This window comes from Anoplopoma fimbria, chromosome 19, assembly GCF_027596085.1.
Source record: "Anoplopoma fimbria isolate UVic2021 breed Golden Eagle Sablefish chromosome 19, Afim_UVic_2022, whole genome shotgun sequence".
Taxonomy (NCBI): domain Eukaryota; kingdom Metazoa; phylum Chordata; class Actinopteri; order Perciformes; family Anoplopomatidae; genus Anoplopoma; species Anoplopoma fimbria.
The window spans coordinates 3,173,228-3,295,741 of NC_072467.1; the positions used below are offsets into that span (position 1 = coordinate 3,173,228).

Genomic DNA, 122,514 nt, shown 5'->3' on the forward strand with positions numbered 1-122,514 from the left:
CAAGGCGTTCTTAATATTGCATACACTATACTATTCAGGGCTTTTAAAGGCTTTTAGAGGCTTGACAGGGTCAAGCAGACTGAAAACCCGAAAACATAGTGCTTTCGGCCATGACTTTCGCCGGCAAGAGGCATAAAAAAAATGTTGGCATTACATTGCATACATTTGGCTAATGCTTTAGCCCAAAGAAACATACAATATGTGCATTCAACCACCACAAGTTTGTTGTCTTATAGCAAAGTCTATCAAGTCCTTGTATAACACAAAAACATTCCTAGCTTTCATGGACTTAATATGAATAACTAGCAATACTGTGGAAGGAAGAAAATATTGTTTATGGGACCTAATAAAATAGATATTCAGAAAAGAGGCAAAGAAGAAAGCACAGTAAAGCATTAAACAACACCCTATATTTTTATAGGGTGTTCTAATCTATAAGCGTCTGCATGAACCTGTTTTTCTGTGCATTTAAATATATCCTCTGCTCCGTGAAACTGTGACATTTTCTCGTCAAACTCTACATTTTCCTCACACTAAAATATATGCTAAATTTTGCCATTTACCCTCGGCATCTCATTAACAGTTCATTTCAGAATGTAAACCTAGGTGGTCAGGAAAGGGAAATAACGATCTGTCAAAATGGAGCTCAGACACACAAAGCATGCTTTCAGTGAGGAGGGCCAGATATGTGAAGTATATAATTGCATGCACTGTTTAACATTTATTACATTCAGTACACCATTGCGGTTTGTTTACCGTAACATACCAGGCAAACAGATTTAATGTGTGCCAAAGCAAATATTTGCAGCACTATATCAAATTCAGCTCCCAAATTAAGGATATCAGAGAGGCCAAATAGGGTCGTGTGTGAAATAACAGAGTTGTTAGGCCATCCGCTGTTCCACACACAGATTGCCCTATCACACGAGTTGCTGAAGTGTTTGCACACAGAGCTTTGCCGCCTGCGGGCTTATATATCACACTGTGCCTTATTAAGAGCTTTAACAAAATCTGGCTTTCACTCGCCCCCCTTAGTCACCACTCTGAGGGCAGCCGTCTTCAGGACCTCGGTTTGTACACAGCCCCGTCCAAACTCCTAGTCCCCCTAAACAGATTGGGGCAGTGTACATGTGCTCGACAGATAAAAGGCGAGGATGGAGATATTATGGCGGCGCTGTATAAACTCATAGCAGAATTGGTTTAAAGTGATATGCTTTTTCCTGTAACTGGTGTAGGAGATCAGACACACTGAGCTTTATTGGATGTCATGCCTTGACATGATTCAATTTTATCTTTCAGTATATTGCACTGCCTATTTAGATGTGCACCAGAAAATCCTTCACATTATTCCAATAAAATTCAGAAAGCTACTTTATTCAAAACCTTTTTTTTTTTCCCCTCTGAAAATGTCATTTATAACCACATTGTACAGTAACAAGTTCTGATAACCATGAAGAGAGCATGGTTATGGTCTTATGTTACAAGTTCAGCTGCCAGACAGACAAGCCATTTACTTTTATGCAAAAGTAATGAGCAATGGTCCACGAGAGTGAACCACTGACCCATGAATTGATTATCTCCAGCTGCATGCTGACCCGCTGAAATGACCTCACTGTAATCGTTGAATGCCATGATGTATTCTGGGTGTAGCCTAACTGTGTCCTATTCCTTCAGTCACCAAAATAGAGGACTCCATTTTATTATAGCATGCTGGGAATTCCCCTCCATTTCCTCAAGCTCTTGACCTCACGCTCTCCATTGTATGTGCGAGTAGAAGGGTCTGGGGCCGGAGAAGCCTATGCAGCTCTGCCAGGCTGACAGATCGGCTCGTCGTGCCCTCTGCTGCTCCGTCTGCACTGCGGCTCCATTGTTCTGCCCTCTCAGGCCGAGCCGCGGGGCAACTCCTCACCATTGTGTCTGACAGACCTGCAACCTGATACCATGGCAGCAGGCGCCTGCCTCCGTCCCTTTGGGACACTGATGCAGAATGTATATGTGCATATGGGTGTGTGTGCGAGTACAAGTTTTAATCGAATTATTATAACATAACCACAAGAAAAGTGTAAATAACGTGAATATGTTAATTATAATGATGTGAATTCATCACTCAGAACAATGCCAGTGGTTCACTACCACACGAGAAAAAATGACATGATCCAGGCGCCATAGGGAGAAGCGCAAACTTTGGGAGTACACTGTAGTAGGACGTATGTTTAAAAGGCCCAATGCTCCCATTTAGTGGCAAACTATACACTCGCAGTCACATCTTTAGTGCAACAAGAAGAAGCCTGACATCTTATCTCACCTCTACAGAGAAATAGAAAAACTGAGCCTGAAGAAGCCTATAGCGCAGACACAACACAACAGCCTATGCACATCAAAGCAAGCCCCAACCAAGCTGAGCATGCCGTTGTGTGTCACTGAGGAATAGTCCTCTTTTTATGTAACACACAGATGATTAAAGAGTTCAACACAGCAAGCAGACTAATGACTCCACTGGGTTGCAGGGGAACTCAGGAGAGGAGAAGCCAGGGCCTCTGGAGAATACTTGCTGAAACAGGGATAGGTTCTAAAATATACAAATTTATTCATCAGAAGGCAGTCTTTTTATGTCATCAATGTGTGCGTATGTGAGTGTGTGCAGGTGGCAGGGAGTGAATGTGAGCCAGAAAGGCGGAGGGAGAGAAAGAGATGAGAGGGAAAAAAGAGATAGGAAGTCTGATCGTATCAGCCCTTTTTGAGCTAAAAAACATCAAGCAACCGGTAACAACCACCCTGGAAAAAACCCTGCCATAATGTTGGCTTCACTTTCTGCATCTTTGCATTTTCTCTAATAGTATAATGGATATTTTAAATATCATTAATATGTTATCGTGAACCATTTAAACAGGTCTCTGTGGAGTTTCCTTCTTAGTTTATCATACATGGTCACGGATGCTAGCATACATACAGACAGTATAGTCAGATTTTTTTTATTCCACTGGATAAATGGACACCATTGAGTCCCTTGTGAGAGGTGACAAAGTGATGAATGGGGCGTGCTGTCTCTGGGACAAAGTGCACGAATTATTGTCAGTCACTATAGGAGGAGAAATTAATGACCACTACCAAGTGGCAAAGGGTAATCATATGAGATTAAGGAAAAATACATCTTCAGGCATAGAAGGTGCAACGTTTGACCCTGTAATCAGGAGCATGAAGATAAAAACTTACATATCAGCAGCCATTCTGGTTGGGCTTATGTCTCAATAAAAAACACTGAGAAAATAGGATTTCATAACACTGCATATTCATCTAACAAAAATGGTGTACACAGCGATTAAAATGAAAACTAAAGTGAACTCTCTTTGAAAGTAAGTCTTTATTTTCCTATGATCCCTGTTAGCCCAGGTAGAAGAATATTAATTATAATATATTCAATATATACTATTCATATTCACAGTAGTTTTGTACTATATTTTCCAATATTTTGACAAACTATACTATGCTATACTACAACATTTTCTATACTGTCAATGCAAAATATATACTATATTATTAAGTTGAAGCTACACCATTTTTTCATAATGAATATGTCTTATTTGTCAGTGGTCACAAACTATCACTGCTGCTACCAACAAGTCTTTGCATTGATTCCTTGAAGCCCAGAGGTCCTTTGTGCATCTGGGTTTACATGGTTTCCTCCCACTCTCTTCAGATCCGTCCACATTCAGATTATAGAACAACATTGTTTGAAGTGGCAGTTAGGACTGTTTTGATCATTGGCATATATGGTATTGGTACAGCTGAATGCAGATCATGGTGTTCTGAGAACATCAACACCTTAAGTTAAATGTGTGGCTCCATAGTGGACTGATGGCACTGTTTACACACATTTATTGGTAATATTTTCATCCCACAAACCCCAAAAATGGTAGCCAACATACTGTAACTTTAAGGAAACATTTTGGATTTGTAAGTTGTATGATTGTTGTGATTCTCTGTCTGTTTCTCTCTTTGTCACACATTCATTTTCTATACATGCTTATCAGAGTAGTGGGAGGTTGGAGGTTGACCCACACATTGGACGAATTTGGACAGTAACTGTTAACTTGTTTGATTGATGGGTGTTTTTATCATTCCCTCTATGCAGTCAATACATATTTGTCTTTGTTACATTAATGTAGTCATGTGAATAACTTGAATCTTGAATTTTGGGGGAATTCCATCCTCTCTCTTGTTGACATACTGAGGCTGTTGCAAACCATTGTGCTCTGAGAGGAAACATATTCCGTCCATAATTTGAGGTGCTATTTTGACATGTAGCCAACAGTATTGTGTGGAGATTCAGAGTCATAGGTTAAATAAGACTTTACTAGAACACAACAGAAACTATTGAAAAAAATAGCACCAATTACATAAAGTAATTGCTGGTCACAAGGATTCATATTGTATATCAAGTCATGGCAAGTTATAGAACAAACCTCTGATATTCTTATATAACTAGAATTTAAACTTAGTACAAAACATTGAACAAGTATAAAATTGCTTTAATTCTACTTCAAAGCCATGATTACATGTGACATTTCTTAAAATACATAATGCATTTTCTATTTAGCGTTCAAAAAAAAATCTAAGATCGAATTTGAGCTATGACCACCTTTAAAAGCAAATATTTTTACTCAAGTGTATTTGAGAGTTCATCCCATCTGATTCCATTAAAATAAATTCAATTCAATCTAGAGATTGCTTCATTTCAGTTTCATCTCCACAAGAGCTTTGCTCCCCCTTCTCTTCAGTTCAAGGCCTCTTTTAGAAATAGAACATAATACCCAAAACATACATGCTTTCATAGGAAGAGATCCTCATCCCTGAATATGGCAATGAAATAGTAAATGCAAATCCACTCAAATGGTTACTTCTCATGAGTGTGATCCAGCAGGGATGACAACATAGACAATGGTGCAGATAGTTGTTCAAACCAGCTGCACGTTGCTATTGTTAGGATTAGCATGGTAATCTCAGGGCCGGAAAAGCTCACTGTAGAGACACCTGATCAGACAGTTTGGATAAGTATTTGTTCCTTTTTTCATTTCAGACAATTATAACACACAGCGTACCTCCATATTATAATGGACATGTAGGTTGATACTGCATGAAGTTGAAAATTGTGAACAAAATATAAAGTGTTTCCAAAGTATAAATGATGAGAGAGACAATGTAGAGGAGGATTATGACCAAGCAAATAGACAGAGGAAGGAAAGTACAAGGAAAGAGAAAAGAGAGCAAAATGAGAGCTTGTGTTTGTCTGGATGGGCAGAAGGCCTGCAGAGCTTGGCAGGAGTCCTGCTTTTAACAGCAGCTGTGGCCTCAGTTTTATATCTTAAGGTGGTGCCTTGACTCTGCACCAGCCTCTCTATCTCCAGCTCTCATGTTTTCAATCAGAGGGGACCATAAATTATTGTCAGCAGTAATCACAGCTGTCCAGTTCGGGCGTGCTGAGGGGGTTCCAACCTGTCCTGGTGCATCAAGTCAAACTGGATCATGGCACCTCGGATATGGGCAGTGGGAAAGCCCTGCAAGCGGGCTAAGACACAACACAAAAGTTTAAAAGAGGTTCTGTTTCTCTAAGAACCTGAAGCAAGTGAAAACGATCTGCTGGATGAGACGATGGAAGTCTGACTTATAGGAATAGTTCACCTGGAAATGACAATTCAGATATGATACTTCAATATCAGTTTCTATGATGATGCTAATTTATAGTTCAGCCATCAGCCTTCACCTTTGTTCAGCTCCATAAAACATCTCAAAAATCATAAACCTTGTCATTAAAACTACATAAACTTAGTTCATATCGGACTTTTGACTCCTTGTTCACTTCAATAGTTTAGAAGAAAGCTCATACATTTTTTGTTCTAACTTCTGTGGAGTTTTGATGATTAGGTGGCAAGTTGTTCTACTGAATATTAAATTTGAGTGAACAATCCATTTTATTCTGTAAGGCTGGAAAGCAACACATAATGACTGAACATCTGTGATCAAACACGACCATCCATTGGTGTATTCATTAAAAAACAAAAAATATGTCGTGTCATTTTATTCTAACCCTGAATGAAATGGGAGATGTTTCACTAAATGCTGGCACAGCTCTCCTCCCTAAAGTCATAAAGCAGACAAAGTGGGTTTCCCCTCTTTCTTCGGTCCGCAAATATTCATCTGGCTCCTTTGGCAAGCTGCCCGGGTAATCGTGGCACGGTCTGTGTTTTTCGCGACAGCACTGTTATTTTGCTGTGAAAACTCTCAGCATGGGGTGGCACACCCACCTCTGGCAAGACACTGCTGTCAGAGCTGATCAGCAGAGAGCAGCCTTCCCTTTCAATTAGCCTTGTCTGTCCAAGAACAGGGCCAGGAGCACCAGCACACACAGCCACACAGGCACTCAGCGAAGGAACAGCAAGGAGAGCAGGTGGGAGGAGAGGGGAGACTGGAGAAGTAAGCCCCAAAACTCTGAACGGGGACTGAAATACCCTCCACTGCTGTGTTCTAAGTCCCTCCGTACCAGAAAGGGCTCTGCCATGGCACGTCACAGTAAACACAAGCAGGCTCCATGGAAACACGGCCATTTGGCAGAAAAGCATGGGATGAGATATGGCACCAATGAGGCGGATAATTCCCTGAATAACTATATCTTCCCCCTCATGTGCTATCACAGTGATGAAGAGCGTGCATGTGTTTGTGCGAAAGAGAGCGAAAAAAAGAGCATGCGGTGAAACAGCCATGTCACACGTTAAGAGTTACTTGGGAAACAAAACACCGCAATTTATATGGCACTAATCAAGACACAAATTAGAGGTTGTTTGGGGAGCTTACGAACAGTGTTGAAGAGGGCTTGAGGAGGAGCGCCAGGGCCCCGGAGTGAAAGGAGAAAAGGGTGGCAGTCATGCCCCTAGGTTGTTTGTCACAAATGCCACATCCAGGTGGGATTTGCAGAGTTGCACCCTAGCCAGCGTCTTTCTCTCAGTGGAAAGAGCCTGAGGTGGAGAATGGTAAACATGGACAGCTGTAACACAAGCACAAATGTCCCCGTGGGCTCGGCTGGGGATTTTCAAAGGAGAAACTGCTCGGAGGAATCACTGTATTGATAACCTTATCAAGTCTGTGGACATTCTTAGCATTAAGAATACTGCTAGCAGATTCAGTTCTGAAAATTTCAATCACCATTCTACCAACGCAGTGCAGGCAAAGTAGATCCGACCTCTGACTTGATGGAAAACTTACTACAAAAGCCTGTCTCAGGGTAAAACAGAACGCAATCTCAACACTGTGAGCCTTTTCTTCCTGTTCTAGTGTTTAGTTCACCAAAGCCAAGTGTGCTGAATAAAAGCAGGAAGTCACAGAAAAGAGAAAGACTGGCTGCCCCAATTTTTCCAGGCTTCATTTTTCCATAACAGTCCAAGAGATGCTCTACTTTAATGAATATCATGTGTTTAAAGCTGTTTTAGAGGGGCCATTGTACCTTTTAAACTAGAAGCTCTGTAACCAGCAAAGTGGAATCTGGAAAACCCATCACTGACTAGAACTTGTAAAACTTCAATGAGACTACAGTGAAGTACTTTTCACATGTCTGTCATTATTTTTCATGGCACCCTTCATTATAGAACACACAACAGAGCAACATCTTGTTGTGGACATAATACTCTCACAACAAGGGCAAGATGCTTTTAGTTGTTCTGGACCTGGATCATCTTAAGTTGGCCCAGTTGTCATGGAATACCGAAATTTCCTACTGAGATTTGATCATATCTTGCTTCATATAAGATCTGCCGATAAAGATGATAAAGATGATAAAAAGCTCCAGAGCGGCTATTTTGTCAACTGTTGTTCCCAGGCCAATAATGAACCTTTGAGCTGCCTCAAACATCTTGGTTGACTGAGAGCTATTGTAGCACTAGTGTGGCCTCTAAATGAGACATGCACCGTAACAAATCCAGGCTAAAACCATCCGTTTCAGTGTTTAAGTATTGCTACGCATGCTTGTACATTTTTGTATTTTATATGAGAGCTACTGCAGGGACAAGACAAGGCATTGTTGTGTTGTGGGATTGGAGGATGGGAGACACTTGAGTGAATGTTATGCTACTAGCAGTCCGAATGTTATTCTACTAGTAGTGCAACGTGATACCAGGGAGCAAATCTAATAAGACAGTTAGTATCAATATCACAGCGCAGACGCAGTGTTCGGATTTTTAAGTGGCATGGATTACTCTGTACGGTTTCTTTTTATTATGGGCTGGACTCGGTATCTCAGTACACTTTCAAGCAATGCCAAACTCTACATTTCCAGCTGGTTTCTCATATCTCTTGTTCCATATGCATCCTGTTCAATCCATATATAACTGAGGATATGACTCCGTCTCTTTGTTCTTGTGCCATTCACTTAGAATCAATACGACACTTGGGGGATATTTATTTAGTCCTTATTTGAACAAAGTTCTCATGATGATAGGGTTTGACTTTTACTGTTTGAGACTAACCAACGTTGTAATTCACATGTTGACTATTTAGAATACGGAAAAAAATAGAGCAGTTTATGGACATCAGCCATCTGTTGTGCAGATACCAAATTGTGTCATAAAAGCTAAGATTTTGATAAAAGCGCTATATATTGAAGTCCTGATTGAAAAGTTTGTTGATTAGATCATTTTTATCTTTATAAAACAGCCTATGTCACAAATACCAGGTTATATGATCTAGGTTTGACATTTTGCTGTTGTAGTTATACATGTCATGCTTTCAGGAAATAAAAGGATATTGAGAGAGGAGCCACATCTAAAATACAATATAAATATGTTGTAAAGGAAGAGCAGTAGGACTCTAAGTAGAGAATGAAGGACAACATCTTTTCTTGCCTTTTCCAGCTGATGTGTGGGATGGGGGCCCCTTTGGTGAACGCTGTTGTCAGCCGAGACAAACTGCAGCTCCTGGGAGTGCCCCAGATCTGACAGAAACCTCCCCCTCCATCAGTCACGTCATCTGAGTCAGTGAAGGAGTCTGCGCCCTGCTCGCGGTCACACTAACCAGGAGACACAAGCTGTTCCTCTCCAGGTGCTCATTAATGCACTTGTCCTTGATACCTCCACCATACAACAACACAAAGACAAACACATGCCCGCCGTGTTCTAATTACACTTGTGCGCACACACTTGCAGGGATGTGCATCAAGCATTTTTACGAATAGACTTGTAAAATGTCAAACTACGGCGGACGCCCCTTGACTTCCCCCCTCCTCCTGCTGTTGCTGCTTTGTTTTTTTTTTCAATTTTTGGAAGGGGGGGGGGGTACACACCGATTGGGACTGTTGTTGTGAAGCAGAAAGACACAGAGTGAAAGTAGTGCTATGTAAAGATGGTTTGAGCCTTTGAAGTGGGGGACTTTGGGGACGGCTGATAAGAGGGAAGCCAGCCCAGGAGTTGAGAGCCAGGCTGAAGGAATTCATCAAGCTTCCTCAACAATTAGCATATGGGCCTAATTATCATATGAAACCGATTCTCCATAACCAGTCTACAATATGACTTCCTATCCCTCTATATTACCACCCATCCCACTGAAAAATGGTGAGCATGGATGACCCCAGTATTGTCTTATACCTCTCCTCTCCAAGGCCTGCTTGAATAACTACCATACCTCCAATGTTCCTTTTTTCCATTATGCAGTTAAGCCAGACAGTTAATTATCCAGGAGCAGGGAGGCCGGGTCTCTTTGCTGGCTGCGATAACGATATGCTTTGCTGGGCAGAGAATGAAGAGGGCCAGCCCACAGGGACCCGTGCTGATGTCAGGCAATCTTTCAAAAAAGGCCCAGGCAATTAGATGCACCAGTGCTACCAGGGATGACTAGTGTTATTGAGGATACTGGCTAGCTTCTCTAATGGGGGTATTTAGGGCAATTATGATAAAGATGTCAGGGCGACCTCCCCACGACTGCTGCTTTTACAAGGGGTGGCTCTAAGTGCAAGATCACAGAGCAGAAATAAGGAGTGACTAAAGATGTGGCCAGTCCCGTGTGGAAGTCTTGCCACCAGCAGAACTGCACTTAAGACTCGTCTCATGTGGAAAATGCTGTCTAGAGGTGCTAAATGGGCTAATCTGCCCTCACAGTTGAGTTTTATGGGAATTTTGGAGTCTATTATGACAGCCTCAAGAAAATAAACACTCCAGTGCTCAATTAAAGAGTTAAGCCTGGCTGATTTGTTTCCATTTAGCATCATAGATTCAGCACATCTGGCCCGGGGAGAGTTCGGAGCATGGTTATTATTTAATGGACGAGGGAGGCTGACCATCTGTAAGGTAGCAGAGCCCCACACAGGGGCCTTTCATGTGGCTACTGTTGTACACTGCTTGCTGAATTGTTTCCATGCACACAGTTACCTCAGTCATCAACCTTTCAAACACTGGCATTCACCACCTCACATCAAAGTTACACCTCAGGGACATAACCAAGAGCTACTGGTCACCGCACACACCTTTAACCAGCAAGCCCAATTGCAATGTATGCATATGCCATCCACATGGCTGGCATGACACTAAACACACACTGACTAATGTTTGAAGTAAGTTCAAAGCAGAGGAAAAGTGCAACGTGTATCCTCTTTCCTCCTTAAAAACATCCAAACAGCTGGCCATGTTCTTACCAAGTGCTCAGTACATTTCCATGATTGTTTTTCTACAATGTCTGTGGATAATGCACCGTGATATCCCTCTCTCTGTAATAACCTCTATGGATAGATATTAGACAGTCAGGAAACAGCAATCCCACTATCCAGATGGAGAAAAGCTCTTCAGTGAAGCACATTCCAGGAGTAAGTGTTTCTTTCTGTTGTAGTTCATGGAACCGAGCCATACACTATTTTGGAGAGACTGGAGAGATTAGATGTGAAGTTGAATGCATCAGCCTCTCATTATAATACTTTAATGAAGGAATGCTGCGAGAGAAAAATTAAGCCGACAAAAGGAAAGCTTAATAAAACAGAAATCATGTTTTTTAGCCATGTTAGCGGCATTGTTCTAAGGATGGAAATGTTGGCCAGTTTGTCCACAGCTTTGGTCCAGACTGAAGTATCTCAATAACTATCACATGATCTGCCATGTGCAAACATTCATGATCACCAGAAGATGAATTCTACTGACTTTGATGATCGCCTAAAATTATTTTTACCAGCAGGTTGACTATTATGATTTTTGGGAATCATCTCAACAACTATTGGGTGGATTGACAAGAAATTTAGTGCAAACATTCGTGTATGAAGTGCATTTGTGTATGAAGTAACTTTTATACCTTGTTAACTTTTCATCTTGCGCCTCCATCAGGTTAAAAATTTAATTTGTCCAATACTTTGATCCGTGTCGAAATACCTGCAAAAATAACATTCCCATCAGCCTCAGCTGCACTTTGTATTTGGCGCCAATTATTAAATCAGCCAAACTTAGATGGTGAGTTTGTTAAACATTAAACAGCATCATGTTGTGATTGTGCACACATTAGCATGCTAAAGTCAGCATCTCAATTCATTTAAGCATCGCTGTGTCGAAGTACAGCCTAACAGAGCTGTAAGCCTGACGTCAAAAATGTCCCTTACTTTCTCCAGATATAGGTTTGTGCATTTTAAAATATTTGTAATGGTATTATTGCCCCATTTGTGACAAGTATAACATTCATTTACCATTGGAAAGTGAATTACGTGACTTAAAGTGCCAAAACTATCTACAAATTTGGTTGAATTTCCCCATGAAACATCTCCACCTTTTTCATATGAAATGAAATACTACCATAATAAGACAGCATTCAGAACTTAACAGCACTCTTACAGCTTAAACAATACCTTTATGACCTATCCCATGGCCGGGTGACCCTTTTTGCTAATTAACACCCAATAATTTGACATCTTACTGGACATTGGCTGCTTTTCATCATTTGTCTTTCCTCCTTCTACAAAATGCTACCAAAGCATTGCAGAATCATAAGCAAATGGGCATGGGGCCTCTCTGAAATACTAACCAATCAATCAGGCCAAGTTTGCCCTTCTGGAGCAACAAGCCCCCATCCTTCCCAGCCATCAGTCATGCCCCACCTCTGGCTGTCCTCCTGCCTATTTTCACACCATCTTTTTCACTTCACACAGCTAACACAATGACTTATTATGTTCTCCAACTTGATTCCCCTTGATGTTTGCTCTCCAACTCTCTCGCTGCCTGTGAGTTACAATCCCGTCTGTCGATTTTCCATCACGATAGCTGGAGAATTAACTCCAAATGTTTGGCAAAAGCAAGCAGGGGAAAAGACATTGCTTTGAATTTTATGGTGAAAATGAATATATGTTCTTATTTAATACCTCCAGAAAGGTTTCCGATGAGGGCATAATGTTGTGCAATCGCTACATTATGTTTTCATGCGCTGAAAAGGTCAGTGAAAACAAGGAGAGGATGTTAAAAAGCTCCCTATGACAAATTGACACTTGTGCAAATAACATTTATAAAGCCAGTAATGTGTGGAGATGTACTATATTGTCTTCTTGGGAGTAGAGCTTCACCCCGGTGGTATAAAAATGAAACAAAAGTCAAAGCTTTTCCCCACAGGGTGCAACATATGCATGTGCTGTATAAGGTCACCTTTAAGGCCGCTGGTGTTTACACAGCTCGGAGGTAGATTTAGCTAAGCATCAACTAACAGTTTCACTGTGTGAGTGATTAAGCGTTTGTTTCTATCATAAGCTGAATATTGTCGATTGGTGAGGTGAGTCTGCAGGAAGCTTCTTTACTCTTAACATATTGTCACAGGTGTAGAAAGATGAGATTGTTTTACCTAATAGACATAAATTGTGAACAAGTCATCCTAAAAATTGCTGGAAAAGTTCATAAATCAAAGCATAACCTTGCAAATTGCAGCATCTGGGTCATTTAGTTCCATTAGAGAGGGGTGTTTCTCTTAATGCAGATGAGTAATCAAGAGCTCTGAGTAATCAAGAGCTCTGCATCAGATATGGACAGAGGACCAGCATGACCTGCTGTGTGTACATAAACCACAGCTGTAGTGATGGATGGCTGGCTTGACAGAGTGTTGTTCTGTGATGTAGTGGAAGAAGGATCCCACTGTGACTCCAATCCACCATCACGCACCCCAACCTCTCAAAACACCACATGTATCATTGTCTGCCAATGCTGAAATGAGGATGTTTGACAAAGGAATAGTGTATGTTGGAAAGAGTAGCTGTTATGAAAGGGTAAAAAGTTGCATGTGCTTGGATATGTGTGTGTGTGTGTGTGTGTGTGTTATTAAAAATGGCATAATCGGGAACACGAAACAGCTCACTTCACAGACACAACAGGAGTGAAAATCACTCACCTTTGTTACACAAGCTCCACTCCTCTATTGTTTTCTACTCTATGGTCAACAAAAGAAAAAGCAGAGAAAGAGAGTGAGAACAAGACCAACCATCCTTCCAGGAAGGACCCGGAAGGGTTTGGAGCCCTGAAAAATAAGGCTAATTTGAAGGTCATTTAAAGAGCGCCAGGCGGTGCAGCTCAGGAGGGGGGCCTCTGAACAAGTGCAGGGGGAGCGGCTTGGGTTGCACCGCTGTGAGGTAGGCGCTCCGACGCTCTCCCTGGTGCTCTTCATCAATCTCTCCCATCCACGAGAGCCTCCTCTGACCCACATAGCAGCCAGAGGGAGGGGGTTGCCTTTCTTCCATTATTGATACCACTGCATCACACAACCTGCACTTACCCGAACCAAGTCAGCAGAGGAGCCACAAAGGTCAAAGAACCACAGGCAGACATTTTGCCTCTCATTCACATTCATATTCAAAAGGTAGGTGACAAAACCCTTCTTTTGATGTTCGTATTTACCATTGCTTCCAGTCGTTCTGGAAGTTTATTCATATCAGTAGGGGTTTAATGTGGAGTTTGGCCAATTCTTAAGTGTGAGTGATTCATTTTAGCTTTAAGCAGAAGGCATCAATTTTCTGCTAAAAGTGAGTTTTCTCATCATGATATCAGAAAAAGACCTTTGAAATATAAATGGTTGACTCATTGGACATTTAATGTGCATTACAGATTATATGTTACGTAAAGTGAGATGGAAAAAAAAGTAAAGTTCATATAACTGCAAAAGCTGACATTGTTTTGGACAGAGTGGTTCTCGGTTTCTCTTTTTTCCTGCACATATATCGTACATTTTACACATTTAGTTAGAGAAGCTGATGAAAGGTGGACCCCACTGTAGCACAATAATCTGTGAATTGCAGCACTCTGAGTGAGCAAATGGGCGACTTGCAGACTTTCCCCCTAGTTACCAACAAGGTGTTACAAGGCTGGACTACAGTGTATCAAAGACAAGGAGCTGCTTCTTCCTCTCATCGTTTGGAGGGATGTCCTTGGCAGTGCTATCATTGTGTTTGAGTGTTTGAGGGGGCAGAGTTACAGACAAACCCCTCTACATAGTTGCTGATCCATGTTTTAGCAGCTAAAGCTTGATTGCAGGGCCTTTGGAAGAAGATGAAACTCCCCCATACACATATCTCCCTGTCACAGCGCTGCTAAAACTGCAATAATGAAGGGACGTACACGCTGTCAGCACACAAAACACAGTTATTGGTTTAGTGTGCCATTGTCTAAACAAAGAATGGCAATATATCACCTCCAAAGCTCTCCGTAATCTTTGATTTTGACATTGAATTGAAGGGAGAGAAGAAGATTTAGTGGTGAAACAATGCTAGATTTGTTTTCTGCATATGCTTTAAATTAGGCCAAGGTTTGGGTAAGGATAAACACAAGTTTAAGCCATTCTAAGTCTCTGCTATAGCAGAGAACAATTCACATTCGAATACAAAACTATTGTTAAACAAAGCACTGGCATGGAGCGATGCTGCTGCATGGAAAGAGAGCTTATCTCATCGTACTGTGACTATCATGTCTTTGCTATGGACAGCTTCAGTCAGTTCAAAGGAAGGGGTGCCTGGCTTAAGTGCCTGGCTTTGTTTCTTCTTCTTTACAGCGGCATTACTTGCACAAATACTTTGATTACGGAAACCCATTTCTTATTCTTTGTGCAAATAACATGCTTTATCTGAAGTGCAGCAGCTGTGAAGACATCGGCATAGTAGCTGTAAGTCAGACTAGGATAACTTTGTTAAAGTGGTAAACCACTCATGCAATTTTACAGCTATAGAATTGGGCCTGTTTTCACTAAATGTGGAATTTATTTGAAAATATATGCACTCTACTGATCTCAAAGATAACAGAGGAATATCAGAAAGTTCCATACAGGTAGTGGCACACTTTATGAATCCAGAATTGCTACAAAAGCTGGGATAAAGAGCAATTTATTATTTTTTTACAACGATCTAAGAAACTATATACATATATGTCACAATAAATACTGTCAACTCTGTCAGTTCCTACTCTAAACTAAACACTATTTCTTATGAAAGGGGCTGATTTTCATAGCTGAGTGGTGGGTGTCTGTGGGTTGACTAGCACAGGAAGTGGGGACAGCTGTATAAAAGATAGATGCTACTTTGTGGTACAAACAAATAACTGTGACATATCTGACAAGCAAAAAACTACTCCAAACACGGCAGAGTTTGTGTGTTTATCTGAGAAATGGATCCAAATTGCTTTCATGCTTTTCTTGTTTAGAGGTAAAGCACTTAGCTGGGTAGAGTTGTTCATCAAGACATTATGATAACTGGTCCCAAATGCCTTTTTAGCACATTACTACGTGGGAACTATCAAACAAACAAATTATGTCTTTATAAAACTGATATGTTATCTCCAAAAAGAGTTTTCCAAATTTATGATATTTCTTATTATCTTATTGAGACTCATATTAAACTAAAGCAATATGAAACACACATTTTATGGTTTCAAACCCATAATGATGCATGACTATCCAATCAAGGAATACAATTGTGCAGATATTTTAATCTCTATACATCTCAGTAAGGCCAACGTAGTCACCAGTTATGGTAATCGTGCTGCGTGTTGATAACACTTCTGCATAAACTGGTGGTAATGTGGTTTGTTACCTAGCCAGTCTGTGACCGTGCAGTTGTATGGCAAAAGTTCAGGGCACAGCTTGAAGAAATTCACCCACGCTCCCTTAGAAATGAGACACAGTTTTCCTGACTAATTATGTTATTATTTTTTTATTAATTGAGCAGCTGTTATCGTGCCTGTAAATCTAGAGCTTCTGCTGGTGCTGCCTTCCAACAGACAAGGAGGTTTTCTGTTTTCATCTAAAGCTTTGGTTTTACAAGTGAAGTTGACAAGGTTGCCATGAGCCTCTTAAACTGTGAACAGGAAGGGCAAGTGCTAAAGTGCTCAAGGGCCGATTTCTATGGTTGAGTGTCTTGACAGATGAAAATGGAGTAATTACAAGCACAGACTCGGGCAGTGGATGCTCTAAGCTCCAAAACAAAGAATTAAAAGCTAATTTTACCATCACATTGTATTGTTTTTTTAGGAGCCAACACTTTCAATTCTTCAAAGTCATTTTAATAAAAAAACATTTTCTCAGAATAAAATATTCAGATATATTGAATGGCTAAAAGGAAGTTAACTGGAACCACTTCTCCTGTGTCTTTCACTGAAAATGCCTCAATCAAGTTATTCACCGTTAATGTTTGTTGGAACAGTTCCACGGAAAATTGAGAACCTTGAAAGTCTGAGGTGAATAGGGTAAACATACATTAAATAAGTATGTTTTTCTTCCGCTGCCTGCATGGTTTGTAGCTAAACCTACAGTATACATAGAGTTGAATCAGGAAGCTCTGTAGCTCACATGTAAAAGGGTTTCCTTACAGATCCAGTAAGCCCTCACATAGGCTGAACGGAACAGAAATCATTTGCAGTGAGCAATACATCAATTCAAATCATATGCATAAACTCAGAATGTTCACTGAGGTGTCATGGCTTATAGGTGTCATCGTTTTAAAGTCATACCTTATAGTGTGGATTCTCTGAAGCTCTTCTCCAGAAAGTAAGTGGTGTAAGGAGTCATCAGTGGGAGAGGCCATACTGGTAAATTAAAATGCCATATAAAAAGATAAGAGCAACTTAAACAGAGGAGGATATACATCAGCCAAAAATCACTCAACAAACAATTTATGTGTCACAATGTGTGTTTGCCCATTCTACATATTGTTAAAATGTTAGCTGATGTAACCACCCAGCAACCCAAATTAATTCTAACAAATGGCATTTTACTCATCTATCAAGTATTGACTCATCACCCTTTTATAAAGTATGCATTATTAAAAAACTCTTTCCAAAGTAGTAGATGTGACTGCACGTCTGTAGAGAGGATATTTAAAAACAGTGCTACACCAGCTAGCATGACCAACTGATGCTGCTTATACACTTTAATGTTTCATTGACAGAACATAACAGTTGGGCTTAAAATAACCAAAACACCGAGTTACCAAAGAAATCACAATGTGAGGCGATTTTAAAATCAAGCTATGGTGCCTAAGTTTCAACTTTAAAGTATGTCACTTACAGATGCTTAAGCCAGACTCTGAAAACTGCACACAATGTGTAAAACACCATTAGATAGTAGCTTTAGAGGAAATGCATCTCTTTCATTAAAATCTCCATTTGCACTGTATACCATAGGTTAGCCTTGCAGTCTCACAGTGTTGTTAGAATAAAACAGAAGAATGATTAGAAGTGTTTGGCAAGGGTGAGAAATTTTAAGTGCTCACCCTCCACCTCTTCTCATCCACCCCCACACGCTCCCTTGAATGTCTACGCATTTACGCAAACACACGGATGTCAGCGAGGTCTGAGTGACTCTACCCCTGTCACTGGGTGCCTGCTGTGAAAACACACACACACACACACACACACACACACACACACACACACACACACACACACACACACACACACACACACACACACACACACACACACACACACACACACACACACACACACACCCTCCTCTCCTCTACCCCTCTCCCCTCCTCTCTCCCTCTTCTCTGGACGCCAGCCTGACATACCAGACCTTGTTCGTTAGCACATATTTTTACCCACCGTTACTAAATTAGGAAGCCAGAGGGAGCAAATGGAGTGTGGCTGCCAAGGCAGAAGAAGAAGGGTCTGATCAGGCCTGCGTTTGCTGAGGGCCCATGCCAACCCTACGAGCTTCATTAAGAGCCACTTGGGTTTCAGAAATAGAAGCCCAACAGGGACCGGGGCCAAACAGAGCCCTGAACAGCCAGCCAAAAACTCACGGGACAAACAAACAAATAAACGGGTTGTCTCATGGCCTGCCAGTATCAACCGGCAGCAGCCATCCCAAGGAGCCATAAGAAGTTATCTTAGGCAGTCTTGCACACAGAATGTGCCCTGCCCCGAGTTTAAAAGTGGTGACAGTAAACATACTGCCAGCCCGACACAGAATAAATTAACCTAGAAATCTCTCTCCAGAGACCAATTTCTCAAAGCAGCCACAGAGACGTAACTTCTTGTTTATTTGGCTGGATTTTGGGCGCTGATGTAAGAAAGGATATTTTCACAAGGAAATGTACATTTCCTCTTCTTGCTATATTGGCATATAGCATTTAAGCTCTACAAACATACAGAATAATGTGGAACAAGTATTGCTTATCTGTATTTTTAAAACAATATTTTATTTCAATCCTGAAAACCCTTACATTTCTTCATCTCCCTCTATACTTACAGTTTAGATTTATACGCAATTACTAAATTGTATGCACATTATAAAATGAATGACTGAAATACATCGTAAACTCCTTGTTATATAATAAATAATTTAAGAGAGGGGAAAGCATGTTGCTATGCTGAAGATCTAATCTGTTTTATTTGAAACAGATTTGGATGAAAGACTCTCTGGTAGCAAATAACATTATTTTTTAAATATCTGGAAGTGTAGTTACAGGAAACCACAACCAGTTAGAAAGCACTGTAGGAAAATGTGCATTTTACTAAAGGTTACAAAACTTCTTGAATCTGTCAGGTTGATTGTTTACCATTTTCTCTGAATGGCACCTCTAAACCTGTGCACTATTACTTCGGTCAAATTAGCACCCACCCATTAAAACTAATGAGCTATTAGCAGCTGAGTCTGAACAACTGGTCATTGTTACAGTCATATATGGTTTTGATTGATTTACAACGTTGCATGTTTTCCTTCTATTCATGATGATGCTTTTAAAATGGCATCATAAAAATCTTGACAAGAAAAATTGTAATTCAATTTTTATTATTTTGTAGACTGCTGGCATGAGTAGGTGATGAAAGGAAGGTCTGAGAAAATATGAACTAAATGGTCTGATAAGTACTGAGGAAGCGATTTGGATAACACTGAAAAAAAGAAAAACAGTGGCCCTGGGGTTTTCATATTGGGAGTAGAAACACTTTGAAGTATGCATGCCCTAAGGAGAGGCCAACATCCCAGCCATCACTTCTTAAAAGAGCAAAACAATATTATAATCCATCAAAATTATAAACTCCCTTGAGCACAACATTAAAAACGACAGTATATCTAGGAATGGGACTCTTGTGTTACTATACTGACATCTTGTGGAGGTATTAGAATACTACAATTCATATTTTCAAAACGTGAAGAGTTTTCACATGCATTTGAACATTACTCGTAAAAAGCCTGCATTAATAAGATCTCCACCTTGTTTTAAAGACTTTAGATTGAATGGAATTTCAGTAAAGCTGAAAGTCTTGGGCTAATATTTAGATGATAAGCCACTGTTAACCCACCATTAACCCCCTCCTCTGTGCATTATGAACCTTATTCTCTATGCTGGAGTACTACCTGGCCCCAGGTAAAGGCTTACTGTGTGGCCAATCGATTAACACACAATATTTAAGGAACTTGCACCATAGGGCAAAATAAAGCTCTTAAAACTAGATTTTGACACAGGGGCCATCTTTAAGACAGGGACTGAACATCAGGCAGTAATGGCCTGCCATAAGGCCCTTATCATGCCATTTGTTGTGATGTACTGCTGCATAGTAAATTAAAAAAGGTCTTGCACGCAGGTGTTTCAAATTACTCTAATTAGTTAGTCTCGAAGTTACACTGGGGATTACTCCATGTCATTATATGAACTGATAAAAAGATGAAGGTGTAAAAAAATGTGATACTGGTGTGAACTGTCAAACTATTAACAGTTAACAGGAGACACAAAGCTGTCAATCACACTGAGTGTACGTGCCTACCTAAAAACATAAGCTTTATTTCTCTGTTTAATTAGAAACTCTGGTCATAATTATAGTTGAAGACACATCTTTTTTATTGTTTAACAACATAGCGGCTCTTGAATGCACCCCACTTTCTTCTGTACACTGTGCAACACTGTAAGCAACACTTTCTGTTAATGGAAACTCTCCCGCAACGACATCACAGTCCACAAAAAAAAGTGTCTAGGAGGTTAGCTCCTTGAGGTGAAATGCTTTAAGTCACGTTTTAAGGGACCATTACCTAAGGTGTGGTAGTATTTTCGGTGAAACAGAGAGAGCGTAGCTACAGTTAGCGTTAGTGTGTGTGGTCACGTAAATGACGCTCCGGGGCGGTCGCTACGTGTAACCACGGAAACACAAACGAACAGAACGCATACGTCACTGACTGTCTGTAAAGATGGTTGATTGTCACGCAATGACCAAAGCCAGTTCCTCTGAGTGAGTGATTACTTCTTTCTGACATGTTGTTTGCCAGTAAAGGTAGATGTTGATGGTACTTAAGACAAAAAGAGTTGCATATCTGCAATAACTCCTGTATTAAATGTGTCCCAAACTGTATTTATCTTTGTAGGGTTTCAGCTTGACAGATGCTCAAATTCCACCTTTTCCAAAAATGCATTGACCTACCTTGTTTCCCCAAACTTGTAGATCCCCTGAAAGCATGGGAAGCACCAACAGGGGCGAGACAGCATCTCCTCCCTGTTACTCAGATGTGTTGAGTTCCCCTCAGACAGGATATGCTCACAAGGATTTTATGATGATGGCACCTGAAGAAAAGCTCAAATACTTTGACAACCGGGCTCAGGCCCATGAGGACAACCAAGAGGTGGGTATTTTGCAGGTACATTACATTACATTACAGTCATTTAGCAGACGCTTTTATCCAAAGCGACTTACAGGAAGTGTATTCAACATAGGTATTCAAGAGAACTACTAGTCACCAGAAGTCATAAGTGCATCTCCTTTCTTAAACAAGCATCTTAAAGCATAAACCAGAGCAAAAGTATAGTGCAGAGGCAAATTACTACGAAAACAATAATTGCAACAGACTAATCCGAATATAATAAGTGCTACAAACTACTACGAATAGGATAAGTGCAGTTAACGAATATGAATACAGTAAGTGCAACAACTAATACGAATACAATAAGTGCTACGAGGAAGGCTCAGGGTAGTACTTCTTGAAGAGGTGAGTTTTCAGCCTGCGCCGAAAGATGGGCAGCGACTCTTAGGTAACTGTGCATCATATTCACGCAGCTGAATGCACTACTTAGGCTGCAATTCATAAATATCACTGACAAGGTTTATAAACATTATCACCCTGGTTTGAGTCTTATCCTGGTTTGAGTCTTATCCTGGTTTGAGTCTTATCCTGGTTTGAGTCTTATCCGGGATATGATGACATGACATTACATGGAACACAAGAAACGTGATTATTCATATCCCTGTATACATTATCATAGTATCCAGGTGTTTCTGATCATCTGTGTGGATGTGCATGTGTTTTGATTGATCTCCTTCTTGACCAGCAGAGAAGGATCTGAATGGTGGATGAGGTGTTAACATGCCACAGTCCCTACTCCAGGTAGCATATCCGAGTTTCTCAAAAGGTTAAGGACTTACAGTATCCAGGTTTCTTAACACAGAACAAGATGTTTACGTGAGCAACATGTAACCGGAAAAATCCAAAACATCTTACCACGATACTCATGTGAATATAAAGGCACTCATTATTGACTAGTCCTGATTTTTTTCTTCGATTTTCATTATATTGATTCTTTTCAATAAAATATCAGTAAATCAGTAAAAATGTCTACCATCATTTCCATTAGTCAAAAAATATTTCTCCAGGTAGCTTGTTTTGTCTGACCAACATGCCAAAACCAAAATATAATCAGTTTACAATGATATAAAACATAAAAAAGCATTAAATCCTCAAACCCAATAAGCTGGACTTAAACAATCAATTGACAATCAAATTTATAAGCAATTCATTTTCCGTTGGTTGAGTTATCATAAAATGACGTATCATTTTAGCTGAACACTCACTCAAATTGATCTGTTTTCGTACATAAGGTGTTCACTTAGGTCGACACACAGGCAGGTGAGGTATTGATTCTAGTTTCTAAATTCTAATCTAGGCTCTCAGCTGTAACAGAAGTATTATTGATTTTGTTTTAGATTCATGGTACAGTGGGCTCCAAGAGATGATCCTGAAAGTTATTTCCCATATCTCCTCAGTTTGATGCCTGCATCCAGGACCTGGTGCGTTGTGTGGCTCTGTGTAGGCTGGTATATGGGGATGGGCATCTCAAACTGGCCCAGGCCCATGCCAGACTGGCTAAAGCATATTTCCAGTTCAAAGGTAATGGTAAAATGATAATACTGAGAGCACATTGTAAATCTTAACGGCATATTATGAAATTCAGGAACCTGTTGTTTTACCTATGTGTAACCCTGATGTGTTTAAGAGTGTAAGATGATTTTTCAAAACTGACACACACTTCAGGTCAGTATGATCAATCCATGTAGCTGTAGTATTTGTTTTAGAGATTAAGCTTCTACATGTGTAATTTAACAAGTTGTTTTAGTTTGCTCTTTGCTTCAATAAGCTAAGGAAAGGATTGTTAATTGTGGTTACTGTTGAGATGCTGTTCAACTTACACTCATTGACGGTTCTTTGTTCCCTGAGGTTGGGGACTTCAGGCCCTGGAGCACTCAGCTATGGCCAGAGAGCTGCTGCCTTTCTGCCCCTCCGTGTCCTCCGGCAGAGGGGAAAAGCTGGAGGTTCTTATGTGTCTCCTGAACGTACACCTCACAAAGGGAGGCTCTTCACTGCTTACAACCAAATATCCTTGCCATGACATGTTTTACAATAATGTATGCTATTGAATAGAAGTATTAACTCAAATAACCAAGCTGAAAAAGTCCTTGACTCTTTTCTACTCTTGAGGAGGCAGAATCTTCTTTTCTGGAGGCAGAACAAGTTCTTGAGGAGCTTCATCAACTCAGTGGCATCAACCAGGAAGAGAAGATGAAGACTGAGCTGGAAATCTCCACCGGTCTATCCAGGTTCAGTTGGGGGAAAAAATGATTTTCTAGGAATCTATTAGTAGCAGTGCACAGCAGATACGTTGACAAAATAAGGCTTTAATGCAGCATTTGCAGCCCATAGTATGTGATACCTTAGCCAAACTTGGTGCTTTTGCCAATTATAAGGTAACAGGGCAGGTCTTTCCAGATCTGAGTATAGCCTGGATGGTATTACATTTGTTTTGAAACTGTTATCATAACTGATTTATTTTTCTCAGACCCTTCCAATTTAAATGCAATGCCTTATATATAAGTTTGGCCACAAGGTGGTGATATATTCATGTCAACTGGCATGAAATCAACCTTTCCCGTGGTCTCATGTTCTCTAACAAACAACAACCTAACAAATCCGGATTTCCCACTGTTGTCCAGTCCACTCAGCAGTCAGCGTGGGTGTGTTATAATGATGCTTACAGACCTGCTGGGTTTGATTTGTTTCTGCATGTCCACTCACCCAGTCAATGCTCAAGCAGAGGCACAGATGGAAGAGAGGACTTTTTCCTGTTGTTATTGATTTGTGTCTACCATTTTACAATATGCATTTGTAACCTGGTGGTAGTATTGACAAAAGAGGTCCCAAGTGCAGTATTACATGCTCAGGAAAAGATTAAAGACTAAGTGGATCATGGTGGTGACACCAAGCAGAGACATCGGGTCTGGGAGAGACTGATAGTCTGTTAAGGGAAGTCTGTGGCTTGGCAACTTAAAAATAGCAGCTACTTGTCATAGTTTAGATCACTGTGGGTTAAATTAGCAGCGTCACCGGTAAATAAAGTATACTCTTACCTGGGTTGAGATCAGCCTGCTGATGTCTAAAAGCATATATACCACATGAGTACATGTATCATCCATGCTATAAGCTGTGTGGAGTTCTAAAACCCATCAGAGCTAAAAGGAGAACAAAAAATTCATGAGTGGTCTCCCTCAAAACATTTGACACCCTCACAAAGTTTGTTCCCTGTCAAAATGTGGATCAGTTTTTTTTTAATTTAAATGTTCTTTCTTAGTTTTAGAATAAAGGAGTATGTAAGAAAAGACAGGAGTAGGGTGACAGTATAATAACAGAGGACCCCATCTTACAGGCAAGCTTATGTATTGCCCAATGTTTTGAAAATCCTGTTGCTAGGTAAATTGAAGCAATACTTTTGGAGCATCTTCAGTGAACAAGCCTTATCAGTGGGTGAGGTTAGCTACACTGACAGGAATTTGAAAATGTTGCCATCTTGGTCTGTTTCAGAGAGTCAGAGTTTGTTGACATGATGTGTGTAATTGAAAAAATGTGCAGACTCTGGCTGGTGTGTAAGCTTGCTAAATCTCTTTTGTTATTTGATGACTAAGAATTTGGCGTGCTTCTAAAGCTTTGTCAGTCAACACTGTTGTGATGGAGGGGGATTTTCCCATCAAAGCCTGCAACAATAAAGTATGCTCAGCTCTCTTATAGATCCCGGTCCAAACAATCTGCTCGGCTTTAGATTCTCACTCAAGGTGTGCACTTATGATCAACTAGATGGGATATTTATTGGTAGGTTTATATCTCTGTGTTCTCATATTCTCAGCCTTGGCCATTGCTGCTAAGATCATTTATTTTCTTCACTTATTCATAACAGCTGTCATAAATCCACATCTTAGTCAACATATTTTATTTAACTTCTAAAATAATTTAAAATGATACATTATTTTAGAATGGTTTAAATTCATTGAAAAGGTTCCATATCCTCTCCACACTTAATTATCATGTACATCAGATTTATTGAATTGCACTCACCAACTGCAAATAGTATTTAGAATTTGTGCTGTTGTTTTAATCAGATGCCCGGTTACGCTTTCCTTGTGTATACGTTTGCTAATGACTTGATCCACAGTCATAGTATAAACACACAGCATAGTTACTATTAGCCAAACTCCAGAGGTATTCTTATGGTTGGGATCCAGCGTCTGCCTGTACTCCTTCCAGAAAGGTAGCTAATTATCTAGATGTAATGTTATCTCTTATGGCCATGATAGAGAGTCACTACCCAAGATTGATCAGGTAGTTCCGTATTTTTTTCCATAGTCTTTTACCGAAATCTTCCTGAGGCACTCAATAAAAAGCCTCATCAATCACAATTCCATTGGTTTAAAGCACCACAAAGATTTGCTGAAAAAGGCTGTTATGTTTCTGTCCCTCTGTTTTCACTTTAGCTTGGCCTTGCTGTGTCATTTTCCGACTGAAAGCCCACAGCTAACTTACGTCAACTGTGTTCTTGAAACGTTTACAAAAGAGGGCTGTGTGGCTTGCTTGGCAACACATCTACAAATCCATAATTATATTAATTCCCTGCCCTGTGGAGTCATGGTAGAGTTCGGTGGGATGTGGCATATTACCGTCCTGCCGGGAAATGCGTAAGGATGCAGAGTGAATGAGAGGATAGAGGGGTATTGTCTCTGTTTGTCCATGCAGGCAGAATGGCAGGACTCGAGCCATGCTGGAATGTAGCTCTGCTTCAGCCATCGCTGCTGCCCTAAAAGGACCTGAAGTGCCTGCCTCATGAACACTTATGGGCGGGGCATTCCTTCTATCCATCACAGCATGTTAGGATAATCCTAGATTCATGGGAAAATTCAAGTTAAACAAAGTGTTTTTGTAACCTGTGCTGCTGGCATTTAACCACAGAGCCATGAATATCCAAATCCATGTGGTCCTGGGATGTGAGCATATCATAATACTGTAAAACTTAGACTTTAGGTTCCCACACACACTTCCCCTGCTAAAACATACTGTATGTACTCATGTTACTGGAAGGCACATTGGATAAAACCATAAATCAAATGCCATGCTGTTACAGATTGATCTGTACGCAAGTGAATTGTTGTTCAGATAACACATACTCTGCTCAGTGTGGATGTGGAATACTGTGAGAAAGGCTTTCCTGTGACAACAATGTAGCTAGAGATTGTGTAGCAGTGAGTGTTGCCTCCTCTGAGAAAAGCCAACCCCTTGACTGAAGAGCTGAATTAAATTTAGAGTCCATTAGATGGTTTGAAGATGTTAGCAGAGTAGCCTGATGGGATCCAGAGTCCTTGCAGTGGTTATTGCTGCCATCGTCTCATTCTCTCTCCCCCAGCCACCCACCCTGTTGCTCTGTAGAGGCCCAAGCAACCCCAAAGTACAGTATAAAAAGAAGTGACTCTTTGAAAAAAGCAAAGACACTATTTTGTGAATCAGCAAAACATTAGAAGCCTGTGCACTTGGTAGCACAACACATGTAGAGATGCGTGTCCAGCAGCATTATAAGCATTTCCATGTGGTCGTTTGCGTGTCTGAGGGGGTGATGGACTTTCCTTTTCTTATCAATGCTTATTTTGCTCTGCTAACTATTGTGAAGTTCACAAAGAAACTGTAAACGAACAAAAGCATAAGTGCTCTCCAGTGCGACAGGGACTTCCAGCCACATGGCAGAGCTAGCGAGTGTGCGAACAGACAACAACGAAACCAAGGGGAAACGAGTCAGAGACGTGTGTTGATCAAATTTCTTGACCTAAAATGTATTAAATCTGTGATCTGTAGGTGTTCATTTTAAAGTAAATTTGATGGTAGATAGATCGTGCAAGACCTGCAGCCTTGTAAATAAGTAAATAAAAAAAAGAGTATATAGAGGAATATTTTAAGTACCAAGGACTACCTCAAATTATTAGGGTACAGAATACCCCGTTGTATTTTCTGTAACTAAGCAACCAATCTAATTCCTGTTTACACCGGCTCCTGCATGCCCAGTGTACATGAATACTATGTAATATTAGTTTTCAGGCATCTAGTATGGAATGGAAACTATTTCTAAAACGGTCCTCGAAAGCCCATGTGGACAGAGATCTTGATGGTAGATATATCGTGTGTATGTAACCTTAGAATGAGAGTTTGAACACACTGCAGGGGTTATTTGTTAAGAGTGTGAGAAGCTGCAGTTAATGTGAAGTTGTTGCAGTGTAAGCTTCAGTCCCAGAGGAGACAGTTAGAGACTCGTGAAAGGATGCAACCCAAAACATTAAAAAAGGGCTAATGTGCAAGCTTTCCTTTATGAAGTCTGCATTACAACAGGCCTCAAATGCAGCCATTAGCCAAAAGCCTTCACCACTCTGCAGGATCTGGGTTTGGCTAGAGACCAAGCAGTTACCTCTATAATGTAAAACAGGTTCATGGTTATGAGGTAACAGGCTTATGGGTATATACTGTACTCAAGTGATTCTGTAAATAAAGAGTGTTATTAGATATTATTTTGAATCATAAAATCTGTAATGGTTAAAGAGTAAGAGCAAATGTTTTCAAAAACATGGATTCAGACAATCTACTTGAAGGGTACACTTTCTAATCATTACTGTTACTGCTGCCTCCTGTAGTGGGCTGACCTGGACGCTGTCTTTATTCTTGTCTTTCCGTCTCTGACAGTCCCTCCATTTTTATGTCCTTTTTTGCTCTGTAGGGTCTATAGGCGACAGAACAGACCAGAGGAGGCCTTAAGACAGTGTGAGAAGTCTCTGCAATGGCTGAAGGACTGTGGCAAGCCAGAGAAGACGTGTTCGGTCTATAGGGACATGGCTGCCATCGAACAGGACAAAGGTCATTTGGACCGAGCCATAGAGCATCTCACCAAGGCAAGGGGCATACCACTCACACAGCACAACATACTGTATATTAACAAATAAGGGCTTCTTGAGATGGTGCCAGGCTTTGTTGTTAGGTAACGTTCCAGCACCTCTTATTTGGCGATATGTGATCCGCCGTAATTCACGTGGGTGTTTCTTCTAGGCCCATGCCATTGCTATGAGTCACAACCCGGAGGAGCTGGAGGGGGCTCAGATCTCCCACAGCTTGGCCCTCATCCTTTCAGCTTCAGCAGAGCCATATCACAATGGTGAGTTTATTCTCAGACACAGACTAGGCCTCAGCGATATGCATTAAGGGGTTAATTAGGGTTCATCTTCCTGTATGTGAAATTCTATAAGATGGCGTTATGGAAACCAGACTTCTAATAGTCTCATTGAAGACATGTTGAAGTTCAAACTCGAGGCAAACGTATGCTTCATGCAAGCTATGTAAAACATAACATCTAAATCTCAAAATCCTATTTACATTTATTTCATACTTATGATTATTATTATTGGTATTATTGCCAGAATTCAAGTTAACCTGCATATGTTGTGTGTTTTTTTCCCCATGCTGCTGCAGACTCTGCAGGTAGCTACTTTGAGGAGAGTCTAAGTGCGTATAAAAACTGTGCAGGTCCACAGGATCCAGCCTTTCTGACGGCCCAGGATGATTTCTGTCGTTTCCTCCTCCTCAGTGGCCAGCAAGAGGTTACAGATACACACACACACACACACACACACACACACACACACACACACACACACACACACACACACACACACACACACACACACACACACACACACACAGACAAAGCCACAATAATAATTTCCTCCAGGCAAAGAGTCTCATATTTTCCTAATGTCATTTTTAAACCCCAAAGCAGATTTTTCCACACCCTTTGTTCAGAGAGCTGATGTGTCTCCCACCCACCACTGATGGAGAGAGCTGATTTACCTATTTTCAATGTACCATTGCAGAGATGTGTGGAGATCCAGAGAGCTTCTCTCGCTACAAAGAGATCTACTTTTGGGGACTTGTCGGCTGAGGTAGCAGACTCCCTTCAGCTTATAGGAAGTGTGGATATGAGTGAGGGCAGACTGAAGCAGGCCCACAGGAACATGAGGAAGGTATTACAAGTTACAGAACACAAACAACACAACTAATGTTTGTCTTGGCTGCATCCTGTAAACGCATATTAAGAATGATGGATATGACATTGTCCCTGCCAAAGTGCTGCATTTGGGAGGGCTTAATAAAAGGGCAGGAGTCAGTGGGTGTGTCCATTTACACCATTTCAAAATAAACACAAAGAGTCCCTGTCAGATTGAGGTGAGCTATTTTAACCAGCCTCCATTAAGCTCAGTGCTATCAGAGATGCATGCTAATCTTGGAAGGGTGAAGTGTGCAGAGCTGCCATGGCTGGTGTAAAATATCACACACAGTGACTTTGTGTTTCCTCAGTCTGGATGGAGCCTGACAGATGGACAACAACACTGTGGGAACAGAATGGCAGTCTGCTAACTGCTGTCAATTAAAGGGACACTGACCCCAATTAGTGAGGCAGACAAAAGTGACATTCTTATGTCCTTCAGCACACATGCAACTTTTGAGTTCATTTGACCGTGTTAACTCTTCTATATCTGTTACTGTTTTACTTTATTTCTTTTCTTATTCCTTGTTTTTTTTCACATACAGTATGACTTCACTTGTTTGCGCTTGCACTTGTATGAGCTCAGTTTTGCAGCCCACCACTCATTAAAATACAACAGTAAATGGGGGTTTCTTCATACAAGTAATGGCATGCCTGTAAGTAAAGGAGCCCAGTTGCTATGTTGTTTTGTTATGACATTTAAGAGCAGAGAGGGTACCACTGACAGGGTATATCAGGACTCACTCTCTCCACACCACGGCCGGCTGTAACCTTTCTGAAGTGCCGTGACACAGAGCACGTCAGGACATTTTCCCTGTCATCATGACACCATCTGCACACTTAATAAATAACTTTTGTTTTTCCAGAGGAAACCTGGCTGATGCAGAAGATACAGAACCTCAGATATACTTAAAAAAAAACATAGAGAACAATGGCTCACTCACACACAGACATACACTTGACATTTATCCCTTCCTCTGTAGTGCTGCTGGAAAAAAAAAGACCCTCCATTACATCAACCTTAGCAACAGTGAAAACATTCAGGAGGCCAAATGGATCTGTTCCAGATTACAGATTGTTTTTACTTTCTCTGGTGAGGAGGGAAACTTTTCGCTCCCTCTTTCCCTACTTTTAACAAAGTTCTCTTCACAGCTTGTTATTTATGAGGATTGCAGAAATGACAGGCTTTTATCTATCTGTTGTGCAACTGTATACGTGCACACGCTGTGTTATCATATTCATGTGTTTATATTTAAAAGTTGACTGGATTCTTTTAAATTAGGCAATATTTTGTTATGTCACAGATGGAAGTCATTTGCTCATTCCTCCCATTTGATTGGACCAAACTAAATGCAGGGTGGAAAATGGCTCAGGCTGCATCTTAAATATGTTAACTACCTCAGAGTCCTCGTAATAAATCTAGCAGATCCCCCTTGTTGCCCCGACACTCTCGAGTGGTCAGCACAGGTGTTTTCTAAACCTTTGGCTGCAACAGAGGTTATTTTGGGATGTTTAGTGCCTTCACATGTTGCTAGGAAGTTTATTCCCCTCTGGGCACAAGTTGCACCTCTCATCTTCCATTGACCACTCACCATGCTGTCATTATTTTTTACTAATACTAATAATATTTTTAATTTTAGTGTCTGGAGGTCCAGAGTTTGTTGTATGGTCCTCAGCACAAGAAGACAAAAGCTACACAAAAAGCAGTGGACATGCTGGCAAGGTAAATCTGCTGAACTAATTAAACTGTACGTCATATTATATCATGACATTTGATTCTCCTGGTGATAAATTCCCAATCAACTGATTTTATTTACAGTAATAAAATGATTTGAAATAACAGACAAGTGCATGTTTCAGTAATGCAACCATGTAATGTATGTTTTGTAGGGCACCAGAGGTGGCTGTGAGACAACAGAGGCGGGGTCAAAGGAAAACAAAACATCACACACCTTCAGTTGAACCCTGCAGTGGCAACGATGGAAACTCGATGTCTGACTCATGAAATCTTATTTTACAATAATCTTGCAAGCGTTGACCAATAATCCCTGGCATTTGTTTTTTAGAGAAGTTTTTCTGTCCGTTAGATAATGCACTGCTGAAAATCATCTTCATTCACACAAATTATGTCCACTGGCATTTTAGGTAAAATAAGTCAGCTTTGAAGAAATACTCATACTCAAAAAGCATATCAACAATGTGTTTTAATGGATGTTTTAAGATATGAATCAATTTCCAAATAAAGCAGAGCAATAATTCCATATGTTTTCAAAAGAAACCATTTTGTTAATGAAAGCAATGATGTTGGATTATCCGTGGTGACCAATATTTATTGAACCTTTGTCTCATTACACATTTTTCATAGGTATTTCCTGGATGCTGCAGATTTGTATGCTGTGAAATGGCACGTTATCTAGATTACACTCTGGACATACATATACAGCAAAGATCTGTTATTAAAGCACAATTGAAGTGCACTGATATTATAGTGTTTTTGTTTAAATTAATGCAGTTTGCAGATGAGAATGTATGGAATTATGCTGTATCTTGGCACTTAAATGAAAGGTCTTTTTAATTGAGTTTTCATTTAGTAGATTTATTTTTAAAGTTAACATATTTATAAAAGCATGGCATGCATGCTAAACATTACATTTCTGCACATTTCCTTTACGTGAAAGTGCCAAGAGGCCAATCCGTGAATACATTACTCAATAGTTACACAGTGTTCATGTTGCAGTTTCCACTTCCGATAAATGTGCAAAACATGGAACCACACTGTAATCATAGTGGACCATTTCTGCCTCTGCAACAAGTGCACAACACAACAAACCCTAATGGATAGTCGATGCTACTAAGCCAATAATCCAAAAATAGTCACGGTCATGGACACTCGTATGTCCCATCAAAGGTGAACGCTTCAAGCCAACACTGTGATAACCATCAACTGTCTACAAGCAAAAGGGCATCCAGACAAGACACACTGTACATCAAAACCAGGTGCGATTTATATTATATTTTCTTTAACAACACAATCGCTGAATTCTTCCAATTCCTTAAGCTACTACTACTTATGTTCACTCTTTCAACTTACTATTGGCTTTTCTAATAAACAACCCCCTTATTTGGTGTTATAAATGGACAAATTCACCATTTTCAATTCCCACCCCCCTAGTCACATGTTCTGATCAACATTTAGCTGTCGGACAAATTTGAAATGTATGTTATTGACACATACCATTTAAAGATACATATTTTACAAACATTGATTACATTGATCACGTAACCCGGTTATTTGACAACCACTTTCAAGTGCCCCATTTACTACACTACACTATGATTTAAGCATTCAAAACTTGCAAAGTTTAAGACAAATTACCATCTTTCCCCCCCCCCACCTCTATACTGTCCTCAGCTACAAGCTTCACTGTATTATATACTCTTTACTGACTACTGCTTCAAATAGATCTGCTTCAGGATACAGTAAATGCAAAAAATATTCTTATTTGGCAGCAGTGCCCGAGTCAAACAAAAAATGAAAGCCCAGATCTGGAACAGTTCAAAGCACCTCATAACTCCAACTGTCATATGTTGGCTTGTAGCAGATTCAACAACATGGCAGACATGTGGTGTGATGATTGGTGTGATGGGGTGTTGTAAACTGCAGATGCACATCACAGGTTAGTACAAAAATAGAGAAATCTAGAGAGAATAAACAACCTCTGTTAAGATAAACTGCAAACTGTAAAAAGGTTACACACAATCCAGCGCAATCCTAACTTAAACCAGCCCATTTTTGTTAGCAGTCAGTATTCAAAAGCAGTACTGCCAAAATGAATACCACAAAAAACGTGTTAATCGAGTAATTGTAATTGAATAACTGAATTTAGCTTGCCTCATGTTAGGTACACCAAGTTTTAAGTGCTACACTAAGTAGCTTCAGCAGAAGAGCGCACCATAATCAATTTGATATATAATGTTTAACTTCTTACAACATTATTAGAATATCTGCAAACAGTATTATAGTTATGTGTGTGTGTGTGTGTGTGTGTGTGTGTGTGTGTGTGTGTGTGTGTGTGTGTGTGTGTGTGTGTGTGTGTGTGTGTGTGTGTGTGTGTGTGTGTGTGGACTGCTGCGTCAGAACAACCTCTGTAATGTGAACTTTAAAAAGTAACATTGGCAAGCACTATTTCTGACCGAATTCTTCCCTAATCTTCTGTTGGACTTTCCAGGTAAACGATTCTTTTCTCTTGAGAAATCTTCACTGGGGTTCCAAAGATGTGAGATTGCAGCTCTTGCTCTGACGGCTCAGCGTGGCCGCCCTGTACGTCCATCTGAAAGGAGAAGGACTTCTCTGATGGCCCCACTTGTATGTGCCTCTCAGTGATTTCAGACGCTGACCCTTCTTCTTTAGTGAAGCCTTCAAGCTCTTCACCGTGAACAACATCCTCTTCTCTGGAGAATCTGAAGCTGTATCCTCCTCCTGCACCACCCTGGAAGGCTTTATCGAGCCCTTGGTTAGAAGATCTGAGAGCTGCCATGATCTGCTCCTCAGATGGATCATCTCCTGCCTCCAGCAGCCCGGAGTCTTCCAGACTCTGAGACATGTTCAGCTCTGCGACTATAGTCATGGTGCCGTTGTCACTTGACTGTTGCACTTTTTTGACATCGTAAGCCACATTCTGTGAACCGTCACTTCTCACTTTTGTGAGGAAGGCCAACTCCTCCCTCAGCGGACCCGACACTGAGCTTTGTAGCTTCTCTAGAGCTCCCTTCAGCTGCTCTTTGGGCTCCAAAGAGTCCTCTCTCAGGAACTCGAGCATCGACTCCTGCACTATAGGGGAGACGCAAACCTCCTCTTCAATGATGCACTCTGGGAAACTCTCCTTGGCAAACGAGTGATCACCTGACTTGTATTCGTCACTTTCCTCTACAATCACCCTTCTCGAGAAAGAACCTTCATCTTGATAATACCGCTCATCTGACAGGTCATCGACGATACCATAATGGCCATACGAGGTGATGCCAACACCCTCCTCGCCTTCAGAAAGATTTTCATCTGGTGTGGAGACAAAATACTTTGGCTCTTGGTCGTGGGAGAAATATGAAGATTCACTCTCTGCAGAAACCTCTTGGACTTGCACAGATCCACCCTTGCGATAATCTGTATCGGTCATGGAGGTTCTCATGGCATCACCATCACTCCCCTGAACTTGAGCACCATCAGGGACATTTTCTAGCTCCTCGATTTGAAAATATGTTGTGGAGGGCTCATAAAAGCTAGATCTGGATTTCTGATCAAGCTCAAGCTTCTCATCAGTGTAAAACTCCACCGGCTCCTCAATGATTTCCACGTTGACAGACTTATTTTCAAATTTCTCGCTTGCCTGCAGGCCACTGAGCAGGTTCTTGATCATGCTTGCTGTTGCTGTGTCCTTGATGTCTTCCAGTGCCACGTTCTTAACCCCATGGCTCAGTAGTTCTTCCAGTGCTGAGTCAGAAAAATCCAGCTCTTCCTCCAATTTGGACTCCAACACGATCTGCGTCTTAGTCGTTCCATCCTCTTGCTCAGTTTTCTCCACATGGTATCTTACCTTCGGTTCTCCAGGGGAGCAAACCAAAGCTTCCGAACCTGCTGGTCTCATCATATTCTCGATGATCTGCTCTACAGACGCAGAATCTGATACCTTTTTCTCACTTGTGCCCATCGCATGCTCTGTTTTTCCTTCATCCTTGAACTCCCCTCCATAAACATTATCCCGCTCTTGTTCATCTGACACTTGCCTTTTGCTTTCTGTCTCGGTTTTCATGCCCAGGCTCATCATTGGTGGTGACACCACTTTCACTGATTTGGTCTCAGTAGTGGACGACTTGATGGGACTGCTTTGGTTCTCTACCTGAGAGACCTGTTTGATTTTCACAGTTTTCTCCTCTGCTGCTGTTTTCTGTACATGCTGTCTGGTTTGGTATTCACTCTGGCCTGTTTGTTTATCTTTGGCAGTGGTGGTAGCAGAGGCAGGGGCGGCAGCCCGAGCTTTGGTGAAGGAGATCATGTCCCTTCTGGATACAGGACTCTGATGCCGAGCTCTGCCTGCAACTGAAATAGGAATGATCCTGGAGGGACTTATGGACCCAGAGGGAGGCACAGGAGATCTTCTCAGGTGTGAAGTCGGCGGCATGTGCCTGATATCCATATGTTGTCTGGTGGTTAGCGTGGAAGCTCTTGGAGTGTAGGGCTTGGCAGGAATCCTTATATCTAAGACAGATCATTAATAATTAGGTAGATACTTAAATGAATAGTTCAACATTTTAGAAAATACTCTTATTCGCTTTATTGGCAAAAAAACATTGTATCGATCTTCTCATCTAACTTTTTGCAAGAAGGCTAATAAGCATATTTGCCTGAATATCTAAATAGCAAACTTTAAACCTAATTTTACAAATTACAATTCATGTTACAACAGTGAATAATTTCAAATACAGTACCTATTATTCTTTCTCTTTGATGTTGATTCACCCTCCTATGAGCATCTTGCAGATCCACTCTCTCACCTTCCAGGAGGGCCCTGAACAAACAAGAGACAAAACAAAATATATTTGAAAACTTTTATAACAGATCACTGGTTATTTTCCTATTTCAACATAATTATTTTATACCCTACATAGAAAAAAAAGCAAAGACAAATACCTCACAAGACGGTGTACATCATTCAGCTCTGCCATCTCAACCCCCTCAAAGCAAACGCAACAGGCTTACAAGATGGTATGAACACAGCACCTGGCCATATAAGGTGGTAATCATCAAAAACATAACATAACAAGCCTCTGTCATGTAGGCAAATAAAGAATTAGCTTAAGCGGCTCACCTTTCCTTGGCCATGCTTCAACAAACATTCAACAGCAAACCAACGTGCCTCAAAAAGGAACAACCTCTCCGGAGACTGCCTTCCCAAAGACTGACCTAAAAATAACAGTTACAACGCAAGGCTGTCCACACTTCCCCACGAATCCCAAAGCAAAAGCTGACTCGTGAGACACACAATAACAAGTGCCACTGCCACGTCTCTGCAAAAATATTCTGTCTATTCAAAAAATTCAAAACACACCAGATGTGCCAGCGGAGAATCTTCCATATAGAGACAAACGGGAGCACAAAAGTCTTCTCAAGAACTTCCTTGGAATTGGTTTAATACTAATACATTTATTTTATCCATTTAAAAACTTCAACAAATATCTAAGAATAAAATGATTTGATATGAGGTAAGAAGTGAGGATGTTATAGGACATCTTCATAAAACAAACAGTTAACCTTCGCACATGAAAATACAGTATGTTTATTGACTGCTTTATGAATAAATTTCAGTAAAGATAGTCTGTTAGTATGTGACCCTGTGTGATCTGGCTATGTTAGGAGCATGAAGACTAGACATGACATTATATTAAAGACTATAAACACTTAAAATAAACCACAGCCAAAGTGAACTTTGTTAAAAAAGCATGTGTAGTACATGTGGTGTTCATAAGAGAGTACATGTTAGCTGATACTTTGAGTTTATCCACGTGAAGTTCAGATGACTTGGTTCCAAACCTACAGGAAGGATTAAGCAGCGGATTTCTTCTGTGTTTAATGAAATCACTAATTCAGCTAAGTAGTAGCTTCAGGCAGTGGGGGGTCAGGTTTTTCCAGTAATCTCCTCTTGAAAGAAATTAAATATCACTGAAAAGAGAGGATGTACCTATTTTAGCCGATTTTCATCATTCACAAAAAAGCGTTTTACCGAAAACCAGACATTTAAAAGTCTACTGGCTGTACTTTAAAACGTGTTTTCATTACAATTCGTAACATACTGACGCTTTGTCAGACCCCTTGGCACCCAGTCTCCATGGTGTGAATTCAAACAACAACACTTACTTAGGTTTAGGTAACAAAACCGCTGAGTTAGGCCTTGGAAAATATCATTGTTGTTCTTAATATAACTACTTAAACTTAATAAACAAGGTAACATAAGAACGGACAACACATCACAAACATCATTTTTAATAGCAGTCTCAAACATCAGTCTCCTGGTTGAAAGTCCTGTTTGTTTGACCCATCTACTGCCACTTCCTTCCACCCTGTGTGAGTTTTTCTGTCTTTATACTACATCATCACTTCCTCTGAGCGTTCTCTGAGGCATTTTCTCTGAGCGTCTAATATTGACGCATATGTGTTTACATTGTACTTACTTGAAAGCCTGGTGCATCCAGTCAAAATGTCTACTGTGAAAAGGTCTATTTTGTTGAAAGTGATACTATAAAAATAATCAGTTTTTTGAATGTACAACTGACAAAAAGAAGAACCTCATCACCTGTAAGAAGCCACCTCCATGCCCAGATCCATCTTAACCTGGAGAAGGTGCTGATGCTCTCGCATCTTTTCTGCAATAGCATCAGCCATCATATTCCTCTCGTGCTCCAGCTGCTCAATAATCATCTGGAGGGAAGAAAAGAAAAAGAAAAAACAATAGGTTTTCACTCTGCACATAGTTAGTTGCACATTGACACAGTACAAGCTTGTTGTCTATCCATTGGGTAAATATACTTTTCTTTTTATCCCTGCAATTCAATTGCAAATACTGCCTTGTTGTTAACAACTTAAGTCTGTAACCACATGTTATTTTACTGCAGCTTATTTACTACAGCTTGTTAACTTTGTAAATCTGTGTTTTCTCTGATTTGAGTCACCAAATCGTATTTCTTCTAATGCAGAAAGTGGCTGAACACTTATAGTCAAAATCAAGTCTGATCCCACCAACAGGCTGCACTTATCATTTGGACCACTTAATGACTTAATCCAGTGATCCTTCCGTGGTGGTTAAATGTACTTTGAGCATTTCCAATAACATTACATTACAGTCATTTAGCAGACGCTTTTATCCAAAGCGACTTACAGTCAGTAGTATATTACATATCATTCACCCATTCACACACTGATGACAGGCTACCATGCAAGGTGCCACCATCAGACTCTAACTAACATTCATGCAACATCCAGTCCACACCGATGGCAAGCCTTCAGGAGCAACTTGGGGTTAAGTGTCTTGCCCAAGGACACATTCATGCAAGCCATCCAGTCCACCGATCCTCTGATGGAGAACTACCTTGCTCTCCACTACGCCACAGCTGCCACAACATGTGATGTCCTTAGACAGATGTCCTTCTCACTTATATTTTACCACAGGGGATTTTATGCAACTGTGTGAAATGTGTTTTTTTGTTCAAATATTAAAGACATCCCTACAGTGCATCTGTTATTGACTGACCTGCTAAGGGCTCCATCTTTAGGAGGCTAATAAGGATTTGTCAGTCTGACAGCTAATTGGTTTAAGTGGCCGGTGTAATCTTAACAGCTTCAGTACTGGTGAGGTAGAAGGTCGTTTAGCTGATCAAGCTATCCAATCCCTTTACACCGAGGTCAAATGTAGCACGCAACATCCCGTACTTTTGACAAAAACTTGTCAAGCACCACCTCATGTTGTTAATGTAATTATGTAATGAGCTGGGAAGAGTTGCATTCATTTCAGAGCCAAACACTACTAACTACATGTGTATCAGAGTCATAGTCTTGTGATGATATATTAATTATTTAGTTAGTAATCAGCCTCTGACAGTTGCTGCTGCACCAGTGGGTGTGGCAGAAACAGGATGGAGTAGCCTCCCCCTCTCTCATGGCTCAAGGGAAGATTATTCTGCCTGTATATTTTTATAATATGTATTTTGGGACTTCTTAAAATAGAAAAAAGAGGTCCTAAACTCTGGCTTCACTTCAGTCTCTCTCTGAAATATGAATCTAACCTGTCCTATGATGGACTTTCTCCTCACCTGATATTCACTGAAGTCCACCCGGAATTTCTCCTGCATGTGCATCAGTTGCTCTTCAAGACGAAACTGAACATGACCTTGTTTTTCCGCCTCTGTGCGTAATTTGTCCAACTCTGAGGCGTACAGCATCTTCTCCCTCTGCAGGTCGCTCAGCCTGGCCTGGTCCTCTCTAATGCACTGCTCCATCTCCTCCACCTTCTGCTGGTACACATCAAAGGTCTCAACGCACCCATTGGACAGACTGCGGGCATACTCTTGCACCTCCTCCACGGTGGCCACAGGAGGCCCGAGATAACTTTGCGTGATGATGGGCACCACCCGGGACTCCACCTGACGACGCAGTGTGTCCTTCTCCTGTCTGTGCACACCCTCCAGACATGTATACTCGTTTTCAAGGTGTAGTAAACGCTGCTGGAGCTCACTGTTGGTCTTGTGAGCATGCTGGAGCTCCTTCTCGTAGCCCTTCATCTCTCCACTGATGTCCCTGCACACCCCGGTCTGCTCGCTGCACAGAGACTGGACCATCTGCAGCTCTCGCCATAGCTTCTCCCTCTCCATCTCGACCTGGGACTTCTCAAACGACAGCATCCCCACCATCCTCCTCAGATCCCGCATCTCGCTCTTGTATTTCGGCTCCCATTCCGCCGTCTTCCCTCGTCTGAGTTTGTTTATTTCAGAAATAAGAAAGGTGTTTTCCTGCTCCAGCTGCTTGGTTCTGGAGAGATACTGGACCAGTCTGCTGTTGAGCTCCTGCAGCTGCTGTTTCTCGCTGTCAAAAGTTCTCCTGAAAGGCAACATTGTGGCATTTAATTAGGAAAAAAAAAAAGTGAGTTTGCAAAAGATACAATGTCCTTATGATCTAGCAGGAAGGTTGTCCCGGTGTCGTGTGCGTCTGTGGGGCAGGACTCTGATGTTATGTTGCGACCAGTGCCCTTTGACAAGTGCAGGAGGAGGAGGAGGAGGAGGAGGAGGAAGAGGAGGAGGAGGTTTCTGGCAGATGTTATGTTGCGTTCAAGTACTGTCTGAAATTGTAGCCCTCTAATATCACAACAAGGGCCAAACCAAAGATGTGGTGAAAACAACTGTGAGATTCAAACTAAACTAAACTTAAGCTCGATGCTATAATATAAGATAAGATAAGATAATCCTTTATTAGTCCCGCAGCGGGGAAATTTGCAGATTTACAACAGCGCAGAGTAAAGTGCACACAAGAGACATAGCAGAAGAAGACAAGCTAAAAATAAAAAATAAAAATAAAATAAAAAATAAAATAAAATAAAAAAAAATGAAAAATAAAAAAATAAATAAAAACAAGTATTATAAATAAGCAATAAAAAAAACAGTAGAAAAAACAACAATAACTGAAATACTATATTTACAGACAGAGAAAAAAACAACAACTATTTCAACTACTTTTAACTTTTTTAACCATTATTGCACAGTGCAATGTGCAATGTATTGCACAGGTTTCTATTGTCATGTTATTATGTTATTATTGTCCTGTCATGTAGTAATGTAGCGTTCAGGTTTTGTCTTTGCATTGATAAATACAATATATACATATATAATATATAAATACACTGTGCAATTATAGTTATAATAGTTTCTGTCTGTAAATATAATATTTCAGTTATTGTGGATTCTTTACTGTTTTTTATTGCTTATTTATATAATATTTTTTCTTTTTTTTTTAAATCTTGTTTTTCTTTTACTATGTCTCTCTCTTTGCACTATAACCTATGCTGCTGTAATCCTGTAAATTATCTTTACAGGGTAGCCTAAAGCATTATAATAAGAATACAAATAACAAGAACATATCAAAGATGTTTTAGTAATTGTAGCCTAATAAATAATCATACAATGTATGAAGTAAATATATATATATATATAAATATATAAGCAGACTTATTACAGGTCTGACTTATTTTAGACTTGTAAATTGGATGTCAGGATTCACCTGAATACATCACGTCCACAGGGGCTTCTCATGTTCTATTTGCCGGAGAACAGCGCCCCCAAGCGGACACAACTAGAGCTGTGAGAGCTAAAATAAGCCTGGTTGTTTTTCCAGTGTCCTCATATGAAGTGCGTAACAGCTATATTTCCTTACTGACTGTGTCAATTTGACTGCGGTATGAATGGGAAAGAAACCGTGGTGGTTACAGGTAAAGTAGTAGGTAGTTACTCATAAATACACCAACTCTTCAAACCGGCGCTCACTTAGATTTTTATTCCCATCTATTAGGTTTTGGACCTTTTCGGCAGTTCTTAGTGAACCCCAGCTGGAAAGCAGCGCAGGTAATGTTTGTAAAAAAAATAAATCAAAAATAACTTGCCTTCCAGTCTTGCTTCATGTCCATTGAGATACTTTAATATCTTAAATGTCTTCATTTAAGGGCTTGAAGTTGGTCGGATTGGGAGAGCAGACTGAGGTTTCCATAAAGGAGGTGCCAGTGAGTTATGATAAGACTCTGCAAATCATTGCTGAGATTTGGGAAACTCTTCACCCAAAGGTAAAAAAATATACCTTCAGTTCAAGACCAGGACCATTTTATTCAAATAAATACTGTGGTAGTTCATCTCATCCAGAGAAACCAACAAATAAAGTGTTAAACTATTAATTATTTGGATTAAAGACATGCTTGTTTATTTTTGTTCAATTAAATTCGAGTATATTTAATAAAAATTTCCTCGTAATTATATCCCTTTATATCCCCATACATATTAACCTAAAATAAGTCTAATTAAGATACAATTTGTCCAAAAATGAACTAAAACTAGAAAGGTCAGGTGTGTCTGCAGCGACCTGCTGTATAATATGATTGAATGCATGCAACCAGAGTTGTAAAGCATTGTAAAAACAGACTTTATTCAAACTCAAAAACCTTCGGCAATGTTACGTTATACAAGCAATGGGCTCCAAGTCCTTATATAATACACTTTATACAATCGTGCCAAAACACAAAGTTAAACTCGCCAAGTCGTCTGGTCGCTTAGCAGCGGCTGAGTTCACTGGTGGTTCCGTTCGCTGTTAGGCAAACACACCATCCAAAACACTGAAAGTGTGCAAACTGTGTCTCCGGGTGCAAAGGAGCGGCCGAGAGGTAGCTAACTCAACAGTGAGTTTAGTTCAGTTAACCCGTTAGCCAACACACCATCCAAAACAATACAAGGGAGTAAAACTCTTTCACCACTGTGTCTTATCTCTAGGAGAAGGGAAGCAGCTGGGGGTCGGAGATGCACTCAGCTGTGTTGTTATTAACGGCCTCTTAACGACCACCTTGTAATGGCGGTTAGCGGCCCCTATCGGCCGGGCCGGTTAAGAGTCGCGAGAAGGCATCGCGCAGCCAATGGCAGTTTAAAAGAGGCAATAACATGTTTTTTGAGAAAGTGTGAGTCACCGCAACCACAAGGTGTTCTAGCATGCACTTGTAGCTACGGCCCTTGTGTAGATACCAGCCGTTGAAATGCATAATTACACACCGATTACGGTATGAGAAGGTGATTATCTCACATTACCATCTGTGTTTGTGCGGTCCCAGTTTGCTGTACATCTGGGCGTGTCCAGAGGTTCCAGTGTCGTCTCTTTGGAGCAAACGGGGAAGAACAGTGGATACAGAGACAAAGATGTGTGTGGCTTCTGTCCTGGAAGTCACTGCTGTGTGGAAGGAGGAGCAGAGAAACTGGACTCAGTTGTGAACATGAGAGCTGTCGCCAAAGAGTTCCAACAAGCAGGGACGGATGTCATTTATTCCAGAGATGCTGGCAGGTAAGCATCAGCTCACAGTTATGACAGACACTCAGCAACATGAGATAACGCTTTCTGCCCTCCTCTCAGGTACCTGTGTGATTTTGCTTATTACTGCTCACTGTATCACGGTCAGAGGAGAGCAGCCCTCATCCATGTGCCCTCATCTGGCAGCCTGACCTCAGCTGACAGACTGGTACCTCTGCTGCAGACCCTCATTCGCACCATGCTGGACCAGCTGGAGGACCGTTTAGAAACAGCATAAAGAGAGGAGGACAGTGGACGTTCTCAAGCCAGCGGCCAAAGCGAGGTAGAGCTCCTAATAAAGACATTACACACAACACAGACAGACACTTTATCACTGAATGATGTGGATTAGCAGCCGAGGCCTCGGAGGGAAGTAAATAGAACAAACAGTAAAAGTTCTCATTCATTTATTTATTCAAAATTTCAGAAAAAAAAGAAAATACAAGAAATTCTCAGATACACATTTGGAGATGGCATGTCGAAAACACCCCATCTCAGTTATAGGTGTGAAAAAACTTTTGAGGCCTCAGATACAGAGCTTGAAAAAAAGACAGTCTTGTGAAGTTTTTTTGATTATTTCTTTCCCCAATCAGGTAATGAACACAGAGATTTTGTGAAAGTATTGTAATAAAATAATAGCAATAAATCAAGGCCCCCTCGGAAGGTATAGGAATGCAAATCATAAAAACAGAGGCATGATAATGATAAACCTCAAACTTATTATTGCAGTTTGAATGCACTGACGCATCCTCCATAAACCTGAGGTTTGCATGAAGAACATTCAGAAGAATAGAAGTGATAAAGATGACTAAGTTGAATGTTTTTTAGTAAATTACTATGCGTTTACGCTGAAATCTGGTAATGCGTGAAGCTGTAAACCTAGACCTATCATCTTTTCCTAATCATGTCGTTTACTCTTAACCATGACTACCCGTAATCTACGCAACATCCCTGTACTATAAATGTCTACGTGTTTGTTTAAATGCTGTATTTATGACAGGTTTGTGATCTAATGGTAACCAGTAATTCCACAGTAATTCACCTCACAACAGGTCATGTAATGTCTACTCCCCGAACTGAAACGTTTGTATTTAATCATTACATACATCCAAATGGAAAAACATTAATGCACAGATATGTGAAGTAACTACACAAGCTGTTTGCTTGTCAGTGGTGATTTCTGTACCAATGTGATATTCAGCAGCAATCAGACTGTTTTTCAATCAAAAATCCTTCACTCTTTGATTCTCTTAAAATCATGCACAGATAAAATGCTTAAGAAGAACTTTAATTCAGGACCCATATTTCACATTATGTTATCTATAATCCCATTTCTTTTTTATTGCTTTTGGGTATTAATTTAAACATTACATTTTTCAAATGACCTCATGCCTCCACCCCAGAAGCCCTTGCACTGAGACAGCACTCTCCAAGTAGGCGCTATGAGTAGAAGGGAAGTTTTTATGTGAAGTTTTGCGCTGTAAAAGCTCCTTTGCCGCCTTAACATTTTTCATAACAATATAAGATCCACTGAGGTGACGGTTTTAACCAGCAGCATTTGTGTAAATAGCAGTAGAAATAGGCCAGAAAGGCATTTTAATGAACCAAAAGCCAGATAATGGTGGAAATGATTCTATCTCTAGAACTCTACTCCCATGGCAATCAGCACAGCAGGGAGACTTGGACAAGGGAAGTGATGGTGTGAACTTAAACACAAAGAGTTTAGGAGTTTAAAAAAAAAAAAGGACGTAATGTAATCCAACATTGACTGACATATGATTGAAAGCACTGATCCATATACATAACAGAATATTATTTTGGAGAGTGTGAATGACATCTGGATGTTTGAGTTGTGCCTTTATCTTGCAGCCAACACCTTTCTTTTTTTCTTGGAGGTCAATAAAACAATTTTTCCCTTTTTTAAATATTCCCCATGATAACCGTTCAGACTTCTATATAAATGCATTTAAGATGAGAAAATTAAGGTTTCTTTCTTTTTGAGGGTTTAAGGTTGTGAAAATATGTTGGTAGTCAGTGGAGATGGGATATTTGATGTTGACGTTGTGCCCATGTTTCTTAAATTCACCTGCCCTCTGCCTTTTTACACTGTATCCAGTCAAATTAAAGGGTTGGTTGACATAATTAGGTTATATACCCAACACCAAATTAAGCTGATTCTGCTGAGAACTAAAGCGCACTGTACTGAAGTCCTCTCCTATGTATTATCAGAGATATAAACTAACTTTTAGGGTTTAAAATCGGTGAACTGGACTCACAACACAGATATTCCATCTCCTGTCCAAGTTGGCTTCGTGAGGTTTATCTAGATCCCTGTGGGTTTTATCCAGATGATGAGGTTTCTATACAAACTGATGAAAGTGAGATGTACTTGTTTTCCATACGCGTTCGTTTAAAAAGAGTGAGGTAGATATATACTTGAAGGAAAAAACAAACAAAAACCTTTTAAGTCCCCCAGTCATGACACCAAAGAAAATACATACAAAAAATCCAACTTTATACTGAATCATGGGGCATTTATACAGTGATTTTAACTGATATCACAAAAGGAAAATAAAAAAATTAATAAATAACACTCCTACAGAGAAAAAACTTCAAAAGAGAGGGGGGGGGGGGGGGAGAGGATCACCAGGCAACATTTCCAAAAAGACAAGGAGAAATCCTTCAAAACACTTTCACTATTCAGCCTCCATTTTTAAGACCCTTTTCCATTCATGACAGTGAAATGTGTTCCCTTCCCTGGACTTTAACCCATCCTTTATTTGGTTTTCAGAAGCAGTGATCATGAACAAAAGAAAAAACAAGATCTGTTTTCACTTTGATGAAGTAACATTAGCAGAAGTGGCGTTATATTGCGCTTCAGAGTGTAATAAAAACAAGGGAGAAAAGAAAACAGATTTTGAGAGATGGTTGGCATAATTAAGGCAAATAAGTCAACCCAATTAGCCCTATTAAGTCAAGAGGAGGCAAGAAATGGATGGGTTAAAATACCAGATCTGGCGTAAAGTAAATATCTCGTGCACTGACTTCAAAAGGAGGCACCGGGGGGAGGGAGAGAGGACACTACCGTACTCAACAAAACATGATGGGAGGAAAAGGGGGAGGATGATCATGAGAATGTGTGGAGAAAGCAAAGCCTTTACTTTGACCTGAGATTGAGTCGCACCTAGAGGGCATTGCTAGGCGCAGTGCTAGACAACAAGTACAAAAAGGGTGCAGAAAGTACACACTCACACATAGAGCTAAGGTGTCCATTCCAAATAATAATAATATTAATATTAATAATAAAAATAATAATAATATAGACATCCATGAAACAAATACAGGAGGAAAGATTTCATAAAAATAAAAGGCAATGAAAAAAATATAGTGTTACAGAAAACCTTTTGGGGTAACAGAAAAAAAAATGCTTTTATATCTAAATCTTCTTTTTTTTTTTTTTTTTTTTTTTTTTAAACAGTTTGAAGATATAAGAAATGGACTGTAGTGGAGACCATAAAATACCAAACCTGAAGGATTTCTTTATATATATATATATTTATATATATATAACATCCAAAAGAGAAAAAGAATAAAATAGCAGCTTTGTTCTGTACAGACATAGAGGCAAACATTTTGAACCGTAAAAAGGTTTAAAAAAGTGACAAAACCAATGATGTGTATAAAAACGATCCTGCAGTCTAAAATACAACTGTAAGACCTTTATATGTGTTTGAAATGTAGAGAAACTAATGGCTATTCTAAAAGAGTCCTGCTGTGAATAAAAGTCATCTCTAGGCCAATCAAACCTGATCCAACGACTTCTCGTTTTCTGTCTCCGGTCTTAGTCTTTCTTTGTCGTTGAGTATTTGGTGCCATTTAATTTGAACTGCAGTATCAGAGAGACCGATGTTCAGCTCCCACATGAAATGCACAGTTCAAAAGATGTCAGATGAGGTTTGACTATATGAAGTGGAGGCAGAGTCGTATCCCTTGAATATGAAATTCAGTGATTTGCAGTGTGAAACTTGTGATGTTTTGTTTAGATTTGTTTTTTTTTTTACTAAAAACAAAGACAGACTGAGGCTGTGATTCAGAGTTGGCGGACTCAAGTCATGTATGTATTTCCCCCAGATGTTCAAGTGAGGAAGGGGAGAGGGGAACATTTCCGTTAGTCTATTTAGTTAGATCTGAATGGAATTGCAAGAGGACGATTTGGTGAGCACAACCAACAGCATGCTGGCTTTCGAAATGTAATTCATAGAAATATAGCGCTGCGGTAAATGATTATTTTCTTTCCCAATCATCTGCCAATTGCTTGTGGGAAACCCGAACAAATCCGGTTTACAAAAAAAGAAAAGCAGCAAATCCTTACACGCAAAGAGCTGAAGAACCAATGACATCTGGCCATGTTTGTTTAAAATAAATGACTTTAATCGATAACCAAATTAGTTGCAGATTTTTTATCAATTTACTGATTGTTTCAAATTAAAGAAAATATAATGAAATTTCAAAGTTCCTTAATAAAATTCCTGTTTTCCATATTTTTTACCAATATTGTGTCAATTGATATGAAAAACATGAACTTTAAATTTGATTAAAAGAGGTCTTTGCTTACATTTCCAATCCTAAATAAAACAGTACTGCTTTTGTGTCCGCTTCTCTTTATGCAATTCACTTTAGTGTCACTAAGTATCTCAAGGCTTGCTAGATTTATTCCACCCCCAATGCAGATGCTGCATATACGGAGACATTTTCAATGCAGGAGTGAATGCAACCCTTCTGTAGAATAACACGGTATTCTGTCCCGTGGTAACCGCTCACACACAGCTGGTCCAGGGGCAGCTAGTTCTCAAGATAAGCATTAAGTCTGAAAACCACCAAACTGCTCTGGTTTTGTTTACCAGACAGCCTCAACTCTGAATCAATGCCTTAAACAAGAAGGGAGACCTGTGTGAAACTGAAGAAAAAGTTTGATTTGGCATTAGTTTGGCAGATACACAATAGGCCCTCCTCTTCCATTTTGACCCGCTCCTGACGAGATCATAGAAATATCAACAGGAAAAAGAGACAATGATCGTAGTCCAAACTTTCTAATTGAGGCATCCTCACATGACATGAGCCGGCCCGCTCATGCAAACAAAGTCATTTTGATGGAAAGTCTTTTAGAAATGGAGCCATATTATAGAGAGAATCACGTGTTTAGTATAAATACACACTCAGATATCCACAACATCCTCTCTGAAATCATCGTGAAAAAGTGCTCTTCTGTTGGATTTGCTGGCAGATATGCTAAAAAAAAGTTTTCCTTAAGTTTATGTCTCCATCTGTATGTCAGGATACATGCCTGTATTGTGTTCCTTCTCGAAGGACTTATGTAACAACGGCTGAAACCCAGGCGGCACAGGAAGGAGTTCCCCAGTGTTGAGCCTGAGCCGCTAAACTCCTAAATGCTTTAGCAGGTTTCTCTACTCTCAGTTTTTAGAGTTTATGTTTGACCTTAAAGGAGTGGAGAGACCATCTACTGGCACACAGTAGAAGGAAGTCATTTCTTACCTCATCCATCCCTCCTTAAGAGATGGAGGAGAGGTTTGTGTTACCCTGTGTAAGAGGAGGAGGAGGAGGAGGAGGAGGAAGGGCTGGTCTGATATCAGCAGGCCGACGACTGGGGCAGTGGTAACGCCCGTTCATTTTTTCTGCCCCCGTTCATGTGTGCATAGGGCTGCAACTCGTCAAAGTTTGGCCGTAGTAACACCACAGGCCCGTTGGCCGAAACATGTCCTGAGTGCTTGTCCAAGGCTTGGCCTGGAGACGCCAAGGCTGAGGCAATGGGGCCCGGGGAGGAGGGAGACACGGGTCCCAATAATGGAGTACTTGGGCCTTGCATGGGGGATAACTGCTGGGCGGTCGGAGGCGGCGTGCCTGCCGTGCAGCCCGACGAAGGTGCGGCGGCCGCAGCAGCAGAGGGCTGCCTGGTGGAAGCAGGGTCCAGTGGAATGTTCTCCATGTTTTCTACCTCCATGTCCAGCTCCTCGGTGTCCGGCGGCTTGTTCTCCTCGCTGTAGAAGAAGCTCATTTCCCTGAAGGGAGGATCCAGATCATCCTTGATGCTGCTGATGATCTCCAGGAAGGACGGACGCATCTTGGGATTATACTGCCAGCACATCCTCATAAGCTCAAACCTGCAAGTGATGCACAGAAAATAAAGAGGGTTAGAGATGTGCGGTAGATCTTTGGTGGGTTTTTGTCATGTAAAGCATAGATTTCATTTTTTGAAGTCTAATAAAATACATATATTTTGCACTTTGAACTTTAGGGACTGTTTCATTGTACATATGTGCATGTGAGTGTTATTTTAAGATAGATTTGGAAAAAATATGAACCTATCTTATAAAACTTCAGAGTGGTGAGACTTCACATTTCTCACCAGCAGGTGGCAAGAGACACTGAAGTTAAAGCTCAGTTCACTATATTGATCTTGGAAAAACAAACTCTGTAGACAGTACAATTTATCGTACTGTAAACTACACGAATACAATGTACTACTCTCTGGATTACTACTACAGTAAATGTCTGATAGAACAGATGGGTCAAATTTTATGCTGTCTTTTTTGGCAATTCATTATCTGCCTTTCAAAACAGTAAAACAGAAACAAAATATTATTTTTAAAAGTGTAACATCCACATAACCATGTCCAGATTATAATTCTTTCATATATTGTATAATATTCCTACATTAGTGGGCGTTAATGTAACTTACTGTTTGTACCTTTTGGCCTGATGGCAACAGATCATAAACACAAAAAAAAAGAAATCACCTTTACCTGCCTTTATCTCTTGGACCTGCTGATGAGGTTTGTTGTTGACAGGTAGTCTTAGTGAACATGTCGGTTCAAATGAGATATTCAAAATCTGGATATGTTTCATTTATTGCTACATTATAATAATAATAATAATAATTAAGCCTTTATTAGTCCCACAATGGGGAAATTCGTTTCTCTGCATTTGACCCATCCCGGAGGAGCAGTGGGCTGCAATGAAGCGCCCGGGGAGCAATTTTGGGGTTAGGTGTCTCGCTCAAGGACACTTCGATTGTTGCCTGTAGAGGGGCTTGAACCACCGACCTTGCGGTTGCGGGTCAAGCGCTCTACCTCATGTGCCACAGCCGCCCCATTACAACACATACAGTAGGACCAGTGATGTCGCATGTACTCAGCGGCACAGTAAATTATACGCAAGGTTACTGTGCCAGGCCAGCAGCCGAGCTTTGGGAATGTCAAAACATCATAAAAGGAAGAATTATTACAGTTTTGTGTGGTGCTACACCACACACCACAACTTCAATTATACACAAACAAGCTAAGAATACTCTCCAAGGCCTGCTGACATAAACACCTCAGTCATCTCTCCTCTGCTCTTGCTGTTCCCTCTCTCTTGTTTTCTTTCTCTTACAGTAGTCTCTTTGCAGTCCACAACAGTCGCTGCAGCTGGGTGACAGCTCCCCTCTGCACACAGGAATTATGGGTAGAGCTTTCCCTAAGCACGCGCCCATAGAGCACAAGCCTCACTTAATACTCTGAAGCAGCAGGGGCTGCGACTCTGGCTTATTTTCATCGGTACAGCAAGTGTCTTAAAGTTGACGTTTAGATGTCCAAACCCAGCGCAAAGACTTCACATGAAAAGACATGTGATGCTTCTTGGGTAACCTGTCTGCGTAGTCCTGCCTGCTGAAAACACTTCCCCCACCATCTGTTGTGGTGCACAAGGTTTGTTGATGCAAATTTAGAAAACAAACACTGCAGTAAATCCTGACTTCTTGTCAGCATCCTGCCAATCATGGCACACACAGACACATGCTATTGCCATTAAGCTAAAATGGCTGAGCTCAGAGTGGTATATGATCTGTGTATGTACTTGTTCTGTTGGCAAGAAAGAGCGTGTCTAGGTCAAACAACATCTATTTATTTATTTAATGTATTGCCAGCAGTTGTTTTTTTTACACCACTTGTGTTTGTTTACCTGTTAATGCACATTTGGTACATTTAATTCTATTTAACAATCCAATTGTGCTGGATGAATAAAGTTTTGCTGATGGCCTGTTCTGTGGTCACTAATAGTGTTTCTGTGTTTCTGTATTTGTTCCATTTAGCCTGATATCTTTGTTAAGCTGTACTTAAATATTATGAACTTATGTAAACTGGAGTCAAATCACTTGTAAGTGTGTCTGAACCTTTGCGTCACATCGATAAATGCCTATTGTTACAAGAAGATATCTGGTGTGATACTGAAAATATGTGCTTTCAAAACGAAATTTGGCAGCAGTCAGGCTTTTATAAAAACACTTTTTTTTTTTACCAGTCTAGACACAGAAGAAATTTCACCAGCCTAAAAATATTGGACAAAAAGAAATCTTGAAACACATAAAATCAGAAACAGACACACTTTCAGGCCAAGTGTGAGTACAGAACGGTCTCCAAACATCTATGGTAAATGTTTAATAATCTATTGCAACAGCAACTGCAAAACTTCACAAATGCAACATCCCCATGTGAGGAAACCTTGATGTATCATAGTACTGTGAGTGATACTACACATTCCACATTAAATCATGTTGTTTAATATAACCACGTAGTCTGAATTTCATTTTGTTCAACCCAGTGAGAGAGAATGCACTTTTGTCCGTAGGAAACTCTAGACATGGGAAATCCAATCAGGGACCCATAGCTACCTGAGCATGGGAAAAACCGTACAAGGAGGTGACATTCAAGGCTCTCCAAATATGACTCATCTCTCTTGTCTGTTATCCTGACCGCTTTCTCCTCTTGTATCTCTCACTTTCAGTCTTTGTATGGACTTCTGGCTTCACCACCCTTCAGCAGTCTTCTGGAACTCTCCATTAAGTCACTACATTGAAGGTCAACCAGCGGCCAAAGGCCTGAAATCCCTGTGTGTTGCTCACAGACAAGGAGGCTAACCTCGTCACCACCACCACCTTTGTAACACAATCCACACACTCCTGTAATCAGGACAAAAAAGTCAGGCTGCCATAGAAACGAGAGGTTTGTGTCTGCACAACATTCGGCCCTCTTTCTTTTTCTACTCGCACTCTTTTTCTAAGGTGAGGTCAGCCATGGAGAGTGGGAGGGGAGAAAGCAGAATGCCTTCTTATTGAGGTCAGAGTGGGAGAGGAGAGAAAATGCATACATGCAGCGCTGCATGCTGACAAGCAGGCTGTGCTGTGATTTCTCTTCTCTTACAGCCAAGATGATTCATTAATGAATTCTTCCTCGGCCTCTCCCACTCCCTCTGCTGACAGACAGACATCATCTACCTCCTCACGCCATCCATGGGTCGTGGCGTCCCTTCTATGGGCCGAGGCTGACGGGTGAGGAGGCTCCTCGCTGCCAGCTGACCACCGTGGGCCATGTAGTCAACAGACCACATTTAACCTGTGACGTTAATGTCAGCCCTCATCTTGGCTCTACCGAAGCATACACACCACATGATATCTTACACACTTCAAACCACAACTTAAAAATAGATGCTGGACAAAATATTAATGGGACAGAAGGTTGTGCGAGGCCCTTCAAGGGTGTTGTAACATTAACCTTACGCAGTTATTGATCACAGATACACGGAGACTTACAGCATGTCAGGGCAGTTGTCAGGTTTGTCCAAGAGTCCTCCCTCCATCACGAAGCGCAGCACTTGTTCATTGGACATGCCCTGGTAAGGCTGTTCTGCTAAGGTGGCGATCTCCCACAGCACGACACCAAATGACCTGCGTTAAGAATTGAAACAACAATTGTATAATATATATTTACATTTTGACCCGTTATCTGATACTAATTAAAAGCTGCTTACATTGAGTGCAACAGCAGTAAATGTTAAAGGCTGCTGTAGTTTACGCCACCAAGCACAGCAGTTTTATCTTTTATTACTTGTAAATAATTCGTCCATTTAAAAAAAAGGACCAAACTAATGTTTTTCCCTTTTCTAGAATGCGTCTATTACAATTAATTTATTGCACAGTAATAAGTCTTAGCGACAGGTACCTGGGATAAAAAGCACTGCACTCCCTTTATCAAAGGATGTTTTGGACAGTCAGACCTTCATCAGATAATTCATTGAATTGTACCTGATGAAGGTCTGAGGACTAGAACATCATCAAGTACTCGACTGTCTGCAGTTTCTTCCCTTTCCCTTTCAATACAAAGCATGTACAGTTACCGTCAATTAGTGCTAACCATCTTTCAAAGGACGCTTTTCAACTGTTTTTCCAACTTTTCAGGAAGCAAATGGTTTATTTTTGTTTCACAAAAAAAGCTTAGGTAATCCATTACAGTGGATATGATGTCTGCTTTTATTGATCTCAATTCTAAGTTATGGTAGAAGCAACTTTAAGTGAAGACTGAATATGTAGTCTTTGTGTGACTTTTGGTTGATTAACTAATAAAAAGAAAAAGAAACACTGGTTTGAACCTTTAAAGCTGCCCTCATCAATATTTTCATATTAACACTGGGTCAAATGACGATGTGTATTGTGAGAGGTGACGCTTCTTTCAAGTAGCCCCAAAAAACATATTGATTCAGCTTCAAAATACTTCTGATATAAATAGTATCATAACTTTTAATTAATTAAACTGCATTATTAAATTGTCTTATACCCAGCACTTCCAGGATTCCAGGATTTATTCCCGTAAATGGCCCCAATTCTTTTGAATGCTGCTTTAAATACTGCAACTTTATATCCCTACATTAACTGGAGTATAAGTAACCTGTTAACTAACATATAATGGTCAGAGCAAGAGAAACCTGACATTTACTGAGCAGAGGATGTGGGAGAATGATATGAGAGGAGCAGCACACAGCAGACACCTTTCCTTATGTTATCTACATCAAAATAAACCTAAAACCTGGCAGCCCTAAAGTATAGAGGGTAATGTAAGCTGTGTATCAGCGTGCCAGTCAGTTAATCACAATGATGTCATTACTGGAAGACCAGCCTCAGTATAAAGTATTTACAGTACAGTGAACGTAACCTCAGTTTAACCTCAAGCTACATTGCAAAGAGATTACTATGAAACTATTCATAAAGAAAATTCTTAAATTGACTACGAAAAAGCACAATATTTTTTCCCTCCTTCTAGTCATAATTTCACAACTGGCATGAGTTCAGTGTACATTCAACAGTCTTTTATTACAATACTGCATATAAGTGGCTGAAACAGTCTTGTGCTGACAGACAAAGCCACATTCAGAAAGCTTTTTCGATCAACAAAATAAAAGTCACCTACTCGTGGATTCCTAAGGAGCCCATAATGGGTTCGTCTTAAGCTAAACTTCATCTGCGCAACATCAAAGAGGAAGATAGAGAACGCAAATGTGGAGGTGGGTTTGTGCTGGCACTGCAACCTATCATTTGAGAACATCTGGAGCAGTTTAAGCCCACTCTTAAGGACGGACCTGTGGGACATTTTGAGTTAGGAAACAAAAAAATTGCAAGGGAGCTAGTAAACACTTGTATTTTTGTACAACAATATTGCTCAAGATAAAAAAAAATGTGGCAGGACTGAAAACTGAGATTTCACTGCAAGCTGGCATAAAAGAGTTGTCGGTAAAATAATAAAGATGTATCTTGTTCTACACTCCTCTGGAGCCAGCTGGAAACCAAAAGATTGTGAGGGTTTTTGAGGTTTTTCTAGCTGTCATAGCATACGCATACACAGAGAGGATAGAGGGCAGGGCAATGCATGTTCAAACGGTTAAGTAAAGTTAGTATGTATATTCACATATACATACTAACACATGTTTTTATAGTTTTGACTCCACAGCATAATATATTTTAGCGTATCCACACAGTAATATGTAGACATTTCTTGAATACTCTGCAAGCCCCCTGGATAAGGGCAGGTTTATAGATGCATAATGCAGGTTTGTGAGTGTGTAAGAGTTATATGTTCTCATACCAAACATCAGACATTGTAGTGAACACGCCATCTTTCAGCGACTCTGGAGACATCCAGCGGACAGGCAGCAGGCCCTTCCCTCCTTTTCGGTAGTAATCCGTCTCATAAATATCTCTGGTCATGCCAAAATCTGAAGAAAAACATTAAAAGAGGTTGGGGAAGACACTTAAAATCACTCATTCTGTGTGGGAGAGGGAGCTCCTGAGAGCTCATCCATTCCCTCACCTCCCTCCTGTCCTGTCCATCTACATTAAGACTCTACTGCCACAGGCACTCACTGAAATCCAAGCACTTATTTATCGAGGCCGGTTCAGCATCGAGCAACCAGGGGAGGCTGAAGGCACAGTATTAACTTGACTTACCTCCAATCTTTACAGTGAAGTCCTCAGCTACCATGCAGTTCCTGGCTGCCAGATCTCTGTGGACAAATTTGTTGGCATTTAGGTACGACATGCCGTCGGCAATTTCCCCTGCCATCTGGATCATCTTTTTGAGCGGGGGTAGGACCTGGCTGGTGGAATTCTGGGGATGAAGGGAGAGAGCGAGGGGTTTGAAAAAACACTTTACAGTCAGCAACAACATGACACTGGTTACAGCTCAGCATTCTAAAAGTGAGGGATGAGTGCTATGTGAGGAAACGTGCAAGTGGGTGTGGGAGAAAAAAGGGGGACAGGATGTGTGTGTGTGTTCACACATTAGCGTGTATGTGATAATTCACACCGTCACCTATTTCTGTAAGAGCTCTGACATAGAGCTGAACTGTGTGTGTGTATGTGTGTGTGAGGAAAAGCTGCTTACTTCTTTGCGCAGAGAGCGCAGGTGGCTCTTGAGATCTCCACGGGTCATCAGCTCCATAATCACCAAGGTTGGCTGTCCCTGAGAGACCACGCCCAGCAGCCGCACCTTCACCAATCACAAAACAGCACAGGTCAGGTATGATGAGTCAAAAGTCCCAAATGTATACTACACATTAAATCTAAGCAGGTTTTGAATATGTAGTGTACTAGTGCAGGAAAAGATAAAGTATACCCAAAACAGTCAGTAATCATACTAATAAGTCTTAATTTTGGAGTGTGTTGTTTATGGACAAGATTCACCCACAATGCAATGCACAAAGGAAATGTAGGAGATGCTCATAGCTCAGACAAATTTAACTACAGATAGTAATGAAAAAAATCACTATTACAATTTTTGGAACAGCATTTATTGGAAGTGTTTGATGGTATTGTATCAATTACTGTAAGTATAAAACGTTTGATTGCTTGTATACTAGAAGCGAGCAAACATTGTTCAATTGTTCATATTTCATATCTTATATTCATATCAAGATTGTAAAAAAAAAATCCATTTATTTTAAAACATACAAATTGAATTGAATAATTGAGTGTTTGGCTATTTTGCAGCCAGACTTGATATAAAGGTTGTAACAGTAGCTTTTTCTAAAAAGGGAAAATCCTTAAAACATCCATTTAACGTAGTTAATGAGGCTTTGATCACACTGATGAGAGAATCTACACGATCTCCAGGAGGCTAAACCCTGCCTCAGGCTGTAGCTGCATGAGTAAAGTAAAGCTCAGTATACTCAGTGCTTGTGACCTGCTGACACCTTTCTCTCTGCTGCTCTGCAAATTTATTAGGAAATTATCTTAATCAAGAGCCCTTTCTTGCATCTGGGTTCAATAGAACGAAGTGTTGGTTTATTTGAATCCATATTGTGATGATTTATCTGCATTTCTTTGAGGCTTTTCTCACTCAGTTCAGGCCGTGTCGCTCTTACCACATGGTGACAGTTGAATTCCTTCATAACAGAGGCTTCGTTCAAAAACTCAATGCGCTCCCTCATGCTGGCCGACTCATTGACTGTCTTGATGGCCACTCGAGTCTCCGGTTCATCCTTGACCACTCCCTTGGCGAGGCCTTCGTACACCATGCCGAAGGAGCCCTGTCCCAGCTCCTTGTGCATTGTGATCTTCTCTCTGGCCACCTCCCACTCATCTGGGACGTACACTGGCACAACACAGAGGACAGCGGGTCAACAACAGGCACGCACGGCAAAACTTAACAGTGAAAACATTTACAAGATACTGCATATCCTTACTTTCAGCAGCACTGAAGTACTCCGGGTTGACAGACGCATAAAGGACTCCGTTCCCCAATCTGTCGCTATTCCTGTAAACACAAAGACAGCTAAGTTAGTCCGCAGGCAGCTTTAATTGTGAATGTGACACATAATTCTCTTTAAAACTCTTCTCTTCACCACAAGGGAATGTTAATGAAAACAACATCTGTTAACTGTAATTGACATTACACTGGTCATTAATTTTCATGAGCATAGCGAGGTAGAACAACATTATCAGGAGACTTTGTCCGGCAAATGTGGAAAGCAGGTTCATGAAGATACTTGCCTCTTTTTGTTCACAAAGAAGACAATCGTGGTAAGGCTGGCAATGAAAAGTGTCACTATAATGGGAATTATGATGACCAAGTAGAACGTAACACCATCATCTCCTACCGGACAGAAAAGAAAAATAAATGTGATCAGCAATGACTAAAGGTGTCATTTTTTATCTACCTTAAAAATCATTCAATAAACACTATTTAATGTGCGAGAAATGTTGTTTTTTTACGTTTGGGTGGAGGCACGTAGAAGGACACGCTCTCTGTCCAGGAGCCGTTCCCTGCTAGTGAAGTGGCGCGCACATAAGCAGAATAATTCCCTGAGCCCAGGTTGGTCAGCCGAGCTCCTTGGTGCTCGCGGTACTGCCGCCGCGACACACACTCATGTTTCTCAGGCTGAAATATAAAAAAAAAATATCACATGATGGTTACCGTGAACGATCAGGTAGGTAAGACTGAGTATTGTGCATTCTGTTTTAATAAATAATGTTCAAGCCAGTATGGGTCCTTGCAGATCTATCACTTTAAAGTTTCTAAAATGTGTCTTTCCTGCCGTTATTTCACTTGGATGTTTTAGCTTCACTTTGCAGAATGATGTATGTGCAGAGTTTGACACTAAAATTTGATGAAGGTGGAAGGTATCTTTGTGCTCATGTGCTGGGATCATTTGCTTTTTGATAAATTGATGAATATTTATCATGTCTGAGATGATCTTTAGTTAAACCCAACCCGCTCACCTCTGTCCCCAGATGGAACTTGATCTCATACATCAGGATGAGACCGTTGGGCATGAAGGGCTCTGGCCAGTGCAGCATCACACAACCTTCAACCTTGTCACTCCTCTCATAGATCACCTTTCCAGGGATGTCATCTGCTTTGACTGGGAAACACACATGCACAACGTTACAACAAGCATGTGTCTACATTGAATGCACTGTAAGAGAAGATGTAGCAGCATATTGTGCCAAATCTTTATCATAGATTGAATCCAGGTCCCTTTCTAACCTGCAGGTTTGGTCCTGGAGAAGACGAAGGCTCCAGCGCTGCAGCGCCCCACCTCCTCGTTACATGCATGGATGTCAATGCGGTAGACCGTGAAGGGCCGCATGTTGGAGATCTCTAAATATTCTGCTGTGCTCTTCTCCTCTGAGAAGGGGTACTCCCTGATGGGAGGAATGCCATATGTGCGGTTATCCCCTGGACCAAGGCTGGTGTTGCCCCCGCCAAAACCGTCATTGAGTGTGGTGTTTGCCACACCAAAAAGATCTCTACGTCGACGATCTGGAGGTCTGAAATACAGAGAATGAAACAGCTGTAAGAAAGTTGATTCAAGTATAGTGAGCACTGTTTTCATAATAAAAGACAAAAGGTACATCGTTTGTCCTGTAAATCCTTTCATAACAAATTGTTTCTAGATTTATAACTCCCAAAATAATTTTACACAAAGCTGCAGCCTCTTGCTCAACCGGGTAGAGTAAGTGCAAATTTGTATTTGTATATATGTCCACCATGTTTACAGATGCTGCACAACACTTCCTGTGGAGCGGAGTGGAAGTATGAGGTTGGACAGATCATAGCTAGGTAGACATACAGAGAAACAGGGAAAAAAAAAAAACTTTCTTTCTCACAAATGCCAGTCAATGCTAAAAAAACAGTCTGGATGGACGTGTGGTCTCTTAGTACAGATGATAAGCTCTGGAGCTGCCTGGATCTGGACATCGTCTTCATTATCGAGGGCGCTGACAGCTGTGACTGTAGCAGCAGCAGAGGCACAACAGACACCACAGGGTAACTGACCTACAGTAGTTACCTATAAAACCTACATGGTAGTCAGCCCACACAGACGGACTAAGGAAAAGGTTGAGTTGGAAAATGAAAGCTGTATTGACAACAGCAGGTGTCAACAGGTATATGGAGCCTTTACAGCACTCTTGCAAGGTTATAAATGTTCAGGGGTTGTTTGGAAATGTAATGAGGCCAGCATGAACAGGTAGCTAGGTTTTAATCACAGCAAAATAAACAGCTCTGATATGATTTAAACTGTATAAGGGGAATAAGGACTGCAAATTACAATTATTTAAGTATTCATCAATCTGACAATTTGTCTTCAATTAATTGTTTCATTATTTAGTCCATAAAAGGTGGATAATGCCCATCATCATTTCCTTAAGCCCAAGGCGATGTCTAAAATGTGCTTGTATTGTCTGACCAACACTCCAGGACTCTTAAAATATTCAATTTACAATCAAACCAGACAAGGAAAAGCTGCAAATCATCACAATAAGGAAGCTTAAAGCTGAGAATGTTTTACATTTGGCTTTAAAATTGCTTAAAGTAATAATTTGCTATTTAAAATAGCTGCTGATTGTTTTTCCTGATGAAAAATAATTTCAGCTCTACCACAAGTAATACAGTGAGGGAGTGAACTCAGAGACCTAACTGAGCAGAGCTACAGTCAAGCATCTTTTGTGTCTGAGCAGACATACACCTACACGAGGAGTGTACAGACACAGACAGATCCGTGGGAAAAGACCAGTCGCACTGACATGTCAACATTCCTCTCAGACAGTTATAACTGGTCTGGTACAATCCAAAGTCCAGCACTCAAAAACTGCTACTGTTACAATTGAAATTATTACATTACAGTCAGTCATTTGTAAAAAATTATATTAAATATATACAAAAACTGACAAGAGAGTTCTTGATTGAGAGATGCTGTAAATCTTAAACTATTCTGTAACAGAAGTGATTAAACAAGAGGAAGAGAGATGGATAGACCCGACTGAGAGTCAAGATTAAAGAAAACTTGAGGGGTCCAACTTCTATATGTGCAGTGAGACGGATAGGTTAAGCAGGTCATTCTTAACAGTGTGAGAAGGCTCCTCCACTGACTGAAGTTTGACCTTATAACTAGTGAGTTATTACACTAAGTGTTCTGACCTCACCCGCTAAAAAAAGATCTACCTTCAGGCAAGCGAGGGAATCCAGAAAGTAGACCCTTGACTACACATCAAGCCTGTAGCGAGTAGGGCACATACTGCAGGCTCAAACACGTGAAGGGGTAACTTTCAGGGAGTCCTTATCAATTTATCTTGTATGTATTCATCATTAGTTTCATTAGTACAGGAAGCGATTACAGTAAATAAATGCTTCAGTCAGGTTTTGGATCGTACCACAAGGTCTCCTAAACAGACACTGGCAGCCATCCTCTTTGTGCAGCAGTCCTCCCTCTCCTCTACTAAATCAGTCTGCCTTTCTTTACTTTCTGTTTGTCTAGCGCTGATGGGGCTCTCCCCTAATTCATTTAAATTCCAGATGGATTCACTGTACATTTCCTGGCAGCTGTCTCACTCCAGAAAGAAAAAAGTCCCTGACAAAGAGAGTGTGCAAGGGGAGGAGGAGAGTGGAGTGCCGGGTGGAGGGGGATAGAATGGAAAACATTTCCTCTTCTTTCTGTTTCTGTTTTCACCCACCCTCTTTCCCCTCACCCTGGGTCTAAACCCTGACCCTTTGAAAAAAACTCCCTGATTTTCTAGCCCTTTCCCTGGAGTGGTTTGGTATAATGCTGGCTCTGTTACAGTGGAGAGTCTGTCTATACACAGCTTGAGCCCTTCGCTGCAGGCCCGGGACCTGCCATCCGCTTGTTTCCTAGACAGCTATACTATAACGAATCAACACAGCCAGAGAGAGAAGGAAGGGGGGGGAGGGGGGGGGGCAGATATGCGTACAATTACAACAGAAAGCTGTTTTATTATTCTTCCTCAAAAGACATATCGATCCAATTCTACAAGAGCGATGCAAAGGAAAAGGGAAGGGCACCGTAACGCTGTTTGAATGAATGAACTTTGGCGGCTCAGTGGCATCGTTTAAAGCTTAAATGTGGATTTATAAGATACCTGCTGAGTGTTCTTGGTGGGAAGCAACAAGTTTATCAAAGGTCTCCATATTTTACTGTGGATGGATGTTGTAGTGTTTTACAATTCACAAACGCATAGATTGTTTGTGACTGTCTAAATGAGAATAAAGGAGTGTGGGAGGAGAGCAGAGCTGGAGTCTTTGAAACAGTGAAACATCCTTAGCCACAAGCTAAGTTAAATGATAACACAACACAGATGTCAGTCCCTATTGTGGGGAACAAAAGCATGAGCAGCCACGAGTGTGCAGCCAAACTAGGCCCTTCAGACTCCTTAATCACATCTCTCTCCTGGGTTTGTTTGTGTTGCCTAAATTGCTGCCTGCTAGGTCCTAACATCCCCGTGCCACTGTTGCCATGGCAACATAAAGCCACAAGAGCACTAAGAAGGCTTTGGATCCTACTCAGCATGCCTCCTCGTCTGCACCGCCTGACAAAAGGGCCGAGCCCAGCGGGGCCGGCTCAGCCCCCGTCAGGTCCATCTACGCCCCCAATGCTCGGATCCCGTCAGCTCCACTGAGGAGCCATTACGCCCGGGCCGCCACCTCATTCCTCATTTTGACCCATCAAGGCACACAAGATCAGCTCTTTGATCCCCATCTCCACAGAATGAAAGGAGGCCCAGAGCAGGAGGTATAAACAGTTTAAGGAGATGACATTATAATCTCCACTATATCTGTGGTCCACTTTACCTGGGCAGAAAGATGGCATTGTGAAGGAAGTTCTCGAAACTTTTGAAAAAGACGCGGTCATCCTTCTCCCTGTCCTTCTCCTCAGGAGTCTTCTGGCAAGCACAGCATGGGCCCTTCTCTGCCCCTGCCATGTCTGACTTGGTGGGCTTGGTGCTGTCCTCCATGTCCGTGAACCCTGTGGCTGGGATACGGATCGGGATCTTCAGCTCTGTTATAGGAGGAAAAAAAAAAATGAGTGTTTATCAATGGGAATACTCCTGCATTATCACAACAGCTGCTGATAATATTTTTGATACATTTCCTGCACATATTTATGTGTCAATATTAAAAAGGAATAGTATAACATTTTAGGAAATACACAGTCAGTTTTTTGCTGCAAGTAAGATGAGAAGATTGATATCACTCTCATGTCTTTATGTAAATATGAAGCTACAGCCAGCAGATAGTTAACTTAGCTCACTAATTAACATTCTATCTTGTTTGTTTCATGTGTACAAAAATCCAAAAAGTGTAAAAAAAACAACAACATTTCCCTCCATTTACAATCTTTATGCTAAGCTAACTGGCTGCTGGCTATAGCTGCATATTTAACGTACAGACATTAGTGGTATCAATCCTCTCAATTAACCACAAAGAACCTAATAGTAGGATGCTCAGACAATAAAAATATGTTTATTGTTTTGTAGAATGAGTAATGCACACCCTTGGAGCAGTAGTTATGTTGGTAGAGCTCCCTGTCCTCAGGCTGCTGCTGCCAGCGGACCAGGTAGAACGTGAGGTTGCCGTTGGGAAAGGCTGGAGGTGACCACTTCACCATTAGCCTGGTCGAGGAGTTGGCATATGCACGGGCGTCTTTGGGCATAGACGGCACTGCAATAGGGACAAAGTCAGTATGCTTCATTAAATGTTTCACAGTGGTTAATGAGAACAGCATTATATTAATCAACAAATACAGTATTGGTGCCAAAAGGGTGATGGTCAGACTTACGCGATGGACGAGTGCGAATGTAGATTATATCACTCTTTGCTCCAGCAATGTGTTTGTCCTCCACCTGCAGAGTAATAGCCTTCACAAATATGGCATACTGGGTCCAGGGCTTGAGTTGTTGAAGACTGACTTTAGGGTCATTGATTTTGTCCTGAGGGAAATCCACATCTACCATGTGCCAGCTTGAGCCACAGCCGTCCTTCCCGTCAAATTCTGTGATGTTCTTGAACGGGCTAGCAAATAAATAAAACATAGCTGTGCATTAACAAAAAGGAATTCATTAAAAAAATGACATGTTCACCACAAAAAAATGACATCTACTATCAAAATTGATTGTTTGTATAAAAATCAAACACATTGTAGGTCACGTTTGAAGAATAAGATTCATCTTTGCTAACGGTTTTGCATTATTTCCTCCAACAATTTTCCAAAGAATATTGTAATTTTTTAGGCATACATTTGTTTTGTCTTGTACAAGTTCAATTAGAAAATCTGACAGGTAATCAAACAGATCTAACACAATAAGCAGATATGGATGTTGCGAATATGATGATGAAAATTTGGTTGTTTGTATTGAAATAGAAAATTTCTTCTGCTGTTTATCTCTAATCAGGGGTTGTCGGTAATGTGAAGTTAGTAGTGATTTATGTAAAATAAGCAAAACCAGACTGATGTGATTTACATAAAATAGCTCTGATTTTAAGGAGAATCCTGTGTTCGAAAGATCACGGTCTGGCTTGAATGGCCAAAACAGAATTTTTTTTGGTATAAAAAAGAAGTTTCATCCATACCAACTCTGCCTGACTGTAGAATTAGTTTTATATGATAATGTGTTACAGAGGATAACAAGTTTTTTTTTTCATCTGAATACTCACGACTCCTTGTAGTAAACTATAAAGCTGATAAGGTCTCTGTAGTCCGGCGGCCGGTAGCGCTCCCATGTCAGCCTGATCGTATGGCTTAACGTGATGTTAGACTTGAACTTCAAGATATGACTTTCACCTGTTGAGACAGAGCAGGACGCGCAATGAGACACATACAATATTAAGACAACCTTTTTAATGACCCTACACACTGGATGACTGCAAAAAAACAAAACACAGATTGTCTTTTTTTAACATCACTCACAACAAAAATGTAGACCAATGTGTCAAAGTCCATGTGAATATACTCACAGCTGGCTCGTTCACCGTTGTTACGGAAATCTCCCTCCTCTGGCTTCACAGCAATACCTGTCTTCTCCCACATCTTGTGGATCTCAGACATGCAGAGTTTGGGGTTCAGACGGAAGAAGAGACGTCCATTCTCAATAGTCAGGTTGTGTTGACTCCAGTCCCACAGGTACTGCAGGTGCTGGTTATCGATGGCGGAGAACGAATACATGCTGATAATGGAAAGAGAACAAGAGGAGGTTTCAGTCAGCCCATATAGATCAAGGAGCTTTTTGCCACCTTGTAGCAGCGTTAAGCACTTGAAAAGGTGAAAGTCACATAAGGTCATGTTTGTGTGTCTGTTTGACAGCCTGGGTTAGTTCAGAGGAGGACATGAGACAGTAACAGTGTCATGCAACACTCTGAGCTCAAATAAGTCATTAACGCAGCAGAACACCTCCAGAGCGAAGGGAATGTCTGCCATCCTCAACAGCATTCCTCTGAGTGAAACTTTACCCTGGGAGAAACGACAACAAGAAGGGCGACAGCATTTCCCATGACCCCTTTGGCCATAACCAAAAAAGCCTCCCCTCATATCTAAGACTGCTGCTGATATCACAGTTTGAAGGACCTGAGACTATCTATCGAGCTTAGTAGCGACACTCACTTATATGACTCATTTTTTAAATGCTACTAAAATACACTAGACATTGTCATATGTGCATTAATGTATATCCACCATCCAGGGCAGACACTCGTTCAACAAGAAGTCACTCTGACATTTATGCAGATTTGTGCACATAGGCATGCACACATTCACAGACAAAATAGTGCAGACAAACAGCGCAGACATACTTGTCGATGAGTTCGTGCCCATTGATGTAACGCAGGCTCTTGAGGAAGGACAGCGAGCCAAGTGCGTGGGAGTGGCGAATCTTCACATAGCCCGTCACTTTCTGAATCAATCCCATGAAGCTCTCCAGCTCAGACTCTATGTTATCTGGGGACAGGGGATGGACACACACAGACACGTATACAAAACCGTAGATGAAAGCCACATTAACAAATTCCACGGGAACCTCTGCTGCTTTTATGACAATCCATACTAGCTCTTAGCGCAAATATCCTAATGAACACTGCTTTAAACTGTATACGTGTTATCATATGTAGAGATTACATTGTGAGCCGCCCTGTCAACTGAGCAAATACACAGCATTATAGCATAATGTGATAATTGGGTTCGAGTGCAGGAAGCAGATGTAATGTTGATTTTGTGGCCCTCACTGTGAGTCCCAGCAGCTTAGACCACCAGGCCATTCACATTTATCTCTCTCTGTAATCATAATATTTGCTGGGCAGTCAAGCGCGACATAGTGTGGTAAAGTCAGTATAATGTAGCCATGGGATTTCTATAGCCTATTGTACGACAGGTTGACGCCAAATTAAATATTTAATGTGATGTTGGCTAGTGTAGCGTAGCATACCAAGCACAGTAACACTGCAACATTTACAGAATATGTGGTGTTAAAAGCACTTTGCTTCTGTGTTGCTGCACTCACTTCCACGGCGGATGTTGATGTCCAGGTTGCCTTCGATGATGGTGCAGTCCTTCAGGGACTGAGCAGCATCCACAGAGTCGATGACAGGCGATGTGCAGGGCTTATCACACGGGCCATTGCATGCATTGCATAACATACTGTTTACAGCATAGGGAAGGAGAGAATGAGAAGAAAGAGACATGGGGGAAAAAAGGAGACCTGTCAGAGAATTAACAAAATCTTATGTGAACTTTTCTACCTCACCCTGAAATCATCTGTCCACTCCCCGTCTCCAAAGCATTCCAAATGATTCAGGCAAATAAATTCACTCCGTGATACAAGGTCACCTCTCACCTCTCACACGGAGAGCTTAATCTTTTATGGGCCCTCATCTGAACTTTGTCAGAGAGTGACTCACTGTAATGACCCCAGAGATAAAACAGCAGTGGTATGGCCAAAAAATAAACAGCAGCAGAAAGTCGGCATGGAAAGTTTGGGAATTGACGAGACAAAACAGGGAGGTAAGTTGCAAACAAAGGAGTTGTTCTTGTTAAAGGTTAATGTCAAACAAAGGAAATGTCAAGTGGATATTTCAAGTAGACTCTCCTTAAAACCTTTAAGTATTTATCTGTAAAATCTACTAGTTGCGAGTGTAGAAAACAAGGCACTATGTTGAGCACCTTTTACTCTTTCTAAACAGTCTGGGAAGTCTAAACTTGAATCCTTAATAGTCCCACATGCTCTTGACCTTTAGCACTTCCAGCTTTGAGTCCTACTTTAAGAAAAGAAAACCTGTGAAGAGTGAGGTGAAGTTTAGCTCAAGGATTTTTTATGGAAATTAATTCATTATGCAAAAGTACACAGTGAACACACCATCACCTTAAGTGTCTGTGAATAATGAAGAGAAACAACACTGCTTCACAGAAAAATAAGAGATGAAATAATACTAAGAGCTCTGGCTTTCTCTTCGAAAAAGTTAAGGTTATGATCCTGTAAAAATTCAAATACAGAACATTAAACAAGAACACTCGAGAATACTTGAGAAATCTAAACGCAAACTGTTTTAAGGAGCTCTTCCTATTATGCTGTACATAATAGGAAAATGGTCACCCCCTCCCCCTCTCATTTCACTGATGCCTCACAAGAGCTGTGTGAGCAATTTTTAAATTTCTTTGCAAACAGAGTACAGGACATTAGGCAACAAATTTGTCCCCCAGACCGTGTTTTACATGTTAGTAGGGATATTCTAAGTTATTTTAGCAGTTTTAATTCTGTATTGCTTTCCTCTTTAGCAGAAACCATATCCCATATGAAATCAACCACGTGCAGCCTTGATTTTATATCCAACTAAATTTCTCAAGCAGGTTATTGACACAGTCGGGCCCAGTATTTTATTGATTGTTAATAGCTCGTTAGCAACAGGATCTATTCCATCCAGTCTTAAACATGCTGAGGTCCAACCACTTTTAAAGAAACCGAATCTTGATCCCTCGGTTCTTAACAATTTTCAGGCCTATTTCTAAACTTCCGTTTTTATCAAACGTTTTAGAGAAAGTTGTTTCAACCCAACTTCTAGCCTTTATGGGTCTTAATGATGTGTTTGAGAAGTTTCAGTCAGGTTTTAGAGCTTTACACAGTACAGAAACGGCCCTCCTCAAGGTGTCCAATGACCTCCTTTTAGCAGCTGACGGGGGGGAGAGCTTGATTTTAATTGTGCAGCCTTTGACACGGTAGACCATGCCTTTTTAATCAACCGTCTTAAGAACTGGGTTGGCATCAAGGACTCTGCACTTAGTTGGTTTTATTCTTACCTCACTGACAGAACCCACTCGGTCACCATAGGTAATTACTCATCTTCTACTTCTAACATTACCTGTGGTGTTCCGCAAGGTTCTATTTTAGGTCCAATTTTATTTTCCATATACATGCTCCCCCTAGGTCAAATCATCAAACGTCATAATGTCTCTTTTCATTGCTACGCAGACGACACACAGATATACCTTCCACTGAAACCCGACGACCCAAGAAGCCTAGCTGCTATTATGGACTGTCTTAAGGATATCAACTGTTGGATGGCTCAAAACTTTCTTCAACTAAATAATTCGAAATCTGAGATCATTTTATTTAGTCCCCCAAACCCCATCACTCCTATTGTAAATGCACTTGGTCCTCTGTCTTTAAATATAAAATCCACGGCAAGGAACTTAGGAGTTCTATTTGATTCCGACTTCACTTTCAGACCCCACATCACAAAAGTAGTCCAGTCCTGTTTCCTCCAAATCAGAACCATTTCCAAAATAAAACCTATCCTCACTCCCCCAGACCTGGAAAAAATCATACATGCATTTGTGTTTTCAAGACTGGACTACTGTAACTCCCTCCTCTCTGGCATTAACCACAAGTCACTCTCTCGCCTCCAACTGGTTCAGAACTCCGCAGCTAGGCTTCTTACTGGTTGTAACAGACGACATCACATCACCCCAATCCTGGCTTCTCTTCACTGGCTCCCTGTTCGTTTTAGAATTGATTTTAAGATTTTGCTGATCACATTTAAAGCACGTCTGGGTCTGGCCCCGACATACATAGGAGAAATGTTGACCCCGTATGAGCCAGCTCGCAGCCTTAGATCCTCAGGTGGGGCCCTTCTGGTTGTTCCAAAGTCGAAACTGAAAACCAAAGGCGACCGTGCTTTTGCCATAAGGGCCCCTCGGCTTTGGAATGACCTACCGGAGGAGATAAGTCTTGCAGAATCAGTAATCTCTTTTAAATCACTTCTTAAAACACATTTTTATAGATTGGCTTTTATGTGATGTCGTCGTTTTATTGGTTCATTTTCATTTGGTCTTGGTATTTTATCTTATATTTGTTTACTATATTTTACCATTATCACTTGATTTTATTTATTTCATTATTTTATTTATTTTATTTATTTTATTTATTTTATTTATTTTATTTATTTTATTTATTTTATTTATTTTATTTATTTATTTTATTTATTTATTTTTTATTTTGTTTGTTTATTTGTTTATTTGATTGTCACTTGTTATTTCATTTTGTTTCTTATGCACTGTCTTGCTGGCTGGTCTGTCAAAGCACTTTGTAAACCTTGTTTTTAAAAGGTGCTATATAAATAAAGTTATTATTATTATTATTATTACATTCAGTGTGTCAACTGGCAAGACATTTCCAAATCATCAGGACCTTAACTAGAATTGAAGGGTACGTCTTTACCGATTTGTCTCATTGCGTGTGAAGCCAGAGGGGCAGTCGGGCATACACTCTCCCCCGTGGATGACAAAGTGATTATCGCCAAGCAGGTGCACTCCGGAGCACAGGTCCATGGTGATGCAACGCCAGCCCTCAAACTTGTAAGTGTCCGGAGGACAGTCCGGCACACAGTGACCCTCGTGGTAGTAGTGGAGGCAGCCGGCGCAGGCCATGTCGTTGTTCGGTTCAGTGCAGCTGCCCAGGCACTGGCTGTGACAACATTCCCCCTGGTCTGTGCAGGAAAGCTTGCAGTTTTCTGGGCAAACTGGAGGAGAGAGAGAGAGAGAGAGAGAGATGGCGAAGAGGTTAGTTTTGATTGGCAGTCTGCACTGCTGCACACTAATACAACAAAGTCAAGGATGGTAAAGCTCATAGTAAAAATAGGGCACGGATTGTGATAAAGCGGTCACGTTCAAAATGTAGAATAACTTAAGACATGATGATGATGATTAATGTGTTACTGTTATTATCTGCATGATAACAGGCAAGAGAGCAAATAAATAGGTTTGAAAAGGAGTAGGGACTCAGTGTGTGCATACACAATACGTGTATATATACACATTATACAGCTGCCAGTTTATTCGGTACATGTAGCTAAAACTAATGCAGTCTTATACAATAGTCCTGCAATTAAATCTACCCTCACAAAGGTAATAATGTTCAGTTTTGTTGAAATTGATCTTGATTTAATGTACAAAAAGGGGTTTCAGTCTTTCAGCCTTCCGCCACTGATATATATGACGTGGACAAGACGAACTACGATCCTCAAAAATGACCATTTCGTTGAAGTAATACATCTTTAACATTATAACCCTACATACAAACACACACCTATATATACATACACATACACACATATACATATATGTACACACATATACATATATATACATATATATATATATATATATATATACATATACATATATATATATATATATATATATATACATATATATATACACACATATATATATACACATATACACATATATATATATACACATATACATATACATATATATACATACATATACATATACATATACATACACATATATACATACACATATATATACATACACATATATACATATACATATATACATATATACATATACATATATACATATACATATATACACATATACATACACATATATACACATATACATACACATATATACATATATATTCATTTATATACATATTTTAAACATCTATTATGAACTAAAAGTTCGTGGTCTGCAACCACAGAGCCACAACAAAGGGACCATCATATTTGCAGTTGACGTTTACCAGTGGATCATTTGGACGAAAAAAAAAAAATATATATATTTTAATTTTATCTTTTCATTAGCATTGTCCTATAATGAAAGAAAAGAAAATTGCAGATCAAATAAAACTCCCACAATCACTACAACTTCTAAGAAAGAACTACTGTACATCCTTCCAGGCTGTGAGAAAAAAACAAAACAGAATAATTATTGTGTGGGGTGTTTTAAATTAAGCTTGAGCAACATGAATGATAGAAGCTCTTCACTGTTTTACTGAGCACCACTGAGAAACCAAAACCCATAACAATATGTTATCAATAACACGCATCATTTTCCCATTGCTTGAGACAGACATTTTTCAGAGAGTGCAGCATTACAGTTTGACAGATTTATATAACAGAGCTTACAAAATGACCATTAATATATCATCCTTCAACTCTAGAGAGTAAATCTTTTAAAAATCCAAACTTTGACACAGAAAGGATAAAAGTTACTCATTCAGTTAATAAGGCAAACATTAGGCCAGCGGTTGTTTGTAGATTTACAAACCAGTCAGGATAATCTGATCAGTTTAACACTTAAATTAAAAATGGCAAAACAAAGATGAAAATGGCAAATAGAAGGTTTGTTTCCAAACCTTATTTATAAAGAAAAGCAGATGTAAGGGTAGAAAGCAGATGATTCCCAATACTGACTGATCTTGAGACACTTCATTCAGGGGTGTCCTAGTTTCAGATGAGTCCACTCCATAGAAAGAGAACCTGGATGTTTGTATGTGAATGATTGTCAAAGAAACGTGGACAAGGTGCTTTCTGCTAATGAGTCTGTCTGCATAAAGAGCGGCTCTGGGAGAGACTGAGTCAAAGGTTCAGGTGTCTGTGGGCAATGTGTAACAGATAAGATAGCTATGATAAATTGTAGAACAAAAAAAAAAACTTGCATAAAAGTAATTGTGCAGGCAGCAAAGTCCTGGTTCCTTAGCAACCGCCTTCTGGTGCAAGGCCAGGGCTGGAAGTAAATGTGCACACACAGACACACAGTGATACACACTCAGACTAAAGTACACTACAACACACATTTCACCATTCTATTTTATGTGTGTTATTACACAACACTACACATGAGGGTCATTATTTCAGCCATCCCCAAAGCAGATACTTTTACAGGAGTACACATAAGGAAGAATGGGTGTACATGTGTGTGTCTGACATGTGTGCACATGTTAGTACGTGAATATGTGTGGGTGCCAGAGAGCGGAGAGGAAAAGGAGCTCCACTTGTTTATTTGCTTTTAAATTAAATGCAGGTGTTGGAGCATCAGTGGTTCACTTTGTGAATCAGTCAAGAAAATGAAGCCAGCTGCTGAGCTAATCCTCTCTTGATGAATATTTCATGTTGCTTTACAAAAACATCTGTAGGTAAAGAACGTGATGGTGCAATACAGTAATGCTGCAAAGCAAGCACATATTCCCAAAGTGCCAACTCCAGTTTTGCTTAACAAGGGAAGGGGAATGATCATTAGCACTCCTGATAGTTACTCAAATACTTGCCTATCCTTCTTACATTCAGTCAAATCTAATAGTGCAGAGTCGTAATGGTCTTTATGGAAATTCTATGCCGAAAGAAAAACAAACTCCTTTAAAAACTCTTATCTCATTCAGTTGAACTGATAAAACATCTTTATTGTTCAATACACAGCAGTTTGACACAAATTTCAAAAACTGTCCCCTGATAAGACAGACCTTGAAACAGCAGTTGTATAAGAAATACCGATATGGCCTTCCCACTCAAACTATGTACATGCTCTGTCACACCAGGAGTTGACTGGCTCTGTAACACTTCACGAATAGTGTATCGAACTATTTTCGATCTGGTCCAAGACAAACAGCAAAGATCTTCTTTAAAACTACAGCATCAAACACCAATAAACACAAAATGTATCATGACAGCTGGGATTTCATTTGAAATAGGATGCTGACATCTGTATGGCACATTTGCAGAGTGAGAGACATCAAGGAGGCTCTATTTTCTTGGAATCCGACCAAAAGGGGGCAGCCAAGGCAAACTCTAATGAGCCTCATTGGAGGTGGTCCCCTTCCGTTCCGCATGATTTTAACAGATTCCTCAATGAAGAGAAACTCCAAACATGCATACCTTTTGCCAGAAGAATGCGGAGGGAGGGGGGAGTTGCTGCCTTAAATCCATATAAGTCGACCAGGGTTTCACTGTGTGACCAAACAACCAGTGGTATCAAGGATACAATCCTCTATTTATAGATGCTCCTAATGCGGCGCTATTTCCACACTGCTGCTTTCAACACATAGCTATGCAGGGCATTGTGGGTTTCCACTACTTCAAAGGCAAGGGACTACCTAACAAGGGGCTCCTCTTATCATCCTTGTAGTCCCCTGAGTGGATGTTTAATATGAGCAGGACTAAATTAAAAGCATCAGCAGGTTGGGATTTGACCTTAGTTAAGTACACACTGTATCAAATTAAGCAACTGTTGGAGAGAACAAACTGTATAAACAAAAACTTTGATAATGACCTGCGACTACAGAGTAAAAAAAGGTTGCAGTGCTGGGCGTTGAGGTAGGGAGCTTTCTGATGTTGTTCCTCTCATACAGTAGTTACACAACCCCCCTCCCTCCTGCTCTTTCCCTGAGCAGCCAGGTCAGACACCATAGCCACCAGTCTGCCCCTACTGTTCGCCAGAGCACTGCGACACGTGGAGTGGCCAGGTCCGTTTCATCAATAGTAAACGAGGCAACACGAGTCGGCAATGAGGAGTCGGCAATGAGGAGTCTCCCTTTGAGCCTCTCATGCAGCCTTACAGCCACCATAAAATACAGCTGCAGTCTAATGAATAGGCATCGCTGATAGGCTGAGAAACAGACAAGTACTGTGCAATGTTAGGGTTTTTTTTTGTCCTAAAGGTATCCTCCATGTGAAGAATCTGCAGAATGTTTTAAGCCGCAAGGGATTCAAGGGGGAGAATGTTGTTCTCGTTCCGCTCCAACGACATAATAACACAAGGAATTTCTAAGGAAACCTGAGATGGGGATGCTATTTTGGCAGCAAACATGATTATGGAGGTGTAATGTGAGATGAGAAAAGAGGAACACATAGCTTAAAATAAAAACAATAATAACATGCAAGGATATAAGTACCAGTTTTCAACCAAAAATAAAAAAAATGTATGGGACTGCATTAGAGCAAAAGGCGGCAAGCATCAGATTCATTCCTCCTTCAGGCTGGCCTTGCCTTCTTAAAGCACAGCATGCAAGAGGGGTTCAGGAACCCAAAACTCATCAACCATGCCTTATCCTTCCTCTTTCCCCACAGTCTGCAGACAAAAAAAGAAAAGGCTGCTTCAAACTGATAACAAGATATCTAGATTTCAACACTGTCTGTCTGTCTGTCTGTCTGCCTGGAGAAGGCTGTTTGTGTGTGTGTTTGTATGTGTATGTGTGTGTGTGTGTGTGTGTGTGTGTGTGTGTGTGTGTGTGTGTGTGTGTGTGTGTGTGTGTGTGTGTGTGTGTTGTGGGAAGATGGGTGAGGGGGTTCAAAGTTGGATTTAACAAAAAATGCATTACTTTATCTAATAAGGACATAAGTGCATGAGAGGGAGAGGATTGCAGTGCAGCAATGCTCCTCATGTGAATGCTGCTCATGTCCCGCTTGCTAGAAGAAAGCTTGCTGTGTAAGTGACTACTACACTGTTTACATTGGGAGGCTGGTGACACTTTTACTGCTGCCAGCTCGGAAGATGAAGTATTGTGCAAAAATAAAAAGGAGTTTGGTAAACTGGTATAATTTCCCCAAACCAATCATAGGTGTCAGCCACAGTGAAACATAAAAATGATCTAATGAAAGATGAAATAGTTTCATTCTTCGTCACATATCAAAGCATAGTATGTTTTCCCTGTGTCATTGAAGATAAGTAGGAAGCGTTGCAGACAGTTGGGAAATCATTCATTAGTCACAGTGGGGGGACGGGGGAGGGACGACAAGGAGGAGGGTGTCTGGGAAGAGGTAGGTGGGGGTTAAACTGGGAGCTATCTGCTGGACCAATAGCAGGTGGGCAGGGGCGGTTCTAATCCTGATGACTGACATGTTATTGAGTCTGGAGCAGAGATGGTAAACAAGTCCTCTCTTGAGCAGTCATTCGGAGGGGGGAGTCGTAACCATAGCGATTAAGCATGGCTTTTCCACAGTTTCGGGGAAACCATAAGTTAAGGGGAAAACCTGAACAGACGTAGCTTACTCAACAACAAGCCTAAGTAATATTATTCCTGTAAATAGTGCTGACCCATTACCGGAATTTCAGCCAAAAAACAAATATACTGAGGGGCTCAGATGAGAAAAAAAGACATTCTGGAGGAACAATACATTTCTACCGAGTGTGATATTAAAGACTGTTTAAATAAATGCAAGAGAATAAATATGGTTAAGATAAAACTGTGAATTGTATTTTAAAGTTTGCATAGGAAAAAAAGAAAATAACCATCTCATGCTTTGCTGTGACTGCTTGATTTTAATTGAGGTTGCTGTAGTAGCTGCACATTAAGTGTCAATCACACCGCCTGCTCTTGCACCATAATGTAAACGGGGCCATAGCTCCATTAGGACATGATTAAATTTATCTCTACATCGCCTCAATTTACCGAAGTATTCACTCTACTGCACACTACGGTGATCCACTGCACTGTGGGGATGCACAGCCTCCCGCTCTGTGCAGAGTCCGGGCCCGTGAGCTCAGGTTACCAGAGCTGAGAGCAGTAGCAGACAGTAAGGTAGCAGAACTGGAGCACAGTAGCACACGGAAGGCCCATCACGGGTGCTGCAGCCCAGATCGCAGGCTGGGCCCCGAGCTCCCTGAGCTCCATCAGGCCACATCCTCATCCGGCAACCCGATCCTCCCTGGGAGCCCCCAGCGAATCACTACAGACACTTGTTTAAACCACATCAGCCAGGACGGCCAGAGAGAGGATGCTCACTCCACTCCCAGCCAAAGGCAAACCGCATCAGAGATTCCAGAGCTGTCTTACGGCTACAGCAATAAGAGTCTCAAGTGCCGGGATGGAGTGATCTGATCTAAAGCAGTGTTTTTCACCTTTTTCAAGCAGAGTGTTTCTGGCTGTGCATGTCTGGCAAGAGCAACCTTTCTGCTGATCAGTGGGTGTTTTTTAGAAGGGGGGGGGGAACACTGCACAGCATCATGATGATTTTCTCATGCAGACAGCTGGCTCAGGAGAGCTTGGCTAAATCTCTGTTCAGTCCTGTGCACAAAGGTGTGTGTGAGCCCATTCCTCTCCGGTCCCAGTGTTTCTGGGTCGCTTCCACTCCCGTGCCCACTAAAGACCATCAATGTGTTTTTCACACAACTATGTGCTGGTCTGTGTGTTCAGGCATGCGTGGCATTTCCCTCTCACTCGCATCCAGTCACAACAACACACACACCCCTTCCTTCTACCCTCAAGCCTCTGCAGCTGCTGTTGTTGTTGCCTTGTTGGTAATTACACTTACTAACAGGACACAGGTATGCAGCAACGTCACATGTGATAACACTTTGTACTTTTATTACTTAAGAGGTAGAGAATGGTCTGAAAGCTATTAAAGGCACGATAAAACAGTTACCAAAACAATGAAGAATACAATGTACATGAATATCCTCATATTATTTTGCATAATTGATTGCAAGTTATTAAGTTTTAACACTCTAAAGCTCACACTCTAAAATTAACCACACTACTGAGGTATCTAAACACCATATCCTATTGTACTCATTCTAGCAATTCTTGAGGCATTTGTAATTATAGGATTGGTTGAATGTTCGATTAGATTTTTCTCAGGCAAAAATGTTAAATAAAAAAACAGTTCCAACTTCTCAGATTTGATGCTTTTCTTTGAAATATATATCTTAGTTTAGTAAATATCTTTGGATTTTGGATTGTTGTTTGGATAAAACAAGCAAGAAATTGCAGCGAGAAGCTTTCCCTATTTTCTTTAACTGTATGGACAAAACAGTAATCTGCAATTAATTAATATAAAAACTGCTCTAAATTCATATAGAAAAGATGTAGAAAGAAATGCAGCATGTAGATTCATAACAGAGTGAAAATAAACACATTTGAGTCCCTTTAAAAAGGAGCTACATCACAGGGAATTCTCAAATGATAGAGCGGAATTCAAATGATACAGATGTGTGTAGAGCTGATGAATGGGATCAAAACCTAGAACCAAGCTCAGGCCCAAGCTGAATTTCTGAATCCCTGTAGGATGGACTTCTAGTAATCCCAAAGTCCCAGAATCCCAGTTAATGCTTTGACAGATGCTCCCCGAGAGTCATATTTGTAGCATAAAGAAAGACCTCTGTGGCAATGTTGCTCATTAAAACAGGTGACTCCCCAACTTATTCTGTCATTACCTGAAGATTTTATTTTTATTTGTAACTGGCCAACTAAGCCATAATACAAATTTATTCCAGCTCAACTTTGAGTAACAAGTATAAATCAAATATCATTACAGAGATGCCTGCTCTTTGACTCTTATTACCCAATGAATGGCAAGTAGATGCATCACTCCCTGCATTTTTAATGATGATTTGGTCATTTGAAAAAACAAGATTTATCTGCCAGTTTGATGTTTTTGTTGTTTTCAACCCTCTGGTTAAGCACAATAATGACTTTAACAGAAATCTGTTGTAGTCAGTTGCAGGCCCCGAAGGTGACAGGCTGCATAGCTTAATAAGATGCTAAGATAGGCATTAGTATGGGAACAGCAACTTCGGGGAGAATTCAGGCAATGCTTTTTTTTCCACAGATTCTGAGGTGTTTCCTCTCACAAAAAGTGGCTTCTAAAAATACCTGACTTCCCAGATCTGCTTCATTAAATACAGTGTGTTTCCTGGCAGTGCTGTGCTGCCTGGCTGGCGAGATGTGTTGGCTGGCTTTTTTGCTAGCTGGGTGACTGGTTGGGGTTAGTGAGAGCGTGTCAAGCCATCACATCCTTTCAGCCTCGTACACATCACACTCTAATCCCTCTTGTGAATGTAGTAGAGAAACCCATGAAGACAATTACAGAAGACTAATGCTTGTTTATTGGTATAAACCAGGGATCAGCTATTCTTTTTGATATGATGTGCCATTTTCAAATTTGCCATATCAACATTTAAGTTTAATATGACAACAAAACAAAATGTATATCTCCAACAGATCTGTAATTTTTTTTGCAATCTGCATAGCAACATTTAAAAAAAAAAAAAAAAAAAAAAGGCCAATTTCTTTACCCTCCTATGACGGCATTGGGATGGTTAGGTTTAGGCATTAGGAGATTTGTTTGAGGTAGGGTAAGCCTATCATAGGCAGTGTAGGGAATGAAAAAATAAAACATTGCTTCTGGGATTGCTACTAACTAGTGTTAGTGTTGTTCGGGGGCGTTCCTGTTTGGCGCACGTGCCCGTTCCAAGCAGGACAATTGCTTGGCCCCAAGAAGTGTTGCTTGCAGCGTTCTCAAGAACTGCTTGCTGGCATCGCTTGTTGATTCCAAGGACGTGAAAAAGTGTTCAGTGGTATCATTAGTACCTCCAGCATTCAAAGTAAACCGCAAGATCAATGAGCTGTGGCCTGTAAACGCCAGATACTGACAACATGCCTGACTCGATCCGCAGAGCCCAGAAGCACCGCCCCTGCTGCTGAACAGAGCGTTGTTCTCTTCATTATTCAGAGTTTATCAATATTGAACGTGTCGCATGTCCAAATTGCACCAACTGTGACACTGTAAGTTCTTGGGTCCCAAGCAATACAGCCGCCAAGTGTAAAGTGGATCGGATGAACGGTTCTCAAGATATGCGATGGGCATACCTACATGTAGACAGTCAGTCAGAGAATCCTTGCTTTATAGTTAGGTACCAAAACTCGGTTCAGCCTATCATCATCTCAGCATCAGAATAGTAGTGGTGCTGATGCCAAGGCCTATTTCTGTAGATGACCATCTGCAGCTTTGCAGCAAACGGTGCCCAGACTTCGTCCTGGCATGCTGTCCGGCATACATTCTCGCTGCTGGCACGACGTCTGGATTCAAAATGACACATCTTAATTTCACATCGACTTCAAGGAGGCCCTAATCCTGATTAAGCATAGCAGCATTTGCTTGAGCTAAAGAGCTGATGGGGATAAAAGTTTGTGTTCATTGCGAGCATTCCTACCAGGTTAAAATGGAGTGCTTTGCAAACATGGAGAAGGCCATTAGTCGATTACTGAGCTGATAGCCAGTGGACTGTAAATCCTGAAATTACAGTTCGGTTTGGTTACATTTTATGTGTGTGTGTGTGCGTGTGTGTGTGTGTGTGTGTGTGTAAGGATTGGTGTTTGTTATCATGTGTGTGTGAGTACATGGGGTGGGGGGTCATACTTAGGACCATGTAACCAAACTGTCTACATAGCTTACATTGCAGTCTCTGTCTGTATGTCTGACTGCAGTCTTGTCTTTCCGATGACAGTGGGTGGTTGTTGGCTCACGCAGACAGACTGCGGTGAAATGCTGTTGCTCAGCCCATCTCTCCGGTACATCTGCCTCTTCTCTTTGGGATATACGCCTCAGTGTCTGCCACCTCGGTGGAGCCTGACGTTCTGTACAGTCCTATTAGCCACTTCAAATATGACATCTGGATTTAGGGTTTCCTTTTTTTCCTCAACTTAATTTCATTTTCACAGCAGGTTTCTTGAGGGTACAAACGGTATCCTTTTTATGAGGCTGCACTCTCTTCTTAAAAAAGGACAAGCTGCGGGTTCAGCAGGGCCAGTTGTGCCCGGAGTTAACATCTGTTACGACGGGGACACTGAGACTATTCTCTCCAACTGGGGAGCCTGCGCTGAGACTTTAGGCTAGTCCTTTCAAGTGTAATGGTATGATAAGATACCACGGTCCCAGATGGTATCGCAGTGAAACGGTATTGTATTGATCCAGTATCTGTCGTATTCAAAGCTTAATTTCACAGGAAAGAGACCTGTCAGGGGGTTAGCTTTACATTAAAAACCTCATGCTTGTTTTGCCAATTTTCTATCTGCACAGGGAGTTAAAAGCTTGCCGCTACTTCACAAACAGCGGAACAACACAGAAGAATAAAGGCACTTACTGCAGACTTTATGTGATGTTTGCACACTGATAAGACCAAAGAGGGCCATTGGTTGGAAATGTTTGGCAGCATTTAACAATAGGCTGGTTTTCTCTTGAACCTTTTACATCAAAGAGTGTGCCTGTATACCAAATGTAGGGGCTATATTTCCTTAAACATGTCCTTTATTTAAAGTGATTGTAGGTGACCATCAAACAGCCGGTGTGGCTTACCTATAAATGTAAAGGCACCAATTACACTAAAAAGCCATCACGGTTGAGTAAACAGTAACAACAGCACCAAATATGGCACTTGTACAATGCCCATGCAGTAAAAAACATCACTGTTTACATGTCACTGAACAAATTGGGGGTTGAGTCAGCTTCAGTGAGTTTCACTCACAGGCTCAGCACAGATACCCTCAGTTTCAACTTAAGTTTCTGCATTAATCAGATTTTTACCAGTCTCACGTTCACTTTAGATCTCAAACACAAGCATTACAGTCATGATGCAGTGGAAACCATGCGACAGACTGCAGGCTCCTATCTAATCTCTACCATATTTAGTTTAGGGACCCGTTTTTTTGGGCAAATCTGCAACAGTATAAATTGCAGAGAGCTGGGCTCAAGAGCATGGGGCACTGGAAGTAGCACGTTTGGCTATATTGGCCTATGTGGATGGAGCAGGACAGCTGACAACTGCCTTAAACAGTCTCTAGCCCACACTTCCTATTGGCTGCCAGTGACATCATGGTTCTATCCCCATGTTTCACCTCCTCTTTTCAGGGTGGGCGGAGAGTTCAGTTCTTCCTCTTACTCCTCCTCCTCTCCTCTTCACTCAACCAGGTCGTATCTTTCTCTTTCTTTCTCTCTCTCCCTCCATCACACACACACACAAACACACACAGGAACACTCAGCTCAGTTCCCCTTTTAGGGACCTCAGCAGCTTACATGGCCACTCTTGTTCAGGAAGAGGGAAGAGTGAGGGAAGGAAGGAGCAAGACAACAAACGAAGAACAAAATAACTATTGCCATGCACTCACACAAACAAATATAAACAAACTGCACATATGCTGTTGTTTTTTTTAGGAAAGCCTTTCTTAATTAACACAAGCCAAATGAGGAGTTTTGTTTGGCACATCATGCTATTATTGTGAAAGTCTAAGTTTGACATTTTCACAAGCAGACAGCTCACTAAATTACCAGCTGGGCTGCTCTGTGATATGTCTCCAGTAATGAAACAAAAGGATGCTCACGGGGAAGGAGAGAAGGATACACAGAGAGAAAGAGACCCTGGGAGGAGGCACATTGAGAAATAATTGCTTAATATATAAAAGATGTGCTGGAAGAAAAACAGAACTCACACATCTATATTCAGTGTATCAAAACAGACTTGTAGCTAGCGATATGGCCGTTTCAGGAGGTCCTAATCACTGGGATGGATCCCTGTACCAGACAGGTGTACAATGTCTGTGGTCTGATGAGGGTGGAGGTGAAGGATGGAGGGAGGGGGACAAAAGTGTCTGTAAGTCAGACAGTCAGCTGACCTCTGCCCTGCCACAATCAGACGCAGTGTTCAGTCCAGGATCACATCCCTCCACGAGAGTTTAGCTCTTAGTCGGATTAAGGAGGGGTCAGTGCACATAGGAGAGGGGAAATGTCATCACAGCACCGCAGGAGGAATCAAGGGGGCTGCAGTGGGGAGTATGGATGGAGTGGAGGGGTTTGCTGGCACTGAGGCTGAAGGATCTTGCTCTGCTTGAATGAAAATGATCCAAAATGTTGCAACCTCCTCATTAAAAAAAAAACTCCACATAGAGTAAATTTGAGCATTTAAAAGGATGGCACAGAGGGCAGAGAGGACAGATGCCAGTAGAGAGGCAGGGAAAATGGCACAGTGAACCAGCCTGCCTCCAACCATAGGAAGTGCTACGCCCCCACGGTGTCAAACATTAGACGACAAGAAATGATAAAAATACCCACGCTTTCTCCCCCCCCCAAACAAACAAATAATGGGCACCATTGTGAAATGCTGTGGCACACTCACAGTCAGGGGACGCATAAAGACCCCCCCCCTTATCCCTTTATCTGCTCTCAAGGCCACAGACAACTTTCTCCTTCAGTTGGGATGTAGACGGGGGGCCACGCAGCACTGCAGCCCACTTTGGAGTCCCACCGCTCAGAAAAATATGTCTTTGTCTTCCTGTCGTTACAGATCTCCCACAGCTCAACGGACCTGGCTGCAACAGTATTAGAGCACCAACAGGGGGCCTAAGTGATGGGAGAAAGGCGCGCTGCACTGCAGACATGTTACACACATACACTGAGAACGCATGTTTACAAGTCCGAGGAGCCTTTTTCTTTTTTTTCTTCTTTTTTTTTTTAAACCTTGTTATGACCCAAAATCTACAGTATCTCATAAACTGTTGATGAATAATCAATGTCTTAAAATTGATTAGTCCCCTAACAAATTACTTTACAGCTGTTTTATGCCATTCTGAGGATATCACTCTGTTCCGTTGACATACGTGAGGGAACCTGGGAAAAGGGGACACCGAGGAGGACCAAACTGCACATCATAAACTCTAACAAATGGAAGACCTGAGGCTATATTAACTGTTCCACGCTAGCACTGCTGCAGCTCTCTCAGCAACAGAGGATCCTGGCCATTCAAGTATTTAACTGCACCCAAAGCGACAAAGATGAGGATAATAAGACCCTTTTGTAACATTTCAATTCTTAATACATTGTTATCTTAACTACGTGACATGAACTGCTGTTAAATATTGCCTGAGCCTGAAGGTGTAGTGAGTTACACATTATCTAGTCCTAACTTTTGAACAATGTGTCCCTGAAAAGTGGCCAAGCTGAGAGGAGGACCCAGACCTGCTAGATCAGTGATTTCCTCCAGAATGACAAAACACGAATGGGCACACACTCACATACTTTTGAACAGCCAAAGCTATAGCTGGCTGAGAGAGGGAATGGGAGCACGCTGCTCCATCAATGAGCCATCAATCTCACACACACACACACACACACACACACACACACACACACACACACACACACACACACACACACACACACACACACACACACACACACACACACACACACACACACACACACACACAGGAAACAGGAGACCTTATCCTTTAGCCATCATTCAAAAAGAAAGCCATCAAAGTGCTGGCTATGGCTCCAGGCCCTTTGCCAGGGCAAAATTTCCAAGCATTGCCTTGTCTTGTGGTGGTTTGATTAGAGTTACTATTACTCTGCCCTGTGTGTGTGTGTGTGTGTGTGTGTGTGTGTGTGTGTGTGTGTGTGTGTGTGTGTGTGTGTGTGTGTGTGTGTGTGTGTGTGTGTGTGTCCTAGGTTGGCAAGGAGTCAGCAGCAATCATGTAGTAGCAAGTGAAGAAATGCAACTGGTGATTATTATCATTACTGAGTAATCTGTTGATTCTTTGGGGTTAACACTTTTTTACAGGTCCATAATTTCTAAATAATTTCCCAATAACATTCAAATGTTTTCTGGTAAAGACTCTATAATTTGTACTAATTATAGGGGAAATATAGACAATGTTCAATGGTAAACTTCCAATAAAGTACCTCCAATTAAGGCAAGCCTACATTTCAAAATCTATGAACAACAAATTTCCCAATAGTAAATTAATAATCAAGGAATGCTATGCTTAATACATTCATATATCCCTATATTAATACAATATTACACTGTTCTTTTTTCCCATGCTTTTTTTTGTCTACAAAAGTCAAAAATATGTAAAATGTCCATCACAAGTTCTAAGAGGTCACATCTTCAAAAACCAAAACAGATTGAATTTGAAATAATATTCCTAATAATATTGCTTTATAAATTACTTAAATGATTAATAAATTATCAGAATTGTGGACGACTGACTTTTTGTAAATGTAAATAAACTAAAAACTGGCAAATTGTTTCAAAACTACATAAGAGAATCAGTGGCAAAACCAGATGGCACTCCAGATGAAAGGCACATTCCACTATTTCTTCCCAGGCCAAATGTGCCTGCAGGAGCACATTCCTGCTACATGAAGGCAACACCAGGCACACCTGAAGCATGCTATTATTGCGTCACCTGTTGCCAAGGGGCGAAAACACAAGTTAACTGAGAGCTCAGCCAGCTCTTACACTGAGTTCCCAATGTGTCTTGGACACAGAACGCCTCCACTTTTAAGCATTATAGTAGCACAATTGTCACGGCTGAAATCTGAAAGGGGGAGGGCATGAGAAGAGGAAGGAGAAGGAAAAGGTGGGCAGCGTTGCAGGCAGGGATCAGCAGAATTAATATACACATTGAGGAGTAAACAACACCAGAGGACGCCCTGGTGCCCTGGTGCCCCGGAGCGGCAGTGACAGCATGTCCTCCTGTCTGCACTGTCACTCTGTGTCAGCTCTCATTACCTGCAGCGCTACACGACCAGCACGGACTGACTGAGTGACTGACTGGCTAATGGTACCTGCTACCTTCTGCTGTAAGGATGAAGTTGCACTGTCCCTGAACTCACTCACGTAGGCTCACTGGCCCTTATAAATATTGGCCATAGATTATTAATTGATAATACATAAGACAACCGATTTCAGTTAAATATAAATAATGTATAGTTTGTAGAGCAGAAATAAAGGGGTATACTTTGAATAGCCACCAAGCAAAAAAAGGTAACTAAATTACTATATACTCCGAAATGGAACCAAACTGAACCAAACTTTCATCCCCTTCCACAGCCGGTCTCCCTGTGGCAATTATTGTCTGCCTCACTGCTTTTACAAAGGTCCTGTCGGCTTATTCACCAACGGCCATAAGTTATTTGGATAGCACCACAGTGCTAGAGGAAATACAAATGAAAGGGTGGAGCAGGCCTGAGTGTTCAACCCCTCTCCCTTGACACAAGACCCCCCCCTCCCACTGGTCCCATCATGCATCACACGGAGCTGCACGCCCCTAACTCCCTGCAGAGACCAGAGGACGGTCGCTGCAGCATTGTGTCGGCGGTTTAAGGGTAGACGCAAGTCGGCTAGCGATGTGAGCGAGGGGATCAATACATCTTGACAGCTCGACGCCTCGTGTCATGAGCGTCCATGTAATATACTGCCTCAGAAGAGGAGAACACTCTCTGTGACCTCCAAGACAATACAAAATGAATGTGACAGTCTCTCATAAAGGGATCTGTGCTGGCTTGCATACAGTTTTCTTAAAGATTTTTATCAAAATATCAGAACATAAAAAAAGAACCACTCAAGATTAATTCATCACACAATTAAAACAAATACTGTCTCTTCTACCGATAGAAAGAAGATCTCTCAAAGTGTTTTGAAAATAAACATGAATAAATGTGTATACCACCCTCCAAGGGAAGGAAACAACCTGGAAGAGAAAAAATGTTGTTTGTATTTACTGGAAGACTTAACTGAAATAATAGTGCAAATAAACTAGTGCGCACTTGCCTGGTGAGCCCCTGGGAAAATACCAGAGGGGCAGATTTCATGGTGCGACTGGGACAACAGTGGGGGCTTTAAAAATGCTGTTTACAGACAATTCACACCACGCAGACATACAAATGCAACTCAAACGCAGGAAGTCTCTCTTCACTGAAGCTGGTGAAGACTTTGTGGAAGTGTTGAGGTGTGCCTGTTATTCCTCACTGTGATGACTGATCTGCTGTGGCTGCTAAGCGGGCAGCCTCAGGCGGAAGCAAAGCCCAAATTGGGCCTTTGTTCCAGACTGCACAGTGTCTCAGCAGAGGCATGAACAAAACACAAACACACAAAGCCTGTGAAGAGGCAAGAGTGTATGTGTGTGGGCCTACCCCAGGCTCCTCCTCAGCCTGAACAGTCACTCACACACACACACACACACACACACACACGCATACACATAACCAACTCCACCACAAGCGCCTCCGAGCCGCGTCTCACCCACCCACACACATACATACACAACACACAACCTGACCCGCCTCCCCTCTCGCTCTCTCTTCCTTCTTATTCCTCTCGGTCTCTTGCTCTCGCCTTCCCACCCTCATTCATAAAATGGCCGCTTCACAACTCCAGCTGCTGGCATGGGAATTTAAGGATGAGGGGGTCAGGGGCAGCAACGGGCCAGGAGGGACTTGTTTAGTTCTATTTGTCCCCCTCCCTAACATCTCTTCATGCACCGTCCTCTGTCTGGCTAACATCCCGCACCAAAGAAGAGATTTGTCCACCTAATTCTCCTCCTCACATATGCCAGCCTTCCTCATCCCTGTCCCCTTCCTCCTGCCCCCTCCCCTCCAAAACAAACCTGATACCCTCATGGCCTGGGAGGGAAACTGAAGCTATGTGTCTGGCAGGGGGGAGGCAGGCGCAGAGCGGAGCGGGGGCAGGAGCAAGTGCTGGTGGCTCCTCCTCAGAGGCCGGCGAGAGGGGAACGGGGACATTCTCAAGTTCCATCCCCGGAACACATCCTCCGTGTTTCTGCAGTTTTACCACATCACACGCACACACATGCAGACTATCGAGGCTTTCAAAGCAACATGAGATTCATTGCTATAGCGTTTGCTTTTTCCCCCCTCCTCTCTCGTCTCTCTTTGTAGTCCAGAAATCTTTTTTTTTTTTAACCAAACATTTTGCAAGGTGGTATTTGTGCAGGACAGGCGATCTATGATACAGGCGACAAAAACGACAAAATGAGGAAGAGCAAATAGATTGTGTCCCTGAGCAGCTCATTCCAGTCTGCCAAGGAGTTTTATAAACTGATCAATCAGACAGTGACTGCACACCAGGCTCCGGGTTCAGGAGAGGAAAACAAAGACTTCAGTGCCAGAACCATTCAGACAACACCACAGGGTGCAATAATAAGTGTCACTGTGAGTGTGTGTGTGTGTGTGTGTGTGTGTGTGTGTGTGTGTGTGTGTGTGTGTGTGTGTGTGTGTGTGTGTGTGTGTGTGTGTGTGTGTGTGTGTGTGTGTGTGTGTGTGTGTGTGTGTGTATCTAGTCTGAGGTGAATGAGTGCATCAGCGCTAATGCATCTGTTCCCCCCACTATGCTGCTTTGCAGCGTCTTCTGCTGTAAGCACACAAATTAAAACTCACTCAAGCAAAAGCCTTAGCTGCCCCCCACACTCCATCCATCCATCCATCCATCCATCCATCCCTCTCCCTCCTCCTCCCTCCCCCCTCCCTCCTCTCCTCTCCTCTCCTCTCCTCTCCTCTCCTGCTGCTGCTGCTGCAGCCCCAAGCAGACGAGAGGACAAGGAAGGAAGGAAAGATCGAGAGGCCGCAGTGAAGCAGAACAGACCCACCTCTTGCTGGAATAAGTTTTAATTTGGGAGGGTGGGGCTGGGCTTCTGTGGTAGGACATGCACATGTGCCACACAAAAGGGGCATGTGTTTAGTAAATGGCATGCACAAACACACATACACACACACACACACACACACACACACACACACACACACACACACACACACACACACACACACACACACACACACACACACACACACACACACACACACACACACACACACACACATAGTGACAAGGGTCAGTCTCGGGATACGAAAGAAAGAAGTCAACCACATAGTTTACTCTTTGCTGCATACAGCTCCTCTCAAATGACATGTCTCTTGTTTCTACATCATACATCTAAATGAGGACACCGGACTTAACTATATATTTCTGTATAAGAAAAGGTATGATCTGGTTATAAAAATCTCTATGCTAGTAATGGAACTGTAACTGTGCTTTACATCTCATAAAAACAGCACATTTAGATGTTCAGCTGTAACCAGGATATTGCGTTTCCCCTCCTCAGCCCACAGGCTTCAGCCCACGCAGGCCACCTCCAGCCGACCCACCCACCACCCACCACCCACCCTCTGCCTGCCTGTGTTTCAATCCTGGCCCCACTCCACTCAAACTTTCCACAGATGGACACGGAGCCTGCCGTGTGGACGTGCGTTAAGCATTCAGCGTTCGTGCGTCAGACACACCACAGCCCAGGGATCGGAGGATCAGAGGTGGAGCTGAGGGACACGGGGGTGGGGTACTTGCAGGGGAACGGCGACATCATACGCCATATCTGAGCTGGCAGCGCACAAGAGGGACGGCGGCGAACGAATGAACCAACATCCAGGCTGTGCTGCATAGTGTGGTTACGGCTGCCTGGCTATTTATATATGTCCCTCCTTCAGAGAAGGAAGCCGCTTCTATTGGATCCAGATGTGAGAGGAAGGACAGACAGCAGCCCGACTGAAAGGTGGCAGCCTGGACCCAGTGAAGGGTTCGGCTGCTGCAGAGCTACCATGCTGTCATTTAGGAGACAGCTACTTTAGTCCACTCTGACAAGGACAAGAACAAATTTACATTCACCTTTGAAATGGCCCTGTCATAATAGAGTGGATTGTTGTTATGAAAAGTGATTTTTTTTTCCCCTTTAGATCTGCTCATTTAGATGTAAAAAGAAAAAAGAAAAAAAACACAGCAACCACGTGTAGATAAATGCACATTTGCACATAATGAAACGCAAATCGTGGTCAGATAAAATAACTGTGGTTACTTAATCTGTCTTTGGAACTATCTTTGGACATACATATTTCATTGACCCAGGTCAAGCTGCGTGGGTGAGTCATGGGGTGAAGTGGTTAATGTGGAAAGCATTCTTCTGACAGGCTAGGTTGCAGACCCATCAGTGGCTTCAAAGATTAAATCACGCAGCTCTCAGCCAGCCGACTAACATAACTTAACACTGCTCTCCTCCTCCCCCTGCTTGACCATGACCTACTTGAATGACAATGAGTGCTTGTGAGATAGGGGTAAATGTGTTGTGACCCCTGATGATGGATTGCCAGTGGCCGGCCCCCAGTGGGCTACGAGCCCATTGATCCACTAGAGGATTCAATGACACATCATCAATCCCTCGGCTGAGCTCTCACAGATGTAAAGGTGGAGACTATGTGAAGGAAGATAGGCGAGGGGGGCGCTCGTAATTTTCCACCAGAATAAGTTCAAACGACAGAGAAACTTGTCCGTCTGTCCATCACTTTAGAGCCTCTTTGCTTCTCTCACTATGACTACTTGTTGTCCTTCTGTCTTAGTCAGGCTCTTACAGCCTCTGGACAGGACGCAAGAGACAATAGAGGCTAATGTAGTCACATCTGGCTCTATCATCCCACAGCCATCCCTCTCTTCCACAGTGAATGGACACGGAGTATTTTCAGAGATGACAAACTGATCCGCTATTACATCAGATATGTCTGGCATGAGAAAGTTGATGCAAGCGCAAACACGTGCACACATACACACGAGTGCTGCGGTTGTGGGACGTGAGGTCTTAACAGGAGCCATTGTGGACTGCTACCAGGCAGCCACACTGACTGGGGCCCAATCGCCGCCTGATATGGCTCGAGTCTGAACACAGACGTCAGCCCACAAGCAGCCCGAGTGACGTCAGCATATGTGTGCTTTGACCAGGCGCCTGAATGAGTCGGTTTCACACCGAGGGAGAGGATGGGAAGGAAGGAGAGCACGATCCAGAACCCCAAAAAAAGAAATTGAGATCAGCTTTGATTAGAGCAAGCTAAATAAAAACACCAGTATTTCACGTCAAACATCACTCTCAGTGTATTGGTATAATTATGTGCCTTCTCTCAAATAACTCAGGCATTCCTGGTGCCCACAGTAGGGCCAGTGTTCAAATAAAATAGCACTATCTTGTTGACCAATGGCTGCTGGCTTGTATTTAAAGAGAAATGATACAGGAGCAAAGGAGACAAAAATAATAGTTTATCATTTTACCAGTAAGGGGTACATGAGTGTCATATCAGAATGAATGAACAAGTTTCTTGGAATAAAATCAGACTATTGGGTAAGTCAATATTCTTCTCTGTTGCTTGTGTAATAAAATGTTGTGTTCTGGTCGGTGGTGCATAACTGTAAATTAGATTAGGGCTAGGCGATATGGCCAAAACATTCGATCCCAATGCAGGTCATTTCATCACTCGATAACGATATATATTTATATAGCATGTTGTCTGGTAATTAAATATTTATAAATATATGAAATAAACCTTTTTTGTATACTTCTGTGGGAGTTACATACTTGAAAAATTAAAGTAATGATTTTTTAAAGTTTATTAAGAACTTAAGTGCAAAATGAACATAATAGTTTTAAGTTTAGTCAATAGTTTGAATTATCTACACTTGGGTATTCCTATAAGCAGCATCTGAGAAATTTGAGTTATAGTGTGCTTGTTGTTATCAATTTTGATGACATAATTGTGTATCAATTTTATTTAATTGAAAGGTGTAAAATATAATATCAAAATTATGGCCCAGCTCTATGCTAGCTCATAAAAAAGAGCCTGATGCTGAGCTGAGTTGTCTGTTTGGCTGGACAAAAAAGTTCTAGGAGAAAAAAAATAGTAGGTTTGTCTTTCAAATGAAATATTTCTCTTTTGGTTTCTCACACAAATACTGACTCCAGAGCACATTCCACTGATTCCTGTGTCGCCCCTGCACCCTCCTGGTACCCGTTCTGCTGGCTCCACCCGCCACGGGGGAAGCAGGAGATTGGTCCGGCATTCCATAAGCGGACGTGCTACACGACACAACTACACATACAGACGGGCAGACCGAGGGGGCCCCTACCCTCACAACACACCCCGTCACACTCAATCCCAACAACGCACATCGCAGACTCCAAAACAGTTTGGCATAACATGAAAACGTGAATTCTTTTCCGATCTCTTTGGAATAGCTGTTTCATTACAGAAAGATGTCGGTCCAACGTTTGGACAAACTAATTTGGAAACTGGCCCGCCCGCCACAATAATATCAAAATAGTTTTGAACTTGGGCTGTTAACCAATCAGGAGTAAAGAGGGCCCTAATGTGCTTAAGTCAGAGTCCAGACTGCCCACTGCTCTCATAAGGCTGTTTGACCAGCTGTCTGTCTGCCTAAAGACAGACTAGAGAGCACCTTGCACACACACTCACCCACTTGAGGGAGGGAGCAGCAAATGCACTCCAACCTCCAGTCACCCCTCCCATCTGTTGCACCAACCGCCAAAATTAAATCACAACAACGGCAAAGAACCTGTGCTTGGCTTCCTCCATTAACACATCAGGGGATCAAAACACACACATTCATCCTCATCACACATTCATGGAGCAAGTTGGCCTGAGCTAGAAAAGGTTCCTAGGTCATTCATTTGTTTGTTATTGTTGGATTTTGACATGGATATACATTTTTTGTTATATATTTGATGTTATGTGTTTTTGTCCAGAAATATGTGCTTTCATTTGAAAATGCTGTTCCTGGGATGAAGTGTCTTGTAGATTTTTAAATAGATCAAATCAAAACCAAAAAGCACTTGCTGAACTTTAATACTTGATCCTAGTATTATACAGAGTATGTTCCTACTCTGCAGATCTGAGGTGTGAAAGACAGGAGATATCAGTAAACAGTGAGAGTGAGTGAGTGAGTGAGTGAGTGAGTGAGTGAGTGAGTGAGTGAGTGAGTGAGTGAGTGAGTGAGTGAGTGAGTGAGTGAGTGAGTGAGTGGTGTGTGTGTGTTTCTGCCTCAGTATTGGCTTTTCCTCTTGTCATTTGAGGTTGGCAAAGAAAAGGTTTACTCAGTGGGACAGAGTTTGTTAGACCTCCCTCATCAGTGTACTACCCCCTCCCGTCCCACTCCCCCTCCTCCCCGGCCTACATTTCCTCTGCTGTTAACCAGATAGTTCTGCGAGATGAATGACTACATTAATTGTCTTTGATAGCTCTGGGATCTGCCTTGTGCACAGGAGAGAACGGTGTGTGCTAGGCAGGGTTGTTTTGTATAACTGTGTAAGTGTGCGTGCACGTTTAAGGAAACAACTCAAAAGTTGGGACCATGCTTTATTAGCATTGACATGTGATTTGTCCCTGAGCTCCCACTGTCTCCTGCTCTAAATGAAGCTCATAATGGAACATGGCAGCGGGCTCTTAACCCCACTTTGTCAGAAGGACACATGGCAGCGTCTGGTCTGGTGCTCTCCCCTCTCCTCAGAGGTGAGCCCCCATGTTAGGCAACCACAACTCTACCTCGAGCTCTCAGATTGTCGCAGCTGTCAGGAAAGGCCCAAAGGACTCGGAGCTCAGTGAAGAGACACACCTCTCTGTATTTCCCACTGCCTCTCTCTGTCATACACACACATTTTACCCTCTGTCTCCGTCTCTCCGTGGGGGGTAAGGCTGTGAAGTGGTCACACTAGGAGTTTAAAACACACAGCAGGAGTGCATTGCAATGAACACCTGTGTCAAAGCAGCCACAGGTGTCCAGCCCTGATGAATGGCCTCGCACACACATCTGGGAGAGTCGCTGCTGCCCAAAAACATCCTCATGCAGACGGTGTGGGAGAGCTGTGCAGGAAGGGTTTGTCGGCATGTGTTGCTGTGCAGCGGTGCTGTGTCATAATGGCACCTTTCTCCAGAGGGTACCTCTAATCCAGTTACAGATTTAAACAAGGGAAATGGTTCCAAGGCATCCATCCCACTTATCCTCGGATCACAAGGAGAACAGAAAAGCTTCTCGTCAACCCAGCAGAGACTTCAAAGGGTTCAACAGTCCAAACATTTGGGAAAATTTGTGGAATAATTAATTGCGCCTGACCCGCAAGTGGAACTGAATTCCAGCCCATTAATCATATCCTGTGATGAAACACACACAACAATTTAACCTGGAGTGTAAGGCCTGTGAGAGATAGAGAAATCCACATATATTAATTCTTATTTACACTGGAGGAAATGGCAGAAAGGCAGGCAACCTGGCACCGAAGAAGATGCCGTAGTGGTATGACATCCAAACAACGTGATCATATATCTCTGGGGTTAGGGAAGAATGTAGGTGTCCATGCCAAGAGCAACAACAGCATTACAGCTGGACCATTCCCACTGTGCGACATCATATAGAAATCATAAGTGGCACATATAGCTGTAAGCCAAGCCCACACACCCGGCGCCTGATGGGCTGACTTGGACCCAGTCCAAACTTGGGGCAATGCGATGTCAGCAGTGAATATGTGAAAAGGCAACGTTTAATTTAGAGGAAAAGCGACACCACTGAACAGCATGCCCATGCAGGGTGTGCAGTGCCTGCGTGGCAAGCTAACACGTCCTTTTACTATACAGCTCAATGCTGCTACTTAAGTTGGGGGAAAAAAACAAAGATGTGTCGTCACTGACTAATCACTATTAAGAGGAATAAGAAGGAGTGGAATTTTCTAAAAATACCCTGATTTGTTGGGGTCTTAGAGGCTAAACTCTGCATTCTGGAGAGGCTCAGCCGAGTGCAAGTGACGTTTCAGCGGATCACTTACCGTCATGCATTCTTTATTTGAGCTGTGTGACTCTTGACTGTCTTAGGTAACCTCACAATGCAGAGGAATAGGTGCTTTAAAGTTGTGCTAAACATAAACAATTTTTTTTTACCTTAGACTCTCACTAGTCTGATTCATGGGGGTAAATTACAGACATCTGATGCTACAAAGCTCTGGTGTCTACGATAAAAACTCAACATGATAGCCTTTGATAGCCTTTCGAGGACTCACCCATACTTTCCACTTGATACTGGAGAAAAAATGACCCAAGGAAAAAGCAATGAGTCACCCAGTAGGCACGCTGGCTTACATTGTTTGACTATACTGATCCAGTGAATGGGGGTTACATGGAGGAAAGCTAGGCAGTTGAGCTGCCACAGGCCTGAACAAGCTGAGAAGTAGTGGATTGAGAAATGAGGAACATGGGTTGTTGCTCATTTCTGTTATCCTTTTGTAACAGTGGAAATAAACTGTACTGACAGCCAAGACTATTGTCGTTTATGTAATCCCTGTCCTCACCAAGGATTTTTTTTTTTTTTTTTTATCCTGAATAAGCAGGCCAACAGTGCCCACAGGCTGAGAGGAGGTCTTCCAGCTCAGCAGCTGTTCCAGTGAAGATCAGCAGGACGATGAGGAGGAGGAAGAGACCAGGAAGGAGGAGGACAAATGATGAAGGCTTATGGGATGGGAGTTGGGTGAGAACACAGGGAGGTGAGTTGGCGATCGAGTGTTGACAACTTTCAGCCATAGTTTGTCCATAGTTTATCAGACAAAACAAGTGATGAAGAAACAATAGGCATTCTTCCAGCTCTCCCTAAGAGGGTCAGACAACCCCCACATGCTGTGCCCTACAAAAGCATTTAAAGCAGAGCACTGTCTGTGTGTTACACAAGCTTTGACTAAGGCGTATACGGGGCATTAAGAACAACAGACAATTTCATGAGGCAGACGTGACATCACCGAGGGAATAATACCGACACTGTGACAATATGTAAGACGCAGTAAGCCTAAGTCAATAACAATTAGCTTGTTTAACAGAATCTGCACATTGTCCGTCCTCTTTGGCATCCCCCGTTCCTCATTACTGTCGTTTCTCCTCTCCTTATCTCTCTCATAAACAGAGGAATCTTCAGTATGTAACAAGAATGCCAGCCTGGAGACTGGCCACAAGACAGGACTTAAGTAACCCTGGCTGAGGGGGTAAAACGTTACAGGGCAGACAAAAGCATAGATATGGTGATATCTCCTCTTGAGAAAAATGTAGTTTCATACACAATATGATGATTTTTCTTTGTTTGTAATTCTAAAAAAACAATATGAGGTCTTTCAGAAATCAGAGACACTGCTAAGGTCATAGATTTCAGGGTATCAGATGCCACAAGTGACCAGGCAAGACCCTGACTATTCTCTGGACTGAAAGACAAAGACAATGAAAACAAAGGAGTCATCTTTTTCAATAACATCCACATGCTCTTGTTTATTCCTGATCCAGACATTCTCAGCCATGGATTTAATAGAGCAGCACACATTAGAAAAACTCAATTAGCAGATTAATGGTCCTTCAGCCTGTGGTCACAAGCACACAGTCGGCTAGAGAAGAGAGAGGAGCAGTTTAAAACGAGTAAAGGCTGCCCAGATGAGCAATGAAAGGCACTAGATCCAATAACACGGGGGCCATGCACCTATTACCTCTATAGGATCAATTCAGAAGCGATGGCAGCAATGATAACCGATACACAGATTAAATAAAACACTACTGCGCCGATATTCTAACACAGAAATCTAATTACTTTCTCAATGTAACCTCAATTCCACTGTCAATTTAGAAAACAAAGAGGAGCTATCTTGGCTTTAGTGCTAATCCGAGTAGCCCCGTGTCCAATGCTGAGAGTCCAATGTTAACTGGAAGTGCAATGACTCCAGAATCCCTGCATTGCCTAATAGAGTGTGTGATTTAACGGACTTAGATAAAGAGTCCAAACTAAACTAACAGCCCATAAATGGCCATTTGTAAGAGGCCATTGGCACAAAAAGGCTAATTCATTTCTGCTGAGTGGTGCAGCTTAGTTAGACAGAACAATGGCACTGGGCACTGATGAGGGTATGAGGCCACACTTGAACTAACATGATCGTCACAGTTCAAAGTCATGGCGGCGGGAGGATTGAGACATGAGGGGGAAAAACTAAACGGTAGAGCAACTTGAAACAATAAAGCACATGTGCTTCTGTTGTCTGCGATCAGCGATGCCCCGCTCCCTTTGAAAGGATGACAACGCATTGTAATTCCAATCAGAAGAGCCTTTACTCTCTGAGGATGCCCACGACAGACCTAAGATGGGGAAGGATGCCAAGCAATTAACTGGAAAACTCACTGGTTCAACAGTCACGGTCTGGAAGCATTTTAATAAGCTGGAAACTATTTCCAAAATGGTTGACGGTTCCGTTGCCGACCAGAGACAAAGGCCTGCATTGTAAAGGCAGAGTGTGTATTTTTCTTCGCTGATCAAGTTTACTGCCAAGAGGCATAGAACAGGCGACAGACCCAAAAGCAGTCGCCGTTGTTTCTTTAGGCCCCTCCTCCCGCCACCTCCTAACACACACACACACACACACACACACACACACACACACACACACACACACACACACACACACACACACACACACACACACACACACACACACACACACACACACACACACACACACACACACACAGCCTTCTCCACCACAAAGGCAGACATGCAAGACCTCCTCCATTGAGCTATGTCAGAAAAATGCCACGCTGCAGACCATCCCCACAGTGGCCTGTCGCCAATATCCTGAATCAATCTGCAGTACGATAACCCTAATTTGGGCCATTCGGAGGGTAAGTATTCACATGAGAAAAGTGGTAAAACCACCAGAGATTCCTGGAATGGGTGTGTCACTTAGTTGACAGAAAGAAATGAAAGGAGAGCAAAAAAGAAATAATGTCACAAGACAAACACACTTCCCAGCACAATGCCTCTGTTGCAATTACAGACACACGACAGAGACTGAGATGCTTTTCATTGGCGTCTCCCAATCTATCAATCTCTGTCACCCTCACATAAAAGGTCCTATTCCACAGTTCAGTCAGTCAAACTAAAATATTCACACAAATAAAACTTTGCCCATTTACCCAAGAATCAATAAAGCTAGCTGTGCGACAGATTTGTCCATTTTCAAGAATGAAAACTCATCTTTTCAGAACCGCTTTTTATTTGTGATTAATGTTCTGTGTTATATATTTTTAGTGCGTTATTTCTGTCATCATTTAACTTCAGTAAAGAGTCTTTGAATACCCTGATAAGCACTCTATACATAAAATGTCTAAACATTATCTTCTAACCGTCTATCGATTTCTTTATATTTATATTTATATTTACGTTTACGTTCCTTCTCCGCTCACGGTTTCAGCGGCCGAGGCTAGTGGTGATTAGTTAGTTTATTTAAAGGAAAAGCTTTATCATTTGGCCTGTAGATTAGAGCTCTGGGGGTATTCCTGGGACCATAGGGGTTGACAGACTTGTTTGATCTTCACTTAGTCCAATATAGATGTCAATGTGACCTCACTGCTGGTTGGGGTATGAGAACCTCCACACCTCTCAATCCTTCTTCACTCTTCCAGTAGCCGGCCTCTCTGGCAGGACATGACCCGCCCAGCTCACACTCACTCCATAAATCAGGGGCTGTGTCTCCGTCACTGCACTTCAAAAAAAGAGGCAGCACCGCTGTTTTACTTTGCTGTGCCCTAAGAGGCCGCTTCCTCCCACTGTGCCAGAGCCAAGAGTTTAAACACATGCTTGTGTGCAGCAATTTCTGACACCCGCAGGCACAAAGTGACGCTCTGAATGTAGAGGTGTCTGACTCCACGGCAGCACCAAAGAGCACACAGGGTAGAGCACGTATTTACATGCTAGGAAGAAACAAATTGATATTTACATCTTCTACTTCGATTAAAAACTACAAAAGGCTAGTGTGTGCTGCTACGTCGATTGAATGGAAATAAATACTGTGGTAGGAAAGGTAATATACAGTGATTAGATTTGTAACTTGATAAGGACCTCGCTAAGGGTTTCATTAACAAAGGTTTTAGTGTTGATTCTCCACAAAATAAGCAAACAGGAGAAAAAGAAAATAAAGACAAAATCACGCAGTTTCCCCAAAAAATCCCTCAATAAAATTAAAAATGCTTCTCACAAATTCCAAGAGTTAAAAACAGCTTTAATTCTTAAACTCAAGTGGCATTGGAGGCAGTGACTAGAAAAGGTCACAGTCACAAAGGCATACCTGGTGGTCTGAAATATTTATTTTTCACTTGTGTAATTACAGCAACTTTAGGCTTTCACTTAAAATATTGGACAATTTACTAAAAGGTGAAAAAACTTCCAGGTTTGTGATTCTCTATGTTATCTCCGCCCAGGGAACAGCAAGGTTGTTTAATAACCAGAATATATCCAGAAGCACAAAATGCTAATAATACCACTGCTGCAGGTCCAGTACATCTAATTTTCCTCTATGTGCCAAATTATGCCACTGGTGCCATCCCAGTAGCTCACATTCTGACTCATCCACACAGCCAGTCAGCCCAGGACTGTCCTTGTAGAGGACAGAGGAATTTGATTTTATTAGCATTAATGCTCATATTTAACAACTGAGTAGAAGCAGGGTTTACTATGCATTTATCTATGCATTATTGCATATGTGGGGTGCACTATGTGGTCACTAAGAATATCGGTTAAGCTAATGGCCCGACAGTCCTAAGTCGTCTTCATACCCGATGTCCAATGTGTTATCAAAGACAGTTTTTGAGTGGACTTGTGTAGGAGGAAGAGGTATGGTAGGACCACACTTCCTTGGGTAATCTCTGACCAAGGTCTTGAAGTGCCATTTGCCATTACCCCACCACTCATTATTTGCTGTTCTGTGTCTGTAGTCACTAACCAGGCATGTGTGGCCTTGACAAGGGCAGCTGTGTTGCTAGACCTAGGGAGGTAGGCATGCTGGTTCTTGCATTCAGAGAACACTGTTTATTATGATGAAACGTTCCTGTATTTTTCCCCTAAGAAAGACGTTAACGACAAAGGCCTACAGCCACTAGGAATGCTGGGGTTTGAAGTGTTGGGTACGGGACACATGTTTGAAGGCTTTAATGCAGCTGGAACTGTTCCGAGCGCGTAGGAAGTCCAAACTCTGACATCACATAAATCTGTCAGCTACAGTTCACACTTTTGGCCATAACTGGCTATGATTCAAATAAGTCCCCTCATTTAACCCACTGCTCTCATCGCCGTACTTGAAGATGAGTTATGAATACAGTCTATGAATGAAGTCTGTCTCACGCTCTTTTCACTCCACGCACTCTCTCCTTCTATTGTTCTAGTGCACATAAAAAGTCTTGGTGTGTCAGAGAAGCAGGCTACGGTCAGTTGAGGTTCAATTGATAGAGTAAACCTGGCAATAAGCTCTAAATGAGAGCCAATTTGGCATGATGTCACAGACGAAATGGCAGAATTGAGACCAAAAACAGACGTTTGGCTTCATTCGCTACAGGATGTAAGACACACTGGTGAACAATCTCAAGTCAGTGTCTTCAGTTGGTGCATTCATGTAAGGTTCATTTTATATAACTTTATTTTTACTTTAGTGTACTTTGTACCTGATGTCTCTGTTTAACCTCAGGCTAAACCCGCCGTCTACTGTCACTGAATCACCCTCCATCAACTTTAACAATGCCGGAAACTTAAGGGCCAAAAATATACAAAACTCTTCCACATTGTTATGTAGACAGGTCAATTGTGTTTATGTCTGTAATGACTGTAATGTAATGTAATGTAATGTAATGTAATGTCTGTTTCAGTACACACAAGCACCCATGTTCAAGTGTTTTATACACTTGAACTTTTGTGTGTAAGATAAAATGAAACATACATTCAAAGGATAATCGCGGTCTTTGAGCAAACCCTTGTTTCAGCACAGACAGTAATTGAAGAGAGTAGCACAGAATGAGTGTACATGCACGCACTTAAAAAATCTTTAATCTAATGATAACCATTTGTTACAATTGCCCATTTGTGTGGCACAATGCAGATGGTCTTTGGGTTTGGACCACTGGCTTACTGGCAAGCTGATCGCACTCCCTAATGTCTCTGATGTAAACACAATTAGCCACTCATTTGTAAAGAGGCATGGAGCAGAAGAAAGGGGGGAAAATCCCTACATCTATACATTTGAGCCTGAGGAAATTTTACTCTTCAGTGCGGGTGAAGGACTTGCAGCAAAAACATAAGCGTCACAATGCTACAGTTCCTTGAACAAAAGCTACTTTGTGCCAGAGCTGGCTTGAGACATGCAGACACATACATACAGTACATACAGTACATACAGTACATGCCATACTCATGCCTGAAAGCAGTGACACACATCCTCTCTCACACACCTCCCTGCCCTTGATTTGCTTTCAGGATGACACACATCTGTAGTTGGGTTTTAAATGTAAATAAATGTAATCGTAGACCCTTAAAAAGTTGGCGTGACAACATTATGAAAACCGTTCTTTTGTGTTGGAGCTCTCAAACTGAGTTATGACCTCCAATCCGATTTGGATAAAGCCTTATAAATAAATACTGTGTTCAAAACAACCATTCAGATTCAGCTATTCTATTATTTCTAAACAGAAAGCTTTCTGTTTAGAAATAATAGAATAGCTGAATATTGCTGAATTGAAGAGGAGAGAAAAAAAGCACTACGCCCTGTACGGTTAATACATACAAAAGGTACAAAATGTTCATACGCCATTACTCAACTCAACTTGCTCTTTTTGGTTTTCAGCAATTGTTGTGGATAGGATTTGGTACTTTCTTTGGTACAACCTCAGTTGAGGTTCCAAGCGGGCTAAGAGGTTACTCGAAGGTGGAGTTAAAACACTGCAGACAACGGACTGGTCAGAAAGTAACAAAATACTTAGTTATTTCTGTTCACTGTAACTTAAGAAAACAGAGACGGGCTTGCAACAATGTAGTAATTTGGATACATGAAGAGGAATGTGGCTCTCCTCTTTACATAAGGCTATTTCCATGTACAGAAAGAACGACACGCTAATGTTTTTAAATTGAACCATGCGTCTTTTTTTCTATGTTTCTGCCTCCCTACCACACTATTGCATTATTCATTTTCACTGAAATCTGATATATTTGATGTGCGTCCATACTGTAGCTACAAGCGTAAACAGCAGATAAAGAAGAATGTTGTGTGTGCCTCCATTACTGGCTGGGAAAACAACAGAGAGAGTCAAAGCAGGATGAAGTTTGAGGGGTTTTCCTAAATAGGAGCATCTGTGTCATTACCCCACACACAGGCGGAGGACGGGAGAAGGAAAGAAAAGGGTTGGAAGATAATACCATATATTATGCAGGGAGGTAGGTGGAATGCAAAAACAAGCTTTTAGCAAGCAAGTACATGTCTGGTCCGGGAAATTGCTCACAACACTACATAAGGGACAGAACAGTGTCTCACCGCTGGGATGGGCCGAGACACGGGCCACAACACAGCAGATACAGAAGTGTATTTCTTTACCGGATCATGGTGGGATGGTGGATTCTGACTTACTCATCAACAGCAAGTCATGGCATTTCCAAACCACATCACAGTAAAAGAGAGAGGTGACTCAGAACAAAAGCCAAAGCAAGCTGGTGGCCAACAGCGAGGAAAGGCTAAGCTGATTAAGTGAGTGTGAGTAATGAAATATGAATGAGAATGGGTGGTGTTTACATGCAAGCTGTGGGCTAGTGTCTGTAATGTTTACCAGGCAGCCACAGAGAGAGGGAGAGGCGATTCCTGACGCACACTCAAGTGCAAACAAGCCCCGCAAGCCGCGTCCCTGTAATTGAAGCTCTAATGGGAGTGGGCGGTGGGGGGGGGGGGGCGTTGGAACTGAAGGGGAACGAGTCCAGACTGGGACTTCAAAAGGCCTGCTGGACGCTTATCAACAAATGCGCTCCCATCAGACACAAGAGGACGGAACAGATGAAAGGAGTGCTAATGCACCTCCACCTCCATCAGGAATCCACTCTGCTCTATCAGCAGCAGACCTGTGGAGCCAAGCTGCCATAGGAGGATGCATAGTATTGAAACACACACGGGCAAAGAGTGGGGGGGTCAATGAGTTCCTTTAAATCGGTAAGCAAGCTCATCACTGAACAGAAGTTCCTCTCCAGGGAAGGTCAAACACACATCCAGCAGGGTTAAATGAGGACTTGGATAATATTCAATATTATCATTTATCATTGTTAAAGGTTCTAAATAAGATATTCAGAGCATCAATACAGCAGAACACAGCTATTTGCAATGTAAATATATAGTGGAATAGTATCCACCTTAGCAGAGAATGACTTCACTCTCCCTCTGTTTGTGCTGTTATCTGAGTTTATTAGCGGAATATGTTATTGTTTTACAAACTTCTATTGTCCAAATGGATGTTAAAGGGTTGGTTCAACCAAATAACAGGCAATCCCAAACCAGTTACCAAAGTCCACTGGCTTTTTCTGGCTGATGAAGACAATGCAATATGTTTGAAAGCCTCACACATAAAACTCACAGGTGGACATTGAGTTGTCAAATTACTTTTTAAGAATAAAGGTGAATTTAATTTTGTTTGTGGTGCTTGGCAATGACGAATGATGCATTATTTTACGTGGCACTTAGCATACAGTTGCTATATTGCTTAATATAACAATAGAGGAAAAGTCTTTGTCATGTTATTTATTCTAACTACAACCCCAGCCCTTGCTCACATGACAAATCTCTCTGATGATCTCATTATGGGTTAGCACTGTGTTGTCATGCAGGTGTCCTGTTACGTTACAGGAAAACCTCACCTTACCCTATCTGGTAAGGTGAGATGGAAACACAATAATCTTTAAAGTCCTGCGAGTCTAAAGCCAATTTAGCGAGGATGAATGAGGATAGTGGCAGCTCCCAGGTGATGCGGCCTTTCCTTCCCCCCAAGCAGCAGGGAGAGATAGAGCTGCAGTGGGGAGCTCCAGAGACCTCTATATTTATCTGACACAGTAACAAGCTGCTGTCTGACTGCTGCATAGTGCAGTACAGCTGTACAGTTTCTCCTCAACTGAACCCCCCGCCCTCCCCATCCCGTCTCGCACTATGCTCCGCTGTGGCCAGTGATGAGGGAACCAAGGCGACCCAGCATACATGTCATCACTTTAAAAGTCAACATGAATATGCGTTGCATCCGCGTCTACATGATGCACTTCATTCTGGCACTGTATAGCTCATCTGGTGCGCTTTACACACTGCTGGATTTCTCTACAGGATGAGCCATATTTCAAAGTTGAGACGCATATTTCATCCTGGGCCACCCCGATGCTGACAAAGCACCAACTGGTGATTGCTGTTTTGGAGTAGCCCATTGAGGCGGACGGCCAAGGAGCTGCCGGTCTGCCAAGAGAGTCATGCCAAGAGGGCTGGGGAAGGCAAAGGAGCCCCTGCCACCTGTGCCCATTAGGCTGCGTGCTGACAACCGCACTAGGCCCTGGGGATCCCACCCAAACAAGCAGAGGAGAGGGAGGAAGGGGATGCACCAGACATGGTCAAGGTCATTGACAGAAAGCAGACTAATCACATGAGACAAGCCAGGCTCCTTTATGGATTGTTGACAGTGAAAGATATATAGAGATTTGTAAAAAAAACTTTGTTTGGAGCTAATATAACATCAATCGTCATATTGGCTAAGAGGGAACTGAAAGAAAGGGTTTGAGGGGAAGTGTGTTGTTGTCCCAGGCATTTCATTTAGCCGTGTAATTCATGAGATTACCTTTGCCATTTTATGATGTTCTTTTATCTCCTCATTGTGCATATCCTTAGAAAAAGAACGACGTCAAAACACTGCTGGCACGCTCAGGCTTGCATGATATCGCTTTTATAGAAAGTTCACACACACACATACACACACACACAACAACAACACACCCAATAGATTCATGACGCATCCTGAGCCAGCTGCAGGATACAAGAACTGTTCTTTACTTATTGTACAATTACCTTTATAGATTTGATTATAAGATGTATCTCTATTCTAACTTGCCAATTTATTAAGTACCTTAGCTGCTTGCTCACAAAGATTTCAAACAAGACACTTCCCCCATCGACAAACACTGACATGCCCCTGGGAAGTGGATCTGTTTTCAAAGAAACACACATTTCAGCCATGTGTGGAAGGAAAGGTAGACGGAGAAGATCGGATCCCCAACCCCCCTTGCCTCCTTACCACACATTACACACACACACACACACACACACACACACACACACACACACACACACACACACACACACACACACACACACACACACACACACACACACACACACACACACACACACACACACACACACACACACACACACAGGGGAAGAAAATAGACGAGCAGTGTTTCTATGACCTCAGTGAACCTGACTAACTATTCTGGCAAAGCACGATACTCTCCTCTCTCTCTGCGGTATGCCAGCGTACATCCTCACCTCTGCAGGAGAGATTTGTCAGCAGGAGATTTCTTTTTTTTTTTCCCCGCTGTGGAATCAACCCGTCCTCTCTGAGCTTATTGCAGGCATGGCACATTATCTCCCAAGAAGCAATGCCAAGCCAGCCCGGTAGTGTGTAAATGGCTGATCTGGATGGGAGAGATAGAGCCGGGGCAGGCAGACAGAGGCAGGGATCAGGCGCCAAGGGCAGGTACAGACAGCAGGGGTGGGCACTCGTCTCTCTCTCTCACCTCCCTGAGAGGTGTCACTAAAAGGCGGAGATAGCCCTCATCCTTCCTGCCATTAAGAGCTTGAGTGAAGGGAACCTACCACAGAGCCGGGGGGCACCACGGCTCTGTGAGAGGAAGTTATACTATTCACACGGATTTATGAATGAGTGGTGAGAGCAAAGGATGAGTCACAGCTTCCGAGCTGTACAGCCAGAAGGCAGCAGGCAGCCTATCACCAGAGGCACTGGGTGGCTCAAATAGGCATCAAGCAGGCTGGAGACGCACTACACACTGGGCTGGCACATACATTCACACACAAACACACACACACACACACACACACACACACACACACACACACACACACACACACACACACACACACACACACACACACACACACACACACACACACACACACACCACACACACACACATGGACGACACACAGGCACACACACACATATGGACGAGCACAGCAGGCACAGTCCCAGCGGGCAAACACAACCTGGGCACAAGTTGAGGGAAAATTTGTAAATGAAGAGTGATGGCACGTGAGTAGATGGAGCGTATGTGTGTGCAAGTGAGTGTCTGTGTGTAAGTGTGTCAGTCAGTCTCTTTGGAGGCTAGCAGCATGACACACGGGTCCTATTTTAGTCAATCAAGTCTATGAGAGGAAACCTAGGAAAAGAGGCCAATCTGTCAGTGCTTTGAGAGGAGCCCTTTGTAGACCGCAGTGGACAGGAGTCGGATAAACTCAAGGCGCCGGCCATCAATGGACAATAAGCCCCGCTGTTCATACATGGACAATAACACACTGTATTACCATGTCATCATGAATGAACTTTGCTAACTTGCAATAATCAAATTGAAACCGATGCAGAGAAAGACACTGCTGTTGACATTAAAAGTTAGCAATAGCAGTTGACACGTGTCTGTGGCTTTTCATGAATTTCACCACACTCTACTCAAGCAGTGAGGCAAATATAATATGTTACAATTTTGCGTTTGGGAGGAAGTCAAAACAAATTCAAGCAAGAGGCAAAAGAATTCCATTCTGACCAATCACACTTGCCCCTCGTGCTCAAGGCCTCTCAAAAGTCCAAAGGCAACCAATAAAACTAATCGAGCAAAAAAACTATTTGTGACCAAACAGAGTTTTTCCCCTTTTTTTCGCTCAGGTTTTAGGTCCTGAGCGAAGAAGGTCTCTGTTTTGGGTGAATGTAATAACATCGGCTGGTAACACTTCCCAGGAAATACATTTATGAATTTGACCTAGATGGGAGAAAATGTGGCAAAGGCTAGGAAAAGAGACGGAGGAGGGAGGGTGCAGGGATGTAGATGGAATGTACTGAGACAGAAAACACACACACACACACACACACACACACACACACACACACACACACACACACACACACACACACACACACACACACACACACACACACACACACACACACACACACACACACACACACACATGCATTCTTTTAGTATTTTCTGTTCACATTAAAATTGACAGATAATGGTTGTAATTAATATGCAATTAGATCTTCGATATATAGATGAAAGGAAAAACTGAATTAAGCCCCTTTCCCACTGGACAACATACCCACAAACACCCACTAACATCTGGCTTTTGTCTTTAGTGGGAAAGTTTACAATCAGCATTCATTCCTGCGACAAGTAACTCTGCAGAAGTCATGGGTATTTATCTGCTCCAGCTTCACTCAGCAGTGATAGAAACATGACACTCGGTTGGACACGCTCATTTCTGCCCCTTTCTTTGTCATCTCAGCCACAAATTCCGTCCAAGCTGCGTCCGAACATTGTTCCAAATAAACCAAGTTTAAAGAAAGATCGAATAGGTGACAGATATAAAACATTAAAAAAAAGAAGCTTTTCACTGACGTCCTTACTGCTCTCTTCTGTTTACTAACCCTGTTTTCCAGCACTGATGTCGAACTTGACAAACCAAAAGAAAAAAAAAAACAGAAAAGCATACTCGTAAATGGCAAGTGGAAAGGACTATTGCCAATTGTTAGTAGGTTTTCCCACAACTCAAATTTGCTGACATGGCTATCACTTATGAAAAACCTCCTTAAGTTTTGATAAGTACCATGAGTACTAAAATGTATTCCTCACTTTTATCTATTCACATGTTAAAATACACGTATTCATGCTCTTGCAGAGAGTTAAATAAGCAGATTGATATCATTATCATATCTATCCGTTAAAAATGAAGCTAAAGGCAGTTAGCTTAGCTTAGCATTAAGACTGGAATAAGGCAGAAATAGCTAGCCTGGCGCTGGCCAAACTTAACAAAAAGTACCTTTAAGTTAACAAACTAACCAATAGTATATTTGTTTAATTTGTGCAAAAACTTTATATTGTAGCTTTATTTGTACTGTAGAGATAGCAGATACTGTAGTGACAAATCCCTGCAAGAAAATGTATAAGCATGAATATATTTCCCAAAATATGTATTCCTTGCAGTCAATATTTAATGCATAGATAAGGTGATGTTTCAAGTTAGAGATTTCCCCATTGAGGTACAGTACGTACTGCAGCTAAAGAAGCAGCAATTACTCTCTTTCTCACACAAACACAGATAATCCTATCTACAGCCTGTTGTTGCTTCCCTCCTGCCCTTGGACCACTGTTTATAAGGACATAAGCGTCCAAGAGCACAAAGAGAACGAAGGGCTGCCGTGAAGGGGGCTTTGTCTGCTTTCTCTTACGTATTTATTTCAATGACACCATTGAGTTGTAACACTAAATCAATAGTTCCCCATCCTCCGGGGAAATAGCAGACACAAGGGCGTGCGCAAACAAACCAGAGTTAACTGAACAGGATGACTGAGTCTCACGTGTCGAATTCATCCTGAAGTTACCTACAAGGTCCGCGTCTACACTAATGTAGAAAGTGCTGTAATGTCGGGCAGCTAAAAAGCACAGGCCCAGTTTCTCCTTTCCCAGGACGCTGCGATGACCCGGTGAACAGAAAGAAAGAAAACATGAGCATGCTAGTGGAGAACATGATGGATCTGATTATTCTGACGGTTGTGGGAGGGCGGGAATGAATGAGTCTGATCGACATGAGTGCCATCTCTTTGGCACTAACGCTGGCACGCTGCCTAAGCTCTGTACAAAATGGAGCAGAGCGCAGGCGAGGCAGCTCATGCCGGGTGGAAACATCAGATGTGTGAGTACTGAGTCATGCCGCTGAATGTGCCCCCAGGAAAGCACCGGACTGGCAAGACTGGAATTTGAGCCATTTTCCTGCATCCTGTCCCGTTAACCACAGGACTTTGATAAGCTTCAGAGCAGCCATTAAATATTTAAAAGCTTCCTTGTGTCTGCTGTTGGATGTTGGTTAAACAAAAATACGACTGACAGATGATCATAAGAACTCGGCCCGCCTTGTTGCACAGCACCCTCAATCAAACACAACATAGACCTACATCAATATCATCCCCACCATCAGTTTAGCTCGGTCTTATAGCCGACACATAGTCTCTGTATGGCCCTGCACATGTAGTCTGCACATACAGCCCGTGCTGTGTATTTCCCCCCTCTCTGTCCCCTCACAACTGCAATGAGTAAGCCAACAGGAATTTCTACCTTATATACTTAAAGGGGCAGACTCCTTCCACCAAACTAAACACACATGCCTTATCCCTAAAGTTTCAATAAATAGCATTTAGCCCGCACAAATGGAGCATCATTTCTACTCAGTTCGATCTTTCTGCAACTAATCTTGACAACAAGAAATATGAGCTATGTGGTAGCACCAGAAATCAATTTACAAAAGCCTCTGAGGGGAAAGGAGGATTTGCATTCTGTTTTCTGATTAATTTATGTTTTCTTGTCAATAACATTTTGAATAAATTAATTATCACAGAGAGCCAGGAAAACAACCGATAGTAAAAAAAAAAAATAAAATTAAAATTCTGTTCACAATTAGTTGGATGTAACTCTGCTGTTTTAAAAGATAAACTTTGTGATATGTGTGTACTTTTCTTGTTGTCAATAAATCTCAAGTAAAGACTAAAACCAACAATTGATCCTAGTATTGTCCGTCTAGCCAAAGCCTGCCATAGCTTATTCTTAAGTGGCATAGATATATAAGATATAAGATTTGCTAAGACCTACAGCTTTAAAAGAAAATGACATAGCCTTATGTTTGTTACTCGTTTTTCAAGAGTAACATTTAAGTAGAAACCAATAAGCTTGGGGCCGTGTGCCACAAACAGTGGAGGGAAATCAGAAAGCATTGATAAAAAGATTGTTGGTTTTGGTTCTTTCACTGGATTTGTTGACAATAACAAGAAGAAAAAAAAAATATATATATATATAAAATATATTAAAACAGTAGAAAAAAGGAGCAGAAAGAGTAGAAAAAAAAGATTTTGTCTGCCCGTCTGAACCAGCTTACCCTACATACTCTAAAACACACTGTTTTACACTACTGTGAAGTGGCCTTAGGTCAGAGCACTCAGATCAGAGATATCAAGTGGGTCTCTGGCAAGGAGGAAGTAAACATATTATCAAATGTAAAAGTCTCGCGGCCCAGTAGAGAGCTCTTCCAACTGCCAGGGCTTCAAAATGCTTTCGCTTTGCTGCGTTTCTTCTTGGTTCAGTGCAAGGGTACACAGAGCACTGACTGTCTGTGGCATAACAGAACAGAATCACCTTTTGTCGAATTTCACCTTACATCACAATAGCTCAGATGCTAAAATTCAGACTGACACTGCACCCATACCAACCCAGTTTTGCTTTATCAAAAAGGAAAGTCAGTTTCAGTATTTGTTATTTTTTGATTCATTAAACATTCGCAGGCAGACTCATCTTCTGAAATGTTTCTATTGATATCAAAATACAACATTCAACACGTGATTTCATTCAAATCAGGCAACCTAAGTTAGTATTCCATCACATAAGAAGACATGTGAGCTATGGTTTCCTGCTTGTCTGCCTAATTTAAAGGCCTCTTGTCTATCTGGCTTTGACTCGGTTTCAGGGGCAGAAGGGAGGTCTGTCTGAGGAAAACACAAACACAGAGACCTGAGAGGGCTATTTGAATCAGGCCAGTTTTCAGTCACGGGATCCCCCAAAACTCAAAGCAAACAGTGTGCTATGTCAAAAGGCTCCAGGGCTTGACCAACCAAGCCAGCTGGCTGTGACCACTGCAGTGATGAGAGAGTGTCTCCTGAAAAGTAAACAGCGCAGAGATAACTGACAACCAGAGCTGTTAACAGCCGCTGATAAGCCCTGCAGAAAAGAGTGAGGTGAAAATAGAGGAAACACCAGCAGAAAAACTGACAATGATACTCAGAGATGACACAGAAGGAAAAAGTACAAAGTGGGGAAAGCAGCAGCAGAGAATACAGGGAGGATTTAGGAGGAAGTATGGGGGCGAGGAGAAGGAGGAGGAGGAGGAGGAGGAGGAGGGACAAAAAACAACGGGACTGCCGGGCAGAAATTTCAACCCTCCAAGCTCTGCGCTTTAGTGAGAGCTTGCTGTTGAGCTTGTATACTTGACATTTGTCTGACATTTCCCCTCAGTGCCCCTCCTCCTGCATGTATGGCTCCTCAGTCAGGGCCTCTCTTTGCATCGCTGCCTGCCACTAAAAAGCACCCAGAACCTCTGCTCCAATCTGCACATCCCTACATAGTCACTCCCACTCACTTCCATCCAGCCATGTGTACATAATTAACCTGTTCTTTTTTTTTTTTTTTTTTTTTTTCTGTCCAGCGTCATATATATACATCTTATACGCCCCAAAGCTGTTGTGGGAAAAAGTATCTGGTGGGTGGACAAACATGTGGAAAGAGGAGTTTTGTTGTTGCTCTGTGAAGCACTTAAGACCCAGAGGCTAAAGCAGTGCGCTAGGCAGACAGCACTCCCTCCTCATGTAGTGTAATTAAAGAGGAGACCGGGCCATATTGACTACAAAACCACTGAATGCCCTTGAAGGAACATCTGTACTGGAGAAAAACAAGACAATTATGCAGAGGGGTGGAGGGAGGAGAGAGGAATCTTAAAACAGGAAGGAGAGAGGTAGACACATCAAGCCGTAAAAAGACAGGGTGAGAAACGTTATCTGCGAATGAAGCCTGGAATATTAACGGACCCCACAGACTTGCTCTAGCTTCATTCTGTCCTATTATTACATCAGTAACTCCTCCTTTTTTTCCCACCGTGTTGCTCCCGGAGCCTTTATCTGCAGCCTTGAGACCTCAGGGCCCTCTAGATGAATGCATTTACCCTGACCTCGGCCTGGGCCTCACAGAGAAGTGAACTGGTTCAAACAATACTCCTGCTCTGCTTCTCAAGCCCGACATGTGAGAACAACAGACTGCAAAACACTACATAGTATCTACTGTGGGGAGAGCAGATGTGACTTGAAGGTCATTCACAAGGTAACATTTTGTAAATAAAGCAAATGTAGGAAACTTTTGTTTTGTTTTTTGAACAAAGATATCCATATAAAATAGAAACTATTTCTTAAATTCACGTAGCCGACTGTATATGGATCAAGGAATCGATAACAACAGGCAGGGAGATCAGATAAGTCAGTGCAGCGAGGAATAAACAGAGGCATAACAATAAACACCATAGATTTTCTATAGAGACGGACGTTATCACCAGGGAAAAGACACAAGCTTGGTTTCCACTATTTGTTCTGAGGGTCGCCAGAGGTGAAGCAGGGTGGTGTTTAAGGCTCCCTACTGACCATGGGAGCTGTACACAGGTCTTTAATGGAAAAGGGCTTGAGTAACATTTTCCCACCATTATTTCCCACGGATGAGAGGACATGCAGCAGGAGTCTGATACCAGCCTACTATGTCAAAACTAAAACCTAGGTTGACATAATACTTTTCATAAAACATTTATCTGTAAATCTTTTAATTACTCCAGAACACAGTACGGATATTCAGACTCCAGAGAGAGGAAAATATAAGAAACCTCAAATAAACGACATCTATAAAAGCAAAGCATCAGAAAGATGGAATGCCATAACTTATCCCATTATATCTTGTTATCAGCATTTTAAAGGCATGCCATTAATCATTTCTACATTTAATAACAACCTCAAAAATTCCCTCAAGTAAGGGCATTTTTTTGTGATAGTTTTGATACAGACACCTGATGAAATTAAAACACCATCAATATGCTTAAAATTCTTTTGTGTTTTTGTAAAAGGATTTAAAGGTATGTTAATAGCCTTTTCAGATTCTTTGTGATCACCATTTCAACTATTGAGATGGTGAATTGAGTTATTATTAAGTGCAGTCTGTGAAGGAATTTTACACTCAGATAAAAACAACCTCTGTGAACCCTCTTCACCCTTGGAAAAATGTTTTAAAAAACAAGCATAGATGGTCTAAGGAAAAACGAGAAGCCTGATATCTTCAAAATAGCTGCATGAATAGTGATACAGGCAAGAAACATGATCGTTTAAAAAATAATTAGATTTTCTGTCAGGAAGAACAGAACATTTCATCAACACCTCAGCTTAGTCTGTCAATGTCAAACAGGCTGTATGAGTACATTTAAAAAGGCTTGAACTGCCTGCTACAGCAGTTTTGCAGAGGCATGAGACAGCTGATCTGGTTGTCCCAATTTCTAATCAAAAGGCACAAGCTGTCTCCTACTCTGAAATCTGAGAGTGTAAGAGCAGTGAAGATATGTTGAGTTGCTACAAGCTGCTACTCTCGCCTTGAGAGCTGTGCAAATATATAGATAGATGATATGACCCTCCTCTGAACTGTTTTTAAAAATGCATGACCCTACCGCGGGGCCGCAGTTATACAAGGATGACCCTCCCCCAAATTCTTCAATACACCCCTTTTCATAAATTGCAAAAAAGTCCCGAAGGCAAATATTTAACTGACATGGTCCAGACAGGTAGACTAGCTCATTTCTTGGCAGAGCAATTTTAACCTCAACTGAGTATGCCTTCCTAATACCCGGTGCTCTATATTGCAGCCATCCTTCACTCCACAAATAGCCTGATCTAAAGACAAGGTCTCCATAATGAACAGAGAGGAAATGTTTGCACTGGCCTGTGGACAATCCTGCAGCCTGACGGAAATGAAGGAAAAACACTGCATAGATTCATGGGATTTGTTCGCCGGCGAAAAAAAGGCACAATTTCAGAATGTTTATAAGACGGGAAACCACCTACATAGATCAAAGTCACATCTTCATTTACGGTACTTGTATCTGAAAATGTTGCACACCCCCTTCAAAATCAAAATGTATTTAGCAAGCATAACATTTAAAGCTGCTTTATTCTTTCTCAACATTCTGTGCTGGGATAAAGGATAAAATAAAAACAGAATAGAATTCAGGTTACCTTTCTGGCACTGGCTGGAGGTCCAACAGCGGTAGTCGTAGTTTTCATTGAATGACGTCCTCTGACAAAGAGGGTTATCCTCCATGATGCCCGGGCAGACATTGTCACACTCCTTTGCCTTCTTATTCCCATTGATAATGTTGTTGACCTCGGCATCCATAATAAGAGACCAGTCCACTGAGTCCAGGTAGCAGAGCTCAGGGTTCTTTTCAATCCGCATGGCTCCCCGGGTGATGTTCCTTAGGTTGTAGAGGCCGATGTCCTTCAGGCTGGTCATCTCGTAGATCACCAGGGCGTAGTTGTAGAAGAGATTGCGCCCACGTATGACACTCAGGTTGGGGAAGAGCATGCTGAGGCTGTCCAGGCCCGCCACGCGAAACAGCAGCAGGTAGTCGGTGATGACGGTCAGCTTTGGGAAACTGAGGGAGCGAAAGCCCTCCTGGTGGATGTTGTTGGTCTTGTCGTTGATGAGGAGGATCTGCAGGTAGCCCTCCACCACCGTACAGTTCTCCAGCCGCCTGAACTCGTTGATCTCATTTCGTATGTCGATACTCGGACCACAGACTGGAATACACAAAGAAAGAGACACATGAAGGTGCATCTTCATTCTCTTAACCAAGAAACATTACATTACATTACATACTACATATTTTCTTTTGTATCAGAAATGAAAGTAACAGAAAGGTTTGGTAGGAAATACAGCAACGCTTCAAGCCGATTACTTTTTCCCAAATATTTTAATTTTAATAATCTTCTTGAAGCATATAATCCTGTTAGTCAAGATGGTGGGGCTGGTAGTTTGCTGGCAACATGCCATACATACAAATAATATCGAGCTCTGAAAAAGACAGTGTGTGCTGTGATAGGAAATCATATTTCAAGCTACAATGTATAAAAGAAGGTTATGTTCTCTCAGGCGTGTTTACCATAACAAGGAAGAGATGTTATCAGGGACATTCTTTAATATAGAGGTGACTTGTTATTTAGTTTCACAATGAGGTTCCCAGGTTAACACGTTGATAAAGCCTCTGTATCCGTATCCATCATATGAAATGAAAACCTTTCCCTGTAAAATGTTTTGTCTGTCACCTCAGATAACCCCAGTGTTTTGAATAAGCCATTCCTCTGTCCTCGGAAAACAACACTTGAAACCAGCGCCTGGAGCGCTCTCCAACACCACATACACACACACACACACACACACACACACACACACACACACACACACACACACACACACACACACACACACACACACACACACACACACACACACACACACACACACACACACACACACACACACACAAACATTAACAACAAAGACACTATTTATTATTGATGACAATCACCTCTCCCTGTAGTTGTGCATATCAATTACTACACCTGGGAATTAATGGTAGATGATATTCTCATAATGGTATTGTGCTCTAATGCAGTAGTTCCATTACCTCTTTTGGTCAGATGTGCCTTCACAGACTTGTTCAATGAAGTGATCCAGTGCCGCTTTATCAACACCACTGTCATGTTGCACAAAAGTTATATCAATTGCTTTCGAGCTGTATTTTTTTCTACACAGATATCGGAACATTTTAATCCATGCAATTGAAATATTTAGGTCAATGTGAAGTTTGCAATCGTACCTCTTGCAGTGAGAAAGTTTGAAGTTTCAATCATTTATCCATTATTTTAAACTAACCAACCACTTTTAACAATTTCTTAGCTAACTTCTTTGACTGTTAATATTTTAAGTTAACGTTTACTTTTTACTTTTAGATAACGCTAACACTAACCAATTTAACCATTACTTTTAGCTAACATTACTATTAAAACCAATTTACCTATTTTAACCATTATATATATCTGCCTTTTTAGGCCGTAGTTGACCCTAAGGTAGACGACTCCTCTCCTCTTCCTCCCACTGTTTGACAGAGAAGCCTTCCAGACCCGCCATTTTTAGTTTTTGACGCCAACACAACCGGTGAGCCAATCATGCGACATCTCGCTGCTTTGTTAACACCAAGCGCATCGCGGTAGCTGTTTGGTTGGAAAGACCAAGACACAACAACAAACCATAATATCTCTACAACTGTAAGCTGTAAGATCAAATTGACACATGTTCTATTCCACCATTCAACCATTGCTTTTAACTAACTATTTAAATAATTTAAACCTTACATGGCGAACAATTTAACCATGACTTTTAGCAAGGCTAAATATTTTAACCATTTATAGACATTACTTTGAACTATTTAACCATATTTACTTTTAGCCAAGTCTTTTGCGTATTTATTACTTTAAGATATTTTAAAACATGTATGCAATTGCTTCTGATTTATAGTCGGTTAGTCATTTTTGCCTTTAATTCTTAGTTGAGCCGCTCTGCAATCTTTCCACATACCTCTAAGCAGCTGTACCTCCTGGTGTTCAAGCCTACTCCTGTTTGGGAATCACTGCTCAAATGCCACTGACAAAAAGCTGAACATTTATTGTGTAAAACCTAACAGATTCAAATCTCTAAACTCCCTTAGAATGTACTGCGTTAACTATTTATGAACTATAAATGGTTTATATAGTTACAGAATTGGCACATATTGAAGCTAGCAGGTTTCATAATATTTTGAACTGTCTAAAAGAGGGTTTAACAGTCAGCACAGGAAATGCCTTGACATATGAGCTCCTTGGTTAAACCTGTTATGTTCTTACAGAGGCTTAGGACGCCATCGAGACAAACAGGCATGTTTTCAACCAGTCTTTGATCCTGGTCAAATCACTGGGGATAATGCAGAGAGCTGAACTGTTTCTAGTCCCAAAATAAATACTGTGCCACCAGATGTCTTTCTAAAATGGTTGTAGAAATCAAAAATGATATAAGAGACTTCTCCTTGGCATATATTCAACCATCTGATGTGTAACTGCTCTCAAAATGTCCCCTTAAGTAAATGAACTTCCCCTCAGTAGACACAAAAAAGGCCATGTTTGATGTTCTTTGTTCAAACTATTCTGCCAAAATAGAAGCTGCATTGTTTATGTTGATGAGTGGGCTATATTTACTCCTGTCAGGGTGTTTCACGTCTCCAAATTTAGAACGGAAACGACTACTCGACAAGAAAATAGTATTTGCTTTCTCCAATCAACACCAATGCCCCTGGGCTCCACTTGTGAGCCGTCGGACTGCATGTCTTCTTTGTTTCATTGAGAATTTTCTCCCAGCCTCTCCAGCAGCCGCAGAGAGAGGGAGGAGGGGTGGAGCCACTCAAATACAAAGACTAATTTGTTTGTTAGTAAAGAGAGACTCTAGGCCCCACTTCCTGATGAGGGCATTAATAAAATCAGGGGGCGTCTGGTTTGAGAATAGGAGGGGGGAGCGAAAAAGACACTGTGACAAAGGGGAGATAATGTTTCTGCCATGCGTAGCTGTCTGAGGCCGTCCTACTGGTGTAAAAACACGGCAAACAGAAACTGCTAAATGCATTAAATGTATTTCTGGATGTCAAATATTCTTTCTTCTTTTATCACCACCTGCAATTGATTTATACTAAAAACTGCTGAATAGAGAGAGAGAAGAATAGAGCAAAGGAATGCAGAATGAAAGAAACACCTCCTCTTTGTGACTCCCTTGTTCTTCTCATTAGACATGTTAAGTACCAGGAATTCCAATAATTTCCTTGGAAAAGGATTGAGTAGGATGTTTGCCTCAAACTAAAAACCCCAGCTTTAAACCGAAACGTATTAGTGTGGATGTAGCCTTAACCTCCAGGCTTCTCTGATTCTTGCCTTTCAATCCATTTGTTTTGAAGAATGCTTGAATAAAATGTGGTTACCAAACCCTTTATTCTTTATACATAAACAGGAAGGAGTGGATGGTAAAAAAAAAAAAACGAAAAGCACCGACATATAATAATGACCAAGAAGTGATGTGAAAATTGTATCAGCAGTGTCCACAAAGAGGGATACGCCTGCACACTGCCTGTGTCTGTCTCTCCTTCCTGTCTCTCTTTGCTCTTCACACTGCTGAGTAAACACACATATCTCCACAGTGTAATGCGATCCATCGGCTCATGTTTATGATTGATAAACCTTGCCCTGGCCCTCCAGGGAAATGTCATCACACATGCACACCTGCACATGCACACACGCACACACTCAAACATTGTGAAATCGAAGCCAAAGCTAATGGTCATTGTTTATCTTATTTTCACATAAACTGTGATTGAGATTCAGTAAACATCTTATATGTAAATAAAACTTAATCTCAGTTTTGGCTGACAGAATCATTACATTCACACCACATGTTGTAATGTTTATCAAAAGGCCAGAGACTCACTTAGCATTGTGGGAAAACACAATGATTCCTCTGAAGAGTTGTAGAGGTATGATGTGAGTAACTCTATTCACTTTTGATAATGTTGAAAAACAATAAATTATCACACTGGAGCCTGCAAATGTTTAATATTTCTATAGGAGAAATTAGTAAAACCACTATTATTGCTAATATTTTAGCTCTAAATTTGAGTATAGTTGTATTCTGCAGAATTGAGATAGCGCCAGCTATTATTTTAATATGCTATATTAAAAAAAATACCGCTTTATCAGTTTTGAAAATGCCACACTGTCTGGATGTTGTGTCACCACACTTTCTGGTTTAGGAAATATTTGATTAATATATATTTATCTTGTATGAAAGAAAATACAAAAATGTCTTATATTGTGTTCGATTATCCTCCTTAAACAATATTTCAAAGTCAGTGCTAATATTGAGAAAGTTTTGCAATTATATGCATAACAAAAGTGTCAAATGTACATTGTTTTTCATTTCGTTAGATTTGTTTTGTTTTCGATTCAACATTTATCTCTAGTCCTTAGGCAATCACAAAGCATATCCTTTTACTTATGACAGGTGCAAATAGATGCATATACAGCATGAACAAATACACAAGAATTAAATCCACTAAATCATAAGAACCAATTTCCCACAAAAAAAACTGTTCTGGTTGATGCAGTGAGGGAGCTGGTCACTGTGCGGTCATATCCCCTCACACCTGCCACATCAACTGGCCCTAATCCCCAACACACTGTAAGTCATCTGACCAGCGGCCTGGTGGGCCACTTCCCCTCAGTGGACCTTACTTCAAACACTGTGGCTCAGATTTCGCCAAAACCCCAAACAGTAACACTACACTCTCCATCACAACAAATCTCACACAAAGACTCCCCCTCTCCCAAAATAAGGGGAGAGGGCAGGAGGGAACATACTCCATGTAAAACGTAAAACATGATCACTGTTAACAACCGCATTTAATGTACTGCTCGATTAAAGCGAAATATGGTTTGCAGTGGTCTTTCTTAAGGGTTAATGTCTGTAATGATATGTGGAAGTCTGCAGTTAACTTACAAAATGAGAGAAGGACATTTGTGAATCTTTATAGTATTTAAATTTAAGTGGTGATAAATGTAATATGCTTTCTTGTGTACGTTGTGGTGTTAAATCCCTTCTTGGAGTCACCCCAAAATATTTTTCATACAGCTGCTTGTGATGCAGTCGTTTGTGAATAGAAACACAACTTTCGATCAGGTTCACTACATGGCCTCTCTGGTGTATATGAATGAAATCCATAAAAGACAACAAAGTAAAGTGAATAATCAAGCATAATTTCCGGTGATCTCCTAATTAATAGATTTAATCTGAAGTTAAAGCATTACATTAAACACAGATAACAAAGTGATGACCTAACGATTGAAACAACGACAACATGAAACAATGAAGAGGTTTCTCTCTGAGATTCTGAAAACACCTCTGAGATTAATCTTTGGCTGATGGATTCTCCACTCGGGACAGATCCACACTGAGTTCTTCATGAACAGCTTTCAACTGATACACCAAGTGCTATCCATCGAAAGAGCTAACATTTGCAATCATCTCGTAAATTGTACAATACTCCACGGGCCATTAAATCGGCAGCCGATGATGATGTATGTGCGGTTGGCCAGAGACTGCGTTTGAGCAAATCCAAAGCGCTCCACTTGAAATAAAGTGTTTAATTAAGCATTGTAAACCTCAGCTGGCAGCCTAGAGGAGCTGCAGGACAGCGTTTGACTGCACTCTCCCAAACTAGCCCAGTGACACACTTTCACATCCTTACACAGGTGCACGCCACTGACTCAGGCTGTCACGCCGAGTCCTGCTGCAGTACACACACAGAGAGAGCTGCGCAATAAACTCCCAAGCATGCACACAAACACACTAGTACACAAAGCATAGGGCTATGAACACTCATTACACTTGGTAGGCGGGGGGGGGGAACGAGTCATTCCTGCATCCAGCCAAGCCAGGAATAGGGGAAGGGAACGCATGGTGGAGGGCTGGTGGGGTGAGTGCACGTAACCACGTAGCCCCGGTCACGAGATGGACTGGGGCACCTTGGAGTAGAGTGACAGCAGTCGTATCTGAGCCACTTGCCCCTCTGGCATGTTAGTTTAAATGCATACATATATCACTGTTTCATACTGTCAGTTTGTCAGGTTTCACATGTGCAATTTGTTTGATAAAAAAAAAAAAAACTATACATCTCAATATATATCTGAATCACTTGCTAGATAACAACAAGGAGAGCAATACAGCAACATGCCATACCCCAAACGGAGCGCTGGGAGGGGTGACTGTCAAGCACAATGCTTGCTGACGTTTTGATTATTTATGCCGCCATTCAAGTTTTCCGGAGCAACATGTCCCTTCATAAATAATTAAACAAGAACACTGGTGTGCCCTCATGAAACGGGACAGAGGGTGCCTGTGCTCGCACAACCCCAGCGCCAATGTTGTTGGTGACATATCTATTTATAACCCTAATAGTAGTGGTGCCAAGTGATGAAGTTAAGCGCATCGGTCTGTACAGGAGACCGCTCCGTATGAACAGCAAAAGCCAATAAAACTGTTCACAAACTCTCTACTCTTCCAATCAACAAAACCAAGTCTGTTTCTCTTGCAAGTGTATTTTTGCACATTTCCAAACATCGAGTCTCAATCTACCTGGCGCTCTCTCTCTCCCCCTTTTAGAGACTTGTTTGCTGCATGCACTGGGAAGCCGTGGCATAGAAAGTTTACTGTGGTGAGAGTTAAAAGGGATCTTAATTACATTTTAGCTGTGTGGACAGATTATCAAAACGAATAAGAGAGAGAGAAAAAGTTTTCAACCCCTAATGTAGCTAGGATATCTGTGATTTTCCACTAAGTGATGATAGATATTCTGACTCTCTGCAGCCCAATGAAAACATCATCCCTGAGCCATAAACTGGTGAGACCCATCCCTGTCTGGATATTCACCACAGTCTTTGTCTCTGAACGCTTTGTTCTGAAAGGCCTGATATATTATACACCACAAGCGTCAAGATCTAAGAGCAACCACTTGTCTCCCAGCCCCCTGCTGCGTTCACGGGTGTCTACCTAACTCAGGAGGGTGCACAGAGACGCACCACTTCATGGCTGTGGTCGGACCGCTGGTCAATAGGACAAAAACATTTTTTTCTTCTATTTGAATGCTAATCGCGGTCAGTCTACATGTCTCATTCCCATGTCAAGTTGTCTCCACCATCCCAAATGTCCTCTTGGGGCCGAGGCAAATTAGTACGGAAGTGACGCAATACCCTGAACACAACAAAACACATAAACAAAAACAAAACACGCCATGCCACCCAAGTTACGCAGACACAATCTCTGTGCTGAAGGAGGAACGGTGCAAATGGAGGGGTCTCGATGTTTACCGAGCAGCAGGCAAATTACTTTCAATTTAAATAAGCACATTAAACTCTTACTTCAAAAGGAACATGACTTTGACTAAGTTCTAAAGTTGAAGTAGTCTAATAATGTTCGAAATAATTTACAGAAGTTATATTTTAAAAATTGGCTGAATCATTTCTCAAATTACAGTTAATTCTTTTTTTTGAAACAGATTAGTTTGGCATTAAGTTTGCCCATCATGGTATTTAGAGAGATTCAACTGAGAAGCCTAATAGTGCTCACCCTAACACAGCAGTTAGAGAATATTTTTATAGGCCTATATATGCTGAGCAATGAATGAGAAAAAAAACTTAATTTACCCTCAATAATTCCCAGTCGTTCTATTAAAAGCATTGGCAAAAAAGCACACTTGATTCCAGCAGCTATATCAGATAAGACTTCTTAAGATTGCTTTAGATTATATGAGAAACGTAAAATATGCTTGCGGAAGCATTGATGAGCAGATTGAAATTTTAAACCATAAAACAAAACATTGAAATCACAGCAAGGGCACTGATATTGGTAGAAGCTCATAGCATTTAACATGACCAAACAGAAAGTTCTTCGAAAAAGCGCCTTCATTTTCGGGGATTCCAGGAGAAATAATCAGTGCAAGTCTGTTATTGGATGTTAAAGCACATAAAGCACTCCGAATGAAAGCTCAAGAGAGAAAATAAAACCTTTACAATTTCAAAAATAAATAAATAAACTTTCTCTTCATTGTTTTGTTTAAATAAATGTATCTGTATTGTAAATTGTATCAAGACTAAAAAAAAAAGTCACGTTTTTCTTTCACAAAAATGCCATTTTTCATCTCCAGTGTGTCCATCAGTGTGGAAGCGTGACGTGGGGAGTGGATAGGACCTGCTCTCAGGATCTCCTGTGTGTTCAGGCTTGCATTCATCACGGCTCCATACATAGCTTTACACACAGCAGTATGTAGTCCACTGAAGAGGAGAACATGTTTACCTCTGACAATAACCTATGCTGTTTTCAAACCCTGTTAATGAACACAGTCAGCTAAACTAAGCCTGTAATGTGTCCTTTGTATGCTGTTGTTGTTGTTGGGGGTTTTATTTGTATGTATGGCCTTTTAAGAAGCAAAATGTTTGTGTCTGATTTGGGTTTTTCATGCGCAGCGACGCCACACCACGAAATGCAAAATGGCCACATGGTCGTAGTAACCTTCAGCTCTGGTCCCTGGATTCATCCTCTGCTCTCTGGATGTCTAACGTGAAGATTACGGCGACGTGTGTCTCCATTTCTGCCCGTTTCTAAACACACAACCCCGCTTCATTAAATGGGGCGATGATGCGCAGAATAAAGCAGATTTGTCTTGAATGTGTTAACCTACTGACGGGCAGCTTCCACCACATGGTCCTCGGCCAATACGCATGAAAAAGCCGCAGGTTGGTGAGCTATGTGCTCAGTAGGTTTTGTCGTGTTGAGGATTTAAAGAACATGTTTCCCTTAGTTTCGTTTTAATAAAAAACCTTTTAAACACATTACTCATCCCACCAGTCAGCTAAAGACTGCTTTACAAGAGGTTGAACTGAGACACAGAAAGCAAATGATGGATTAATGCCAATCCCTGTGTGACTAATAAACTTTAACAAAACATTAAAAAGGGGGAAAAAAAGACTTACTCTCTCCATGTGTGGACCAGATGCAGATAGTGGAGACAGAGAGCATCAGACCCCAAAACAAGGTCGGGCTACCCATCCGTGTGTCAGATCTCATGTTCTTTAACATTATTATCCTCTCCAAAAAATAAAAACAAAAAGGCAGGTATGGGATTGAAATAAAACAATGATAGTTGCACCTGAAAAAAGAATATGAAAAAGAGGAAAAACAAATGTCTGTAGCCCCCAAAAGGGCTGTTCTGTTGTAGCCTGCAAAATGCGTGGCTTCCAGGATTTGCTCTAAAAAAAATTAGAAATAAATGTGTACAAAATGGTTTAAAAAAAAAAAGATATTCCTCTGAAGAAAACCAAAAAAGAAAACTAAAACAGTCTGCTATTTTTGCCAATCACAGGGTGCTTTGACGTCGGCTGGTATGGCACACATGCCAGTGATTTCACTGGATAAATGATGGTAATCCCCATCTTCCGTCTCCATCTCTTGAAAACAGCAGTGCGTGTGCAGTGCGACCAGGCCTGGCAATAACAATAAACAAAATAGCAGATTAAATGTTATTACTGGCAGATTTATCCACCATAATAAATTAAAGCCAGTGTCGCCAACAAGGATCCCCCGTGATTGTGTATGAGGGGAGGAATGGGGCAGAAAACACGTCCGGATCAACAGGGGTGGTGGCTGCGAGGTTGAAAAATGAATGAAAAACCTGTATTTTTCCCCTGTTTTCTTTGCTTATGCCATTCAACCAGCAAATACTCTCAATCCCACCCAACAAAGCAGTGCTGGCTCTTTGGTGAGAAGTCGCTTTATTATATATATATATCCCCAATTCTCCAGCTCCTCGGGTCGGACTTATCTCGGATTTGCAGCTGAAAGAAAACACCAGACTTGTGCCACGCAAGAGAGAGAATGTGTCTCCAGCTCTCCCAGCTAGACGACCTCGGCTCGGGTGGGAGGGAGAACGTGTCCACAAACGAGTTGCTTTTTTTTTTTTTTTTTTTTTTTACGAGTTTGCTTTGTCTTTATTCTCGTAAAAAAAAAAAAAAAAAAAAAAAAAAAAAAAAAAAAAAAAAAGAGAGAGAGAAAACAACAATAACAACAACAACAACAAAAAAAAAAAAAGTCCCGTTGCGTGTGTATCCAGAAGGCTGAGATCCGACAGTTCACAGGCTGTGGGTCTCCTCTGCTCCGTGGAATCTCTGCTGTAAACAAGAGTCGGCTGCTCTCACACAGAGACACATAGTGCTGTGGATAAAGTGGCCCGGAGCAGGGAGGGAAACCCGGACTGGAGTGAGACTCAGGGATTTCCCAAATCCAACAACACAAAAAAAAAAAAAAAAAAAAGGGAGACGCCGGGTAGTAATACCGCACAACCCCACCTAGGGGTCCCAAGGCAGCGGTGGTAGAAGCAGACTTAGAGCTTTCAATTCAGCAATAAATGTGCTGTGTAATCGTGTCTAAATGGCAATGTTATAATTCAAATGATTGCAT

At 41.6% G+C, this 122,514-nt stretch overlaps 4 protein-coding genes across 4 annotated transcripts; 2 read left to right on the top strand and 2 right to left on the bottom strand.

The window, feature by feature from the left end:
* Positions 1 to 20,673: 20,673 nt before the first annotated feature.
* Positions 20,674 to 33,164, top strand: ttc23 (tetratricopeptide repeat domain 23). The gene is made up of 11 exons (XM_054619503.1): positions 20,674 to 20,696; positions 20,907 to 21,099; positions 22,500 to 22,623; positions 22,951 to 23,107; positions 23,205 to 23,330; positions 27,809 to 27,980; positions 28,135 to 28,240; positions 28,555 to 28,682; positions 28,956 to 29,105; positions 30,769 to 30,851; positions 31,019 to 33,164. Exons 1-11 carry the CDS (start codon positions 20,674 to 20,676, stop codon positions 31,131 to 31,133), a joined length of 1,377 nt encoding a protein of 458 aa, XP_054475478.1. The 3' UTR covers positions 31,134 to 33,164.
* A 169-nt stretch (positions 33,165 to 33,333) lies between these two features.
* Positions 33,334 to 39,784, bottom strand: synm (synemin, intermediate filament protein). Its single transcript, XM_054620623.1, has 4 exons — positions 38,987 to 39,784; positions 37,474 to 37,598; positions 35,612 to 35,691; positions 33,334 to 35,381 (listed from the first exon to the last, which is right to left on the bottom strand). Exons 1-4 carry the CDS (start codon positions 39,782 to 39,784, stop codon positions 33,334 to 33,336), a joined length of 3,051 nt encoding a protein of 1,016 aa, XP_054476598.1.
* A 1,336-nt stretch (positions 39,785 to 41,120) lies between these two features.
* Positions 41,121 to 42,999, top strand: pgpep1l (pyroglutamyl-peptidase I like). Its single transcript, XM_054620806.1, has 5 exons — positions 41,121 to 41,151; positions 41,232 to 41,284; positions 41,383 to 41,499; positions 42,529 to 42,755; positions 42,825 to 42,999. Exons 1-5 carry the CDS (start codon positions 41,121 to 41,123, stop codon positions 42,997 to 42,999), a joined length of 603 nt encoding a protein of 200 aa, XP_054476781.1.
* Positions 43,000 to 47,325: 4,326 nt separating this feature from the next.
* igf1ra (insulin-like growth factor 1a receptor) lies at positions 47,326 to 121,137 on the bottom strand. The gene is made up of 21 exons (XM_054619280.1): positions 121,032 to 121,137; positions 111,609 to 112,172; positions 68,638 to 68,938; positions 65,428 to 65,564; positions 64,724 to 64,868; positions 63,893 to 64,101; positions 63,593 to 63,719; positions 62,718 to 62,950; positions 62,432 to 62,599; positions 61,730 to 61,937; positions 58,130 to 58,413; positions 57,862 to 58,004; positions 57,355 to 57,520; positions 57,133 to 57,235; positions 56,826 to 56,896; positions 56,505 to 56,734; positions 55,526 to 55,630; positions 55,090 to 55,249; positions 54,728 to 54,857; positions 52,405 to 52,539; positions 47,326 to 48,940 (listed from the first exon to the last, which is right to left on the bottom strand). The coding sequence occupies exons 1-21, from the start codon at positions 121,135 to 121,137 to the stop codon at positions 48,409 to 48,411; spliced, it is 4,257 nt and encodes a 1,418-aa protein (XP_054475255.1). The 3' UTR covers positions 47,326 to 48,408.
* Positions 121,138 to 122,514: the final 1,377 nt, after the last annotated feature.

Bases quoted from the DNA above. Each gene is read 5' to 3' on its own strand.
- igf1ra (XM_054619280.1), bottom strand. From the start codon at position 121,137: ATGTTAAAGAACATGAGATCTGACACACGGATGGGTAGCCCGACCTTG. The intron at 64,869-65,427 runs GTGAGTGCAGCA...CCCTGTCCCCAG, and splicing joins CATCAACATCCGCCGTGGAA to ATAACATAGAGTCTGAGCTG. The intron at 56,735-56,825 runs GTAAGGATATGC...GTGTTGTGCCAG, and splicing joins GTACTTCAGTGCTGCTGAAA to TGTACGTCCCAGATGAGTGG.
- ttc23 (XM_054619503.1), top strand. From the start codon at position 20,674: ATGACCAAAGCCAGTTCCTCTGA. The intron at 21,100-22,499 runs GTACATTACATT...ATATCTCCTCAG, and splicing joins AAGAGGTGGGTATTTTGCAG to TTTGATGCCTGCATCCAGGA. The intron at 28,241-28,554 runs GTGAGTTTATTC...ATGCTGCTGCAG, and splicing joins AGCAGAGCCATATCACAATG to ACTCTGCAGGTAGCTACTTT.
- synm (XM_054620623.1), bottom strand. From the start codon at position 39,784: ATGTTGCCTTTCAGGAGAACTTTTGACAGCGAGAAACAGCAGCTGCAG. The intron at 37,599-38,986 runs GTGAGGAGAAAG...TCTTCCCTCCAG, and splicing joins TGGACTTCAGTGAATATCAG to ATGATTATTGAGCAGCTGGA. The intron at 35,382-35,611 runs GTACTGTATTTG...GATCTGTCTTAG, and splicing joins TCAAAGAGAAAGAATAATAG to ATATAAGGATTCCTGCCAAG.
- pgpep1l (XM_054620806.1), top strand. From the start codon at position 41,121: ATGAATGGGAAAGAAACCGTGGTGGTTACAG. The intron at 41,152-41,231 runs GTAAAGTAGTAG...CCCATCTATTAG, and splicing joins AGAAACCGTGGTGGTTACAG to GTTTTGGACCTTTTCGGCAG. The intron at 42,756-42,824 runs GTAAGCATCAGC...CCCTCCTCTCAG, and splicing joins TATTCCAGAGATGCTGGCAG to GTACCTGTGTGATTTTGCTT.